This window comes from Glycine soja, chromosome 8, assembly GCF_004193775.1.
Source record: "Glycine soja cultivar W05 chromosome 8, ASM419377v2, whole genome shotgun sequence".
NCBI classification, from domain to species: domain Eukaryota; kingdom Viridiplantae; phylum Streptophyta; class Magnoliopsida; order Fabales; family Fabaceae; genus Glycine; species Glycine soja.
The window spans coordinates 15,925,892-16,067,482 of NC_041009.1; the positions used below are offsets into that span (position 1 = coordinate 15,925,892).

The window sequence follows — 141,591 nt, forward strand, 5'->3', positions numbered from 1 at the left end:
GTAATTGGTGCATATTTAATTGCCAAATAATGTTAAGAATTTTATTGGCATCGTCATGTTTGTATGTTGTGTGTTAGTGTATCACCCAAAGGAGAATATCAATATACATTGACCATTATATAAATGAATCATATGTATGACATGTGTTTTATCTCTCAAAATACTTATGTGAATTTTATTGTGAAGAGAAAGTCTATTATGAAGTTTGGGAAAGATCTAACAGACTTAATCTAATGTTCATGAGAATGAAAGTTGCAGACATTATTAAGACAACTTTCCCTAAGACCGATAATGCTAAAAGGTTTATGAGGTTAGTGGAAGAGCACTCTCAAACAGCTAATAAGTCTCTTGCTGAGACATTAATGAGTACATTGACCACCATGAAGTTTGATGATTCACATACTATACATGACCATGTCATTGAGATGACAAACATTATAGTAAAACTTAAGACATTGAAAATGACTGTGAATGAGAACTTCCTTGTTTAATTTATTTTGAACCCATTACAGTCCGAGTATGGCCCATTCCAAATGAGCTATAATACCATGAAAGATAAATGAAATATGTGCATGAATTGCATAGTATGTTCGTTCAGGAAGAAACAGAGCTCAAGAATCAAGGAAGTCACTCAGTCCATTATGTAAGCCACCAAGGGAATCAAGGAGCTGGAAAGAAAATTGTGAAGAAACATGATAAAGGCAGAGAGTAATTAAAGATCAATGATGAATCTTTGTAAATCCAAAAGAAGGTATCAAAGGGCAATAATTTCCAATTTTATGGGAAATCTGGACACTTTTAGAAGGATTTCTTAAAGTGTAAGTCTTGGTTCGAAAAGAAAGATGAGTTTAATGCTCATGTATGTTTGAATCAAACTTAACTGAAGTTGTACATAATACATGGTGGATTAATTCTAGAAGTATGACTCATGTTTCTAACATTATGCAGGGATTTCTTACAATTTAAGCCATAAGCCTAAATGAGAAGTTCATTTTCATGGGAAATAGAGTGAAAACTCCAGTGGAAGCAATCAGGACTTATCGTTTAAAACTCGACACTGAACATCATTTAGATTTTTTGGAAACTTTTTATGTGCCTAGTTTATCTAAGAATTTAGTTTCATTATCTAAATTTGATGCTATTTGATACTCTTTTAATTTTGGTAATGGATGTTTCAGTTTATTTAAGCATAATCATCTTATTGGTACTAGTGTTCTTTGTAATGATTTATATAAATTGAAATTAGATGATTTGTATGTTGAAATTGTTTTAACTCTGCATCATAATGTTGGCACTAAACATAGTTTAGTGAACGAACGATTTGCTTTCTTGTGGTATGAACGTTTAGGTCATATTTCTAGAGAAAGTATGAAAAGATTAATAAAGAATGAAATTCTTCTTGATCTATATTTTACAGATCTAAATATTTGTGTGGGTTGTATTAAGAGAAAACAAACAAAACATACAAAGAAAGAAGTTACAAGAAGCACTCAACTTCTTGAAATTGTACATATTGATATTTGTAGACCTTTTGATGTTAATTCTTTCAAAAAAAGAAAGACATTTTATCACCTTTATTGATGACTATTTACGTTACGGTTATGTCTACTTACTGCATGAGAAATCTTAGGTAGTGGATGTCTTAGAAATTTACTTGAATGAAGTAGAAAGACAATTAGACAGAAAGGTGAAAGTTATTGCATTTGATAAGGGTGGTGAGTATTACGGAAGATACGATAAAATTGGGCAACACCCAGGTCCATTTGCTAAACTTCTTCATTTTTCTAAAAGTTTTTGTTCAAAACTTTTTCTTTCAAGAAAAGTTCTTTGATAAAAAACTTGTGCTATTCATCTTTTTCATTCCCTTCTTTCTTTGCCAAAAAGAATTTGCCAAGGACTAACCGTCTAAATTCTTTTTGTGTCTCTCTTCTCCCTTTTCCAAAAGAACGAAAGACTAACCGCCTGAATTCTTTTGTGTCTCCCTTCTCCCTTGTCAAAGAATTCAAAACGACACAGTCTGAGAATTCTTTTGATTCTTTCATTTCCCTAAAACAAAAAATTTCAAAGGACTAACCGCCTGAGAATTCTTTTGTTTCCCCCTTCACAAAGTTTCAAAGGACTAACCGCCTGAGAACTTTGTCTTAACACATTGGAGAGTACATCCTTCGTGGTACAAGTAGAATGTACATCTACTTGGGTTATTGACTGAGAACAGGAGAGGGTACATCTCTTGTGGATCAGTACTAGTGGAGGGTACATCCGCTAGGTTGTTCAAAGAGAACAAGGGAGGATACATCCCTTGTGGATCTTTGCTTGTAAAAGGATTTTTACAAGGTTGAAAAGAAATCTCAAGGACCGCAGGTTGCCTTGGGAACAGATGTAGGCACGGGTTGTTACCGAACCAGTATAAAAATTCGTGTGTGTTTGTCTCCTTCTTTCCTACTCTTTTAATTTCTGCTGTTCATTTTAATTTTCTCTTTTACTTTTGGTTAAGTTTCTTTTATGTTCTTCATTTACTTAACAACATAGTAAAATCCTTAGAAAAGTAAATTTTTAATTAGTAAAGGTTTAGGAACAATTAATTCAACCCCCCTTCTTAATTATTCTGAAGCCACTCGATCCAACATAATACTCACTAATGTGAAACGAGGTCTCCTTCCTGATAGAAAAGTGTTCTCTCTATTCTCTAGTCATCACAAACGTAGAGAGACAAAAACAATAGTTAAGGGAGTGAAATCTTGTTTATCTCATCTTCCAAGAAATCAAAGTGCACCAAAGAGAAATCTCACTATGGAGAAAGATACGCATTGTTTATTTATTATTTGTGAGATCATAGGTTTCAAGATCCTATTGATTTTCTATAATTTTTAATCTAGGAAACCCTTAAAATTTTACAATATAAGACTTGAGAAATAACCAGTTTGAAACCATTATGAACCACAACGACACCAGATTCTGCATGAATCTCTAACGAGTAGAATTAGAGATGACGTGACATTAGTTGAAGCAAGTGCAACAACGAGGTGGAGAATGGAGAGTCTTGTCTGGCATATAGAGGAAAAGGGAAATTGAGTGGTGATAGAAATATGAATTGGTAAAAAACACAAAGAAAGGAAAATAAACAATAAGAAAATATCTCAACCATCCATTTAAAAATTGAAGTGTCTATTGGTGAGAAAATAGTTCCCATGGTGAGAGACATGCTAACCAGCCATATCCATAATCGCAAGTGAAACTCTAAGGGAGTTGGCATTTGAACTCTAGTATACCAAACTCAAATGTTGAGTTTTTGATACTTGATCAATGCATGCATTATCTTGAGATAAGAATTATTAGTAAGTAGTAGAGGAAACTTGTCATGAAAAAGGTATTTCAATCTTGACATTGCAACTCCCAATCTGACTTCATTTGTTTTTTACAATTATGTTACAAAACGAATATTATAATGATTGCAACATTAATTCAATAATGCAGTACTTTGAGGAAATCAATCGGTTATAAAAAAAGGTATGTTTGGTTTTAACCAAGTGCTTAAAAGCAAAAATATATTGATATCTATTTAGTTTGGTAAATTTAAGGATTCTATAGGCCAAAAAATGGTTATTTACTCAAAGTTACTTAAATTTACATGCAAAAATTGTTTTTGATTTAGGCTTAATTGTAAATTTAGTCCTCTATTTATCTTAGTTTACAAATTTGGTCCCTATGTAATTTAATTCACCAATTGAGTCCCATATATTTTTTTTACAATTCGGTTATTTTAGTCTTCAATCCTGAAATTGGACGTTAACAGTTAATTATTTATGTTGATCGCCACATGTTAGGTTTTTATTAGACATTAATTATGTGCACGAAATATCCTTCTCTCTCAAACTCTTGTTTTTGCTCTAAAGCCTACACTAAACTCGCCTCCAAAACTTCCTCTCCTCCGTTGCACACACCAAAAACACCATCACTAAACTCGCCTCCACCATTAGAACTTGACACCCACGCCCCATTGTTCCAGTTTCTGCTTCAGCGCTCATCGCTCCTCCAATCGACGCCGCCACTCTTCTCTGCAACTTTTCGCACCAAAGGGCAAGGCCGCAAAGGTCAGATCTGCAACTCGTCACCTGCACCACTTCGATTTGAAAAAACTAAACCTTGTGAGATTTGATATCTTCAAGTTTGGCTTTAATGGCCTCCTCGAGAGTGTCCCACTCGCTCTTCTTCTTGAGTTGCTTCGTGAGTGCCATAGACTCTACAACGAAAGGGTGGGTGCGATTTGATGGCGGCGGGAGCAGAAGCGGAGACAACAGAGGTTGCTGTACGCAAGCGGTTTTGGCATTGGAGTAGTGGCAGGCAAAGAAGTTTCTATGATTTTTAGGTAAAATAAAAATTACCAAAGAGGGTTAATTTCGTGCACCTAATTAGCGTCCAATAAAAGCACAATATGTGACGGTCAACATAAGCAATTAATAGTTAACGTCCAATTTCAGGTTTGGAAATTAAAATAACTGGATTGAAAAAAAAAAGGACTCAATTGATGAATTAAACTATAAGAGAACCAAATTTTTAAGCTGAGATAAATATGATGACTAAATTTATAATTAAGCGTTTGATTTATTGTTTCATTAAAACTAACATAGATTGTGGTTCCCATTGAGTACATTTAGATTCCCCGATAATTAATATGTAATGAATAACGTTATGAAATTCCTCGTTTGATAACATTGTTATTGATTAATTATGCAAATACTTTTTTCCAAGATTAAACTATACATTTTTCTTAGCTAAAAACTATGATGTTATGCATGCATGTTTAACTTCGTAAATACGGAGCAACTTTTCACTAAAATATAAAATTTGAATAATGACAGTTCATAAACATAAAATAATAACATGATTTATAAGAATACTTAACATAAAAACTTATAATAAACATTATTGGTAGATGAAAATAACGCACAATGATAAATAATAGTGAAAAAAAGGTTTGATCATGCTTTCTTATCCTCAATTCATATTTGACTAGATGAGTGTGAAATATCATAAGTGTTAAATCACTCGTAACATTATTATGATTTTATGTTATAAAATTAGACTCATATTTTTAATGATTATAGAGTTAGATTAATTATATTTTTTTACTGAATATTTTTTTCTCTTTTTAAATGTTAAGAATTGTGAAATAAGTATATGATTTATAAGTAAATATTTAAAAGGATTGATGCAGTGAAATGAATATAATTTATTTAATTGGAGAATTCATATTTGATTATTACATTGTGCAAAATTTTGTTGGATCAACTGGCAACATAAGCGAGATTCAAGATTAGTCTTTTATTCAATAAATTGAGAAATACTCATAATCTCTACTCTGGGACCAAAAAATAAATAATAATATTTTTCTTGAAGAATATTATGAACACACTCTCTAGGATCAAATATATCATCTCTAATTAATTCAAATTTATTGAAAATTATAAAATAATAAATATGACATGAAACCTTCAATTTTTTATTTTATTTTCAAGTAATAAAAAATGATGTGTTTGAAAGTGTATTCTTAGCCTTTTGCTGTATTTCTTCTATAATGATAACCTTGCGAAAACATTGACTAATTAACATGTTTAGTTTTAATAAAAGTACACATAATATCTTAACAATATAATTTGCATGGATTATTTATAATAAATCATAAACAGGTAAAAAAAATTTAACATGTTTTTATATATTTAAAATATCTTTTTATATTTAAATAATCTTATGCAATACACAGATATTACATATAGTATCAAGCTAAAGGGTTAATTTGTTTAAATTATTTGTTAAAAAAAACATTTTTCCAACAAAATGAACAGTTTTATGCCTTTTTGACAAGTTTGTTTAAACTATTTAAAAAAACAGTTTTATGCTTTTTTAAATAAGTAAATTCTATCTATTTTTTAAAATAACTATTTTTTTTAAAATGCTTTTTCTATAAGCATTTTTTAAAATTTTAAACAAATGGATCCAAAATCCACTTTATAGTTTCTATAATTTGCAACTGTGTAATTTTAATTTCAAACAGTTTTTTACTTTTGACTTTTTTTATGGAACAATCTTGGTTAGAGGTCAACACAACTATCTAATGACTCCATCAATACATGTTTTAAAATTTAAAAGCACAAACATTTTTAGTATAAACTCAAGTGAAACTCTAAAAGGGTTGACATTGTCCAACTCGGATGTACCAAGTTTGATGTTCATCACTTCTAAATGCATGAATTTTTTCAAGATAAGAGTTACAAGAAGATGAAAAATATTGTATGAAAAGTTGTTTCGAACTTTCGATTCTTCATGACAATTATTATAACTCCTAAGTTGGCTTCATTCATTTTTTACAATTATGTACCCGATGGGTATTACGGTAATGTGTAATACTATCTCAATAACCCGATACTGTGATAAAATCACCCTGCTACACAAATATACAGTTGGCCTTAACCCTATTGCCTAAGAGTGTAAAAATATGTTAATATTTACTTGGTTTGATAAATTTAAAAATTCTATGTACAAAAAAAAATGATATATACTCCATCTTATTTTTCCCATGAACTAATATGCATCATTTGTCAATTCAAATTCAACTCATTTAAAATGTAACTAATAAAATTCAAATAACAACCAATGTAATCGCAAATAACAATTTTATACATGATATTTTTAGAGGGATTAATAAATTGTCAGACTATAAATTACATTGATGATGTATTCAACCTAATTTTTCATTCTAATGTATGGCATATGATATATCCTACGTACACATATTAATTCTCATCTATTTTATTATGTATGAGTATCCTTCTAAAATTTATAAGCAAGTGTTGTAATTCATAATTTGTGTTTGACTTGAGAATGAAAATATAAAAAAGAAAAAGAAAAAGAAATATTTAAATAAAAATATAATGTAAAAAGTGTGATACTATTATATCTCTTCTTTATTTTTCTTATTGTTTTATTATTTTTCCTCTGCCAAACACAAGTGAAGTGATGTAATATTACTCTTACACCCAAACAAGTGGTGAATAAAATTTATTTTTCCAAGATGATGACACCGTGGAAAACGGAAATAAGGCGGAAAAAATAAAGATACAATAGAAGTGTTTTAAGGATGGAGAAAAAAAGTTAAAATAAATGTGAAAGAAAAGTATTTTAATTATTATTAAAGGCAAAAATGTCAAAGTTATGTTTGATAAAGATATTTTATATAATTATTTTTTATTAATTGAAAAATTCGTTTAATTATTTGATAAATAAAATATTTTAATAACTCTTTTTTAAACGTTTTTCAAAACATCATCTTATAATTTTTTATACTTTATTTCACTTTTATTTTTAATATATTTATTTATTTTACTTGTTACTTTTTAAATAAATCATAATTTTATTATTTTTTTGATATTTTTTACTTTTTAATTATTTTAACAGATAATTTTATCAAATATTTTTAATCTAATAAACTAACTTTTCGTTTAGCTAGAGCTTCTAACTAATTTTCCAGCAAGTTATGCCAAATATAGCCTAAGAGAATTTACAATGATAATGTTCAATGAAAAATTAAAAGAAAAAAATATATCATACAAAAAAAGAAAAAAAAAAGGTTATGATCATTATTATTTATTACTTCACAAATTAAAGACTTCTTATCATCACTAAATACTGTGCCTTTTAGAAAAAAAATTAGACATTTAATCAAGAATGGGTAAATAAAATATGCACAACTACAACATGAAACGAGTTATGGAAATAGGATCAAATATATTAATACTCTCCAATACTAAACCAAATGCTCTCCTTCAAAAAGCTTTTTTATACTAAATTTTATTTTTTTAAGACGAATTGATAATAATAAACACATGTGTGTTGATGATTATGGTGTAGTACATTGAATCATATACATACACTCTTTATTGCATGTTTGAAAATTTGATATAAAATGACTTTTGAGATAAAAGTTATCCTATAAAAAAATCATAATTTATTTTAATTTTAATTTTATCAAGTGAATTTATATTAAAATATGGATCGCAACAATTTGAACTTAAAACATAACATATGCATTTATTTACTATTTATTTTTTAGTTTAAGAAAAAGAAAACCAAAGCAATAAAAACGAACACATTGCTTCACTGTCTCCCTCCTTGTTTCTCTAATGGGCCATCTCCTAAAGATACAAATGTTACGTTTTAATCCAAACACCAACCCAAAGCCCAGCCCTCTCTCTCTCTCTCTCTCTCTCTCAGTGCGGAAAACCGCCTTGCTTCATCACTCTTTCTCTTTCTTCTCTCACTCACTACTCACTCTCTCTGGTGTGTTGCCACGGATGACCACCACCACCATGAAATGTCAAAAACCCTTCTCACAAAACCCACCTTCCCATTAGATCCTTCCTTTCCCCTCTCCCTCTCTTAGATCTTCTTCCCTTGCATGCACCATCCATTACAATTTCCAATGGGGTTTTAGCCTCTTCGCCTTCTGGGGTTCACCTGTTTTGCGCAAAAGTGAAACCTTTGAACCCTTTCCCCAACCTGGTACCTCAGCAAGGGCGTGTTTGGATTGATTCATTTTGAGCAAAAAAAAAGGGTTTAAGAGAATAAGTTTGTATTTTTTATTTTTTTTGGAGAAATGGGTAGCTCAGGTGAGTCGAACCTGAACGGAATCGATGCGTCGGTGGGTGGGTTGGTTTGGGTCCGACGGAGAAACGGGTCGTGGTGGCCGGGTCGGATAATGGGTCTTCATGAATTGTCGGAGAGTTGCTTGGTTTCTCCGAGATCGGGTACTCCCGTTAAGCTCTTAGGTCGTGAAGATGCAAGCGTGTCAGTTCCTTCTTCTTTTTTTCTGCCTCAACTTTTTTTAAAAAAAATTTTGTTTCCATGTTTTGCTCATATTGCTGTCTGAACTTGTTTTTTTTTTTTTTAATTTTAATTATCCTTAATTGGATGGTGTTGTAGTTGTGGCTATATGATATGAATCATATGATACTAGCTTGATCATTGGATTTTTATTTACTTTTTTTTTTGTTTTTTTTTGGGTGCGGGGTGTTTCGGGGACAGTTTCTGATTGAAGTGCTGTTTTCACTCCAGATAATGGAATTGGGAAATTGAGATACTTGGGACAAGGTTTTCTGTAATTTTAATGTGATGGGTTTGTGCTGTGTGGACCATTATTTTTAAAGTGATTAGAGTATTATTTATAGGGTGGAATTGTTTTCTCAGCTTCTTAATTATGTGGAATTGTTTTCTCATCATATTATCGAGGGGATGCTTTTTCCTTTCTTTTTTTTCCTGAGTTGTTGGGGAATCTTGCAGCAATGGAGCGTTTTAAACCTTTACAATAGATGATTGCTTTCTCTAGTTAAAATTGTACAAGGTGTCGAAGGTGGAAGACTGGTTAAATGTGTCAGTTACTGCTTCCTGTTAAGTGAAGCTTAGGAGTGAGTAGAACTAATTTATGTTTCTCTAAACTTATGATTGGAACTGTCTTTGTTTTTACTAATTTGTTTTGTGTCCAAAAATATGTTTCGAAATTTGTCAATTGTTTCATGCCAGCTTTCCCATTTATGTGGATAAATACGCCTATTGAGCCTTTCTGTGAATGTTTTTCTTGTGATTTTGTTTGTAGCAAGATTAGTGTGCTACTTTTGATTATAGAGGCTTATGAACTTGTTTTTCTTTTGTTACTTAAGATAAGTGGATGCAACTTGTTGGTTGTCATGACATAGTTCAAGAAATCACCTTGTGAAGTTTAGTTTTAAGTTGCTTTTTATATTTATGATTGCCTTCAAGCAATTTTGGGTGAAGGTAATCAAATGGTGATTTCGGCAATTCTTATGTGGCTCTGGATACTTCATTTCGTGTTTCCAGAATGAGAAATTGAACCATATAGTCTTGTCATTCTTTGTGATACAGGGATTGGTATAATCTTGAAAAATCAAAGCGGGTAAAAGCTTTTCGCTGTGGAGAGTATAATGAATGCATTGAGAAGGCAAAGGCATCTGCTGCTAATTCAAGCAAGAAGGCAGTGAAGTATGCTCGCAGGGAAGATGCTATTCTCCATGCTCTTGAGCTAGAGAGTGCTCACCTGGACAAGGAATCATTAAGCTTATGCTCCAGATTAGATAAACCTGGTAGTGAACATGGAGGATCAGCTGGCGAATTACCCCTCATGTCTGGTGAAGACAATGAAGATGTGGCGGATGATTTGAGTGACTCTGATGACAATTCTAATGCAGCTCCAGAATTGTCTCAATCTGGTATATCTTTTGAAGAGCCTAATCACAATGGTACTTTAAAGATGCAATCTGTGCAAGGAAGGAGGAGAAGAACACCTAATGATTCAGAAGATGATGGATTTGAAGGAGTCAAGCGAATGAGAGGACTTGAGGACCTAGGCATTGGTGTAGTGTCAAAGAGAAAGGTCCAAGGTACTGGTGCAACTGAGATAGTTCAGCACATTAGTGCTTCACTCAACAATTCAACTGCAGGGAACTGTCTGGCAAATGGAACTTCTGTAAATGGTGGTAAAGGCTATTCTTCAACACTGAAAAGAAAGAGATCACAAGTGGCAAATGCTCATGAATTATTGAAAAGGAAAAATCGACACCGGCCCCTGACTAAGGTTTTGGAGAGTACAGCCATGGTGTCAGTTCCTGTCATTTGTGATCAGCTTCCCAGTTCAAGCGGTTCTCCACTATGTGGGGTAACTGATGGAAGAATTTCAGGATTAGATTCTAATGGTTCAAAGAAAACTTTTCCAACGCCAACACATAATTCAGATAGTACTGAGGCTACTTGTGAGAACGGGACTTCATTAATTGGTCATGACCATGGTAGTGATGATGCTTCCCAAATCAATCACAAAGTCAAGGAGAATGAGGCTTCTGGCTTACCAGGGCTAGTTGGCAAAGATTCTCCTGATGAACTATTTGATGTTCCATTTGTTGGGGTTTTAGGGGAGGAGAAACACACTCTGGGTATGCCACAGTATCTGAATTTCCGTAGTGTCTTCTCTTCTGTACCTGCAATGTTTACAATTGTTATCAGAATGTATTGCAGTTCATGATCCTCTCCCCCTCTCACTAATATTATTTTTCTTTCCCTTTTCATCAATATTTTAATTTTTCTTTTTGGTTTTGTGACAGATTTAGGTCTTTAGATGGGTATGTTGCATAAGTTAAATAGTTTATGTAGCATTGCTCTGATCATGAAGCTCAGTAAAAAAAGAGGGAAAATGAATGTGGATTCTGGAAGAGGCACAGTGGTCATACATTAGGATTTAATAACAGTTGAATAAGCTAGGTTGAAGCATGGTTTTATGGTTGGCTTCTTTGGAAGTAAACTATTGAGATTCACTGACTTTAAATTTTGCACCTGAGAAAGTGGCACTCATGTTGCATAAACAATTTAATCTGAAGTGTATCACTTGTGTCCCTTCTCCATTGAGATTGTCACCTGCTTTCGTCTGGTTTTTCATGGTTATTGCTTATGTCCCATATTATGTGTACAAAACTACAAATGGATTGTTTGAAGTTGCATCATTGAGCTGTAGAGTAATTCTAAATAACCAAATATATTAATTTTATATGTGGCTGTGTTCTTTCCCTGAGGTTTGCAATCAATGCTACTGCTTCCCTATTTCCATCTGTTTATCTTTAATCAATAAAGCCCTTTTTTAACGTATTGTTGAGAGCTTTAGAATATGGTTAAGTTATGCTACAACTTTGCTTTTCTGTATGTTGTGGTTTGAAAAGATGTGGGCTGGATAATTAACGTGCACTGATGTTAATTTCTTTTGCCAGATTTCTCACCCATACTGGTTTCTTGTTCATCTGGCAAGCCTCAAGTTAGTCCATTGGGAGAACAGTCTTGTAATGCTAGTCAATGTGAAGCTGTGTCATTGAGAAATGAGAGCAAGAATGAACCAGGCTGTACCAGTTCAGTTGCTGGTCACAGTATTGTTGGCCATAGAGCAGACAAAGGTAGTTCAAAGTGGCAGTCAAAAGGAAAGAGGAATTCAAGAAATACGAGTAAAAATATAAAACATGCCTCAAGAAAATATGTGGACACAGACCGCCAATCCAGTGCATATTTTCCAGGAATAGGGAACTCGGACGGAATCTATCAGGGTGCTTGTCAAAAAGTTGATTGGAATGGCATGGGTGAACCAAATACTTCATACAACTGTACTTCTCAAGTTAACTGCAAACCTGTTGCTGAAGGTCAACTAGAAGGACTTCGGGACTTGAACAAGCATGTCAAGGTGACAACAACGGAGGCAAAGTTATTGCCTGATGGATCTCTCACACCTCAGAGATTGCTTCCTTATCGCCATTCACGCTTCACTGTTAACTCCAGATATCAAACGGCAGATTTCCCTGGAAGAAATTATTGTTCTGATGCTTCATTATATGACGTTAAGCTAGAAGTTAAATCCAGCTACCGGCCACAACATGTGCCTTTGGTTTCCCTTGTGAGTAAACTGAATGGCAAAGCCTTTATTGGACACCCTTTGGCGGTTGAGGTCATGGTTGAAGGTCATTGTGATAAAATGTTGAGTGACATTGGATGTGACTTGGAAGTTGGTGATGTCTATTGTGTAGCCAAGCCAAACTCGGTGACTGGAAGAATACATTCGAAGAATTCAACGCGATTTTCTCCTAGTAAATCTTCCAAGATGAAGAAAACCGGGCTGTTGAATAAAAAGATTCGGAAGTTGTCGTCATTGACAGGTCACAGGCAGTCAGAAGAGGAAAGAAAGGAAAAAAAGCCAGTGGTAGATAAGAAGGGTCCTGTTATTGCTTGTATTCCCCTCCAAGTAGTATTCAGTAGGATAAATGAAGCTGTGAGCGGTCAAGCACGGTCCACGCACCGTGCATTACCAACATCATCCAACCCTTGACTTGTGAGGAGTTACAACGATTGGATGGTGGTGCGGATAATTGCTTCTTTGGTAATTGGAGAGATTTTGGTTTAGTTCTGCAGACCATAATATTATCTACTTCTTTTTAACTACATGCACAGTTTGCTGCTCCCACATATTCTGCCATGAAGGTTGAATCTTCTGTACAATTTCAAGACATTTTCATGTAGAAACTAGTAGGAGGTTAAATCATCTGAGGCTTCTCTTGGCTCTGTAAATAATGTAACATTGGATGAGATGTAAAGAGGGGTGGTCTAGTATTAGGTGTTTGACCTGATATTAGGTTCTTAAAAAGTAATGGATTAGGATGTTACGGAGGTTCAATAACTACATTTTATACTCATGTTGGATTTGGACTCGATTGTTTATGTCGAAGTCACCTCCTAAAACAAAGAAAAATGCAATTATGAGAACATTTGGATCAATCCCCATTTCAATTTATTGTGTTTGTATGGAAACTTGTTATGCCATCAATACATATCCGGTTGCTCATATTATTAGCATTTTTCTGTGTATGCTTATTCTATATTCTACTATATTCTTTATTGTGGATGTTATATCATTAGCATAAAAACAATAAAACTTCTGTTGGCTTATATTTTTGTTTTTTTACTTTTATTGATTTTTTTTTGGTACAAGGGAAAATAAATGTTTTATTGAATAAAATCTTGCTGTGAAGAACTTAAATTTGAAGAATTAAAAAACTGTAGCAACTAATTACAAGCAATTAAAACTAGGATGATAAAAATACACAGAATTAAATATAAAGATAAATTCCAATTAAGCTAAAAAAAAGAATATTTACAAGTGATGATAACAACCCTAAAAGATAGAACCATTATGACAAATGGATAAATATGAACAGAGTAATCCTTGTAGTATCACTTGAATCCCTCCCTCTTCTCCTCCTTTGTTAGAAAATAAAAATAAAATAAAAGAAATAAATGAGAAGAAAATAGAAAGTCTTAAACTAAATAACAAAATAATAATAGAAAAATAACTTCAGTTGACATAACATGAATCAACAATGCAATATATCATTCAATAAGCACAGAGGAAAATAATTTAAGGGAAAATTTTTTAATTAGTCTAGGTTGAAGCGTGCAAACGGTATCCTTAGAGAGAAGATGTCCTTGCACGGGTAGAAAAATTTGATTGTGTTCCTCTACCAAGATAGACAACCCATTGGTTCTGATAGTGTGCAACGAAAGGATTTCCAAACTTTCTGAACACATATGCACTTGCTCTCAAAAATAATTTTTTATAAAAAAAAGCAAATTATATATATATATATATATATATATGTATATATATATATATATATATATATATATATATATATATATATATATATATATGCATAGATCAAAACAAACAAACGTAACAAATACATAACAACCTACGTTGACCCGCTCAAAACCAAATCTTAAAAAAGATAGGGAATCTAATTTTACATAATAGATCTTAAAATAAATAGTTTATTTTATAAAAACAGAATTAATATGAGTAATATATTTTTATGAATTTAAAATTTTAAAACAAATATTTACTAGCATTCCTCACGTAATTTAAAATTTTACTTTTTTTAAAAATAATTTGTATAGAAACATAAAAGAAAAACATGTGATATTGTATTTTGATATAAGGAACTTTCCAGGTTTAAACCTTATGCCTAGTGTTTATGAACTTCCACATGAGAAAAAATGTAGTGACTTAATTGTCTTAACTACATCTTCTTTAATTGGACTTTAGTACACAACTCTTACAATATTGGTGTTCATTTAGGTTCTAATTAGGTGGTAGTGTGTTACACGATCTTGCACGTGTATCTTGTTTCATGAGTGTCACTTAGAGATTGACCCATATCTCACAATGGCGGCCTCACCACCACACTCACTAGTTGAATCCTCAAAGAGTAGTTTGTGACCCTATCCTTACAATAATTGTCATCATATTCATTAAGAGGTACTTTTTTTACCAAAAAATACACATATATAAATATCTCAACCTTGATATTGTCGCAATTTATAGTACACCTCATCATAGGAATGAGAAACAAAACAACTCTGTAAAAATTTATTTTTGTGTACTTTAGTCAACAAGCAATTTCGTTGTTACCTGTTGAACTCCATTCATGGGATCACCAATCACACGGAGACATGGGTATCCATTGTTGTAACTAAATAATGGGCTCTAGTCTCATTTTCCCTAACGACTTAAGTACTTGTTGGCACGGCAACTCTTTTGTAAGCGGATCCACAATATTATTTTTTGACCTTCCTAATGTACCAACTGCATAAGCAAAGTCAGGACTAGATAAGTCTGTCAAATGCAACAAAGAACCAATAATTTGAGAATATTTATGTGAAGAAATTCCTTTATTCAAATTTTTCTTTAACTTAATGGATGAGTCATAAGGAGTAGAAATATGTTTCACATCAAAATAATTAAACTTCTTCAATAGTCTTTTCAACATAGTGTGATTAGGTTAAAATTATGTCATCATTTTTCTTTATAAGTTTAATACCCAAAATCACATCTACAGGACCAAGGTCCTACATATTAAAATTACTAAACAAGAAAGACTACACATCATTTATGAAATGCATATTACTACCTAATATCAATATGTCATCCACATACAAAGATTTAACAACCAAGAATCTATAAATAGTACTATGCAAAGAATATCCAACAAAAACATAATCAACAATTTTTTGTCCAAATTTTCTTTTCTTATTAATAGGGATGTTAACATTTACTAGACACCCCTACACTTTAAGATAATTCAGATTTGTTTCTCTTTTTCTCCATAGTTCATAAGGGGTTTTTTTAAAAGAATTTATAAGGTGTCATATTAAGAATATGACATGCAAAATATAAAGCTTCATCTAAATATTCATTTTATTGTTTTGTGTGACGTATTTTCACATGTTTATTTTTTTTTAGCAAGAAGCTACATATATAGAGGCAACTAGTCACCAACATGTAATAACAAAATACTTGCAGTAAAAGATATCTTCCTAATTTTAAAGACTTGTAACGTTCACACAAGAATTTGACCAAGTAAAAGATATCTTCCTAACATAAGAATGAAAGTAGTGGAATGTTTTTAATTTTTCCACTGAAACTAATTCTAAAAGCATTTTATCCTTAAAAAACATAATTGTTAAAGAAAATATATTTTAATTTTAAATTTTAAATTATAAGAAAATATTTTTCAACAATCTTCCACTAATTTAAAATTTAAAAAAATGATATAATATAATAAAAATATTTTCAATGGAACATAATACATTATGTTTTCATCCATTAATTTTCCAAATTTATTAGGGATTTAATCATATCCATTACAAACATTTTGATAAAAGAGACTACTACAATAGACAAGACTATATAAGAATAAAATAGTTTCCTCACTAAAACGGTTAGAAAATTAAATTAAAATAAGCTAAATAACGAAACAAGCTACGTGTGACCGTTCGTTCCAATGATAAAAACAAACATTTGTAGCAACCTGGCCCATTCAAAACAAAATATTAGAAAAGATAAGAAATCTAATTTTTACGTAAGAATTCTAAAACAAATTATTTATCTTATAAAAACAGAATTAAGATGAGTAATATATTTTTATAAATTTTAAAATATAAAACAAATATTTACTAACATCCTTCGCTTCAGTTGTATATTTTAAGAAAAATATTTAATTAAAAAAGAAAGCATGTTTACCTCAAAAGGATTTCTCTTTTGCATCTCAATATTAAATTTTAAATAGAAAATATAATTAATATGACATTTATTTGAAGTTTGAACCATCATTTTTTTATAAACAATTTTCTGTCATAGATATTAACACATGTTTGTATTTGCTTAAAATTTAAGAGATTTTTATTTTACTTTTTTTGAATTTAATCAACAATTTTTTAATATATTTTATAAAAATAAATTAATTCTAATAGAATAAATCACTTCTCATAAAAAAAGAATAAATTACTTCAAAATATATTCGATGAGAAATCATCCATGTTTATTACTTTATTTATTTATTACTAAAAGAAATAATTAAGGCTGAGAATTTGTTTAAATTATCTGTCTTTGTTCATTCTTATTTCTTTATTGTTTCGTATTTTATAGTTAAGCTACGTATCTATCAGTTTAGATTTAAAATATTTTTTATTTTAACTTTTTAAAGAAATTATAAAAAATATTATACTCCAGAACACGGATCTTGTTTTCGGATAAATGGGTCGAACTTCCCGAACCCGGTTTATTCAATTTGATAAATTAGGGTTTCTTCACTGTCCTATATATACAAAGCCTAACGCAAAACCCTAGTTTTGTCTTGCAGGCGAAGAGATGGCCACCGTTCCAGGGCAGCTCGTGTGGGAGATCGTCAAGAAAAACAATTCCTTCTTGGTCAAGCAGTTTGGAAGGGGCACCCAGAGCGTCGAATTCAGCAGAGAGAGCAACAATCTCTACAACCTCAATTCGTTCAAGTACTCTGGTGTGTCATCACTCCAATTTTTTTTTTATTGTTTTTTTTTGAGAAAAAATTGGATTTTGTTTTAATTGTTGAAAATGGGTACAGACTAATTCTTTTGATGATATTGAGTCAGAATATTTGAGGTTGAATTACCGGGCCAGAACTTGGGTTGATAGATATTGAATTTTTTTAATTTTTTTTAATGATAATGTGTTTATCTAATGATCTCAGATTTGGCTTTATCTGAGAAACATTTTATGGATTGGATCAATGTGTTTCGATGGTTTGTGGCTGAATGTCTTATTTTACTGTTTATGGGTAGGTTTGGCAAACAAGAAAACTGTTACTGTTCAGCCTGAGGGCAAAGATCAGGCTGTGTTGTTGGCTACAACCAAGACAAAGAAGCAAAACAAGCCCGCTGCATTGCTCCACAAATCTGTGATGAAGAAGGAGTTCAGGAGGATGGCAAAAGCTGTTGAAAACCAGGTAATTTTAAATAAAAATCATTATTCCTTGGAGGTTAGATTTGTGATGTATGTTAATGGTGTATCATGTATGATATTCTTGTTCTAACTTCTTAGAGTTTGACATTGGTATTTCAAATATCTATTTCTGTTTGGTTTATTTTTCTTTAAGGACGACTAATCTGGTTTAAATCTTGTTTGCTGTAAGAGTGTTAGTTGCTATAGATAAAAGTCAAACTGAACTTGTTCATATTATCCTGCAAAGTGATATTGATAGCAGTCCTTTGACTTGTATTTGACGTTTACCCTTATGTCAGTGACTGAACTGTCCCCAGCTGGCAAATTTGTATCATTTTCATAATGAAAAGAAATTTTATGTTATTATTGTTCTTGGGTCTGTTGAAGTTACCTTGCCTACTTGTTTTCGATTTTGTGATTGTTGTGTCTTTGTTGGGGGATATTGTGCTTGAAAAAATCTGTTTGGGCTTTTGCCAGCAAGGCTCAGCTGCGGTGATGAGGCTCTAACATATAAGAAGAATCCTTTTTTTGGGTTTCTTCAATGAAATATACATGTTACGCTTGGCTTCTGAGCTTCTATCACGGGTTCCTTCCTGATGCTATTAATATAGGAAAGTTTTATGTTTCTTTCCTATGCTTGTTAATCATTCTCTGATGTCAGCATCCAAAATTTCTTATGATATTAGTATTGTTTGGTCTTGGTCTGAATTTCTCCAAATATTTTTGCTTGAACCTATGAATTCCCAAGAGTAAGCCTACTGAGTTTTGCATGGACAGTACATGGTTCTTTAGTTTTAATCTGTAATAATTTTCTTCATATGTTCCAATAGCCCAACATTTCCAACTTAATGCTTGTTCATTTGTTTTGAATTGTGGTGCTGTTACCTCATTATACCCCAAATTTCCAACTTTACCTGAGTCCCTTTTCCTAATGATGCAATGTGCTTCAGGTGGCCAAAAATTACTACAGGCCTGATCTCAAGAAGGCTGCCCTTGCAAGGTTGAGTGCTGTTCACAGAAGCCTCAAAGTTGCCAAGTCTGGTGTCAAGAAGAGGAATAGACAGGGCGTGAGAGTCGCTGGTAGGAAGTGAAAGGGAATTGAGAAAGAATCTGCTGTTCAATCTTCGTTTTTGCCCTCTCTTTCGTGTTTTTAGAACTCCAATCTAGATTTCTCGAGTTTGTTTTGCAATGCAGTTATTTATTAAGTATTCAATATGAAAACTTGAACTACCATGTTATAGATTTCACCTTGATTTGTGTCTCGGTATATTCGCCTCATGATTGTTGCTTTAAAAGTCGCTCTTCCGACAAAATAGCTGGCTATTATTGCCTCAAAGGAGGGATATGATTAGTGTGTTTAGCATTGAAACCCTCGATTTAAAAGATATTTTTATTTCTATTTTTCTTTTATCATCCTATCATAATGAACGTAGTTGTGTAGAACTCGAAAGTTGAAACAATAGTTGATGCGAGGATTGGGGGTTTGAAACATGTTAAGCACAGTTGCATAAATGTTCGCACTAAACAAAGAAGCCTCCTGTATTAACAATTTGCCATTTTGGTCCAGTGAAAAGTAATATTTTTAAATTACAAGAGAAAATGGCAAATATTTGAAGTTGTAGCATCACTCAATGTGAAGGTTGATAAAATAGATTGCACACCTCTTAATATAAAGCTTGAAAATAGATTAACATTAGAAAGATTAAAAAACATCAATTGATGAGTTACATTCTTTGACACGCCACCTTGTACGTAAAACACGGCATTGTTACGTAGGTTGAATCGCATGGCTTAAACAAGTTTCGGAATGCAATTAGTCCTAAGTCCCAGTTAGTAACGGAAATGGATTACCTACGTTCACGCATGGACCATGATGATTGTAATTGTCTTACTCTGTGAATTTGTGCTTCCTTCGACTCCAGAATCAGCAACTAGTAACTAGCTAATTCAGAAGTTTCGGACTTTGGTTCCAAGGGTATGATTGGGTAGGACATGTTGTAAAGGTAATTTGCCTGGTACAAGTGATCACATAACTGAGGTAAATGCAGAGGTTTTTTTTACTATTTAGCATATAACCAACGGTACCTAGAAGCTTGAAAATTACCTTAGTTACAATTGTGTGGCTAATTGTTAATGTTATATATGGTGATGTGTTGTTATTGGTAACAACATTTGGTGCTGTTATGATTGGGCCTGATGGTTGACTGGCTTGTCCATGCGTGACCATCACGATAATCTTAAACCGTTTGAGGCTTAATGTTTAATTTTTTTTTTTATTACAAATCAATTATTATTTTTTAAAAATCTCTTTTCTACTTTACAATGCAAGTTTGGCTTATACCAAAAAATAGAAATGCTTGTTTTGAATCAAGAGGCCTCTCAAATCCAACCACCGAGGAATTTGATACGCTTTAGCTTCTCGTTACAAAATTTGCAAATAATCAAACTGCCTATTATTCTTCGAATTATTTCTTCATAGTTAAGTTAACGCGGTCTCTACTATTAGTACATAAAATTTCCTCATTAATATTGTCATTTGTGGGTTCGTATAGAAGAAAGGACTATATCAAATTTTGAAGTGTAATTACTATTCTATTCCTATGGATACCAACCTTTGTAGTTTGTACCATTTATTATATTCAATACCACTATGTTCATCCTATACACAAAATAAACATATTGTATTTGTTTAATAATGAAATAATTACTTCTCTTCTCTCAGACAAAAGGAAAATTAAAAAAGGAAGAACCAAATTAGAAAAATTACAATTTGAATAGTACAAGGCATTAATTAAACTTGTTAAGGAATCCTTCCTAAAAAGTGTTGACAAAGTCTAAAGTCAATGAAAGCATATTATTACACGCATTGGAGTACCATGTTACTTGTCTTGGTGTAATTCATTAGCCTTATAAAAGAGTTAGATACAATACACAGTTTCATAATTCGTTTGGTACTTACTGTACCACATTTTCTTTCACAAACTATTCTGGCTGCTGATCACACAGCAGCCATGTCTGTAAAGAAATCTGAGTCTCTCAATGGCAGCAATGCGGTTGCCAAGCTTAAGGGCCAGAAACCTTCAAAACGGAGGCATTTCGAACGCTGTTTCTCTTCAGTTGAATTGACTATGGAGCCAGGGAAGCAGCTGAAGGACATGGATTCCAACAAGTTGAAGGCTGAGATCAAGAGGTGGGCTAAGGCTGTTGTTGCATATGCACGCCAAGTCAGTGGCCGTTTTGGAAAGTCTCAAGGCTAAGTTACAAATTTATGTATGAGTATTACCCCCACACTTTAAAATTTCTGGATCTGTCACTTATCACAGACATGATCTTGGATTTGGTTGATGGAAGAAATGTTGGTGGAGTTTGAAAATTTGAGCTTTACATCAAATGGTTTTTAGCCTTGAGAATTTGTTCATAGATGTTAAAGCGGTGGCTGTATATTTGTTGTGAGAAGCAAGGTGAATCAAATAATTGTGTGTTGGGATATCCATTTGTATTGACAGGAATCATGCCTTGTCTATTTGGAGGTAGAATGCCAAATTTCAATACATTTAAATTTCACAAAGTAATATTGTAAATATAATCTGGAATTGGAAAGTACTATTTCTTTTGTCTCCATTGAACTGCTAAGTGCCTAATTATACTGTGAAGCGTGAAATTTGTACAAATTCTACAGCACGTGATCTTCTTAGCTTGTGTCTTGTTTTCCCTTGTGTTTCCATGGAATCGTTAACAGTTAAACTATATCGTATTTGTATATTGAATTTTCATAAATTCTATGTCCAATAGATATACTGTTACCATTTTTTGTATAGCTGCTTTCTGAAATGGATAGTTATACAAGAATATAGACACCAGTAACACGATTTCCTTATAAATATATAAGAAATGCAAGTTGCTAACACCAAAGGAAAAGCAATTGGGGGTTAGGAAATAGGAAATATTAGGGTTCACTTATTTCTGTTCACTTGCAATTTCCAAAATTGTCATCTGTTTTCAAATATTTGTACCAGAAACATTGTCAACATTTTTTTTCTCTTCGTTTTCTCTATTTCCTATAGATTTACAAGAAGGTAACAGTTTTGTAATTCAAAGGTAACAGATAATAATGAAAACAATCTAAATGTGTCCTAGTCAAATCATTGAATAGCTTTATAGTCTTTTTCACAGCATATCAACTTTCGTGAGCCAAACTTATATCTTTTGGACAAGTCAATACTCAATACATGAGATTGGTCTGTGCAATTTATATTTTCAGGTAGCCACCACAGCTGTGTTGTCAATTGTCATTCACTACCTTTGGTCATTCCTCAAGTTCTTCATCAAACAACTATAATGAAATTTAAATGCCTCAAAAAGATACCATCCTTGTTTCACTGACTTCTCGACAAAACTTGTAGTAGTTAGCAATTTTCATATGTACAATTTAAAAGGGAGAACACTAACTGTAGGGTTGTATGAACTATCTTATCAGCACAGGGGAGGGAAGACAAACAGGTCAACCAAAGCAAAATCCCTTCTTAATATACAATTCAGCCATGGATAGCTGAGATAACAGAAAGACAATCCAGCATAAGCTTTCTTTCCCTCGTGTTGATCTGGCAATGAAGTAAACAATAAGCTGGAAAGGCATCAGTCCAATTTTTTCTCCTCTCTAAAAGTCTTGACTCCTCCGGAAATAGTCCTTAAAAGCTTCTTAGAACACATATCCTGTGCCTGTGTAGTGTGTTTTGCACGGTTGGCTCTTACCCAAGCAGGTTCCTTCAAAGAAAACAGTACCATAGCCTGTCATAATCTCTCATAAAGCATCTTTGAAATGGAAGAATGATAGTGGATGGGAAGCAAAACAATCACCTCAGGAATGAAGCGAGAGAAACCGAACTTAGTCAACAAGAGGACATGCTCCATGATTAAAATTGCTGCAAGTCCAGGCTCTATTTTCCATTTTCCCTCCTCATCATATAGCCATGCTAAAAGAGCACAGTTGGTGCATATAGACATCAGTATAAGAAACTGCAAAATGAAAAATGTTCTCAAATTAGAGTTGTATACAAATCAAGTGTATAATTCATGGTGTAGATATCTTCCATATAGTTGGTTATTTGGTGAACATGTTTTCCAATTTATAATTAATCTGAAGTGGATTATCAAAAATAATTGACAAGCACCTTCCAAAGTCTGTATATATAAATAAATACCTGAAATATGTTAAGCCAGGCTCCTACTGTTGCAGCGGCACGAGGAACAGGCCGCCTCAAAATTACTAGCAGCTTCAATGCATCTGTCCTGATCTCCATAAGGTTGTTCTGACCAAGTAAGTTGTCAACGATGTAATATTTTATAAAAGCCCAAAATGAATTAAAGAGCATTTATAGCAATAGTGAAGGCAAGCAAAAGCAAGTGCAAAAAAGGGAGGTAGATAAAAGCATTTATACCACAGCAGCAAAAGCAAATGCAGGTGGGAATGCGCAAGCAAACATCAAAATCATTCCAAACTGCAAGGCCAATTCTAAGAAATCTGCGAAACAGGATAGGACAATGTCAGTCTTGGGACGCTTCTCGAACATGATGAGAAATCAAGCCTTTTTAGTTTTTCCAGAATAGATTCTCTGAACAACTGCAATCTAGACCTACTTTAGATGGGGTTCACTTTAAAACTATCTCTCAAGGGCAAAGTGACCAGCTGATTACCCCTTTCTCTGATCAAGAGATTAAAGAAGCAGTGTGGGGCTGTGGAGGGGACAAATGCCCTGGGCCTGATGGTTTAAACTTTAATTTTATCAAACACTTCTGGGATGTCCTGAATCCAGAGTTCAGGAGATTTGTGGATGAGTTCTATGCCCATGGAAGCTTCCCTAGGGGCAGCAATGCTTCCTTTGTGGCCTTAATCCCCAAAATAAATCATCCGCAATCCTTCAATGATTACAGACCTATATCTTTGATAGGCTGCATGTATAAAGTGATAGCTAAGCTGCTGTCTAATAGACTAAGGTCTGTTATGGATGATATCATTGATGAAAGACAGTCAGCTTTTATCAAGGGAAGACATATTCTTCACGGCATTTTGATCCTTAACGAGGTGGTGGAGGAAGCAAAGAGAAGTAACAAGCCAGCAATGATCTTCAAGGTTGATTTTGAAAAGGCTTACGACTCTGTTTCTTGGTCCTTCTTGGACTATATGATGTCTAGGTTGGGGTTCTGCCAAAAATGGAGGAATTGGATATCATCTTGCCTTCAATCAGCAACCATTTCAGTCTTGATTAATGGTAGCCCATCTAAGGAATTCAGCCCAACGAGAGGCTTGAGACAAGGGGACCCTTTAGCCCCCTTGCTTTTTAACATAGTCGGAGAAGGTCTCACTGGTATGATGAGGGAAGCAGCACAGAAAAATCTCTACAGAAGCTACTTAGTTGGGAAGAGGAAGGAACCTATTAATATATTGCAATATGCGGACGACACTGTTTTTGTGGGTGAGGTTGCTTGGGAGAATGTTTCTGCTGTAAAGGCTCTCCTCAGAGGCTTTGAAATGGCTTCTGGCTTAAAGATTAATTTCACGAAAAGCCAATTTGGGATAATTGGTGGAGGAGCTAACTGGGGTGTGGAAGCAGCTCATACTCTGAACTGTGGTCAAATGGACCATCCTTTTCTATACCTAGGCATCCCTATTGGTGCCAACCCCTCAAGTCTGATGGTGTGGGAGCCTCTCATCAATAGGTTCAAATCTAGATTATCCAAATGGGCCAGCAAAGATATATCTATGGGAGGGAAGCTCACTTTAATCAATTCTGTCTTGAATGCCCTCCCAATTTACCTCCTCTCTTTTTTTAAGATACCTCAAAGGGTAGTCCAAAGTCTCATTTCCTTACAAAGAAATTTCCTGTGGGGTGGTGACAATACCCATCATAAAATCCCTTGGGTGAAATGGGAGGATATTTGTCAGCCCAAGCATGAGGGGGGTTTGGGTGTAAAGGATATTTCGAAATTTAACACAACTCTAATGGGAAGGTGGATTTGGGCCTTTGCCTCTGGTCAGCAGCAACTCTGGGTCAGAGTCCTAAAATCTAAATATGGGGATTGGTCAGAGTTCCAGCTTCAGTCTAACAAGAGGGGTCATTCTCACTGGTGGAGGGATATTAGAAAGATTTACCAGCAGTCGGATCCTAATATTTTCAGTCAGAATATGACTTGGAAGGTTGGGAGTGGGGAAAGTATCAAATTTTGGACAGATAGGTGGCTTGGGGCAGATTACACTCTCGAGCAAAAGTATAATCAGCTTTTTCGGATTAGTAGACAGCAAAGCTCCTTCATCTCAAGCATGGGCAACTTCATTAATGATAGTTGGGAGTGGGACCTCAGGTGGAGGAGAAATCTTTTCGATCATGAAAATGATATAGCTGTGCAGTTCATGGAGGAAATAAGCTCCATTCCTATTCAGAGGAATAGTAAAGACTCTATGGTGTGGTTAGCTGAACCCCATGGTCACTACACTACTAAATCAGCTTACAATGTCTGCACTAACCTCAATACAGCAAACACAGATGGGAAGATATATAAGCAAATCTGGAAATTGAAAATTTCCCCTCGGGCAACAGTTTTCTGTTGGAGACTCCTTAAAAATAGACTCCCCACCAAGGAAAATCTCCTAAGATGAGACATTAATATCCAGGACCAAAACTGTCCTTTGTGTGGTACTGCTCTGGAGGATGTGGCTCACCTTTTCTTCAATTGTAATTTGACAAAAGGTTTATGGTGGGAATCCATGAGATGGATCCGGGTAGTAGGCCCCCTGCCAAGTCATCCAAAGTGCCACTTTACTCAATTCTGTGAAGGCTTTGGGGATCCTGTAAATCAGGATATTAGGGGTGGTTGGTGGATTGCCTTGACTAGTTCTATTTGGCACCATAGAAACAATCTGATTTTCCAAGGAAGCCCGTTCGACCCCTATAAAGTCATGGATCATGCCATTTACCTTCTTTGGTCCTGTTTCAAGGTTAAAGATAAAGATTTCAATACTAGCTTCACCCACTGGTCTTCCAATATTTCGAAGTTCTTTGGATAGATTTGATGGGTTTCCTTAATCTCATGGTTTAGGATGGGTTTTTTGGAGGGCAGCACTCTGGTGCTTTGTATCTATCTCTAGTACCACTGGTACTAGTTTTTCTACTATTAATAATATATATATCTTTTGCCTTCCAAAAAAAAAAAAACACATGTATATCTAAATGAAACTACTTATATTCCATATGTTCAAGAATTAATTAAAAATCATATACAATTTAAAAGTATAATGAATTTGGAAGTACCATCAAATAGCCCATCTTCAAGCTCCTCACCAATGCTAGCAGAGTAAGAGGGCTTCAGGTATTCTTTCTCTACTCTAGAACTAAACTGGAACTTTTCTCTTGCTTCTCCTTTCTCATTCTTCTTGTGTCTTGAGAAATAAAAGATAAATTAGCTATTGTATATTGGTAACAGGTAACATGGTTAACAAAATAAACCCAGCATAGTCCATGTCCAAGGGGATGAAGAGGCTTACCGAACCCTGTACTTTTTATAGCTATACTTGAGATAAGGCAATGAATTTTCCACCAGGTTTTCCAACACCTGGAAAGATGTTTTCTTTTACTCCACTATTTTAAAGGAAAAGCCCCAAACTAAAGAAAGGGAGAAAAGAAGAAAAGTAACGGGTAAATGGGAGAAGGGAAAGACAAAGATAACACGAGAAAACTTTCTCTGCAACCTCAGAAAGAAGGAGCCGCTGAATCAACACTTGGCGAAGAGTTGAAAAATTACGATGCAACAAGGCATGATAAAAGATTCCAATGTATGTCTGCATGAAGTACAGACCAAACACCTGCGAGAGAAAGTAAACCCCTAGGTTCAACGTTTAGGATAAGGTGAAAAAAAGCAACATGGTACCTATCAATCCGCGCCATTACCTTGTAGACCAAGCTATCAGCCCGTTTTTCTGTGTTCTCATTGTTTTCATTCATGATAAGTTTGACAGACACCTTGCCACCAATCTTGGTAATATACTGAATGGCGAAAAGGTAAATAGCAGTGAGCCCAAACCTGAAACCCAACATTAAATAAGAGTGACATTAATGAAGTATCGGTCTCAACCAAATATAAGAATTTATATGACTAACAAAAGATACCAATTAGCATCAAATTACAGATTATTTAGTAGAGACAAGCTAGTGCCTTCCTAATGGGATCTAAATCCACAAGTTCAAAGTTATTTTGATGGTAACAAAAAATGCCATTCATGAGTTTTATGTGGATGGCTAAGAAGCTTGTGGGACTGATGAAGAACAAAATGAATCTCAATTTCATGTTCTTATTCACAGATACAACAGAGAAAAAACTCCACATTGACATGTACGAATCATGGGATAAATTGCATTTAGAAAAAACACAATCAACAGAGAAGATAAGAAGTATTGAAAGAGAAATAGTATAAAAAAACTAGCGTACCCCATTGCCCAGAGGCTCTTCGCTATGCGAAGGTATGGAGGAGGGATGTTGTACGCAGCCTTTCCCTTGCATATGCAAAGAGGCTGTTTCCGGATTCGAACCCATGACCAACAAGTCACCAAGGCACAACTTTACCGCTGCACCAGGGCTCGCCCTCTTGAAGGAGTAGAACTTTTTAGTTTGACAGACACAAAACTAAAGTAGGGTAATTGCTACTACAGAATCAAAGAGGAGAAATTGAAAGCCAAAGGGGCTGACATATAAAACAAAGCCCTTCAGAAAGGTTGAGAACACCATCTCAGTAAAGATGTGAGAATAAATGTTGCAAGAACTAATAGTTATACGAAAACAATGGGAGATCCTTTAGTTGAGACAAAAGAATGAAAGAAAAAAATAGAATAATTGGAATAAGAGAATAATCCAGAGAAAGAAATTCCAAAAATAAAAATAACAGAATATTCAATTAACACTAACAAGTAGAAGCACAGAAAAAAATGATACGTAGTCTTACTTAATTATATCAGAATCAAGAACTTCATAAAGATGAGCATATGCCAACTCAAATGGTAACTGGAGGCATATAATGCTGAAGATAATGATAGCATCATTTCTGAATCGCATAAGACGCCCAAGCCACTCATGTCTCTGGAATATTTCCTTCTCTTTAGCTCTATCAGTCTCAAATACTTTCATGAGTTCCATTGGGGGCTGCCAGGAGCTGGACTTCCTGCCTGAAATCTTGTATCCTTGGTCAACTGCAACTATAGAACTAATAGGCCATCTGCAACACCAAAACACGAGAGAGAAAAAGATGTGAAGAGGGAAGAATCTCAGCAAGCAAATGCGTCAAGTGATTGCACTGATCCCAAAAGAAGTAAAAAAGTATAACATTACCTGGCTAAAAGTGCCGAATTTTTACGTTTCCAGAACTGAGAAAACATTATAGCCCAAAGTATCACCATGATGAAGAAAATAGGAAGCACGACTAATTTCAATGACCTAAAGTGTAATAAGAAGTCATAAAACCACTTAACTAGATGCAAAACTAAAGAAGTGGTAGCATAAACACCGATAGATTCACTCACCCAAAGTCTATCAATTGCAAAGTAAGCCCAAATGCAGCAGGGAAGAGCATCCACCGTGTGAACATTCCAAGAAAAGCAAAATAAATTGCAATCTGCAGATTATTCATTCCTTCATTGGATAAGGAGAATGGAATACATCATTTTCATATAATGTTATAAAGCTCAGAGTCATAGTCAAACAAACCTTTGCCCCATAATATGAATAAATCTCATCGATTGGCTGACTAGTGAAGTCCCACCATTGAAGTGCCCAACTTCTAAGAAGTTTCTTTCTCTTCTTTTCATCTATCAACCAAAAGCAATATTAGTTCAGGCTTCAAGTCACACTAATCTAGAGAAAAATTGATGGCACATGTGAGTAAAAACACCATGCAAAGGAAAGACTTGCTTAACAATTTCCAATGATTCCAATTTCAGAAGCAGATTCTCCCCAATTTCCCAATGGATTTCTTTTCCATCAAATTTAAGGGTTTTTACCGACTTGCTGTTGTTTACCTGCAAATTCAATTACAAGAGAACCAAAATGTTAAGACATGTCAAATTGTCAATAGGAGAGTTCATACAAGACTGCAATTCCATGGTAGCCATGGCCATACTAATGATAACAGCAACAAATTTAACGAACATGTCACATTTTTCGTATTCATCATCACAAGAATGCTTAATCCTAATGTTTTCTTGAACTAGAAAGCTAAGGCACCTATAATCTGAGAATCAAATAAAACAACGAGTGGCATGTGTGGAACTGGTTAACAAGCACAGCAAATTACAAAGAGGGATTTCAACTTGAAGAGACAACAGATTGCTACAGAAAAAACTCACTGTTCCATATATCAAGTGACAGTAGCACTGAAAACGCTCATACCAACTGAAAACAGAACCATCAGGCTGTTTCACAAAAGCTTCAACCTCCTCCACCTCAAATTGCAAATCCATACCTGCCATTTATTATACGACACATTAACACATACATAGGAATTGCACAACCAGTCACATGCTAGTTAGCACCATCTCACACAGTGAACTTAAATAGTAATAGGCAGAACAGATGCCCCCCTTTCGGGAATTTGAATGTACCAATAAGAGTCTGTTTCTTGATTTGTAGTTCAGCCGCAGCCCTCCCTAATGTCTCCAAAGGTGCAGCCAACTAAACAAATGGCATGTTTGTTTTAGCCACTCATCAAAAAGTTTAAATTAGACACACATAACTTATTAAATCACAAGATTTTTTTTTGATCCCTAGGAATCAAAGACAGCTATAAGGGGGTTACAATAACTTGCGCACCTGTTCAACCAACTGAGCTAGACACCCATGGTTACTAAACCACAAGATTGATATAGACCATGGAACAAAATCATAAGAAATTTCTTTTTTCAAAAAGAAAAAAAAAAAGACTGAGGTTTCCCTAGACATGCCAAAATGAAAAAAAGAAGAAAAGAAATTGTAAACTGTAAAGCATAGAATTGGATGAAAGTGACCGATACGCAATGAAACATAAGGAGTTTTAAAATATAGAGAGGAATTGTGAAAAACCTAACCTTGATGAACTCATCTGCAATGCCAATAACTCTCTCAACTACAAACCCCACCTTCTCAAACTCCTTTACAAGGACGTATGCACAGTCACATGATTCATCTTTTTCCTGAACCACTCTCCTAGGAATCACCACCCCAATTTCAAAAACAGGTTCTTCATTTCCATGCTCTTTCATCTTCAAACCCCCTGACCCAATGCACGAGGGAAATTAAAAGCCAAAAATAACAATAAATTCCCCCTTTCCCTCCTTCAACAATTCAAAGGGGCATTTGTTTTCACAAATTCAAAAGAAAGATTCAAATGGGCAGAAGAAAGATCCGTTTTTGGCCAAAAGGGGTTGAAGAAAATGCCATAAAAATGAAGAATTCCGAGGAGAAAATCAAATGTGTTGGAAAAAGCTAGCACCGTCCAAAGGGTGGAAAATTAAAGACGGTGTGTTGTATGTACGTGTGGGGTCATACAAACTGGAATGACGAGAAGTTTTTGAACTTTGAATTGAATTGAAGAGATGATAAACACAAAACTAAAAAGGTGGTGGAGGGAAAAAGACAGAAAAGAAGGAAAAAACACAGGATTAGAAGAGTTTGAATTCCACGTGCATGCTTTCTACTTTTGTGCCTTTCTCTTCTTCTTTCTTTTTTTCCTTATAAAAAAACTTTACCAAAAGTATTATTATAGTAAATATTTTTTTGTCATGAAATATTTACAGATTTTTTTAATGACCAGTAATTTTTATTAAGAATCTAATCATCTGCCTTTAATTAAGTTTTTTTAATATTTATTTATAAGACAAAATAATTTTTTTAATTTAATTTCATTAAAACCCACAAATATTGGTGTAAATATTTTATATTTTATATGTAGTTACATTATTAATTAAATTAAACTTTCAAAAACTTAAATTATCATCCTATCAACCAAAAATCGAAAATATTATCATATTAATTGTTAAAATAATTAAACAACCAATTTATGACATTTAATTTAGTGATAAATTAATCTCAGAACCAAAATATATAATTTTTATATATCGACAAGACTTTGAAAAATTAAAATAGTGATCCGAATAACTTTTAAGAGACTAATTTAGTCGTTATTTTTTTAAAAAAAAAAATTAACACAGTACTCATGTTCATGTAAGATAAATTTAATGTTATTTTCATTCATTAGATTTATTTTTAGTTTTATTTTGTTATATTAATTTAATTTTTTTAATCCTTTGAATTTTCAAAATGCATTATTTTAATTTCTATTTAAATCGTTTATTTTTATTAGTATTTTAAATAATTAATTTAACACAGCTATAAATAGTTATTATCTTTATTTTATTTAAAAATAAAAAATCCTAATCTTTCTCTTTTCCTTTCCCTAAACACCTATAGCCACCGTAACCCCCTATGCCCACCGTCGCCGTGGCGCACCACCACCGCCGTCGCCTTCCCCACAACGCCGTCAGATAGGATATGCGACCACCACCACCGCCACCTTGTCGATGGAGGTCTTCTTTTGGTCAGATCTGGAAAAAAATGCTCAGATCTGAAAAAAAAAACACAGATCTTGCGTGTTTTGGTTGTAGGTGCGGCGGACGACACAGAGGGAGGCTGTTGTAGACGAAGACGATGGCGCGGTCGGAGTCTTAGACTCATAGTCAAAACCTGCAACAAATCCAACCAATAACGCAAAAGAACCATCAACCCGCAACCAGAGCCAGAGTCGAAACCCCGGAACACCTCGTCGCCACTACGGAATCCGCCGCGTGCGCCAACCCACGACACCGCCGCCTGACCTCCTGCCACCGCCTTGAACCCTGAACCCGCAACCAGAGCCATTGTCACCACTACCGGATGATGGAGGTGATGACGATAGCGACGACTCTCATAAAAGGCATAACGACATAGGTGTAGAAGTGAGGACAAATGATCAGTTAAAACAATAAAAATAATGATGATGATAAAGATGATAATAATTAATAATAATATAATGGTGATAATAATATATTGATAATAATGATGATGATTTGCAGTAAAATTTATGATAATAATAATTATTTTCGTAATTTTATTAATACAATTATTTTAGAAATTGATAATCAATATTTTATGAATTTAATTGTTATTTGGCTATTTTGTTAGATATATGATGATATATCATATTTTAATTTAAAATTTAAATTTTTTTAATATAATGATTATTGTTATTTATTTTTTTATTTTTACGTAAGATAGGATTTGCTGGAGTCATGATAATTAAATAGTAATATTATTCATAATGGATGATTATAATACAAAGTTTTAAACAATAAGATTCTAGATATTCTCAATATTCTATCTTATCTCTACGATGTGCATTCCATAATTAAAAAAAAAAAATTCCTTCTCAATTTTTTTAGTCGATCTATATATAACACAGGTATCACTAGAGTCTAGAGACAATTAATCTTTTTTCTTCTCAATGTAAACTTCATTTTATCTTTATCTCCATTCTTGATATTTGTAAACCACGCTTTCAATCCATTATTTTATATCTTCATCTCTAACTCGAATCTCAATATTTTTTATATTAAATTGTTGAGAGTTGAAAATAATTTATATCACAATTTAAATATAATATATAACTTAATATAATTTATGTATTAATTTTTATGATTTTTAATTATATAAAAATAAATATTGTGATCCTATGCAATATAAAAGCTAAAATACTAATTCGGTAAGTGACTGAAGGGTGAATTGGTAAGGTTTTCAACTTTTCATGCAAAATCTATATGTATATCTTCGTACCCGTTAGGATTATCATTATCCTACAGATAATTCGTTAAACCTATATATGGTAGCTGTTAAGATGACAATTTATCTTTTTTATTTTATTTTAAATATATAAGATAAGATAACAATTTATCTTAGTTTTTTATGGCATCTATCATATAAAAATTGAATTTATATATAATTGGTCTTGCAAAGGATCCATGCATGCATGAGGAATAAACTTCTTATACTCTTTCATCCCCTCTTTTTTTATAACAATCGATGGAGCTTGTGGAGAGAGCCAAAGGTATTGAAGTTTCTACGGTTGAGAAGGATCCTCTGATCTCCACCATGCCTGAACACATCATTCATGAAATTCTCAGTCGACTTTCAATGCTAGACGTTGCTCGAACCAGTTGTCTTTCCAAGCAATGGAATAACTTTTGTGTCTCCTTTCCTTGCTTGAACATTGACCAGAGTGACTTTAATCATCTTCCTTTTCACCACTTCAAGAATACTATGCTCCACAAAGTTATGAGCATCAAAGAAGAAGAAGAACGTTTGGTTATCCACAAATTTAGGCTACGCATGCATTTTGAATACGTGCAAAATGCCACAAAAGAGATTGAAGAATGCACAAGACTAGTATTGCAGACGAGCACAGTCAAAGAGTTCGATTTCCAAATCATGCATCATTGTCTTTACGCGACTAAAGGTAATTGGTGCCAACTTTTTCATCATATTTATAATGCGAAGACGTTTGTGGTGCTAAGGTTAAGTGGTTTGACATTGATTCAGCCCTCTGATAGGGATATAATAAAGTTTTCCCACCTAGAAATTCTAAGGTTAGAAAATGTATGGGTAAAAAGAGAAAATGTCATTGATTGGTTGTTTACTAGTTGCCCTCTGATAAGGGAAATATCACTTGTTAGATGTAATGGTTTGAAGCATTTGAAGGTGTGTGGTAATCTTGGTCACCTCAAACAGCTAGAGGTTGTTTTTTGTCAAATGCTTGAGAGTGTTGAAATCCAAGTGCCAAGTCTAGAGAAGCTTGTGTTGTCCGAGATTGAAAGAAGAAGAGGAACTGAATTTTGTATGGCTTTGAGAATAGATTCGGAAACTAGTGAAACCTTAAGGGAGTTGACATTGTGCAATTCTACCATTGGAGGCTTAACCTTCACCCGTCTATTTTCTAGATGCTCAAAAGTTGAGTCTTTGGTACTGGAACGGTGCATCCGTTTTTTTAAGATTAAGATTGCAAGTCAGAAGTTGAGAAAACTTGTCGTGAAAAGGTGTTACGATCTTGTTGTGACAGACATTGAAGCTACCAATTTGACTTCATTCATGTTTTGCAATTATGTACCCAATAAAGTTTATCAAGATTTTGCTGTTGACAAACAAATCCAATATTGTGAGGAGATCAGTCAGCTACAAGAATGCTTGCTTGACTTTAACAAAGTGCTTATGAGCAAAAACATATGGACATATCTTTGGTTTGATAAATTTAACTACTCTGCAGACCAAAAGATGATTATCTACCCGCTGAAGGTAATAATTTACACGTAACCAATTCTTTTTAGTTTATTGTTTGATTTGGATTATTGTGAATGTTGTTTTTCACGTTGGTCACATTTTATTTGCCCCATGAATTAATTTAGAATTACAAAGGGTATGATGTTGTGGTATTGGAAGACTGGAGTTCGATGGCAGAACTTACACTTATGACCCAGATAAGTGAATCATCGTCAAGAACAACCATTACAACCATGAGTTTTCTTGATCTGGCTAGTTACGTGTTTGGGGATTGTGGCAAGGGCTTAAAAGGGGTTTTGGCCATCTCAATCTCTGGTAAAAGCATGTTACATGAGGTATCATAATTTGTTTTCTCTTATTTATAAAAAATTTAGAAAATTGATGTTGAAATATAACTACTAATTTCTAATTACTATTAATGCCTGCAGGTTCTAAATAACAAACCAAAACTTTCATGTACGCAATGCTCTTCTGTGGTCATAACAGAAATACTAATGGATGAATTCTTGTCCACCACATGTTGGCCTTCCTTCTCAAGAGCTGGTGCAACTCTGAAAGCAACATCATTTTCTGTTTCTTCCGTTTGACGTCATAACACAGGAATTGGTGGAGTTGAAACAAAGGAGTAAAGTACCTGGAAAGATGCACGCATGCATGTGATAATCTTATGTCACCATGCTTCTTTGTGCTGCAAAGATTCTCAAAGACTCTTATAATTCATCCTCACTTCTTTAGTTAGCTTTTGAGATTGAATAGTTAAGTTCAATCCAAATTCTAAGAAAAATCATGTAAGAAAATATTGGTTTTTAATTCTGCTTCGTTTCTATACGATGTTCTGCTTTATGTTTTTGCAGATACTGCTCTTCTAATCTTAGTTTAAAATGTGCGATCATTACTCATTGCTGTCAATTTGGCTCTCTTAATAATTAAATATATATATATATATGTATATATAATTTTTATTTTATGATTCCAATCATGTTAGAATCAATAATTTTTTTCAAGCAATAAAATAAGAATGTTTTATTTAAAGAATTTGATTAGGATACACATTATATTTCTAACTAACGAGCATGTGGATCAAGACACAAAAGCTTTTGGTACCTTAATCAAGGTGAGTTCTACACCTTCTACGTGAGTGAGTTAGTGAGTTTGGCTATTTATTTTAAAACTAATTTGTATCCATATCTGCATGATTTTTGCTCGAGTGTCACATTTTCGACATCCATAAGTCACTAGATGGATTATTTTTTTAACTAAAGATATTATTGAGACTGTAACTGAAATAATTAAGTAATATACAATGAAAATAAAATATTAATCGCAGAAAAGCCTTAACATTTAAAAGAGATAATTTGTCTTAATATTACTACACCGAACGAGTAATTAAAATCCATATAATGGAGATGGTGAATAATAAAGACTAAGCATATGATAGTGATGACTGGCTGAACCTAACAAATGAAGATGCTTGTTGAATCTACTCTTCATTCACCGCGACGCGTATGGTATCAGATCCATTAATCTTCATGAATTTGACCTTGTCATTTTCATGAATGGCCGGGGAAAAAGGTTACAATGTCATGCCATCCTTGACCAAGTTGACAATGATTGTTTGGAGGTGTTTGTCATAAGAGAGACCACCTTTCAAAGGTAGAATCTGGCAATATGACCACCATTTTTCGGTGGTTCGTCAGCCAGTACATAGTGAACAACATGATCTGGAATAATCTGCAGTACTAAAATTGCACTATTTGAGGGAAATTAATGGAAAAACAAAACACTTTATAACATTTGCATGATGAAGATTAATGCATTACCACTGTGACAATTGAGTTAATGTTCACAAGTGTCTTTTAGTGCATTACCACTGGTGCGGCTGCATTAACCATAGGTTCAGTTAATGTCTGGATGCATTTCGAAATACACAAAAAAAAAAAGTCACAAATTTAACAATTAGTATTTATTTGGGTTCGTTAAAAAAAATACTCAAACACTTTTTTAGATCATACTTAACCAGTGGTTGTTACAATCGTCAGCTGGATGTGGTGGTTGCCAAAACAAATGTTGCAACCTATTGTATTGTCATCATTAACCGTGTAACTCACAAACATCAATGGGTCCTTAGACATCAAATATGCCAAATATTTCAAGGCACCGCTAACATCAGATGCATGCTCCCTTCTTTGCCTAGCAAGTTGATTATGGACATCTTTTTTCAAATAACCAACCTTGTGATATCCCCCATCCTGGTTTGCCTATGAAGCATACATTAAAGGAGGTCGAATGCCAACTTTTCCAAAATTTTCATTTTGCATAATATCGCTTTTTGTCAGTTTTCTATGGGAAGGTATCATGGCACAATAGGACTCATCAAGCAACTCATGATCGTGATCGAAATCCAATTGACTAACATACCAACAATGCCTACTTACATTGTCAATGTGAACATGACACATTGCACCACACTCACACCTTGCTTCATTTCTAGATTCATGCTTCCTAGTTTCAGTAGTTAAACCTCTGTCTTGTCTTAGACCAGCCCTTGAACAAACAAATGTTTGTTGCACTACTTCCCCATTCTTGTCCCTAACTACATTTCTTTTCAGAACAGATAGAAATTATCATACATAAAAAAGTGTTACGTACCCTACACCTGTACCACCTTACCATATTTATTCAGGCACACATTGAAAAGACGTTTAGATCGGATAGCCCTTATTTATTCAGGCATTGTGCCAAACTCCACTAACTCACGCACGATAGAATTCGCCCTTAATGAAATGATCATGAATTCAAGTCCTTGTTATACACTAAAGTTAAATACTAATAATCTTTCAATAGTAGTCATATCTGACTTAGACAAAAAATTTCATTAAAGATACTTGTAATCTATCTGAGAAATATATGTAGCGTCCGATCCATAAAAAAAGATACGTTATCATCCAATTAATGTTTATAACAATTATTTTAATTGAAAGTAATATTTAAAGCATTTTACACTAACAAAGTAAGATTCTCACTAAAGATGGCCCGGAGAAAAAAATCTACTAATTAAAAATAGTCCATCAAGTTTTTCGAATATTAGTCTCTTTAAAAGGCACCATATATTTCTTCGGACACTTTGGTATTGGCATGTTAACGATCTAACCAGATCCTTCGAAGATTCGGAGAAACAGATAACAATGTTGCTTTTAAAGTTGCAGCAATTCTTGAGAAGGAAGAGCAACATCTACTGGGCAAGAATGTCTCCATTTCCTGGAGGCTTATGGCCACATTAAAACAAGGCTTACATGAAACTTTTGGCTTGTTGTTTAGGAGCTGCAGACATTAAATGACAAGGTTTAACTACATCAAAATCAAATTCTATACATATAGTAAAATTATTGTCATTTTTATTATTATTAAATAGTTGGTGACAAACATTTGATGAATTCAGAAGCAAAACCTTAATAAAAATTGGAGTAAATCGTTTATCTTATACAAGTCTTTAAGATTGGAAGGTTAATCACTTTATTTTTTGGTAATGAAAGAATTAGTTGGTCACTTTAGTTTTTAATTTTGTAAATTTTTTATTTTAGTCTCTAATTTTATATAAAAAAATGAATCAAATCTTTTTTACTTTTATTATTTAACTGTTAAAGAGAAACAACAGTAAGATTAAAGTTCCTTCTAAAAGAAAAATTTCAAAAGTACAATACGGCTATGAAATTATACCTAAAAAGTAATGCCAAATTAATTATACTTGAACATCAAATTTGAAAAATTTTCTATAAAAAAGGGAGAAAAAGGAAAAATAAAGAACAAAAATATAAGATAAAACAAGTAATATGAAAACAAGCAGAATTTTAACAAAATTAATGCATCGAAGAAATGCTGATACCTCATATAAACTGCTTTCATCAGTGAGCGAGAATGCCAAAACACTAGACAAATCCTTACCACTATCCCCAAACATGTAATCAACTAGATGAGCAAAACTCATAGTTGTAATGATTATTCTTTCTGCTTCTTCACTTATCTGAGTCATTAGTGCAAGTTCTGCCATTGAACTCCAGTCTTCCAATACAACAGCATGATAGAAATTTTTGTGCTAAATCATAGGGAAAAATGGATCCACGATTAATTCACAATAATACAATTGAAACAATAAATTGAAAAAAATTGGTTGCAAGTAAATTTAATTACCTTTGGGTAGATGACTAACTTTTGGTCTGCAGAGTCCTTGAATTTATCAAACCAAAGAGATATCCATATATTTTTGGTCCAAAGCACTTGGTTAATGTCAAGCATGCATTCTTGGAGCTGGCTGATTTCCTCAGAGTATTGCATCATTTGACCATTATTATTGGAATTATAATATCCATAGGGTAGATAATGACAAAAGAGGAATGAACTCAAATTGGGAGCTTCAATGTCTGTCACTAGAAGGTCCAAACACTTTTTCACGACAAGTTTCCTCAACTTGTTACTTGCAATTTTTATCTTAAAAAAATGCATGCACCAGTCAAGTACCAAAGACTCAACGTTTGAGCATCTAGAGAACAAACAAGTGAAGGTTATGCCTCGTATGGTAGAATTGCATAATGTCAACTCTCTTAAGCTTTCACTGGTTTCTGAGTCTATGCTTAAAGCCATACAAAAATCATCTCCTCTGTTTCTCTTAATCTCATACAAGACAAGCTTTTCTAGACTTGGCACTTGGATTTCGACACTCTTAAGCATTTCACAAAAAGCAATCTCTAGCAGTTTGAGGTTACCAAGATTACCACACACCTTCAAATGCTCCAAACCATTACATTTAACAATTGCTATTTCCCTTACCATAGGGCAGCTGGTAAAGAACCAATCAATGTCACTTTCTTTGTGTACAGTTACATTTTCTAACCTTAGAATTTCAAGGTGGGAAAACTTTGTATCCCTAAATGGCTGTATCATTATCAAACCACTTAACCTCAACACCATTAACATCTTTGCGTTATAGATATGATGAAGAAGTTCATAAGAATAATCTGGATTATCAAAATGATTACCTTGAATGATTTGGAAATCGAACTCTTTGATGGTGCTCATCTTAGATATTAGCCTTGTGCAGTTTACAATCTCTTCTTTAGCTTCTCTTACATATTTATAATGCATGCATAGCTTGAATTTGTGTATAACCAAACTTTCTTCTTTGATGCTCATGCTTCTAACTTTGTGGTACATAAAATTCTTGAAGCTATCGTAAGAGAGATGATCAAAGTATTGCTGCTCGATATTCAGGCAAGGAAAGGAGACATAGAAGTTTTTCCATGTCTTTGATAGACAACTAATTCGAGCAACATCTGGCATGGTGAGTCGACTGAGAATTTCATGAATGATATGTTCAGTCAAGGTGGAGATATAATCCTTCTTGGTTACAGAAACTTCATTTTGTTTTGCTGTCCCATTTTCCAAAAGCTCCATCATGATGAAACCTTTTGGGAATATAGATCGATCTCAAACCCAAGAGCACTGTATTCTCTAAGAATTAAATTTAATTAGATCATATAGGAAACCGAACATGAAATTTAAAATTTATCCAATAAATATATATGCAGCAAGTTTTATATAAATAACATTAATTATACTAGTAATCTATCAACATTGTCTACATTAACCACAAATTTTTAGGAAAAGATCCTATTAATTATGTTATAAAAAATTGTTAAATTAAAATAGGTTATGTTTACTAATCCTTTTTAATCAGTGGCACATATTATGCATGTCATATTAATAATGTTTTGCCAAGTTTTACATAATGGAATATTTGAACTCCTGCATTTGAGGTCAGAAGCACACATTGGAGCCTAAAAAACAATATCCATAAAAGCAAAGACGAAAGAAAAAAAATTAATATATGAATGATTTGTTAAGAAGAGAAAATATTCTTGTATCTCAATGCTGAGTGATTTGTTGCACCAACAGTCTTGGGAGTGGGAGGCATAAAGAGAGTGTGGCTCCTGTCTGAACATGCTAAGCAGAGCCTAACAAAGCCAGTGATGAAAGATGAAGTTCATCAAGCCAACACAATAGGCAATGTCAGGTCTGGTGTTACATAGGTACCTTAATGAACCTACAATTTGCTTATACAAGGTAGGATCAACTTCTTTCTCATCCCCATCTATTTGCAGCTTGATTTCAGTTTCAGTTGGTGTGATCACAGAATTGCACTCCATCATATTGAACCTCTTCAGAATGTCTTCTGTATACTTCTTTTGATACATGAAAATCCCTTTACTAGTAGAAACAAATTCAATACCTAGGAAGTATGATAATTCACCAAGATCAGACATCTCAAATTCTTCCTTTGAACACTCTCATATCTTCTTTACTACTACCAGTCACTAGCAAATCATCTATATAAAGATATATTATCAAAAACTCACAAGAATTTGTGTTTCTGACATAAATTCCATGCTCACTAGTGCACTTGGTGAAATTCTATTGGACTAGGAAGCTATCAATTCTCATATTCTAGGCTCTAGGAGCCTGCTTAAGGCCATATAGTGCCTTATTCAACTTGTAAATTTTATCCTCTTGACCTGCCACTACATAACCAGGTGGTTGGGTTATGTAGACTTTTTTTTCAAGTGGTCCATTAAAAAATGCTGACTTCATATCAAGTTGATATAGAGACCATTTTCTGTTACTAGCAGCTGCTACAATGAGCCTAACAGTTTCAAGTCTTGTAATTGGAGCAAAAATCTCATTGTAGTCCAAGCCATGTTTCTACAAAAATCCCTTTGCTACTAATCTTGTCGTATACTTGGATACATCTCCATTAGGCTTTACTTTAGTTTTATAGACCCACTTCATATAAATTGGTCTTTTTCCTTAAGGTAAGTGGACTAGCTCCTAAGTCTGGTTCTTTTTAATTGATTTCAATTCTTCTTCCATAGCTGTTCTCCAATGTGAACTTTGTGAGGCTTCATCATGACTCATTGGTTCTGATTCAGCAAGTAGAGCAAAGTGCACAAAATCCCCTTCTGCAGTGATTACTGTATCAGGATACAATTCATACTCTTTGAGTGTTTGTGGTACTTGTCTCCCTCTTTGTGACCTTCTAAGTTGTTCTCCACTTGATGGTACATCATCTTCACTTTATTTGTCTTTAAGGTTCACAATCACCTTTCTTTCACCATTGTCAGCAGCATTTATTTCCCAATTCTAGCCTTTTGTTTCATCTATCAAGACATCTCTACTAATCACAACCTTCCTCATTCTAGGATCATACAACTTGTAGACACCAGTTGGATGATATCCAATGAGTATCATTGGTTCAACATTGTCATCAAGTTTCTTTCTGATATGCTCAAACATATGCTTAAAACACAGTGAACCAAATATTCTGAAATGACTCACACTAGGTTTCTTTTCTGACCATGCTTTTTCAGGTGTGTATCCCTACAATCTATTAGTGGGACATCTGTTCAGAATATACAAAGCAGTAGAAGTTGCCTCTCCTCAGAAGTAATCAGACACCATTATGCTGAGGTGTATAGGGAGATGTCACTTCATGAATTATTTCCTCTTCGTCACAAAATACTTGAAATTCATGTTCACCACCTTCATCTGTTCTAAGCACTTTGATTACCTTATCACTCTGTTTTTCACTCAACAACTTAAACTTTTTAAAGATGTTAAGCACTTCACTTTGATGTTTAATGAGATAGATCCACATTTTTCTAGTAAATTCATCAATGAATAACACAAAGTAATTGTTACCTCCTAGGGATTTCACTTCAAAAGGACCACACACATCAGAATAGATCACTTCAAGCTTTCTTTTGGATCTGATTGGAACTTCTGACTTGAAAGAATTCCTTGGTTTCTTTGACACACAACACTCAATACATGACTGTTTTTCTATCTCAATTTCAGGGAGATCATGAACCATTTTCTTGCTTTTCAATTCACTTAAACTCCTGAAAGTTAGATGACCAAACCTGTGATACCACATCCAGCTTTCATCACTTATAGAAGCAGCCAAGCATTGAAATTCTCCAATCTGAATTCCAATCTTGAATGTTCTGTTCCTTTAAAAAGGGGCCTTTAGAATCAACCTCATATTGCTATCAAACATCTTCAGTTGATTGTCCTCCATCTGCATTGAGCAGCCTTTTTCTAACAAGTGTCCCAAACTCAACAAATTATTCTTCATATTGGAACATATAGCACATCATTGATAAATGAGTGTTGTCCATCTTTCCTCTAAATCATCACCTTTCCAATGTCTTTCGTAGTTACAAAACTGTTATTTGCAAACTTGATCTTGCTTTTCCAATGCCTTCTCGCACGTTGTTCACCTAAATCGTCATATCTGCCATAGTATTCACCACCATGGTCAGATCTGACACTCTTGATTCTTTTATTGAGTTAATTTTCAACTTCAACTTTAAATGTTTTGAACACATCCAAAGATTTTGACTTTTCATGTATAAGAAACAAGTATGCTTATATGGAGTAATCATCTATAAATGATATAAAATATTGTTGATCATTCCTTGAAGGTGTATGAAATGACCCACAAATGGTCTGTATGTATCAATTCCAAGATGTTTGTAGCTCTATATGCACCTAATTTCTTGCTTTTGGTCTGTTTACCTTTAATGCATTCAACACAAACATCAAAGCTTGTGAAATCAATGGAATCCAAAATTCTATTTGACACAAGTCGTTCAATTCTATTCTTAGAAATGTGACCTAAACACTTATGTCATAATTCTCTTGAGTTTGCATTATCAATTCTACGCTTAGTACCATGCAATTCTGCATTAAAGGATTCACCATAGAAAGCTATAGTATCAAGTAAATATAGATTATCATTAGCCAAGAGTGAACCAGTTTAACAATATCTGAATTGAAAGACAACCTAAACACATTGTTTCCAAATGAGCACAAATAACCCAATTTGTCCAAGCAAGAAACTGAAACCAAATTCCGTCTAAATGACGATACAACAAAAGTGTCTTTCAAATCCAAATAAAAACAAGTACGTAATAATAATCTAAAATGCCTTATAGCTTCCACCTCCACTGATTTACCATATCCAACATAGATCCATCTTTCATAATTAATTGGCTTCCGGTAGCTTAGGCAACCGTTTATTGAAACACTAATGTTAGTAGTGGCACCAGAATCTAACCACCAAGTCTTTCTAGGTACTGAAACTAAATTGACCTCAGAACAGACCAAAGTAAGAAACATACCTTTCTTTGCATGCCAAGCATGATAGTTGGTACATTTCTTCTTTACATGTAGAGGCTTATTCTTATTGCAAAAGAAACAATTGTCACCTTAATTTTGTTTCTTTTTGTGCTGGACCCTTAGCAGCTTCATTCTTGGGCTCCTCAGTCCTTTTTCTTTTGCCATTTTCTTTAGAGGTACTCACAACATGAGCATGAGCTCTTTCAGTCTTTTCTTGCTTTAGCCTTTCCCCTTCTTGCACACAGTATGAAATGAGCTCATTAAGAGATCATTTGTCCTTCGAATTATAAGAGATCTTAAACTAACTAAATTGTGAAGGTAGAGAAATTAGCATTAAACGAAGAAGCTAAGTCTTCTGAAAGCTCAAGCTTTAGTGCCCTTGATTTTGAAGCAATATTTGACATTCCCATAATGTCCATGACATTTCCTTTGCCTTGATACTTCATGGAAATTAAGTTCTGAATAAGAGTACTTGTTTTCGCTTTTTGCAAAGCGCTTTTCAATTTCAACAATGAATTCTTTGGCACTAGTTATATCATCTGAAATAGTGCCCCTAAAGACCTCAGGAATATCGCGCTTAATGATCATAAGACTCATGTAATCTGAGTGATCCCATCCTCAATTCAGATGTACGAGAATCTATAGAAGAAGGAGGCTTCTCAATCCTTAATGCAAGGTTTAGATCCATGCATCCAAGAACAATTTGCATGTTCTCTTCTCAGTCCTTAAAATTTGTAACATTAAGGACTGGAACCGAAACATAACAATCATCAATGCATTTAAATAATGGTATATCTCATCTCAAGATATCTAGCACCATTAATATCAAGTCTTTGGACATATCAAATAACAAACCCATCTTTCGATGTGACTCATGATTCACATGCAAAATCTCATAATTATCACATGTTTAACATCACATGTGTGTATATAAATTAGTTAAATGGTAATTTTCCTTTGGGCTAATCATCATTCATATAAATAATCACAAACAATCTACACAAGAGAGGTCATTTTGGTGATATCTTGATTCAATTAGCTCATTTAAATGCTAAACTATTAAAATGATATACCATAGCTAAATTTTGAACATTGATGCACAAAATCCAAACTTAAAACATTTCTAGATAAATTATTTTAACTATTTATTTGTTTCAAATTTTAGAAGTCCATGATTATTATTTTAATTTACTGCAACTAGGGATGGGAATAGGTCAGGATAGGTCCCAACATTATCATATCTTTTATTTCTTTTATCTTCTATTTTTATCTTTTATTTATCTTATCTTATATTTTCTTAATCTTTTGTTTTCTCTTATCTTTTACTTTTCTTATCTTCTATTTTTATCTTTAAATCTTTTAATTTAACTCTTTTATTTTTTTCTTCTATTTTGATATTTAAATCTTTATCTTATCTACTATATTTTCTTATCTTTATTTTAAATTTTTTATCTATTGCTTTTAAATTGGGTTTGCATTAATTCAAATACAAATAGAGTCCTTGTGGATTCGACACTCGAACTTCCTAGTACTTTACTACTTGTGACAATCTTGATTATTTACATATTCCAATTTTAAAGAAATTACTTTTCACTTTTTATTTTTTATTTTATTTTACTTTTTTTAAAAAAATTCTTGTGAGTCTATGCTTGCAGGGTGGAACCTCAGAATAACTTGATCCATGGGAGACATTTCAAAGATGAAAGATATTTATAAGAGGTGGACTGAGTATCTTGACAATCACCCACCACTGGTAAATTGTGCTTTTTGTGGAGGAGAACATTTCAATGACAATTGTCATCTCTACTCTATGAAAAATTCTTGGTGAGGATAGGAGATATACCCTTATAATCAATATGAAGAAGAAAAAACTTCTACTCTTGAAAGTGTGTTCATGGAATTCACGGCATACCATGCTACCTCTACAGCCAATCAAAACTCGATACAAAACAAGGAAATTCAGGTTGGCAGGAGCTACTCCATGGAAAATTGTCAATGAGAGCAAGAGTTATAATCCTACAACCAATATGAAGAAGAAAGAACTTCTAATCTGGATAATTTGTTGATGCAATACAAGAAAGTCACTGAATCTACTCAACAAGCATTTAAAAGTCTAGAAATTCAAGTTGGTAAGCTAGTAGAAGAAGTGACTAAATTTGTGGCCAAAAGAGAAGAAAACTTTGTAGACGTTGAAGCTCATGAGGAAAGCCTCGTAGAAGAGCATGATTCAAAAGAAAAAGATGAAGAGAAAAGTAAGGAGAAAACACAACAATGGGAGAAGCACTCGCAAGTAGAAATTCAGCAAGAAAGTATTCTCCAAGTCAATACCCCTCCTCATCAACTGATTGTCAAGGAAGAAAGACATGGAAAACATGAGAAAGCCTTAAGTGTCATTCTTTCCTTGATCGCTACCACTTCTCTTGCAATAATGTGGAAGGTGCTTCCAGAATACGCAAGTTTTATGGTGTCTCTAACTAAGAGGCGAAAATGCAAGGAAGATGTGTTCTTTGTGACCTTCATGCCACCTTAAAGGCATTTGACCTGTTAAGCTAATGACATTAAAGAAGCGCTTACTCGGAGGCAATTCAGAATTTCTTACCTTATCTATCTTTTAGTTAAATATATATGTGATTATCTAAAATTCCAAGGCCAGTATTTACACAATTAGCATTTCATGAAATATATGCATTTAGCCATAATGTGATATATATATATATATATATATATATATATATATATATATATATATATATATATGACCCAAAATTGCTAACATTTTGATGTTAAAATCTAAATATATACATAATTACCCTTGTTCCTATAAAGGTGGATCCACCATTGCATAGGGTGGATTTTGTTGGTTGTTTGATTTGAGAGAATAAGCGTGAAATTGACAAGACAAACTATTGGAATTTCTTCCCAACTTGTTTGATTTAGTGTAAGATAGGAATGAAATGAGATTGTAAATAATAAGACTAAATTACGCTAACGAGGCATAAACAAAAATTTAAAATTGATTTCCAATCATGGTAATCAATTCTAGTAGAAGATGATTCAACTCTCTAAAACCTAAAAGAATCAATTTCTCACGCATGAGAATCAATTACCATGTTATTAAGACTCTTTAGGACTTAAAAAAATGATTTCCCCTATGTGAGAATCAATTATAATGCTAGCAAATTAGAGTTACAACACAAGGCTATCAATTATATATTGATTACATCAATCAAAGAATATATTATTAGGTAAAAGAGATAAAATATTAGATAGGAAAAGTGGATCTATCAATTGTCAAATAGGAAAAAAGGAAAAAGGGAAAAAAAGAATGAAAGAAAAGCAAGAGGATCGATGGTGATTCTTACTCACCTTCATGTGGTGCCTATAATTGGTGCAGATCCAACAACAATGAGAGCAAATCGAAGGTTCTTTCGTGGTTGAAAGAAGATTAAAAAGTATGCGGCCGAAATGGCCAATTTGAACATTCACTTTATAACCTATTCTCCCTCATTAGGTCTCACAATTTCAATCACATTTCTCATTTTAATGCGGAATGTTTTGGTATGGGCCGGCCCACAATCCTTAGGGCCTACCAACTTTAAGTTTCCTTTCTTGATGTTTGACCAAATAAGATAAACTCAATTAATGGAATAATATTTTTGGGAAAATATCATTAAGGTTAAAGTAGTTAAATTTATTTGTATTTGAGTTCAAAAAAACTTCATGATATTGCTTATATTTCAATCCAAAGAAAGTATTAAAGTGCATATGGAATCAACATTATTTTTATTTTTGTTTTACATAAAACTATTACATTTTACTGGTTCTTTTATAAAAGTATTTACGAATCAATCCCTGAAATTATGGCAATGTTATTTGTTTATTTATTTAATGTCTTTGCCCAAATGGCATGATGCTATGTAATCCGTCTTAAATATAAAGAAAAATAAATAAATCTTACGCTAAAAAATTAATTAATCATGTTTAAAATTGCATAAGTTTTAATTAAAATATGTTTTTTACTTATCTGTCATTAAAATTTGGTATTAGAAATAAAAAATGATTGAAACTAAAATCTCAATTAAATGAAAATTATTTTAAAAATAAAATAAAAATTATATTTAAGACCAACAAAAAGTTTTTTTTCTTCTAATATTTAGTACCGAATGTAACACCCTATTTTATTTTGTCATTTTTCATAAAATAAATTTAAAAAGATTTTTTTATTTAAAAATAAATAATTTAAGAAAAATGATGAGGTTTTTATAATTAAATAAATAAGGAGAAATGAATTTATTGATTAAAATAATGATTTGAAGGAAAATAAAAAGATATTTTATTTATTCATTTGATAGGAAATAAAATAGAATTCTTGTTTATAAAATAATAAAAATAAAACAAATAGAGTAAATAATAAACTAAGAGTAGTCTAATTATAAATATAGTGACGTAATAGATCATGTCTCTTCGCTCTCTCTTTCTCTCTCAACTCCGTTTCCCCCTATTCCTCTCTCAAAACTCTCTCTTTTTCCGCATACACTCAAATCTATCTCAATAAAACGATAATTCCGAACTAGTTAACCGTTGGATCATTTTGAAATTTGAACATGTGGTTCAGAAATTATTTTTGCACACGACCACCATTTGGATTTTTCACATAATGTCTTTGGTGGAAGAAATGTCCCTCGTACTGAATTTTTTTATTTCCCGTAAATACCCAAAACCTGTTCCAGTAAAACTACAATCCCTGATTTTTCAACCGTTGGATCATTATGAAATTTAGACACCACCTTTGGAACCCATTTCAGCACATTCTCATCATTGGGATTTGAAAAATTATGTTTTTGGAGAGTGAAATTAGTCTCGCACTTTGACAGTAAAATGAAGGATAAAATGTCTTCCTCTTCTCTCTAACGCTTGTAATCTCTAAAAGAACAAACAGATGAAAAGTTTGAAAAATCTTAGGAAACTTCTAGAGACGTCGCTATCACTGCTGGACTACACACATGAACCCGCTTAGAGGTAAGGGATGCGTTTATTGCAATTGAGTTGGAATGAACATGTGTAGGGATCCTTAGGGAATCAAGTTGAGATTTGTCTTGGGATGTTTATTGAATTATAATTTTTCTTTTATGATTAGAAATACAATATTGTTATGTTTGCAAGATCAATTGATGTCCTGATGCAAATTAATTGATAAAATTAAGTGCTCTTAGTATTTTTTGTGTTTTTAACCTATGATTTTGATATGATTGTATGGAATTGTGTTGAGGGGTTTTACTCCTCATATTGTGAGAAATATTTTTGTATAAATTGTTTGTACTTTGGACAATATTTGCTAGATTGACATGATAAACTATTATATTGAGATTATGAAATTGTGATTAAAATTGTGCCTAAGTAATAAATTGAATATGTGATGAATTGTAAGATAACATGTTGTTTTGAGATTATAACATTGTTATTAGAATTAAGTATAAGTACAAAGTTGAACATGCGTTGATTTCTGGGATACATATAAACATGTGATGATAGATTGTGATGTTGTGATATGTTAAAATTGTTTATTATGAAATTTGGTTGTGAATAAATGTATAATTAATACTTGATGTGACAATACTTGTGAATTATACAATAAACCAATTGGTATTTACCTTGAGAAAAGTATTTTATGAATAGTGTTAAAGGAAAAATGTAGGATTCCTAGTCAAGGACCTAAAGTGTTAAATTGTAACACAATGTGTTAAACCTGTTTGACACACGAGTGTGAAGTCGTGGATATTTTATAATTCATGAACAGTGTCCGAGTGCAAAAATTGTTGTAGGGGTTGTACCTGAATCAAGAAGGTGAAACCCTAATGAATTCTTCGGAGTCTAGGCCTTGGGAGTAAAAACATTCGGTTTGAGTGCTCCTTTAAGCCTATGTTGATTCCATATGATTGGAACATTCTCATAAAACAGAGTGATCCTAACTGGTCACCTTACGATTTTACGTAACGAGAGTGACTTGACATACCTATTGTATGGTGTGTCTTGTTATTTGCTCCAGGGAGGTTTTTCAGTGACATGATACCACATTACATATAAGCTTGAGTCTTAGTATAATTGTTGCATAACACCTTGTAATTGTTTATTATGAAATTGATGAGTGTTATTATGTCTTGATCCGAGTGTGTGATTCATGTGTAATGTGATTGATGATTAAAAAATGAATTTTAAATGATAAAGTGGTGAAGTGACGTAGATTGTATTAACTTGAACTATGTTATAAATACTTTTATAATTTATTTTGATTATGTCTTTGTTTATTTTTTTTTATTTTTTTTAGATGTGATAACTCACTTCCTATATGTTATTTGTGTTTGGATCATGTGATGATCTTGAACCTTATGTTCGTGGGAGCAGATGACTAGCTTGATGACTTTAAAGAATCTCGTGCTAGAAGATGCTGAGACATAATGCTCTGATAGAATGTGACATTGAGGATGAATTTTTATTTTAATTGCATGATGTTATTTTATTTTATTTTACCTTACTGATTTAACAAATTTTTTTGTAAATTTTGACGACATTGTTCTGAAATGAATATGTTTTTAATAAGTTTTATTTGATAATAGTGAAGTAAATGTGAATATTTTACCCATGTGAATTTGTTTATATGTATTATTTATTTATATATATGTTGGGATAGATGACGTCACACCAAAATATTGTAATACTTTAGTTAATTAAGTTGATAAATTATCTTTTAATAATTTTTGAAACAAAAGTTTAAACAAGCGAACTGTATAAACCCATATATTTCAATTAACCTTAATTTTAGACTAATTTATCTTTAAGAGTTAATTAAAAGTTTTTAACGGTAAGTTGAAAACTCGTAGTTTAAAGGTGAAAAATTAACTTATTAAATTATATAGTGTTTGGTAAAATTAATTATTGAAGTAGATAAAAAATATAAAATAACTAAAAAAATAATAAAATCATGATTTATTTAAAAATGATAATTAGAAAATTTAATAAATATATAAAGGATAAAAAATAAAAAGCTAAAAACTAACATTTTAAAAATTATTTAAAAAATTTATTTACCAAACTGTCAAATAAATTTTTTAATTAATAAAAAAATAAAAGTGAATTGAAATAACTTATTGACCATGATCTTAATAACATGAAATAAAACATATTTTTTTTATATCAAATTAGACGATTTTATAAAATTATATACTAAACTGAGTGATTTAGAAATTTAAAATTATTTATTAAAAATAGATGATTTTCATTTTTGATATTGATTATAATTACATTAAAAGGCAAAATCACCTCTCAAACTAATTTTCGAAATTAGTAAATTTGATATATGGTGACTTAGATTAATGAAAGAAAATGTCCAGAACACGACCCTTTTATGATTTGATTGGTGTCAACAAATCAGTCCAATGAGTGTGTTAAAACATATTACAGATTGAAGTACAATCTGCCTCCCCGAAAGGGACTTATGAACTAACATATAAATAATATCTGAAGGCCAAATTAAATTTGTCATGTAGTTTTTCCTATATGTACCAGATCACACCAACCAATTGTACCCGTAGATTAGCAAAAGATAGGGGAATGTTTACATGCAATAAAAACTTGCCAAATGTACATAGGATATTTACAGGTCATGTGGCTATTGTCTTCTAGCTCATTGGCATCCTAGGAAAGTTGAACCACGAATTTTTTTTATAGGTCGAGAGTATTGAGAGTTATTGGTTGTTTTGGTTTATAAAATATCTATCCCTCACTTTATAAATTCTGATCTTACTTCCTTCAAAAAAGAAAAATTCTGATCATACTCAATTTGTTTACTCAGAAAAGAATCTCTTCCACACTCGCAAAGTTACCATCAGTTTCTTCAACGTTTGTGTAAAAATGAGACGGAGAATCAACTTTCAAAATTAGTACATGATATTTAAAAAGAAAAATGTTACATGGACCGCACTTCATGATATTTATTTAACACTTACACTTTATTTAGTTTATGAAAGAAAGATAGAGGAAAGAAGAAAGGAAAGAAAGTAAGAAAAAGAGGGAAAAAAAAGAGATAGTTATTTAATTAATTGGTAGGAGAGAATAAAGAAGGAAAGAAAACGGAGAAAGAAATAAGTATATTTATAAAATGACATAAATAATACTTCTATGAAAAATGAGATATAATAAACGAAAAAAAATATAAAAAACGAATATTGCATTTATATTTAATATAAATTTAAAACGTTTATTTTATCTATCAAGTAAAACAAAAATAACATATGCGAAAAAATAATTATTTTTATTTATTTATATGTGTATATTATATGTTAAAAAAGAAAAAAGTTGTTAACGGAAAAAATAAAATAAAAACTAAGTCTCAAGTTAAAATTTAAAAATATAATAACTTTAAAATTAAATTATTTTATTCTTAGAGATAAGCATAATATGTTTTAAAAAAAATATTAATTTTATTCATATTTGTTGTAAATGGTTTAAGAGTCGGTTGGGATGAATTTCTACAGTCTTTGTTTGAGTTGGATAGACAACATGTTGTTGATGTCATTAATTCAGGATCACAGGGCTCTTCTTTATCAATATGCTTATCTTCTGATGCAAAGCTGCTCATTTTCTTATTGGGGTACATCAATAAAACTTCTCCCTCCTTTGTCCTTAGTGCAATAATGCCATCCTTCTTAAGGATATAATAATATTTTTATCAACTTTAAATTCTTTTATTATTGATCTCTCCCAAATTGGAGAGAAAAAATTTGGTGTGGGACCATAATATTTTTTTCCTTTCTTATTTTTTTTTTCATACGAAAGGATAGATAAAGTTTATATTGTATTTTGCCTTCCCCTCTTTTCTTTGTTTTTTTTTTTCATCTCTTCCAAACAGAAGGCCTGGGAGAGAAGGGAAGAAATATAAATATAATTTGGTGATATTTTTTTAATAAAAAATATAATAAGTGATATGAAGTAATAAAAAAATAATTGATTTTCCTAAAATATTTATTCAAACTTCTTTTTATACTTTTTTCTTTTAATTTTTTGAATGAATATTGTTTTTCATAATAAGTATTAAAATAAATAGATTTTTATAATTTCATATTATTAAATATTTATTTAATTACCTTACAAATATTTTTTTGGGAAAAAATGTAAATTATATTAAACCCAAAATGATACAATAATAAACGGGGCATACCCTTCAGTTAAAGAAAATAAAAAGTCTCCCTAATACAAGAAGACAGACATATATCAAGATGCTAAAACAAATGCAACAGGTGCGTTTGTCTATACATAAGAAACTTAATCTTGCTAATAACCTCTATGACAGAAAATTGATAATCTTCAAAAATCAACTTGTTCCTAGACAGCCAAATGCAGTAGACTGTAATTGCTATAGCCAGACAACGTAATTTTCCTTAAACACCTGATGTGGATCTGCCCCTAATTAAAAAGTCAGTAATGCGCTGTAAAGAAGTGAAACGCCTGCGGAAAGGAGCCAAATCACGAATGTGAGCCCAAACTTGGAGAGATTTCCTGCAAGAAAAGAACAAATGAGCATTTGACTCAGGCTCATTTGAACATAAAGGGCAGAGAGAACCCTTGTTCAAAAATGCAACTTTGTCAAGAGTAAGCAGCTGATTCCTTTTGGCAAGCTACAAAATGAAAGACATCTTAGGGGGGATTGCTGGGTTCCATATAACAGAACACCAACTAACAGTAGGTTTGACACCTCTAATGTATTCATAGACTTTGTCAACAAGCAATTGTTCATTGGTGCTCCAAGATTGAACCCTCTTTTTGGCCTCTTCCGTACTTAGCTCTTTATAGATAATAAAGTCCCTTATTTGAATGATTTTCTTTATCAAAACTGAATCTGATGAAGAAGAATTATAATTCCACACTCACACGGTATTCATAATTATTATAATAATTAATAAATTTTGTATATATAAAAAATAACAACTTTTGTTTAATGAGAATATAAAAGAGTTTAATTGGTATATATTGATAATGTAAAATAATTTTATAATGTTATCTAATAATAAATTATAGTTTAAATCTTTTAAGATAATTATTTTAAAAGTCAATAAATTTAACAAATATGATAAGTTATGATTGAATAATTATGTAAAACTTTTCATATAGTTAGTACATAACCCTTCTTACATGTAAAAAAATATGTTTTAGTTAAATTATTTAAAGATACTTGTAATTTATTTCTTTTTTGTTATTTTTCAATAAATTATTAGCCCGAGTAATATTAAGTTTAGTTCCCTTTAAATAAGATCTCAACTTGAGAATTATGATTAGAAAGAGAGACACTATTAAAGATGAGCAATCAAATTTTCGACAAAGATTAATGATCAATAAAACTCATAGATATCTTGCACGAATTTCATATGATAAAAAAGAAAACTCTTACAAATTTTTTTCCGTAAAAAAATATATGTACCCAAAAAAATATTTATCTTTCTTAAAAATAATTTGAGTTCATGATTTAAATGATTTTATTCAATATTTAATATATTAAATTGTAATTTTGATCTCCTGACTTAAATTTATGGTTTTAATCTTCTTATTTTTATGTGACATGACGCTTATGTGGAAAAAAATGATTAAATAAAAAATAAAAAAATATTTTAATAAGAATTAAATTCATGATCTTTATTCATAGATAAAATAATAAATCACTAATATGTTTATTTTGTTTAATTAACTACATTAAATTTGTTTATGTATCATTAATATAGAGTTATTATATTTGTTCAAATTATCAAAATTTATAAATTAAAAATATTTAATATATAAATCTTTTTAATTTTATTCTATATCATTTTATATATTTTTATTCAAAATAAAAATATATAAAATGATATACAATAAAATTTGAAAATATATATATTAAATATTTTTTAATTTATAAATTTTGATAATTTTAAAATATTAATAACTCTGGATTAATGATACATAAAAAATAATATTAATATATTTAATTAAATAAAGTTAGTGATTTATTATTTTATTTATAATTAAATGATCATCAACTCAATTTTTATTGAGATATTTTTTATTTGATTTAATATTTTTCATATAAGTGACATTTTAACGATTTATATAACTAGGTCAACATTAATGTATTACATCAAAATTAATATTTAATTTTAAATGATCAATTAAGAATCAAAATTATTTATTTTAAAAAAATAATAAAATTAAATGTTTTAATTTAAAATTAAGAAACAAAAATTAGGAATTTAAAATTATTGAGATACCAAAATTAGAATTTAGTTTATTTAATAAAACGAGCAATACTGGTCATTTTTGGCTTATAAAATATCTGTCCCAGAAAGTTCCAATTCTGTTACTATAAGTATATAAATTCTGATCAATAGGCAATTTGCTAACTCTTCTGGTGGCTTTTAGTTTCTCCACTTTCATTCTCACTCATCGCACCCTCTTGCAAAGTTACCATGAATTTCTTCAACTGGGTTCATACTTTCATCGTTTTTCATGTCTTTGCTGCAACACCCCACTTCTTCTTATTAGCAGATTCCTCCGAACAACTCCCCACCAACTTTCTAGATGCTGCCAAGAAGCCTGAGGTATTTGATTGGATGGTCAGAATCAGAAGGAAGATTCATGAGAATCCTGAATTGGGTTATGAAGAATTTGAGACCAGTAAACTCATTAGAGAGGAATTGGATAAACTGCGTATCCCATATAAACACCCTGTTGCAATCACTGGTGTTATTGGCTTCATTGGGACAAAAAGATCGCCTTTTGTTGCAATTAGGGCTGATATGGATGCTCTTCCCATGCAGGTCATATAACTTATACATATTATTTCTTTGTATGCTTATCACATATACAAGGTTTTAAATTGTGGTCGCAGTTTGTTGCAATCTTTGGTATTGCGATAAATTACAGACAAATGCAGCCAATGTGATCCTAATTGCGGCTGAAATTGTTGTTGTGGATATATTTTTTAAAACTTTTATATATTTGCCTTATCGTATATACAATGTTTTAAATTGCAGTTCGTCCCAATTCTTGATATTGCAGGAAATTGTAGACAGATGCGATTACCATTGCAGTTGTGGTGACCCTAAATCTTTGAATTTGCAGTTGAAACTGTAGTCCTGGACCATTTTTTAAAACCTTGCATATATTTACTTTATCAGGCTTTTGATTTATGGTGGTTTTAATTTTATGGGGTTTCTGTATAGGGATAAGATCATAAGACAACAAAAAGAGTTTTGCTAACCTTTTCTAAAAAAAATATTGATGTTTTGTTCTTTATTTTTATTTATTTATTACCATTTCTGACCTTAGGAAATGGTGGAGTGGGAGCACAAGAGTAAAGTACCTGGAAAGATGCATGCGTGTGGTCATGATGCTCATGTGACCATGCTTCTTGGTGCTGCAAAGATTCTCAAACAGCATGAAAAGGAGATACAAGTTTGAATTTTTATATCGACTTCTTTATTTTCGTTTCCTATCAATATGGTGTTCTGCTTTATGGTTTTGCTTACTTTTGCAGATACTGCTCTTCTGATCTCAGTTTAAAATATATGGTCACTACTCCTTGCTGTTCAGTTTGCCCTTTAGTCAAGAAATTTGGCCTTCTTAATGATTTTAATCACTTTTTTTGTGTAAACTTTTTGTTTTACGATTCCAATCATGTTAGAATCAAACATATGTTCTGTTTATAACTTATAAGGTTTTTGTGAATGAAAAGAGAAAGAAAGTTGGCCAACATATCATTCTACTTGACCAATACAGTCTCCCACTTCTGCTACTTTACTATGAAATATGAATTGTCTTGTTCTCTTGTTTCCACCCTGTCCCAGATTTATGATAATTTCATTATTTTTGTGTCAAAATAGGGAACTGTAGTTCTTGTTTTCCAACCAGCAGAGGAAGGAGGTGGAGGGGCTAAGAAAATTTTAGATGCTGGAGCCTTAGAAAATGTCGCAGCTATTTTTGGGTTGCATGTGACACCTAACTTTCCAATAGGTGAAGTGGCCTCTAGGTCTGGTCCATTGTTGGCAGGAAGTGGTTTCTTTGAAGCAATAATAAGTGGAAAAGGAGGTCATGCAGCTATTCCTCAACAATCTATAGACCCCATATTGGCAACTTCTAATGTTATAATTAGCTTACAGCATCTTGTTTCTCGTGAGGCTGATCCTCTGGATTCCCAGGTAAATTTGCTTCTACTTCAGTTCTTCCTTTTCCCTTGTCACCACCTACTCATTTAAGTTTTGTGTTATTTTGGTGTAATTGGGATTTAAAAGGAAAAGCACTCACTTAACTAAGTGGGTGAGAACCAGGCCCACTGATGTTCTTATTTGATTGCTAAATAAAAATATTTATACTGTATTCTGAACCCATGTCTATGCAAAAACTTAGGCTTGGGCTAGAAACTCATTGCTTACACTTTGATTAAAATTTGCTTATCATTTAAGTAACTTTTCCATGTGCTATCTACTTAAACTTTGGAAGTACCAGTTCCACTTTTTGGTCACTTTGTTTGCGACCTTAGATATGCATATATCCTTGTATTAAGTACTAAAAGAGGCGCCAATGACAATGATGCAGGTGTAAAGTAAACCATGAAGAGAAAATATAGTTTGGTAGTTTTTTTTTCGTCTTTTCAAATCTTAAAATTGAGTTGCAGCTGATTTAAACTTGGGTTTGGATTGTAGAAAGTAAGGGCAGCGCTATAGAGAGTAAGGTTAACTTTGTAACTTCTGATGAGAGTGGGTTTAAGGGGTTTATATAATACAAACATATGCATAACATTAACGGATCATGGATATATGATGATCCACTACCTTGATTTTCTTATGTTTACATGTATGTTATCAAAGAAAAGAGATTGTAATTCTGTATGAAGAATTGATTAGTTATGTTTAGTTTACACAACTAAAGTGACCTTCGGCCACAAAAAAATTTCTAGCGAAAAGGATGAGATGGCAGAACACAACTCTAGTTCCCATCTCTGACAATAGAGAGATATGGGATCTAAAACCCTTTGGCCTTTTGGGCCATGTCTTTATATTTGTGCTTGTGTCACAACATGTTTATGTGTGAAGTGTGATTATTACTGCTTATTGAATACCACAAAATGCTGTTTCAAGAAGCACTTTCAATCTTCTGAGCCTTCCTAAAATAGAAAGCTTCTCCACACAGGTTGTGACTGTAGGAAAATTCCAAGGAGGTAATGCATTCAATGTCATTCCAGATTCTGTCACAATTGGAGGCACCTTCCGAGCTTTTTCAAAAGAAAGCTTCCAGCAATTAAGACAGCGCATTGAGCAGGTATGTCTTGGAGAAGAATAAAATTCATTTTATATGCATAAACTGTAATAATAAAAATGGTAAGATATATTTTTTTTTTAATTATAGTTTGGATAAATTTCTCAATAAATAATTATAGGAGAAGAAAGTAAGATGAATAAAAAATTGAATTAAACTTATTCCTTCAAGTTAAAATTAATTTTTACATAAACTCTCTTGTCGCAACTTATCCTTTGGCAGGAGGGCGAGGCGAGATTCGAGGGTGCGTTTTCCAAGAAAGGAAAACGCGTGGGAGTCGCCACTAAAGTTTATGTGAGGAAAATGTTAGAAAAAACCAAAAGGGGTTTGCGAATTTTAAGAATAAGGGTTCAGGAGTTGTTTACGTGCGGGGAAGGTATTAGCATCCCCACGCGTTCGTCACAGGGGACGACAACCTTTAATCGAGTGTGCAAAATCATGACTTCAATATTTATTTATTTTTCCTTTTTTTATGTTTTTTTTTTTTTTTTTTTTTTTTTTTTTTTTACTTTTTGGGGTCGACAAGAGTGTTGTCCTTGCTCTTACGTATCCTCATGTGTGATGAGGAACTCAGATTTACGTAGTTCTTTAAAAGCGAGAAAATCGTGTGATAAGTTGATTTTAAACTTTTGAAAGGTTCATTTTAACCAATAAAAATAAAATAGATCATTAAGGCGTTAGACCTTGAACGAATTCAAGCGACTTTTGCGGATGAAAACTCAATTACGTGTTGATTTTATCTTGGTTTCGTTCATTAACTCTCGATCTCTTTAAAAAGATGATTTATGGCATTAATGACCGGTTGAAATTTTATTTTACAAGAATAAAATGAGATTACGGCACAAATGATCAGTTGAAATTCGCTTTACAAGAAGAGAAAAGATTACGGTCAGCGAGAATCAAAACGTTAGCCAATGATAGTCCCCGAACGAAATTAGGATTTGACATCTCATTTAATTTCTCCAAAAACTGAGATGCATACGATGATTTTAACTTTAAGAAAGAAAATTGATTCATTTTTTCTTTTATCTTCTTCTTTTCTAAATGTACATAGAAAACATGCCCTATATCATCAGACTATAATATGGTGTTATTCTTTTGGTTGTTTGTGCCTATAAGCCCAATCCTATTCTTGACTCAATATGAAATGAAAATAGTATTCTTGTAATAATCAATAAAAACATGTTACAATCAAAATAAGAAATACCCTCATGTAAATAGTTTCAACTAAAAAAGGGATTCATTCATATTATATATTTTTCATTACAGTTAATCCTAACAGGGGCTAAGGCTGATTCATTTTATGCAGGTTGTGATTGCACAAGCTGCGGTTCTGAGGTGCAATGCAACAGTCAATTTCTTTGAGGGAGAGAAGCCTTTCTTTCCTGCAACTATAAACAACAATGACTTGCATGAACATTTTGGGACTGTTGCGGTGAATTTGCTTGGCATCAATAAAGTTAATGACATGCCACCATTGATGGGAGCTGAAGACTTTTCATTCTATCAAGAGGTTATGCCTGGCTACTTTGCCTTTATTGGAATACAGAATCCCTCACATGAAAAACTGGAGCAAGTACACTCACCCTATTTCAAGATCAATGAAGATGTGCTTCCTTATGGGGCTGCACTTCATGCCTCATTAGCTGTTAGTTATCTTCTAAAACATCCGCAGGATGTACCGTCTGCAGAGGGGAAACATCATGATGAATTGTAATAGGACTGTTATTTTTTTAATAGAAAAACAGGGCTGTTAATTTTTTTTTTAATTTTTTTTATGAAACAGGGCTGTTATAATTGTTAAAATAAAAGGCAATATATATTGTTTCTTGTAGCAATGGCATGCATGATATTTGCACTGTTTTACCTGTGGCATTGATAGAAAGGTTTGCATTTAAAATTTAACTAAACTTAAAGTTGAGCATTATACATGTGACTAAGTAAATAAAATTGTTTTACATTTGATCAAACTACCAATTTTGTCTATGAAGTTTCACCCTTCTCCTACTTTTGCTCCTCGAGTATAGGAAAATGAATAAGAACTTTTTCTTAAAGTTTTGTCACATTTGTCATGTTGGTTTCTACTATTAGTTGGGTTATTGAGATCTGTTAAGTGTCAAGTTGACATGTTAGTAGGGTTAGATTGAGATACCAAGTCCTTTAAGCATTTGATTTGATCCTTAAATTTGAGTGTATATATGATGTCAATCATTTAAATAGATTTTAATAACTTGAGATTGTTCATCGCCTCTTAATAACATGATAATTTTTTTTAGCTATTTGTGCTTGTAGTGTATAAAATGTATGTTAGAAAGATAAAATAATAATATAGAGGATAACTAATAAATCTTAATATTGAGATAACTAATAGATATGGGAAGAGTAAGAGTTTATTTTTTAAGTTGTGTATTCTAATTTATAACCTAAGTAGCATTTTAACTTGTGTATTGCATAAAACAAAATATTTATTTTAATATAATTAATTTAAATTTAAAATAAATAATATTTTTAAAAATATAATATATATTATAGTTAAAAAATTTACTATTAAATCAAAGTTTTTGAACATATGAATTATATTTTAAATTGATAATGCGTCATTTAAATTGTGATATTTTTTTAATTATATATTGATGATTAATTTTAAAATTTATTAAAAATTCAGTTTAAAAATAAATATAAAAGAGATAAACAATGACTTTTCAAATTATGTATTGTATAACTGATTGTAGTTGGCATTATGTGGTAGATTGGGATAGATGTATGGGAATAGAGGTTTAATCCTTAACCTATTTCTTAAAAATAAAAAAAATACTAATGTTTAAAAAACATCGAAACGGTGCCACCCTTATTTTAAGCAATGGTTAATTAATTCTTCGAATAATGCTTTAGCCAAGTCAAGTGTGACAATGAAAAGACGGAATCTCTACTCAAAAAGGTGGGAGTGGCCCCTCACGATCTTATAAAACAAAGTACGTTGTGTGCTGTTTTACTATATATTCTCCTTTGTTTTGTTTGTTCTTTACTTCACTTCATTCTCGCAAACACCAAAGAAACTATGAGCTCCTTCAAAACATGGTTCAATTTGTTCACCATTTTCTATGTCTTGGCTGCAACTCCAATCTTCTCATTAACAGATTCCTCAAACCAACTCTCCACAAACTTTCTAGAAATTGCCAAGAAACCTGAAGTTTTTGACTGGATGGTGAAAATCAGAAGGAAGATTCATGAGAATCCAGAGTTGGGTTATGAGGAATTTGAGACCAGTAAACTCATTAGAGAGGAATTGGATAAACTGGGTATCCCATATAAATACCCAGTTGCAGTCACCGGTGTTATTGGCTTCATTGGGACAGGAAAGTCACCTTTTGTTGCATTAAGAGCTGATATGGATGCACTTCCCGTCCAGGTTTCATGAACTCTGCATGTCTTTTTTTTCCCTGATAATTAAGCTTGAACCAGGATTTTGACGTTTTTTTCTTAATACGTAGTAGTTTTATCTTTTATGCTATGAAAGCATGACTAGTCCAATAGTCAATTTTCACGTACGAGGATGGTGTGCATGGGATATTCGTGCATACACGCACACGAGATATTTCATGAAATTCGTTTTTAATATTTTTTAATTTATTAATTATTGATAATCACGTCATCACATCATAACTAAGGTTTCACATTTAATCAAATGTGACACAGTACATAAGCAACTGATGTGTTTGAATAATCAGACGCCTAAGGACACAACAAAGCTATAAACTAAAATATTTAAAATGTCATAAATAAAAATGAATTTTTTTATTAAAGATAAAAAATAAAATTCAAATATAATGAAAAGGTTAAATTATCCTATAATTTTATGATTCTTACCTTTTTAATTCCTATAATTTGGAAGTGATTTTTTTAGTCCCTATAGTTTGTATTAGTTACATTTTAGTCCTTACTAGAAAAAATATATAAAAATAATTAGTTATAAATTAGTTATAAATTATCAATTATTTTTTTTATAAATTATATTAGAATAAATTAGTTACGAATTACTTGTTAATATTTTTTAGTTAATTGTAATTAATAATATTACTTTGATAATAAGGACTAAAATGAAATTAAAATATAAAATATAAAAACTAAGAAAATTACTTTTAAACTATAAAAATTAAAAAAGAATTATAATAACCTATTTAATTTGGATACAAACATATTTTAACCTACTTAATTTAGATACATTTGATACTATTTAGCTACCCATTTGATACTCAAGTCCAATATATAAAACTAATAAAAGTAAGGTTAAATTACTCATTTGATCCTTATATTCTTACCTTTTTAGTCCATATAATTTAAAAGTAAGAATTATAGAAACTAAAAAAGTAAGAATCATAAAACTATAGGAATTATAAAAATTAGTTTCAAAACTATAAAAGAGAATTAAAATGCAAATGATAGGAACTAAAAAGATCACTTTGAACTAAAAAAAGTAAGAATCATGAAACTGCAAATGAGTAATTTAATAAAAGTTTTTCCTAAGATTTTATTACTTTGCTCTCATTCACATTGCTATTGTGTGCCAACGACATAAGAGGCTCTCTATTCTTAACCTCCGAAATATGTCACTAAGTACGGAGTGAAATTGTTACTCTTTTTCTGGGTGAACCAAATTTAGGGACAATTATTTTAACGTACTCGTATCCAAGCAACTTATGTTTTATGGTTTGTTAATTGTTATGTTTGCCTTTGCTCAAGTTTTATTGACAGTACTGTAACTTTATATTCCATTGATTTTGATGGTGTATCTTAACCTTAGGAAATGGTGGAGTGGGAGCACAAGAGTAAAGTACCTGGAAAGATGCACGCCTGCGGTCATGATGCTCATGTCACTATGCTTCTTGGTGCAGCAAATATTCTCAAACAGCATGAAAAAGAGATACAGGTTTAATTTTACTTTTATTTCCGTTTCTTTTCTCTATAATGTTATGTTCTGCTTTTCCCCCTTTGAAGTATTGCACTTGATATAAATTTAAAACGTGGGGGTGTCACAAGTCACTCTTCACTACTGTCCAACATGCTATCTATTCAAGAAAGCTGGCCATTTTGACGATCTATAATTTTTTTTTATAAAAAAAATCATTGTAGAATTCCAATTAATTATGTCAATCTTTGATTTCTAATATATTGGTGTTAATCATTGGCCAAATGACATGCCAACTTTGTAACTTCCAATCATTCTATCATCCGATATACATCCCAAGCCTTTTACTTTTATTCAAAAAAGAAAAATAAAACTCTCGATTGTAGTTATTGTTAAACGGCCTTGAAAAGGGGAGTGAGGAAAATGAGAAGAGACAAAATTGCTCTTGTTATTCTTGTTATAAGATTGAACATTAATAGCTATCAGATTGAACATCAAAGCTATTAGACTGAACAACAAAGCAAAAGAATGATGCAGAAATGTTGTAAGAAGAAAAGCAAGCACACATATACACAGAAGAAAAGAGCAAAAATGATGATGTATCTGTTATAACTAGGCAAGGTAAAATTTAATTATGACAAATCTAAAAAGTAAACATTACTGCATCATAAAGCTTTGATCTCAATACTTTAAACCCTTGGAAAAGACTTTTATCATCATAATGTCTGCAATCTGATTTTCTGAATTGCATTGCTCCAAGCTTATTTCCTTTTATTTCCTAGCTTCTCTAAGTACATGATATTTCACTTTGATGTGCTTAGTCCTTCCATGGTGAATAGGATTCTTTTGTTATAGCAAATGGCTGATTTATTGGCCACCCAAATGACAGTCATTGCAACTTGAATTTGCCCAACATTTGATATCATTTTTCTTAACCAAATGACTTGATTTGTTGTTTCTGCAGCTGAGATATACTCAGCTTCAATTTGAGATTTCATAAGTTTGAATCTGGCATTTTCAATGCATTAAACTTTTTTCTCAAGTTCACAACCCGCATTCTTTCTGTTCTTTCCTCGGTTGGAGTTCCTCCTTCAACTTATCCCAGACTTCTTTTGCAGTCTTAAGATTCAAGATCTTGATAGATACATAATTGTGTATAATGGCAAGTGATCTACCTTCCTTTGCCACTTCATCATTATGATTCCTTATCTAAGCTACATTTCGGTTGTTTGGTAAAGGAGGTGGATTGCTTCCATTTCCCACCACATCCCATAAACTTCGAACTCTTAAGATTAGTCCTCATTTTTGTAGGCTACTTATGGTAGTTTTCTCTGGCAAACATAGGCGGAGGTAAAGAACTACCATCGGATGCCATTGTTGTGTTTGAAGGTTTTTGGTGGGATTTCTTGTTTGTTCTCTCTCTTTTTTTTTTTCGATTTTGTCTCCCTCATAGCATCTGATTTTCTCTCTCTCACAGACCTTGTAAAAAAATCAATGAAGCTCTTGATACTATGTCATGAGACTGAACATTAATAGCTATTAGATTGAATATCAAATCTATTAGACTAAACAACAAAGCTAAGGAATGATGAAAAAATGTTGTCGGAAGAAACTAGCAACCACGCACATACGTAGAAGAAAGGAGGAAAAACTGATATTATGTATATTCAATTTTTTCCCTGATTGCGCTGAGGAAAAGATAATCATGACTAAGCTACAAAATAAACATCATTAGCCTACAACTAGCTTTTCCTTAAGTACAAATAACCTTCACCGAATTTTCCAAGTGATAAAAAGCTGTAGACACATAAGGCATTTTAATATGATAACTGGAAAAATCTAAATTTCTAACAATTCTACTATGCCTCGACACTCACTAAAGCCTGCTACTCTTACTTTTATCTGTTATGTTCTGTTATCTTCATCTTCTGTCATGGATCCCTGATAAATTCATTATATTTACAGGGGACTGTTGTTCTTGTTTTCCAACCAGCCGAGGAAGGAGGTGGAGGGGCTAAGAAAATTTTAGATGCTGGAGCCTTAGAAAATGTTACTGCTATCTTTGGATTACACGTGGTGCCTCTCATTCCAGTAGGTACAGCGGCCTCTAGGTCCGGTCCATTAACGGCTGGAAGTGGTTTCTTTGAAGCCAAAATAAGTGGAAAGGGAGGTCATGCAGCTATTCCCCAACTTTCTATAGACCCCATATTGGCGGCTTCTAATGTCATTATTAGCCTTCAGCACCTTGTTTCTCGCGAGGCTGATCCTCTAGATCCCCGGGTATATATACTTGATTGTTGATTCTTCTTTTTCCCTTGTGAGCCTCACATTTATACTGATTTTATTCTTATTTTAGTGCTGATATCAAGAGCTTTCACGATTGAATCTGCAGCTATGCTAATTGCTAAGCAGTTATCCTGTTTTCATGTTTAGTTATGTAGGAAGCAAAAGGAAGAAAATGTATTATGAAAGGAAATTATAAGCATTGCAACCTATTCATGGAAAACTTTTGCCTGCTTTATCAGCTTCAAATGTAAGAACTTGTTAAAGCATTTCTATAGAAGAAATCATTCAACATAACTCTAGTTCCAAGAATCATTATTGATTAATTATATGCCAAGAAGTAAGAACACTATTAATTATGTAACAAACTTAGTGAGATTACCATGGCTACAAAATTGAGCTTATGAGCACCATAAGGAGTTGAAAAATCACCCTACATGCACTCAGTGAAAGCCATCCGGTATCTGGATTACAAGACAGTGTCCTGATTACAAGGGATGGAAAAAAATAATATGACTTGAAGACCAAGTAAGGTGCTTCTAATACCCCTATCAGTAACAAAAAAAGAATTAGAGGAATGCAACTGCACCACAAGCATTTAATGATCATAGAGGCATATGAAATTTAGACCTTTAGGATGTGCGAGTTTGTGAATATTTTTATATGTGATAACTGCCGATTATTTAAACATATGAAAGGCCTGAATCCTGAAGGACTTGTTTATAGTGACAATCATCATTTGTGTCTTCCATACATAATATGTCAATGCAGGTTGTCACAGTTTCAAAGATTCAAGGAGGTGATGCATTCAATGTTATTCCTGATTATGCCACAATTGGTGGCACCTACCGTGGTTTTACTAATAAAAGCATGGACCAACTTAAATTGCGAATCAAGCAGGTTTGTTATGGAGAAGAATAGATTCATTTTACATGCATTAACTGAAATCTAAAAATATTATTTTTTTCTATGTATACAACTATGCATCGTCAGTTCACAGTAGTATTTTTTTTTTCTTTATGATTATGTTGGGTATTAAAAAGGTTGTTGTATCGAGAATAACTGGCTAGTTTCCTATTTCATAAAAAACTCCTTATTTTATTTTTATAGGGATCACATTTATTTGATGCAGCTAATTCAAACTCAAGACCACTGATTAAATTGAAACAATCTCTGATCTACACATGGTCAAACAACTTATTTTAGTTATCAATAAGCGATGCTGTATTTCATGATCACATGGGACAGTTACACAACAACTCAAATGATACATTTACATCATATTTTGTATCTTTAATCATTGCCATGCAAAATACTTATCAACAAAACTGAAAGTATCTAGATGCATAGATTTCACAAATCTGGGGAAACCAAATTCTTCTAAAGAAGTTTTAATTTTCTTTGTAGAGCATAATAAACGTACATAAAAATGGGACAAAATCTAGTAGACTTTTTTTTTTTTTTTTCCTTGTATTAATGTTTAAGGGTGAACCTTTGCATGACTTAATAGTTGGAGCTTTGTGCATCTCTCCCTATAATACATAAGTTCATGAATTTCTGTTGCAACAAAAAGAATGTCTACACTTAGTATTTGTCACTGCATTTGCGGTATGGCCTAAGGCTGATTCATTTATGCAGGTTATCATCGGTCAAGCTGCTGTGCAGAGATGCAATGCAACTGTTAACTTCTTTGAAAATGTGGGACCAGCGAATCCTCCAACTGTGAATAATGGTGACTTGCACAAGCATTTTCAAAATGTTGCTGAGAATGTGCTTGGCGTCAATAATGTTAATCTTAACATGCCACCATTCATGGTAGCTGAAGACTTTGCATTCTATCAAGAGGTCATACCTGGCTACTTCTTCACGCTTGGAATGAAGTATGCTTCACCTAATGAACCGTTTCAGTCATTACACTCACCATATCTCAGAATCAATGAAGATGGACTTCCTTATGGGGCTGCACTTCACGCATCATTAGCTACTAGTTATCTTATAAAACTTCAGCAGTAACAACCTCTTTTTTCCCCCTAGTTTTCTCAAAATAATAAAATACTATGAAGAGGCGCACTTAGTTTGATGAAAATGGTGTATTAAACCTGATTTTTGTAATAAGATATCATTACCTAAATAGACACCTATATCATGTCGTTGCGCCTAGATACCAATATAACTTTTTGACAAATAGTTCAGTGAAAAAGTTGTACGATAATTTTATTAAAAACAGAGATATTTTTAATTAGTGTGCCAAAGTTGGGATTTGATTTAATAGTAAAAAGAGTAATATATTAAAAGGCATAGTGTTGAAAAGTGTGGTCCATCCAATTATAAAACTTTAGCCAAGTGTAACAATGAACAGACCAATGATGTGTTTGGATAAGGATCTTGTGTCAGATGCGGTTCTGAATGAAGGCCCAATAGAGGAGATGAGACCCAAGGCAATCAGAGGAGAAGTAGTTCCCAAAGTGCAGAAAAAAACAGCCCAGAGGAGCACGGGATGCACAAGATCAAATTGGTCCAAGTTGTCACAAATGAATATTTTACCAGGTTAATATCAGAAAAATAAAAAGGATTATTGCTTTGGAAAGAAAATCAAGTGTGTTTTAGCGCCAAAACTCCAATGACATTACACTTTCGATATTTGCTCTTTCAATTTTGTTACTTTAGTTAATTGATTACTGATTACCGAAAAGAATGGGAAGTAGTGTGTTTATTAATCTGTAGAGAGTGAGAAAATTAATCTGCAGTGGAAGTGAGAAAGGAAGAAGTCCGTACTCCCAAATTTTTAATCTCAACTGTTAGGCTAATCTAAGGGCCTAAAATAGAGAGGATCCGAATCCTAGTTATTATTCTGTTATGAGTAAGTGAATCACGTGCCAGAGTTTGTTAGACTGATAAGTTGAATTGCTATATGTAAGAAATGAAGAAAGAAAGGAATGAGATATGCTTACCCTTGATAATCAAAATCTGAATCTTCTCTAAACCCCATTTCTCTGGAGTTACTCCTACCCGAAACTAGCTTTACCCTTATCAATAACACACAATAATCAATTTTACCTCACAAAATCATGGTGACACTATAAAAAAGTAGAAGAAGTAATTATTTGTTACTTTATCTTCACCATAAAAATTTAATTGATTATCTAATCCAAAGATACTTCAAATCTCTTCACAGGTTGGAATGGGCCCTCACGATCTTATAAAATAAAGCTACGCTGTCTGTTTCTTCAATTGTTCTCGTTTTCTGCTTCACTTAATTTTATTCTCTCAAACACTTCATATTATTCTACTTCACCGCCCCCCCCCCCCCCCCCCCCCCCCCCACCCCCAAAACCCTTCATTTATTGTCTCAAACACCAAAGCAACTATGTGTTCCTTCAAAAAATGGTTCAACTTGTACATCATTTTCCATGTCTTGGCTTCAACTCCAATATTCTCATTATCAGATCATTCCTCAAACCAACTCTCCACAAACTTTCTAGAAATTGCCAAGAAGCCCGATGTATTTGATTGGATGGTGAAAATCAGAAGGAAGATTCATGAGAATCCAGAGTTGCGTTATGAGGAATTTGAGACCAGTAAACTCATTAGAGAGGAATTAGATAAACTGGGTATACCATATAAACACCCAGTTGCTGTCACTGGTGTTATTGGCTTCATAGGGACAGGAGGGTCACCTTTTGTTGCAGTAAGAGCTGATATGGATGCACTTCCCATCCAGGTTTTTCATGAATTCTATGTCTTATTTTTTATATGCCTGAACCAGGATTTTGACATTTTTCTAATAATAGATGGTTGGTTTATTTGGGTAACTGGGTTGAAGGTACGTCAACAAAAGAGTTAAGTTTGCCTTTGCTTAAGTTTTACTGACACTGTAGCTTTTTTATTTTTATAATCTACATTCCATTGATTTGATGTTGTGTGTTAGGAAATTTCTTCATGAACACCATAATGCTATTCAATTAAAGAGAAATGAGATAGAAAAAAAAAAAGAGAAATATTGATGAGATCGATATTTAAAATTAAAGAGTATACATGTATCGCTTCTGTATTTGTTAACCTTAGGAAATGGTGGAGTGGGAGCACAAGAGTAAAGTACCTGGAAAGATGCATGGGTGTGGTCATGATGCTCATCTCACTATGCTTCTTGGAGCTGCAAAGATTCTCAAACAATATGAAAAAGAGATACAGGTCAATTTACATTTTATATTGTCTTCTTAATTTCTGTTTCCTTTCTCAATATGATATCATTATTAGAATTTGAGTATGGCCAACCCAAAATATAGAAATAGTAAAATGGATTGAACTTGTTGGACTAATTTGAATTCTTTTATGTTGAAGAGTTTATTTTAGATTTAAAATCGATTGAGATAAAACAACTTTAGGTAACTTTGTAGGCAATTTTTGTGTTGATAACAAATTTTGCACAAATTATTACTAACTCATTTTTATAATAAAAACATTGAAATATATATCAATAGTGTGTTTGGAATAGATTAATGCCAAGAAAAAAAAAATTAATTTTTCACTATGAAAGTGAAGTAAAAAAATAGTTGCTTATATTTTTTCATGCTTTCATCATGATATTATTAGATAGAACTAATTATGTGCGTTATCTAACACGCAACCACTTTAAATCAATTTTATTTAAAATTATTTTTTCGATATTTATTCAAACACACACTTAATGCATATCTTTTTAGTCTAATCTGATAAAGCCCATATCATAATCGATCACGATCGGGCCGAGCCAACCTAGTTGATGTGATATTTATTTTATTTTTCACATGAAAGTAATATGACAATAAAAATAATTATCATAATAATTGTTAGTCTTGAATTTCTTGAAAAAAATATGTAAAAAAGTCAACCAAAAAATGATAATATATAAAAAAATAATCTCTAACAGAATGTGTAATAACATCACTATCATTTTCATCGAATTTTTTTATATAAATCATATTAGTTTTTATGAAATTTAATTTATAATGCCAATTTTCTTGTTTGAACTGAAAGTAAATTTAAACTATTTTTTCATAAATTTTTAAATGAGTAATAAATTTTTTGGAATAGCTTACAACAGCATTTATGTATATACATTTTTAAATTACATAATCTTACGAACAAATTAATTACAAATAATATAATGAAATTTATCAAAAAATATTTTGAATTTAAATTATTTTTAAAAATATATAAAAGTATTAAGATACATTATTGATGTTGCCTTAAACACAATCCTTAATCAATATTTGACTTGGATTTTTTCAATACAACCCTTCACATCCCACACTACTAAGTTTGATGCATAAATAATTTTGATAGATGATTCAATAACACATTTAAGATATGCATTTACACCATATTAAAATTTGGGATTAATTTCAACTTAATCTTAATTCATAAAATGAGAATCATATTTTATATTTAATTAGTATCTCCGGTTAACGTGAAACTTAATTAATTTGATTTTTCCAATAGTGTTCTGTTTTATATTTTGTTTAAATTAATACTGCTCTTCTGGTCTAAATTTAAAACGTGGGGTCAGTAGTCACTCCTCACTACTGTCCAACTTGCCATCTATTAAGAAATGTGATCCTTTTGATGATTTATGTACGTTTTTCTTTATTATTTTTGTTGTAGAATTCAAATTATGTCAACCTTTGGTTTACTACAACATATTGGTTAAATGCTGCACATTACCCAAGTCCAGTATCTTCCACCATGCCAACTTTTGAAAATTTAGATAATTCAATCATCTGATATACTACTTCTTAATCCTTATATTTTTTCAAAAGAAAAAAAAAATCATTCTTGGTTCTAGCTATTGTTGTACAATCTAGAAGAAGGGAGAAAAGAAATTAAACAAGAGAAGAAGTTGGCGCCTTAAATAATCGACCAACATGATTCTATTATCTTACATGAAGATCTTATCTAATTGTTACCACTTAGTTTAGATTAGGATATAGATCTTATCTCTTAACTTTGTTTAGATTGTTATGTTGTGCTACTTTTCTCTGGATTGTTAAGTTATGATATGATGATAGATTCATCATTATCTTGTTGTTGTCTAAATAGGGAACTGTTGTTCTTGTTTTCCAACCAGCAGAGGAAGGAGGTGCAGGGGCTAAGAAAATTATAGATTCTGGAGCCTTAGATAATGTTACTGCTATCTTTGGATTACATGTGGTGCCTGAGCTTCGAGTAGGTGAAGTGGCTTCTAGGTCTGGTCCAGTACTGGCAGGAAGTGGCATCTTTGAAGCAAAAATAAGTGGAAAGGGAGGTCATGCAGCCATTCCCCAACATTCTATAGACCCTCTATTGGCAGCTTCTAATGTCATCATTAGCTTACAACACCTTGTTTCTCGCGAGGCTGATCCTCTGGAACCACAGGTTGTGACAGTTTCAAAGTTCCAAGGAGGTGCTGCATTCAATGTTATTCCAGATTATGTCACAATTGGTGGCACCTTCCGAGCTTTTTCTGGAGAAACATTGCAGCACCTTAAACAGCGCATTGAGCAGGTTTGTCAACGAGAATAATTGATTCATTTTACATGCATAAACTGAAATCAGAAATTAATGATCTCTTCTATAATATGAATCGTCACCTCACACTAATCTGTTGTTTTATTTCTTGTGGTTGTTAAACCTAGCTTGATTGTGATTATAATTGGCATTGAAAAGGATGTTACATTAAGAATAACTGGTTCGTTTATTGCATCAAACAACTTACTTCAGTTATTAATAAGCACTGCTATATATTTCATAGGATAAACTAATTAAACTTGTATGTTTGTAGAAAGGACAGTCACAAATTACTCAAATGCCACATTCGCATCAAGTTTTGTATCATAATTGTTGTTATACACAAAACTTGTCAACATAAATGAGAATAGATGCATATATAGATGATTACACAAATTGGGGATCAAATTCCTGTATAGTTTTTCTTCGTAGAGATTGGTACATACAATAAAACCCTAGTAGTTCCATTTCCTTTGTTGATGTTTGACAGGCTTATGAGCTAGCTTGATGGTTAACCTTTATAGTATTACTGCAGGACTGTTAGGAACATGATTATTTAAAATTTATTAAAACCTACAAATTAAGAGAGAGAATCATGATGCGAGATTTATAAAATTTATTCGGTTTGAACCAATAAAAAAAGTACGTTCAACATGGTGTTAGAGAGTGGATTGATAGTAACATTTTTCTTATTAATGTAAGAATAAGATTTCTGTGTTAATTGCCTTGTGGCCTTCAAGTTGTTGTTGTGGTAGGGGCTAAGGCTGATCATTTATGCAGGTCATCATTGGTCAAGCTGCTGTGCAGAGGTGTAATGCAAGTGTCAACTTCTTTGATGAAGAGAAACCTTTATATCCTCCAACTGTAAATCATGGTGAATTGCACAAGCTTTTTCTTGATGTAGCTGGCAATTTGATTGGCATCAATAATGTTATCATTGACGAGTCACCAAGCATGGGCTCTGAAGACTTTGCATTCTATCAAGAGGTCATACCTGGCTACTATTTCATGCTTGGAGTGAAGAGTTCACCTGAACCGAATCAGTCATTGCACTCACCCTATCTCAAAATCAATGAAAATGGGCTTCCCTATGGGGCTTCACTTCATGCATCATTAGCTGCTAATTATCTTATAAAATATCAGCACGACGTAGCCAAGGTAGCGGGGAAATATCATGATAAATTGTAAGTTCTAATAAAGCATGTAGTCTCTTATTTTTTGTAACAATGACCAGATACGTGGCTATATATATTTTGCATTTTTACTTATCTCAGGGTTTTGATTTGTAAGTGCTGAACCCATGTTGATCCAGTTGAGAATATTTTAGAGGAGGTCAAGCTTAAGTTGTTTTGACTGAGGACGATCTAAAGATGTTAAAATACTTCAGCCAAGGTTGAGGCTAATGATTTTTTGGTTGAGACTTAGTCAAAGATGTCTATTTAAGATCCAGTTAAAGATATTTTAGTTGAAGCTAATATAAAAACATAATAGCCAACATACAAAACCAACCAACTAAGAAATTAATTAAGGTAAACGCCAAAGCACCAAATATGATGATAGTTGTGATGCATGCCTTAATAAAGATGCACATAATTTGAAAGTGGTAGGGAAAAGTTTTGCATTTCTATTTTAATTTAAAGAAAAAAATTAAATAGGAGTGTACATGTATCCTTTATTTATGGATTTTGAATTTTTCAACTTATATTTTGGAACTTAAAAAATTTACTCTTCTCACTTTTGCATAACACCAATGGAAATAAAAAATTCATGGAAAAATAAAGCACTTAATTGATTTTATTTGATAAATAAGTGGAAGTGTTAAAGTACTGCTATAAATTGTTATAAAAATCAACAATTGTCCTAATCTAATTAAACACTATTTTCAATTATTTTAGAATAAAAAGGTCTGTATTCAGTGGGGGAGGGAGGAGGATATGACTATAAAATAAGTCAAGATACAAATTTGCAAAAAAGTATTTAAATTTCTATTACATTATAACAAGTTCTTCAAAATCACACACACACACACACACACACACACACACACACACACACACACACACACACACACACACACACACACACACACACACACACACACACACACACACACACACACACACACACACACACACACATTTAATTTCCAATCAAAAACCACATATGTGAATACATCTCATTTAATTCTCAATCAAACTATACCAAACACTAATCCTTGTCTAGATAATAAGGATCCAAGTATTGGGGTTAACTTCCACCATAGAATGAGCCACAATAACGATGGATATCGTACAGTGCAACAATTTTCGTCTCTCGCCTAGCATTATTTTCAAGTGAATGATCCAAGGTAGACTTGAGAAACGTCGTCATATTGATAAAAATGGATTTTGCCCGTGAAAACAGATTTTGCCAATTAAAAATGGATTTAATTTCCAATCAAAAACCACATATGTGAATACATCTCATTTAATTCTCAATCAAACTATACCAAACACTAATCCTTGTCTAGATAATAAGGATCCAAGTATTGGGGTTAACTTCCACCATAGAATGAGCCACAATAACGATGGATATCGTACAGTGCAACAATTTTCGTCTCTCGCCTAGCATTATTTTCAAGTGAATGATCCAAGGTAGACTTGAGAAACGTCGTCATATTGATAAAAATGGATTTTGCCCGTGAAAACAGATTTTGCCAATTAAAAATGGATTTTGCTTGTCAAAGTCATATGTTGGGTCAAATAAGTACCATATATGCATGAGTTTGAGTTTGTATGTCATGCCTATACATTATATGTTATGTCTATACATTATATTATTTACATCAAGGATTGTGCTGCCCCTTAACAATATAAGGATGGTGTCGATGATTTTTATATCCTGTTTGTCTTTGATCAATGGAATCCATACTCGACCTACTTATAATGTGACACTGAACCAGCGTCCACGCCATGTGGCATCTCTTCGTAAACAAGATTGACAAGTGTCTTATTCATATATGGATATCTCTAGTAGTTCGGTGGAGGACGATTCATGGCGATGACTAGGGTTCATAAAAAAATAAAGGGGTGTTTGGTTTATATTTTTATTTTTTTTTTCATTTTTTGAAAATTGTTTTTATTTTTAGAAGATTAGAATTTTGAAAACATGTTTGATTTGACTTTTTGTTTTCTGTTTTTAATAAATTAAAATATGTTTTCAAAAGGAAATGTATTTTTAGATTTACTTAAAATTATATTTTTTACCGCCACGTTTTCATTTTACTCAAGATAAGGTTCCTGATTTCAACTGAAAACAAAATTTCATTGTTTTTAATTGTTGGTTCGTTTGAGAAAATATCTTTAGTGAAAATGAAAACAAAAATCCAACCAAACATATTTTCATTACCATTTTCTATTTTTACTAAAAAAATAAAAATAAAAAACAATCAAACCAAACAAGAGTTGTAACGAACAAAGATAGGGCCTCGAATTAATTCTTAGACCTTTATTTTATAAATTATTAAATAACATTAAAAACCAAAACTTTTTACGGAACGTGAAAAGTCACAGTTAGTTATGCAAAGATATAATTAGGACATTACTTTTCAAAATAATTTGATAATTGAATTATTCCTAATTTTTCATCAATTTTGTCTTTGTCCAGATTTTATTTTCTAAATTAATTTTATAAAAAATTATTATAATATATTATAAAAAACTTACTATCATATTAATTACTCAAAAAGAAAACTTTATTATAATTTAGTTTCATGTAAATTTATATGTGTTAACTGTTTGACAAATGTACCAAATGTTTAAAGTAGTAAAAACTCAAAAGTCTGAGTATTAATTTTCACATGAATTTTATTTTGTACTTGCGTTGTATAATTTTCAATTTATAAGAGAAGAGATACGATGAATTAAATGATAAGTAGCAAGAACAGTAAATAATAACATATATTAGTAGACAAAGAAAACAATAGGAAACAAAAAAATTAATAGGAAATTCAATAAAATAAAAATATTAGGACTTAACATGGCTTGTTTGCCTAAGATGTATTATTTTTTATTTTTCTTTATCAATCAGGTGAATTCATCCTACCCATATCTATTAGATTACTTGCCCATGATGTCTTATGATGACAATCATATTTTACCTATTTATCTTCTAAATGTCTTTACAAATATTCAACAGATAAAATGCATGAAGTTCTAATTCTAGATGTTTGTTTCAATGCATAAGCATAATGCAATCATTATATGTATAACAATGATTTTATTAAGATATCTTGTCCTTTTAGTTTTATTAGAAATTATCCTTTGTCGAACGACTAATTCATAAAATTGATGCATGTAAAATCTTTCTTGTATTCATATTAAGGATTACCTTCTGTCAAACACCTAATCCCCAAAATAATGCAAGGATGAATGATGCAAGAAATTAAAAGTAAGAAAGGATAATAAGATAGAAACATGTGTTGCATTGATAAATATGAAGTATATAATACATCTGAGGGTTAAACTTTTCATAGCCATAAGAAACTTACACTAGAAAAGGAGTATAGGAACTGATGGAGGAGAAAGTATGGAAAAAGGGAACAGAAAATGATGAAAGAGAAGAAAAAATGTCCTAAGGGAGAGTTCTTAGGCTTTAGGTGTGTATTAGAGTGTTTTGAGATTCAGTGTGTATTTTCTCCTTGGTTTGACTTTTTTTTTGTATATATAGTTACTGGAGTGGACTTGGACATGTGTGCTCACACTTAGCGTGCTCTACTTGCTTAACACATATGCTTGTATTCGCGTTTAGCGCGTTCTGCTTGCTTAGCGCTGATGCTTGAATTTGTGCTGAGTGCGCAATAGACTGGACCTTGTTCAATTTTTTTGCTTATTTTTTTCAGCTTTTAAATTTTTAATCCCTCATTTTCATATCTACAAGTCATGAATAGGAAAAACATTAATTCTTAACAATTAAGTATGAATAATTGCTAAATAATCATTTTAAGGATATTTTTATTAATTTTATTATAAAAAATAACTCATATTTAACGGTTATTAATATGGTAGTGCTTTACATTTTAAGAGAGTAATTTTAGTAAGAAATTAATTTTTAAAATGATAAAAAAAATTAAAATATAATAGTAATTTCAATATTTTGAATATATATAATTTAATAGTTTTGTAGAGCCAAATAATTGTGAAGGAATGCCTAGTTAGGTAGAAACTTTATAAGAATATCTCATAATTGACTTAGTTGTGTGTACACTATACTCAAGATACGCCAATTTCCTACACTTACCTCTAGTTAGATCTTTGCAGTTCATTTTTTATAATAACAATTAGATGAGAGACCTAATTGAAAAAAAAAAGTTCAAGATCCAATTAAAAGAAAAAAAGAAGGTCAAGAAACTATTGAGAATTTGGTAAAAGTATAGGAACTTTCCAAATTAATTTATCTTAATTTATATTTAATAAATGGATTTTTAAAAATTATTAAGTCATTTCATGCAGTAAAAAAATTCGTTTTATAATTTTTTTCATAATTTTTCTAATTATTGAATGCATCAGTTCTCTTTTAATATTTGTATAACATTTTTTATTTATAGGAATCAAACTTAGTATCAATTAATTGACCTATATAAGCAATTTTTGACAATTTTAAACCGTCATAAAATAAACTACAAATAAAATAAAATAAAATTAACATTACATGATTATCTAATAAGTGAAAGAATCATTTTGGATCCATCGCTAAACATAAATAACTAAAATTTTCTTGAATTAACCACAAACACATTGAAATTAATCTCTAACTAGCGAATTAAGGGATGCTTATAATCTTTAATCGAAAAAAACATAAATAACTAAATTGACACTTCTAAAGAATCATCAAAACATAAAAATGCAAAAAATAATGGATCAAAATGATATTTTAGCCTTTTTTTATATCCAAATTTGCAAATTGAAGAGAAGATAATATAGATTTTGCTAACCTAATTCGGTAAGGTAAACTCTTACTTTGGTGAAGAAGATGAATCAAATCTGATTTTTGTAATAAGAAAATATTACTTAAGACATGCATATCATGCCATCACATCCACAATATAATTATAGAGAATGTTATTGTTATTTGACATTTTTTACCTTTGGGTCCATTGTTATGATAATTTTATTAAATAATGTAGATATTTTTTTATTATTGTGGCAAACACGGGATTCGACGATTTAATAATAAAAAATGTGTTCCATCCAATAAAATATTAGCCAAGGTGTAACTATGAAGAGAACAATAAATCTCTTGACAGGTGGGAGTGACCATCACGATCTTATGAAAGAAAGCTACGGTTGTTTGCTGTTTCTCACTGTCTTCGTTTTGTTTTGTTTGGTCTTCACTTCATTCCATTCTTTCAAACACCAAAGAAACTATGCTTTCGTTCAAAAAATGGTTCAATATGTTCATCATTTTCCATGTCATGGCTGCAACTCCAATATTCTCATTATCAGATCATTCCTGAAACCTACTCTCCACAAACTTTCTAGAAATTGCCAAGAAGCCTGAAGTATTTGATTGGATGGTGAAAATCAGAAGGAAGATTCATGAGAATCCAGAGTTGGGTTATGAGGAATTTGAGACCAGTAAACTCGTTAGAGAGGAATTGGATAAATTGGGTATCCCATATAAACACCCAGTTGCAGTCACTTATGTAGTTATGTTATTGGCTACATAGGGACAGAAAACTCACCTTTTGTTGCAATAAGAGCTAATATGGATGCACTTCCCGTCCAGGTTTCATAAATTCTCTATTATTTATTTATTTATTCATATGCTTGAACAGGAAGATATAACTGACTTGGTTAAATAAATGTGTAAATTTCTGACATTGTCTTCCATTTCCCAGGGATAAAAAAAATATATGCTTGAAAATGGGATTTTGACTTTTCTTTTATGATAGTTTAATGGGTTGGTTCTCTTTGGTTTGGTGTTAAAGGTAAGACAACCAAAAGAGTTATGTTTGCCTTTAATTGGTTAACCAAAAGAGTTATGTTTGCCTTTAATTGGTTAATTATATTCCATTGATGATTTGATCTCAGGAAATGGTGGAGTGGGAGCACAAGACTAAAGTACCTGGAAAAATGCATGCATGTGGTCATGATTCTCATGTCGCTATGCTTCTTGGGGCTGCAAAGATTCTCAAACAGCATGAAAAACAGTTGCAGGTTTTACTTACTTTTTATATTGCCTTCTTTATTTCTGTTTCCTCTCTGTATAACATTATGTTTTCCTTAATTTATTCATAGGCAGTAGCTGCAAACCCAAGATACGAACTCAATATATACCACTAGCAAAGTTGTAACAACTTCACATTCACATTAGTTGATTCGTGCGTTATAGTTTAACAACCCGACATTAACATATTTGTGTGGGTAATTTCTCATAAAAATATATGTTGGTGTGAGTAATTTCTCACGGACAAATCCATAGATGCTTTTTCACAACATTCCCATGAATTAAGCCGTCGTCAGTAATTATCGACAAAAACATAATATTCGTCGGTATAGCTCCATATGAGCATATTTATTGGTGGTAAATTAGTAAAAAATAATTATGTTACCCACAGATTTTTTTATTTTTTATTTTTTTGCTGAAAACAACTCAACCCTGTAAACGAAAGCCATGAGACAAAATCTTCAAGACATAGAAATCAGCACAGTATATTTTTCCTCTCCAAGAGTCTCCTCTAAATGCACGGTCAACACTCTTTTATCTTTATTAGTCCCATTTCCCATTAGCTAAATGCACACTTAGGAATCTAAACCATGCAACAATCAAAGCTGTAAAACAATGCCACATATATATCAGATCATTGTTGCAAGAAATAAGACTTAGACTACAATGGCATTTTATAATTATTAACACTCATAGTTGACCATGATATTTCCCGACTACCCTGGCTACGTCCTGTTTATATTTTGTAAGATAATCAGTGGCCAATGATGCATGAAGTGCAGCCCCATAGGGAAGTCCATCTTCATTGATTACAAGATAGGGTGAGTGTAATGGCGCAACCGTTTCAATTGAAGAAGCATTCTTCATTCCAAGCGTGAAGTAATAGCCAGGTATGGCCTCTTGATAGAATGCAAAGTCTTCAGCTGCCATGTCTGTTTGCATATCAATGTTAACATTATAAATACCAATCAAATTCCCAGCTACATCAACAAAAACCTTGTGCAAGTCATCATTCTTTATAGTTGGAGGATATAAAGGTTTCTCTTCATCAAGGAAATTGACACTTGCATTGCACCTCAGCACAGCTGCTTGACCAATGATAACCTGCATATATGAATCAGCCTTAGCCCCCACCACAGTGATAAACTTGAAGGCCACATTGCAGTTATGTATAGGATCACCCTTAAACTCATAATCATAATCCTAACCAAGCTATTAGGTTTAACAACCACAAGAAAGAAAACAACAGATTAATTAATGAGGTGATGATGTATATTAATTATAGAGGAACTCATTAATTTAAAATTGCAGTTTATATGCATGTAAAATGAATCTATTCTTCTCCTTGACAAACCTGCTCAATGCGCTGTTTAAGGTGCTTCAATGCTTCTCTAGAAAGAGCTCGGAAGGTGCCACCAATTATGACATAATCTGGAATAACATCGAATGCAGCACCTCCTTGGAGCTTTGCAACTGTCAAAACCTGTGGAGACAAATATGTAAAGAAGACACATGGGATTGTCAGCATAACAAGTAAATTAAGGATAAAATAAGTATAAATGTGTAGCTTACAAGAGAATTAACAAAATATACCTGGGGGTCAAGAGGACCAGCCTTGCGAGAAACAAGGTTTTGTAAGCTAATAATGCCATTGGTAGCTGCCATTACAGGGTCTATAGAAAGTTGAGGAAGAGCTGCATGACCTCCCTTTCCTCTTATTATTGCTTCAAATACACCACTTCCTGCCAATAATGGACCAGACCTATAGGAATCTCAGGCTTCACATGTAATCCAAAAATAGCAATAACATTATCTAAGGCTCCAGCATCTAAAATTTTCTTAGCCCTTGCACCTCCTTCCTCTGCTGGTTGGAAAACTAGATAATGAATTTGTTAGGAATCCATGAGAGGAGGATGAAGACAACACAAGTATGCGCATTTATTATCATATTTCTTGTAGGGGATTCTCGTTTACTTAAGCATTGGAGTGTCTTTACAATATCACACCAATTAATCCAAACCGGTTCGAAGTTCTCAAGATCGGACCAATTCAACATTCTGAAAGGAACATATCATTCCAGTCTGACTCACGAAGCAAAGGTAGATCAGATATCCTTGTCTCAGACCAAACAAGATCAAAGTAATCCAGAGAGAAGACATGGATGAGTGTCCTTTGTATGGTAGACTAATAAAGGCGCCAACTACGTGTTTTGCATGTTGGATTGAATCGATCTCCAAGAGAAAAGTCATTTGATCGTATTATTTTAATTTTTTGATTCATCATTCCATGATTGGCTAGGTTTAAAATTTAAATTTGATCCAATCAAATCTTAAGTGGTATGTATTTAATCAATTTTCAGTTTTATTATTATTATTCTTTGCAAAAAAAATATATGAAACAAATAGTAAATATAAAAATAGTAAAAAATAATTCCAAATATCAAATATCTGATGTATAAGTTATTTTATAACTAATAATAATATCATTAGAGTTGTCGTGACCCAAAAAAATCGAGTCAATTTGATAGGCCCGATGGACCAAATAAATCAAGTCAAGCCAATACAATATAGTCTCAAGAAATGAATGTCATGGTAAATTTTTTTCATGTATAAAAAGCAAAAGAGTGTTGCTAGGTGCACCCAGCATTTAATTAAAATACTAAAACTGTCCTTGCACTTTTTTTGCATTTGTGATGGGAGTGTGTGAGGGTGATCCGTAAAAGGCTTACGAATCAAGTTGATCCGTAAGATAGATACGGATCAACTTGATTCGTAAGCCTTTTACGGAACAATACGGATCAGCATGATCTGTAAAAGTCTTACGGATCAAGTTGATTCATAAAAAGCTTACGGATCATGTTGATCCGTATTGTTTCGTAAAAGGCTTACAGATCAAGTTGATCCGTAAGGTTTCTACAGATCAAGTTGATCCGTAAGGCTTTTACGAATCAATTTAAATGGCTTACGGATCAAGGGTATTTTCGTCATTTTACCTTAAGTGCTGGGTGCACCAGCAATAATGCTAATAATGCTGGGTGCACCTAGCAACACCCAAAGCAAAACAGTTCAGCCTATCCAAGCCTTTTTTCATGCTTTGGCCCATTAAATCGGGTTGAATCGGACGACCTATATTTGCCTCAGTGTATAATTAAAGTTGAACATATAATTTAGTCCTTGTATTGTTGCATATTCTGAATTTAGTCTCTACCACCTATAACCCCTTTACACATTTTTAATTTTCATTCATTTTTCCTATAACTGTAGTGCATTCTTAATTTAAGGATCAAATTAAGAATGTGCTAGATCTACATGTAGAAGCCAAATTAAAAAAGAGTAAGGTTAATGGTGGTGAGGACTAATGCAAATTGAAAATCCAAGACACATAGAAATTGATTTAATAAGTTTTACATAAATGGACCAAATTAAGAATCCATGACATGTTTTTTTTATCAGCAGAATTCATGACATATGTATAAGAATTAAATTATATATTTAAACGAAAATTATATTTAGACAATAGAATAATTACATTTCTATATTTTTTGCTGAATAATTACATTTATATACACCTTTACTCCAATAGTCACTAAATTATTTTTAAATATATTTCTCATAAATAAGTGCACGTTACATAATAATTTTATAAATATATAAGAAATAAAATGTAAGAATGTTGTGATATCATAAATTCACAAATAAAAAATTATATATGTATATACAAGTTTGATTTGGATAAAAAAAAATATTAAATCTATATAAAAAATTGACTTTTCCATTTTTCATTCTTCAATTTTCTGTTTATTCAGTTTTTTTTTATTTATCAATATTATTGAATCATATTAGTTTATGAAATAACCTTAACTCCAACTTCTTCTCTTCACTCTTCCCGTTTTCCTTTTCCCCTTCTTCTAGATTGTATTACAATAGCTAGAACATCACCATGATTTTTTTTTGATATGTTTTGTTTTGACTTTGGTATTAAGAAAGTTTTTTAATCCCGTAAGTGCTATTTTTTTTTAAACTTTGGTCTTAACAAGAGTTTTATAATCCTTGTTAAGCCACTTGTCTCTATAACTATTGTAAAAGGTGATTTTTCACATTGATTGAAGAACTGATATGTTGATCAATTCAATATTGATTATGAACTGATATAAAAAGTATATAATGTATTTTGTAGTGGTGAAAGTCTATGATGTATAATAAACCAAACTCAAGCCTTAAATTTTTTACACAAATTAGACCTATTTAAACAAAATTTTATTCAATCTAGCCTATTACCACTTCTAATCAACTATCATAGAATAATTCACTCAATCCATCCAATGGTGAAGAAAGACTCAACACTAAGAAATTTGGATTCCACCTAAATATTTATGATAAAGTAATATGAAATAACAAGATTTTTTTGTTAGTGCGTGAAAGACAGGATTTAACAGCAAAAAAGTACCATGCTAAAAAGCATAGTGTTGAAAAATGTGTTCCATCTAATAAATATCTTGACAGGTTGGAGTGGCCATCACGATCTTATAAAACAAAAGCCGATTGTTTGCTGTTTTACTGTTGTCCTCTGTTTTGTTTGTACTACTTCACTTCGTTTCATTCTCTCAAACACCAAACCAAAGTAACTATGTGTTGCTTCAGAAAACGGTTCAATTTGTTCTTCATTTTCCTTGCCTTGGATGCAACACCCATCTTCTCATTAACAGATTCCTCAAATCAACTCTCCACAAACTATCTAGAAAATGCCAAGAAGCCTGAAGTATTTGATTGGATGGTGAAAATCAGAAGGAAGATTCATGAGAATCCAGAGTTGGGTTATGAAGAATTTGAGACCAGTAAACTGATTAGAGAGGAATTAGATAAACTGGGTATCTCATATAAACACCCAGTTGCTGTCACTGGTGTTATTGGCTACATTGGGACAGGAAGCTCGCCTTTTGTTGCAATAAGAACTGATATGGATGCACTCCCGATTCAGGTTTCATGAGTTTTATGTTATTTTATTTTCATATGCTTGAACCATGATTGACTTTTTTTATGATAGTTTTATGTGATGGTTCTCTTTGGTTTTGGTGGAAAGGGTAAGACAACAAAAGAGTTATGTTTGCATTTAATTAATTAATTAATTTCTCAGTTTTATTGACACTTCTTTGTATATTCCATTGATTTGATGGTATGTATATCTTAACCTCAGGAAATGGTGGAGTGGGAGCACAAGAGTAAAGTACCTGGAAAGATGCATGCGTGTGCCCATGATGCTCATGTCGCTATGCTTCTTGGGGCAGCAAAGATTCTCAAACAACATGAAAAACAGTTGCAGGTTTTACTTACTTTTTATATTGCATTCTATTTTTTTTCCGGTTTCCTTTCTATATAACGTTATGTTTTGCTTTATTCAAGGGAATTTGAATAGTATGCTTAAGGTCACAAGTTTTAATTTTGGGTCTGAAATTAAAGAGTGTATCTGGTTTGACTTGTGCCCCATAAATTGTCAGCTCTAATTATATTATTATTAGCTATATTATAACTTATAGATAAGACATGCGATATCTTTTATTTATTTATTTTACTATATTATATATGCTATTGTTTATTTAATATTTTCTCCGAAGAAAGATAGAAATAAGACTAAAACGAAAAATTGATCAAATGCATATTACTTTAAATTGGATTGGATCAAATTTAAATTTTAAACCAAGCCAATCAAATGATAAATCAAGAAAATTGAAAGAATCTGATCAAATGATTTTACTCTTCAAAATAGATTCAATTGGATAACGGGTGTGACATCTGCAAAGTCACTCCAATGCTTAAGTCACTAACAGTGACTCAGTGACATATGTTGTCTTCATCCTCTCTCATGGATCCCTAACAAATTCATTATCTTGCTGTCTAAATAGGGAACTATTGTTCTTGTTTTCCAACCAGCAGAGGAAGGAGGTGCAGGGGCTAAGAAAATTTTAGATACTGGAGCCTTAGATAATGTTATTGCTATCTTTGGATTACATGTGAAGCCTGAGATTCCTGTAGGTGAAGTGGCCTCTAGGTCTGGTCCATTATTGGCAGGAAGTGGTGTATTTGAAGCAATAATAAGAGGAAAGGGAGGTCATGCAGCTCTTCCCCAACTTTCTATAGACCCTGTAATGGCTGCTACCAATGTCATTATTAGCTTACAAAACCTTGTTTCTCGCGAGGCTGATCCTCTTGACCCTCAGGTATATTTGGTTCATTCTTATTTTTCCATTGTGAGCTTCATATTTATACTTATTTTATCCTCATTTTAATGCTAATATCAAGAAGTGTTTACAATATTCTGAGTCTGCGACTGCTAATAGCTAATTATATGCTCAAGTAAGAATACTATTACATTTTAAGTAATACACTGAGTGATTAGCTTGGCTGGAAAATTGAGCCTGGATGAGCACCATATGGAATTGAAAACCACAACACTTCTCGCTAGTCAATGCCATATCGAGTATCAGGATTAGAAGACAGTGTCTCTCGATCACAAGGGATGGGAGAAAATAATGACTTGAAGACCAAGTGGGGTGAAACTTTAATACCCTTGTCAGAGAAAAAGATGAGTTAGAGTAGCACTTTACCACAAGCTTTTAATAATCATAGAGGCATATATATGGGATCTAGACCTTTAGGATGTATATGTTTGTGAATCTTTGTGTTCGTGATATATAATTGCTTATTATTTAAACAGAAGAAAAGGCTTGATTCCTGAAGGACTTTACTTGTTTATGGTGACAATCCTCTGTATCTTCCTTAAATAAAGTACATGTCCCCACAGGTTTTGACAATTGCAAAGCTCCAAGGAGGTGATGCTTTCAATGTTATTCCAGATTATGTCACAATTGGTGGCACTTTCCGAGCTTTTTCTAGAGAAACATTGGAGCACCTTAAACAACGCATTGAGCAGGTTTGTCAAGGAGAAAAATAGATTCATTTTACATGCATGAACTGAAATCTGAAATGAATGATCTAGACTCTTATAATATACATCATCACCTCTCACTTACTTGTTTGTTTTCTTTCCTGTGGTTGTTAAATCTAATAGCTTGATTATGATTATGATTATGATTATTTACTTCAAACTACTTATTTTAGTTATAATAAGAAATATGTTGAATTTCATAGGATCAGTTAGAAACTTGTATGGTTGTAGTTTTTTGTTTGTAAGGGGATTATAAAAAACAACTCAAATGCCACCTACGTCACATTTTATAATTCCATAATCATTGGTGTACAAAATGAAAGCGAGCTCTAGTGCAGCGGTAAAGCTGCACCTTGCTGACTTGTTGATTAAGGGTTTGAATTCAGAAACAGTCTTTTGCATATGTAAGGATAAGACTGCATACAATGCCCTTCTTCATAGCTTCACATATGAGCCTTCTAGCACCGGAGTACGTTAGTTTTTTCTTTATTGTCATACAAAAAACATGTCAACATAACTGAGAGTAAATGCATATATAGATTACACAAACATGGAGAATCAGATTCCTGTAAAGTAGTTTTGTTCGTAGAGCATATTTAAGAGGTACATAGAACTTATGAGTTTAAGGAAAAAATCTAGTAGGCCTTTACCTTTTGTTGATGTTTGACAAACTTATGAGTTTGAGGTACATTACTGTGAGAATAAGATTGTTGTGTTGCCTTGTGGTAGTGGCTAAGGCTGATTATTTATGCAGGTTATCATTGGTCAAGCTGCTGTGCTAAGGTGCAATGCAAGTGTCAACTTCTTTGAAGAAGAGAATCCTTTATATCCTCCAACTATAAATAATGGTGACCTGCACAAGCTTTTTGTTGATGTAGCTGGGAATTTGCTTGGTATCAATAAAGTTGACACTAATATGGAACAAGACATGGCTGCTGAAGACTTTGCGTTTTATCAAGAGGTCATACCTGGCTACTACTTCACGCTTGGAATGAAGAATGCTTCTTCATTTGAACCGGTTGCGCCATTACACTCACCCTATCTTGTAATCAATGAAGATGGACTTCCTTATGGGGCTGCACTTCATGCATCATTGGCCACTGGTTATCTTACAAAATATCAGCGGGGCATAGCCAAGGTAGTAGGGAAATATCATGATCAATTGTAAGTGTCAGCAATTGTTAAAAGCTATTGTAGTCTTATTTCTTGCAACAATGACCTGATATATATGTGGCATTGTTATACAGCTTCAACTGTCACATGCTTTAGATTCCTAAGTGTTTTTCCCTTTAAAGATCGGAGTAACAATAAAGATAAAAGGAGCACTAGAAACACACTTGTGACACATATTTAATGAATATTTACTCATATTATAGAATTTTATAAAAGTCAACAAAATTATCATACATAATACATAATTATTTGTGATTGAATTTGTGATTGACTGATAAGGTAAAATCTAGAATTTTTCCTCTTTATATTTTAACACACTTTTTTATTGATTATTTTTTTTTAAAACTACAAAATTAAAAGTTTTATTCATTAAATACAACTTGCGACTCACTAAATTTGTAACTTTTTTCTACCTTAAATATCTAAAATCCTTACTATCAAGAGAAATTTATATTTTTTTAATCAAATATATTAATAGTACAATAAAAATAATAATGACACCTCAAGAGAGAAAATAAATCTTTATTATAAAAAAATACATATATAAAAGAGAGGGTGTTACACATATTTTATTTATAATGGTAGTAGCATTATTTGAGTTCATGAAACTTTTCTCAAAATTAAATAAATCAAATCTTCTTTCAAATTTTGTTATTATAAATAAAATTATACTACTAATTACCAGAGTAAATAATAATGTCCAAATAAATATTTTTTATTTTACATAAAACAATTATGATGATATTACAAAAATCATCACTCATGACAGAGTTTGCTAACAGAAACTAACATAAATTTAGGAACATTTTTTTATAATTTTTTTCTATTTAGAAACTAAAGTAATATCACGCAACAAATTTAACGAGTAAAATGGTAATTTACTCATAAGCAGTAAAAAAATAATTCTGGATGAGGATCTGTGTATGAAGAAAAAAAATTGTTAAAAGATGTCGATCCTTCAAATAAATTTTAAGGATTAATTATTGAGTTTTTTTTTTTTAAAAAAATGTGTTTCAACCAATAAAACTCTAGCAAGTAGCAAAGTGTGACAATGAAGAGACCAAATATTAACAGGTTGGAGTGGATGAGGGTCCTCACAATCTTACCAAACAAAACAACAACGTTGTTTGCTGTTTGACTGTCCTCGTTCCTTTCTTCTGTTCTGTTCTGTCTGTTATTCATCTCATTCTCTCCAACACCAACCAAACAAATTATGTTTTTCTTCAAATGGTTTCATTTGTTCATCACTTTCCATGTCTTGGCTGCAACACCCATCTTCTCGTTAACAGATTCCTCAAACCAAGTCTCCACTAACTTTCTGGACAATGCCAAGAAGCCTGAAGTTTTTTATTGGATGGTCAAAATCAGAAGGAGGATTCATGAGAATCCAGAATTGCGTTATGAGGAATTTGAGACCAGTAAACTCATTAGAGAGGAATTGGATAAACTGGGTATCCCATATAAATACCCAGTTGCAGTCACTGGTGTTATTGGCTACATAGGGACAGGAAACTCACCTTCTGTTGCATTAAGAGCTGATATGGGTGCACTTCCCATCCAGGTTTCATCAATTCTATATATATTTTTTTCATATGTTTGAACCAGGATTTTTACTTTTTTTTTATGATAGTTTTGTGGGTTGGTTTTATTTGGTTTGGGGGTAAGGGTAAGACAACAAAAGATTTTTTTTCTTCTAAAAACAATCAAATTAAGAAATTTTCATAGTAAGCATTTGTGCAGATGAAATTAATCAAATTATCCGTAAATGCATTGAGCAATATAATACAGAAGTAAAAATTGTAAATGCTGGTACTATTCTTCAAGTAGGTGATGGTATTGCTCGAATTTATGGTCTTGATGAAGTAATGGCGAGTGAATTTGTGATATTTGAAGAGGATACTATAGGCATTGCTTTCAATTTGGAATAAATTTTTTTGATGTTGTTTGCCTTTCCTTCAGTTTTATTGACACTGTAGCTTTGATGCCGCATCTTAACCTTAGGAAAAGGTGGAATGGGAGCACAAGTGCAAGATACCTGAAAAGATGCACGCATGTGGTCATGATGCTCATGTCACTATGCTTCTTGGGGCAGCAAAGATTCTCAAACAGCACGAAAACGAGATACAGGTTTTACTTTTTATTTTATATTTCTTTTATTTGCATTTCATTTCTGTATAATGTTATGTTCTGCTTTGTTTTTTCCCCTAAACAACTGCTCTGCTGATATAAATTGAAAACTTGGGGTCACTAGTCACTCCTCTCTACTGTCCAACTTGCCATCTATTCAAGAAATCTGATCCTTTTGATGATTTATATACGTTTTTCTTTTATTAAATTTTCATTGTAGAATTCCAGTTATGTCAATCTTTGGTTTCTTTCTAACATACTGGTAAATTGCTGCGCATTGTCCAATTGCCAAATGTCAGTATCTTCCATCATGCCAATTTTGTAAATTAAAATCATTCTATCGTGTGCATCTTAATTGTTTTATTTTTTTCAAAAGAAAAATCATTCTTGATTCTAGCTACTGTAACACAATCTAGAAGGAGAAAGGAAAACTAAAAGTAAAAAAGTTGTCTGTTACTATACAAGGACACTCACCCTTATCTGCTACTTTTCTCTGGATTGTTATGTTCTGATGTCTTCATCCTCTCATGTATCCATTTATAAAAAAAGTTGGCTTACATACCTTTTGCCACCCCATGGCAGTCATCCATATCTGATTATCTGCCAGTTTTTTTTCCTGAATATAAGTTTGGAATGATGAATGCCTTGCTTGAGTCACTTGAGTTAGTGCACTCCAAGTTAGTTGGATAATTTTTTCAACAACTTTTTATGTAAAAAAAATATCATATTTTTTTATAAATTAAAGTTAACTTGTATACCCAACTTATAAAAAGGTTAAATGAGATTAGATATAGTGTGATTCAATTAGCATCACAAACATGCATCTCCACATTTCTATTGGCCAAATCCAATAAAAGTGTGAAAACTACTTTCTTCGGTAGCTTCAAGTCAGACGTGGATTCAAAATGTCTGAAGTGGAACAAAACAAGCACTTACTAAAGCAGTAGCTTCTCACCAATCCAATGTGCCTACAATTGACAGTGACACTGGTAATCTGGTACCACACAATCTACTTTTGAGATACAGGCCAAAAGAGGGGCTTAGGACCTGTTTGGATACATGTTATAAGTGTTTTTTGAGAGTTTTTCTACTAGAAATATAGAGTTTTTTCCATTAGAGAAGTTCTCTAAAGCACTTCTAGTCTTGTATCCAAACAGAGTTTTACTAATATTTTTACCAAGATGAAACAAACTATAATTCTGACATCTGAGTATACTTCATAGCTCTGGCCTTGGCATCTTAGTTGCAAGATAAACCAAGTAGCAGAGATGGAAACTGCCAATTGAAAGAACCACAAACTGGATGCCGCAACATAATACGTTAGTGCATTTTTTAATGGCCAGAAAAGTAACTTGTGTAAATGGAAAAACATATTCCAAAAAGATGACTACAATATTTATTTAACTAATAATCCAATAAAGTATTAGTCAATATTTTGGCTAATACTTGTATAAAATGTGATTTAGATTCAATGCCCTACACATCTATAGGCTGGAGGAGCAACTCAAAATTTCTGCAAAGCAGGGAGATTAGATGATGAATCATGCAACTAAAACGGAGTTAACAGATGGCTAACTAACATGCTCCCGTCCATGTGTGCTCCTCCAATGATGCAGCTTAGAAGCCAGGCCTTTTTCCAATTCCTAGAGCTTTGGGTGCTATGTCTAAAAGAGGGCCCAAAGCATTAGGTGCAAACTTTCTTGCAAATAGGAAGCAAAGAGAAGATGGCTGGTTATTATAAAGACATTTCTGATCCTGCAAAATTTTCTTGAAGAATTCCTCTTTGATGTCATCCTTCCCAAAGGTAGCTGGGTGAGCACCACCCCTTGACCAGTCCACATAAGTGAGGCTTCTATTTGCCAAAAGATGAGGAGTATTAATTGTTAACATTGTCTGAAAATAGTGCTCATCAACATAACATTTGTGTGGTCTGCAGAATTCTTTGAGCTTAGGATAGTAAGTTCTGTCTTCAACTATCCTAAGAGCTAGTTCTCGTTTAATTTCAAACCACTGAGAGCCCTTTCGCCAGTCACTCACGTTGATCTCAGGTGCCATGTTTCCATCATACCGGCCTCTCCCATAAGGACCAGGTTCATCAACTGCACCCATAAAGCTATATCTTGAGTGTGCTATGTAACGGTACACAATGCTGAAGTTTTGGAGGGGAATGCAGGACTCCGATAAGAGGATAAACCATTCATTTGAGATATCAAGCAATGCATTAGCCAGAAGTCTTCTTTCAGCATCACACATACTCATCATTCCCCACTCTGCCACCTGTGAAGGTGAAGGAGAAGGCTGGTTAGAAATTTCTAAAAAATAAAAATACAAAATCTTTAACCTTAAACCTATTCTTGGTCTAACAGTCACATTATCAAAATTGAAAACCATTGCACAATTCATTGAGCACATCAAGGAGCAGGAGTTGATATTTTGTTTGGTTTTAGAAGCATATTCTCCCAATGAATTGGTGGATAATAAGAAAAAATCATACAATAACAGCATGTTTGATTGCCGAGTGTAAGTTATTTCATAATTTCCCCAAGCTTCTATGCATCACACACACACAGAGCAATTCTCATGTCCCAGTTTTCTAGTCTAACAATTATCATAACATGAATTCCCAACCTTCCCCCCTTGTAACAATTTACATACCATCCAATTTCAGAAACGTATGTTTTATTTCCATTTGCCATCAAGAAAACCATAGACCACCAGTGTTATCTGCATTTCAATGTGTTCTTCTAAATTATTTATTAAGTAGGCTTTCAAACCAAGTCTGATGATCAAAAATCTATCACCAGCATTAATGACTCAATGCTGTTTTTTGTAGTTTGTAAAAATAAAATGCTGGCAAACTGAATCTATTAACCAAAAGTCTTCATTGATTATAATTTTAATTCATGAAAAGAAGTTACAACTACAATAATAAAGGGTACAAAACCTATTAAAACATGCACACCTCAGCAGATAGTAATTATGATGATTAGTTTCCATATTTAAGTATCATTAGGAGTCTATTTATTAATCAGTATGAATAAGGGTTAGTGTCTTAGCCTTTTGAATAAGATCATTGCATCAAATCATATTCATAATTCAAGGATATTATGTTTTTCTCTTCTCTCCTTTCTATCTTAAAATCTTGTAACTTCAACACAATTAACATTTGTTTGACATAAAAAGCATGACATAGTGGAGGTGGTTTTTAGGCTCTTACATTGAGATTTGTTACTTACTGACCCTAAATGACACAAAGGAATGGTATCTGACCTTCATTTATTATGACCATAATTAACACCAATCATAAAATTCCACAATAATATAAGGGCGGATGGGTTGAAAGTTGAAACACCAACAAATAAATGGCACTGCTATGGCCTGTGGCTCATAATATAGAATTTGGATGGCAAAACATGCCAATGAACAATTGAAAACATGGAAATCCATAAAGATAATGCTATTTTCCTGATGAATACATATAGCACCTAACACCATGAGACATTTAAAGCCAAATTTACATAGAATAAAGCTAGATTATACCTGGCTTGGGATCTGTCTCCTGTAAAAGACTGATGATGGTGGAAAATCAGCATTATAAGATGGCAGCAAATGAACATAGATTGAATAAAGCCTTGCGTGCCCTTTAAAGAACTTCTCCCAGAGTGGTGCCATTGGCAAGGGTCCCTTAGTCAAGAACATGAAGGCAATCTTGGGAGTTCTTTTAAAAGGATAACTCTTGATCCTTGGAACAAAAGAAGCTCGCCAAAAGAGTTCGGTGTCATTCATGGCATGCAGCAAATTGGACCGAGGCATAGTCCAACTTTCTATGTTTGCCGGCTGCTCAAAGCAAGGCTTAAACGAAGACTGTAGCAAAGCCACATTATGAATGCCAAAATGTCTAATCATGTACATGCTAAGAAACGAAGCACCTAGGCCAATAACCAAAAAGGCCAAGAAGAACTGCAGAAGTCTCAAAGGGAAGGGCCTAGAGGGAGTAGTCCTTAATCCAGCAGGGTCCTTCCCTTCCTCCAACCTAGACTGCATGGTTTTTCCTCTGCTCTCTATCAATCAAACTTAGATTCTGGGTACTCGTGTTCCTTCACACATAATCAAATCTCACAAACACCTAATATGCATCAAAAACCTCACTTTTCTATGCAAAACCAAATCAAAACAAACGTGTCACACTATTCTAATTTCTACCACATGGGAGGATCATTCCTTCTTTGTTGGGAGAACTAATCACAATCCATATCAAATAACAGATCAAAACACCAAACTAAGCACGAGATCACATCAAACAACTAGAGAAAATCAGCTCCCCACAAAACCAACAATGCTCATACTGTTCAAAAACCAGAAAGTTATGACTTTTGAACGAATCAAAAAGTGTGGTTTCCCGTTTTCTCGGCAAAGGGTGGGAACGGCATTGAAGGGTGGATTAGAGAGGGAAGAAAAACAAGAAACAATAAGCAGAGAAGCGTGAGAAACGCATTACCATGATGCCATGTTGAAAACAAAAGCCAGTTATATATACACAATTCGCATCAATGGCAAAGAAAAAGAAGTTTGAGGAACAAAGTGCTGAATCCCTTCACACTTTTTCTCCCTTACTCTTGAATTGCGCCAGATTTCAATGGAAGTGGGAATTGTGCTATCCCTGCAATCTCTACTCTTTCATTCTCATCATCACTGTGCAAAAAGCGTGCCAAGTGGTGCTTCTAATTTTTCACTTTCTGTTTTTGTTTTTACGCTTTGAATGGAGCCTCAGTTAAAGAAAGTTGAAACGGGTACTCCAAGGAGAGAAAAAAACAAAACAAAACAAAACAAACAGTAGCATATGATTAGTGTTAACTATTAACCTGAGATTGAGTTTCATTTTATAGATTTTTGTCTGTTGTCTTCTGAGTTTAGGTTGCTGCTGTCGCTTTGGGTTTGGTTGGGTTCGGCCCACACCATTGCCGTTGTTTTCTACTTCTTAGTGTCAACGCTAATGCATGGACACTTTAATATCATACACACTTATTTGATATTTTTATTATTATTTTCATTTTTTTCTTTTATATCACTATCGACTATTAAGTGTAAAAATATGGCATTTGGTTTGAGTGGAAGCGTGTTTGATATTCTTTAAATAATATCTTGAATTTGAATTTTATAGATAAAAAAATATTATTAGAAGTGAAGATTTTATTAAAAGTAGCCAATTATATTCTTTATTAAAAATTAATCATTAATAACATTGATAAATATTTTACATCAATATTATGATGATAAAAAAAATATTACTATAAAGTATGTGAATCAACTTGTAACATAAAATATATAATTATCTCTTGACATTATATTGATATGAAAAAAACTAAACTTAAATCTTTTAAATAAAGTCTTTATTTCGAGTTTCATCAACATAAAAAATATTAAAAAAATCTCATTAAAAATTATCAGTTAATTTTTTTTAAAAAAATATTCATAAAAAATTATAAATATTTCAAAAATATAATATAATAAAAAATACTATTATATTTTTTTTTAATCTCTCTGAATCTAAATGAAACTTGAGGTAGCACAAACATTTTTACTCACATCTATATGTGATTTATTGTAGATGCAAGTGTCGGCGAGTTCATGTAAGTCATTATGTCTGTGTTCTTAGAATTTTCTACGAGCACATGTTAGTTGTAGAAAATTCCTCATTATACCCATATTGTAGTACTGCATAGTAATGTGATTTTCTTAATTGCTTTATTTCATTAATTTGTCCTTTGATGGATGCAAGTTCTTTGGAGATGGGGCAGTTTCTAGAGAAAGTAAATTGTTGAAGGGTCAGTGTAGGGTTTTCCTTTGATTCTTGTTTTAATGTCTTTCAGAGCATTTTTCCCAATCATACTGTTTCAAGGTAGAATAATTCGTGGACCAGCAAACTTTTTCAGTCTATTAAGTATTCACCAAATTACTCTTTTCCTTTCCTTCAACGTTTGGATTGTGGTGATGTTGGCAACTTTCAATTAAGATTCTTGGTAAAAAAAAAAAAACGGCCACAACATTATTTGCTTGTCCGTGTCAATTAATGCTTCAAGGATGCCCTTTTCTTAAAGCAGGCGAAAGTGTCTTTAGAATTTTTGTAAAATGAAATTACAGTATGTTTCACTATTTTAAAACAAGTAGGTTTAAAATTTCGCCTACATTTAAATATATATATATATATATATATATATATATATATATATATATATATATATATATATATATATATATATATATATATATATATATATTTAATTTTAAATGCCATTTCACTTTATTAATATATTTTATTTTTTTAATAAAAATATTAAAAGATAAAAACAAATAGTTGACGTGTTTATTTTTATTTTTATTAAATGATACATACATATTTAAAACAAACTAAGGCTCAGTTTTTTTATATCAATAGACTCAACTATTTAAATCAACCAATTTCAAGATTAGTAAGATTTACATTGATATCTAGTAAATAATTTATATACTTGATTTAAACTCATGTCTTGCATGGTGTCTTAACCATAAATATAATAATTACAAAGACCAATTTTTTTATTAATTGTAATTGTTCCATATATACATAGCAATATGCACTTTACTTCAAGGAATAATTCAATGTGAGTGTAGGATATCTATTTTTGTAAAATAATTATCATTAAAATCAACATATACTTATCATGCATAATGAGTTGTGGTTGGACAATGATGGAAAATTATTTTATACTATCTATATATAACTTATATTCTCATATTCAAATTATAGACATTATGTTTAAATTTTTGGTGTAATGAGAATTTTTTTTCAAGCATTTTTAAATAGGAATGAAAAAAATGTTATCTAGCTAGAAATTGAGTCATATGATATCCAAAGGGTTGGTGCATTGATGCAAGATTCTACTCGTTCACATGAATGAGAATCATATTTATATTCGATTGTGTAAAATTCTCTTAGATCAGCACCCATTATTGCAAGTGAAACTAGTCTCTGATCCGATATATTAAAAAATATTTGTGGTCTTTTGACTAAGACCAAAAAAATACTTGTAATTTTTGTTCTAAGGTTGCTCATAGCTTAGATGTTGGTGATTAAGGAATGATGGGGTTCAAAAAATATTATGCAAATAAATATTATATTATAGAGAAAGAAAAGATAAAAATTGTAAGAAGATGAAAAACATATGGAATCATTTTTTATATATAAATTTAACTCGTGCTTTTAGTGTTTGGTGATAAGTAATTATATATGTGTGTGTTTTTATTTGTTACACTTTTATGAAATGTAAAAATTGAATTTTATGGAAAGATAAGATCAATATGGAATGAAAAAATTTTTATGGAGAAAATCTTTAATTTTACTATTGACTTCATGAAAATAAAAAAGAAGAAAAATATATTATAATTTAGTCATGGAAATTAAGCAAAAATGACTGTGTGGTGAAAATATCAAGAGCTAAATGGCATCTCCATACATATTATATACTTTAGAATTTATATATTATCATATATAAATAGATAGATTTTTTACTTTCACACACCCTACTTTTTTACTTTTATTTTATTTTTGAAACTTACCCTTATTAAAGTTTTTCTCTTAAAAATAAAAAAAATATAATTGATGAATTTTTTTAGTAATGTTTAGTAATTAAATTCTATATTTCATTACTATATATATTACGAAACTTGCACTTGAGAAAAATTATTTTTATTTAGAAAAATATTGAATATATATTTAAAATAAAATAGAAACAAATGGTTATTTAGAAAAGGGAAGTTCATGCATTTCCTCTCTCCCTAGTTTAAATAATAACAACATGGTGGATTATGACTCTTATTTGTATTGATCAAAATACAAAAAACTATTCAGGTGTGTAAACAATCAAAAGGGTCCACAATTCTACATTATTGCAAATGCGGTTCCCTTGCTCGAGTGTGTGATGTTGCTACTGTGGTCTGCATGAAACCTAGCAACTTATTTGTACAAGGCTGAGCAAGCTAGCTGCTAAGGTTTCTGCCTTTCTTCAAGTGGTTGGTACAAATACTTTTCTTTAGTCTCATGAATTTATGGTGTTGCTTCAGCTTCCTCCCAACCATGCATGTGCTTCTTCCTTAAAAATCCTCTAGTATTATTGTCAATAAATTACATTGCATGTATATTTATCAGGGAAAAATGGTTATAGATACAATGTTAAGAGTGTCAAACTAGAAATATCTGGAATTAACATACATGTCATGTCATGAGAGAAACTATGTCACTAGTTTACAAATGTTTCCTTTCTTCTTGTATTGACCTGAATATCCTTGCAGCTGATTCACTTGCTGTTTTTGGATTGTGAGGCATAGCTTTGATTACTCGTGGCCGATGTTCAACCTGTGTGTTTCTATCTTCTGATTGCCAAAATGTTGGTGCTAAAGGAAACAAAGGAAGTGCTTCTCCACTCATTCTCTTGGAAGGACTACTAGCTGTGCTTCTCTGAAGTTCCTTATCTTTCAGTGAGTGATGATAAGTTGAAATGTTTCTTGACATCATTTGACTTGTTGGGCTTGACATGTTAGATGAGCTTTGGTGCAATATGGCAGAATTGACTTCTCCACATGAATGGTGATTTTCAGGACCATTAGACTGCCCCATTTGCTCAATAGCTGAAGCTGATAAAGAAGATGGATGATTCATGAATGATGGTAACTGGGATAAAGATGAACCAGAAATGATTCCAAGCTTTTGGTGAGAACTTGGAGCAAGAGTTGCATCTGAAGAAGCATCCTTGCTTAGAGGATTGAAGCTCATTGTGCCACAAGAACCATATATGGGTGCCATGAAGCCTGCATTTGGAGGGCATGGCCCTATGATTGGTTTGTATACTAGGCCTTCAGATGGGGACATGACAGGAACTAGCCACTGGTTTCCTGGTGGAGGGTAGACATAGCTTGGGGGCTGTTTGGAATTTGAATCTGCAGAGCCTAATGCAAGGTTTCCTAAGTGATGGCCATAGTTTGGTAGTTGATTAGCATGGCCTTTGGTTATGTTGCTGATACAAGGAATTGGAATCTTCCCGACTGCACTGTTTGTAGCCTTCTCATCTGTATTGACCTTCACAGATTTATTGTCAAGTTTAACAACTGACGATGGTTTTTTGCCGGCAAAGTCGGATTGAAATTTCTGGGTTGTGGATGTTTTTTGTGGTGGCTTGTTATGTAAAAGGTTATCTTCAAGCAATATATGGGGTGAGCCTGCTATTAATCTTTGCACCTGCTTACAAGAAATGATTTAGTTACTCCTCATATTATGATGAGTGAAATTAAGGTGCATATATTTAATAGAACAAGCAGCCAAGAATATGTAGTCTGGCAATTACCTTTATCAGTCTATGCAACTCAGACACTTGCTTGACAAAGATTTTCTGTTGACTGAATAGAGCAATGTTGTCAGTATCAGGTCCAAGTAGAGATCAAAATAAAAATTTAAAAAATCAAGGGACGAAAAGTCCGCACTTCAAGAAATAGTTCACTAGATTCAATCTGCATTAAAATTTGAGAAATGCAAAGCTGTACGTTTGGAGGATGAATCTTGTCCAAGATTAAAAAACAGAGGAAAACTAATGAAAAATTGAGGTTTGGAACTCTTTTTCCGTTAATTCAAATGAGGTAAGCTTACTAATATTTGAAAAGGCTAGTTGATGCAAGAAGCAGTAAAATCCAAAAGTGACTTACCCAAAATAGGCTGTTCATAATCCATACTTTCAAACCAGAACTTATAGGGCATGTTATAATGCATGTCACGGATATTCAAACAAATTAAAGTGAATGTTGGTCTGTGGATTTCATCTATCGCTATGTAAGATTTGGCCATGGTCACTACTTGTGATGTTGAACCATCTACATCTGTAAGTTGCTATATTATTTTGTTGCATAAAGGTGAACCAAAATACAATGGATCACATTAAAAACCATGCACTAAAAGTCTAAAAGTTTGTCAGAAACTTAAAGAGATTATCTGTAAACAATAACAAACTGAGCATAGTTCAGTTGTAAATTTAAGTATAGCTTAACAGAAAGAGAGAAAGACCAAGTAATAAACACATATTACTAAACAGATAAACCTACTTGATGATAGTTCTTCTGACTTTCCAAAATTGTTGTTCACCTATAGCTCCTACAACATTGTCAGGGGAAATATCCATAACCGATGTACATTCTGAGTTATATTTATTTACAGCATCATAATGACTATATGTCTCCTCATCTTCATTCCTGTTTACCTTGTCCAGGAAGCACCTTCTACCAATTTCTAACTCACCAGAACATTTATGTAGCTCACTAGCTGCTGGCTTCTCAATGTGATGGTCCCTTGACTTTATTTGGTCCCTAAAAGCTGCAAGCTCTTCCTGTGTACGGACACTGCTACCTTGCAATGTTTTCAAGCTATCTACTGAAATACTTCTGTTTTCTTCCTTCAAAGATCTATGCTCTTTATTCATTGATTTAGAATTCTTACCTTTCTCCAATGAGATTAATGATGCATCTGTCATATCACCAAAACCATCTAATGAGTGAGGAAGCACTTCCTCTGGCTTCTGACCAATTTGACTCACTTCTGTATGCTCCTCTATCTGGTTCTTCTCATACTGTTCTGACATCAGGTCTACAGCACCAGGTGAATTCACCTTTCTAATTGAATTCAGCCTTTTATGCGAACAACTCAAATTACTACAAGAAAGTTTGCCTTCATCTTTATTATTTTGGATGATGCTACAGTATGAGTTTTTTCTATGTGCAGAACCAGAAGATATAAAAGCATCTTCACCGTCAAGTGCTTTCAGAGAATTCTTACTGTTTATGAAATCATCTTGCTGAAACGAATTGCGGTAAATGACAATGAGCACAAGAAATTCAAATTTGGTAATTTGTAGGTTTCATTGGTTCTCACTCATGACTCACCGTGAATTTGGTTAAGTTAGTCTTTCTGGAATTGTAGGCTTGACTCTTCTCAGCCAGAATAGAAGGCATGCTAGAGGTGCAAAATTGGATGCTTTGATTGCTACTAATCTGCAGCACAATGTAAACATCAAAATTAAAAATAGCTGCAAAGGATCAACTGAAAAACTTATTTTTAAAGATATGTATGTAACTATGATCACATGTGTGTTTATGTATGCTACTAAGTACTCCGTGCTTTCCACTGAAGAAAAGTGAAAAACAAAAATAAGAGAGATAGAAAGCATAACTACTTGAGGGTTAAAAGATGGCATAGCCACTTCCCTTTCCTTGCTTCCATAAGAAAAAAGAGTGATATTTATGACTATAAGATCAGAAACATAAATAAGGGGGCAGAAACAGATAGGGATTTGAGAATAAGACAATAAGAAAAGTTGTTAAAAGAAAAGTGATATGTCATTGTTGATACAGTTATGTGCTTCCTTTGAATACCATTTTAAGAATACTTCAGTACTATTTTTTTTATCACTATTACTTAAATTGTGTGTTAAACTTCCCAGTTTGGTTGTAATGTCTAGTACTATCAGAACTCATTCAAGCTTAATACTTCTATCAAAAGTCTATACTCTATATAGCTTATGAAAGTGACAGAAATAGGAAAAACAAGGTGAGTTTCGATGCAACCATCTATGAAAATAAGACAAAGATAAAAGGGTACAAGAATGATTAATTGCAAAAATTTAAAGAACTTCACTTGACTCACGTGGCTAGATGATGTAGGACCTGTGTAGTTTCTGAGTGGGAGTGGAAACAAGGATGTTGATCCTGGTGCAAAATTTTGAGAAGGGATGCTGAATTGTTCATAGAGTGCCATTTTATTCCTTGGGGGTGCTTTTGGCCCTCGTTTCTCTGCATCCTTAACATGCAACCTTGGAAACATTGGGCTAATCTCCTTGCCCTCTTCAATTCCCCCTCTCGTCCTATTCATCATTCTACACACTAACCACTCGCAACAACTTCATCATATCTCTGCCAATTTCACAATACATATACTTTTCATTCCTCTCATACAAAATTGCTAGCCGAGTATGTGTTTTTCAGTTGCAAAACCACTTCAGAAGTACCAGAAACTCAAATCCATATAACAGAAACAAGTTCTGTTCGAAAATTTAGCCAGTATAAGAATTCCAATTCAACCCTATCAAAACAATTATGGGTCAAATCCACAAGCAATTCATGGTGCATTAACTCATACAAAAAAAAAAAAAGATTAACCAGCTTCAAAGAAACAGTTTTTCTGATCGCACATTACTAAAAAGGAGGAGGAAAACATCATAAATGAGAGCAAAAATAAAAAAAATAAAAACGCAAATTCACGTGTACCCAGTTGTTAAAAATTGAACTTTTTTAGCTGAAAATCAAATCATAGCGACCAAACAACAACAAACTTGGAAAAGCACAAGAACCCAAATGAAGATTACTTAAACCGTAAACAAGGACATCAAAGGAAAAAAAACTCCAGCAAGTACAAAGGAGATATGATAGATTTTTCCTTCAATTAAAAAAAAAAAGTTTGAAGAAAGATAGATGGATAGATAGAGTAGGAAAACAAGGCCACCATTAAACCACGAGGGAGTAACCAATAAAAATTTGAAAAAAATTGAAAAACAAGTGAAAGCAAATTAAACTTGGAAGGCAATTAATATAGGTAGAGCTAGTGTGAGAAAATAATATACCCAATGTTTGTAGAGAAAGTAGTGTTCCCGTATGAGCAAGAAATAGTAGCACTAGCAATATAGCATTGTTGTTGGTGAGTGATGATGATGACCCTACCATGTTGTTGAGTTGATGAAGAAGAGTTGGAGGCAAGGAATATAAGAGGGAGAGTAACATGGCATAATGAATGCGGGATGATTGATTGGAGACAGAGGCAGTGACCGAGTCTCTCTTTAACTTCTTTCCTTTGCATTGCATGCACTGCGAAGTGCAAGGAAAGGCCAAAGGGTAAGTCAGTGCATGGTTACCACACGTTTACATTTTCGTCAATCTCTCACTGAAAATCCGTGTCCTCGTATTTTACCATTTTTTTTTTTGAAGTTTTTCACACACACAAAGTGCCACTATCATGTTCCTCCTACGTACGTACGTGCGTGCATGTCACCCTCCAATCGTGTCGGGTTTGCATCAGAATCGCGATTGGTTCAACTTGGTTGAGGAAAGTGGAAACATAGATTGTGGTTGATTGATTTTGTAGTAATTTTGTTCTCTCTCTTTTTAGTTTTTACTAACACGTGATTTATATGGCTTAATATTTTTTTTCTCTCTCTTTCGGCTTAAGAAAAACATGCAGTTTTAATACGGATATTATTATTTGGTCTTAGACACGTGACGATTTTCCTGCTTAAAAATGTTAAAAATGTTCTCAATAATAATAGAATTCTCATTTATCACACAACTGAGAATTCTCAATAACTGTTTCTTCATTATTATTTATAAAGATAAATTGCACTCGCTTTTAATAATGTTAAAGGGATAAATTTTAAGGGTGCTGTTAACATGTGCCCTTAGGGCACATGTTAATGTGTAATAAATGATGGTTGGTCCCCACTTATTATACTTTGGAAAAAACAGCATCATAAATGTGTCTCATAAAAAATTTAAAGACAAAATTACCCTTAACTATATGACACACATAGTGTGCTTTTGAACTTCTTACTTTAAATACACGCGCCTCAAAATTGCTAAACTGAAGAGTTTCTTTTTTTCTGACTTTTTTGTCTCTTTACTGAGTATGAAGCACCTGCGTAGCATCTTTTGCAAAATAAAAGTATTTTTTCATCCCTTCATTAACATTGCTGGAATTTTTTAATTTAAATAAATAATAAAAACTAATTCAAAATATATTAGCAATTCAAATGAAATAATACCATTCCAATACAAAAAATATCCAAAAAGAGGTTCAAATGTTTAATTAAAATAAAAAACTCATAAAAAATAGATCCAGGGCCTTCATGCCTATGCCAACATCAGCTTTCTTTTCTAAACTCTGAAGTATCATTCCACATGCTACATTGCCAACATATTCCTGTTAGAAACAAAGGGTAGAAACAAACAAAATATTATTAATTATCGGATATACATAATCCTACAAAAGTATATTAAACTAGAAATCTAAAGAATTTAATAAATGAAATGAAAAAATATGTACCTAAACTTTTGGAAGAAGAATTGGATTTAAATTTGCATCTTTACAAATTTTTTTCTTCTTGTTTGTGTGACCAGAAAATTGAGTATTTTCTTTTAGAGGACATGTAACAATATTATGTCCTACATCTTTGCACAATCCACAAGTATTCATGTTATGTGATAGCTCTTTTCCACCTTTAAGACGTCTTCGTTTGGGACGACCTTTTGTTTTGGAAGGTGGAGGACAGTGAACAACATCGACTTGTTCCTCAAAGACAACATTGACTTGTTGGGGATCTACTTCATCATCGTCATGTGATGTTTGAAGCCGCCATCGTGACGGCAAGTAGTTAGAAGGGATTTCATGACAATCTTTATGAAGAAAAATACTGAGAATGTGACGACATAATATACCCCAAAACTCAAAATACTTGCAACTACATGTAGCTATTTTACCATCCCAAAAGACCATGTGTTTTCTACTATTAGCATCTTTATAATACCGCAACACAAATTCATTACCATTTTCATGATGAATTGAATATTGGGTGGACCTTTCAAACTCCTCTTGAAACTTCTGAAAAGCAAATCTTGTAAGAACACCATGAGCTTGCTCTTGCAAGGGTGACATAAGCTTCAAGTTAATTCTTTTGCACTTTTCTAACATTATGTCATGGTCTTCTTTTTGCTTAATATCATCAATCGCTACATCAACCTGAAATTAATTTAAATTAATCAACGTATAAGATTAGAAGTGAAAAGTACTAATATATTGGCAATTACACCATACCTGCTTTGTAAAGTCACTTAAACTTGTGTGAGAATTTATAAATCTTTTAATAAATGCATTAATACTCTCTGATCTTCCGGTAGTTGTCATCCCACCAAAGAAATGGTCACGAAGATAAGCGAGTGCCCAGTAATTCCTGATTTCATACAATCCTTTCACATGTTTATTTGACTGCAAGTTATACTTAGCAACAACTTTTGGCCATTGATGCTCAAATTCTTCACATGTCTCCAATTTATACAACTCGTAAAAATCAGAACACCATTTTGAATATTTGTCCCGAAGTATAGCATTAAACCAACTACTAAACTTAAAAGTGATGTGCCATATGCAAAAACTATGTTTTGTTGATGGCAAGTCTTTTGAAATTGCTTCTTTCATCCATGGATCTTGATCCGTTAGTATAGTCTTTGGTGGCTTCTTCATCAAAGATATAAAAGTCTAAAGAAAATTTAGAAGCGTTAAAAAAAGTATTAATTAGAAACTAAGATACCATCATTAAAGAAACAATAATAATAAGCTTAGAAGTTACCTTCATTAACCAACGAAATGCAGATATTGTTTCATTTCGTAAGAGTGCACAACCAAAAAGTACAGTCTTCCCATGACTATTCATACCCACAAAAATCCCAAATGGCATTTCATAAGAATTGACCTTGTATGTAGTATCAAACACAACAACATCACCATATTTTTGGTACCAATCAGAGCAAGAAGCAGGAGACCAAAAAATATGCTCTAACCTTCTCTCTTCATCAAGTGTATATGCATAATGAAATTTAGAGCAACTCTTTTTTGCATCCTCACAGTACTTGAGAAGATCTTTGGCATCATTTCTTTCAAATTTTTTCTTGGTTTTCACAAAAAGATTACGAATGTCCCTTTCAATAAATGGAAGATAACCATGCTTCACATTTTTCTCTAATTCTATGACACGCATCAATTGTCTAACTGAAAGCCCCCCTTCTTTTAACAAGAAAATGCGTTCAATATCATCTTCAGAGATAGTTCGGTTAGCCGGTAAAAAACGCACTTCTGATTGGGTTAGCAAAACATGGTTATGTTCAACAACAAACTTTGTAACTCGCCACTCACTTGGAAATATATCATGAGACTTCTGCAATGAAATTCTTAAATAAGCTTTACATTCACACCTTGTTGATTCTCTGTTTCTCTGTTCTTTTAATGGTTCTATGATTTTCAACGAGCTTCTACCTTCACGATGGCAAAAAAAATCACGCCTCCTCATAATTCCATTTCGTTTGATGAATCTACCTTTTCGAACAGAGAACCCATGCTGATATGCATACCTCTTATAAAATGCAAATGCTTCTTCCTCGCTAAGAAAAATTTGACCAACAAAAGGAACAATATTTGTCTCATTATAAGTTTCATCTCTATCAACTTCTTCTGCAAATTCATTTATCTCAATATTCTGACTAGAAGACACAATATTTTCTTTCTCATAAGTTTCAATTTCCTCAACTTCTAATACATCATTTGCCACAATATCATGATCAAAATGTTCACTAACTGTTCCTGAATAACCATTCTCTAAAGAAATATCTTCAATTGGATATTCATTTAAATCAACATTTATTTTATCGGTGCTCATATCTCTAGTACTAGTACTACCTTCCCCCATTGTGTTATTTATGGTGCTCATATCTCTAGTACTAGTATTACCTTCACCCATTGTGTTATTTATCATCTACAAATAAAAATAATAAATAGAAAAATATATTACAAAACTCTATATATATATATATATATATTTTGCAAGTGTCCAAAAAACACATGTGATTGGCGAGAGCAATGGAGAAAAAAAAAAGCTTGATAAAAGTACCTGATATTGTGCCTTTGAGCTACGAAGAAAAGACTGTGCATGTGGGCTTTGAAGAAAAGACAAATCCATGGTTAATAATTCAATCTATCAATGTGTTTTTCATAAGAGCATATGGTGGTAGAGAGGAATTGAAAAGAAATGTGCAAAGTGGTGGAAGTAGTACAGACTCTCGAACAAATTAGCGGGAAACTAACAAAATCTAGGAAGAAAATAGACACAGTATGTGTTAAATGAGTGAGGGTAATTTTGGCATAAAAAAATTAAAAGCACACTTTTTTATATTTATTTGACTGAAGTTAATTTTCTCTTTGTCCAAAATAAAATAGGTGGGACCATGAGCCATTTATTACTCCTTAACATGTGCCTTAAGGGCACATGTTAACATTGCCCAAATTTTAAATATAGTGTTGTAATTATTATTGCTATTATTTTCTAATTAAAAAGTTTATTATTTTATTTTGATGATTATTGTCTTCATCTTGAATAATCAAAAAGTAGTTGAAGCATTGATTTTACTTGGAGAATAATATTTTTGGTACGTAATTAAATTTTGTACCAAATTATGATCAAAATTTTGTATACCAAAATTACATGATCACATTTTGTTATGTTGAATAATTACAGTTCTCTCTACTAAGAGATTAAATGAGCCATATTTCAAATCATTTTAATGAGTGAGACTTTTAATTTTATTCTGTTTGGTTTCATTAAAAAGGAAGAAGAGAAAAAGTGGTGGGAGAGAAACGTGAAAGATATACTGTCCTTAAGTTTGTTTTAACAAAGAAAAAATGAATATAGGTCTTATACCTTTTTATTCTGCTCAAATTAGCCAAGAAACTTGTCAGAAAGGGTCAAAGATATTTCTTCTTGCTTTCTTCCCAAATAATATCGCTGGATTGTCATTACAACTTTTGAAGCGCCAAATTGCTTCATTCTCCATCGTGATTACCTTCAATTACATTCACATGTCAGTCATAACGTTGATCAAATAATATTGCATTTTAATGGCTTTTATTCACCAAAAAATATTCTAAATAGCTTTACCATAATAAAGAAATTAAATACAATTGAAAGAATATTAATACTCATATTTAGTTTAGGTATACAATCATTTATTTTATTTCTAATTTTTTTTCAATCAAATAAATTAAGAGCCTATTTTTGTCTTTCTTTATCTTTCATATATTATTTTTTTCTAAACAGAGTCGGTTGAATTTTTTTGGGTCAGTAAAGGTAGGAACAAAATTCGAAGCCCGAAGGTTTACAAGCTGAAAGGCAAAGATTGGGGTGGGAACACGAGCCCAGTTTTAAAGTGTTGCAGCACTACTTTCTAATTTGGGTTTTCCAATCCAAGCACAATGACCAACACTTGCCCTAGGTTGAGCTTTTCTCAGGAGTCAGACTCAGGAACGGCATGGTCCAAGTGTCCAACGCCCAAACATGAGTTTTTCTAACATCTCATTAGAGCACAAAATATTGAAAATGTAAAAAAAAAAATTAAGCTCTTCAAAAATGAATTTAGGGTAATTAGTATTGTTAGGACGTTTTAAAACATTAAGCACATTTTTCTAAGGACTCTTAATAAATTAACAGTTATATATTGACAGTAAGACTTCTTGAATTATTAGATAATATTTTATACAATACGTTTTTATATTTATATTGATATTTTTAAAATCTATATATATAGAATAAAACATATAATTTAATTTTAGTTTTATATTTTTTTAATTCTATAATTTAGCAATGTGATGTTTAAGATTAATATAATATTTCATGTCCAAAAGTTAGATATCAACCCCATCCCATCACATATATTAATAAGGTTTTATTAATTGAATCAAATTTGAGTCCAAATAAATCGCTTTATCAGGCAGGTAAAGAGTATATAATAAACTCATCTTAATCTGTATTATATTAACACCTCTAATGGTCGATTAGTGTTAGAAGAAATAACGTGTTTATTATAAATTGTTAATTTCTTGTTTTAGCACCTGTGAGACTTGAGAGTGTTCAACAATTTCCAAACATCTCACATAGATTTTCGCTAGACTTAACCTTTCTGAAATAAGTGGAATACAATTTTCTCAACAGTTTCTTGGTTAACTTTTTATTATCTCTATATTGATATCGACATATTCATATTTTTTTTTACTAAAATCATGATAAAATTAGACACCTCATAGATTGTTTAAATTGCACACCGACATCGTAGGAAATGGGATGATTCGTCCATTGTTTAATTCTGGCATAAACAAAGCAATCCCTAGAATTGATAATAATGGTACCTCGAAGAGGGATGACAACTTGAATGTGTGTGTATATATATATATATATATATATATATATTTTATATCCTAGGAAAATAAATATCATATGAGATCACGTACACGAAGCAAGCATCTGATTTTGAATATATATGAGCGTGCTTGGCACGTGGTTTATGCATCCGTGTAGCAAAGTTTAGTTAGAGAAAAGCGATGAACGAAATAATTATAATGGTAATTAACAAATGATCAATAATTTCCACAACTAGTAATTAACAAAGAAAAAGGAAAAAGACAGAGATGATTGTGTGGGCCTATCATGTGCACGTGGGGGTCAACATCATATCATGATCACCCTTGAGCTATGCCAATCGGCAAAAGCCAGCTTATATAGGAAATTAAATTGGATAAATTAAACATACTATTTCTAGAAAGGGTAAGAGGAAAATGATGGTTTATTCTGAGAAAGAGATAATAGAGTGAGTCCCCATTTGCAGGTTCTTTATTTGGTTGTTGTTGACCTAAGGCCATTGAATGTGACGAACCTAATTGTACATGCATGTACTCCAAAGAAAAAAGAAAGCACACAATGGAAAATTCTTTCAATCATGGTTGTTTTTGTCAACAATGGTGGTCACACCCCCGTTTCCTATCTCATCTTTAGCCGACATGTTCATTCATTCACACTTTTGTACATATAAGATCAGCTTAGCTAAGTTTAGCCCATATATCTTGGAGGCATTCTAAGAGATATATGGAGGAGCTGGCATTGGGCACCACAATATTGTTCATTTGACAGTAATTCTCATAGGGTAGTATCAGAATTATTCTAAATAGGGCCATTATGGAGGTTGTGGGTTTACATGGATGGATAGGTAAACAAAAAAGAGTCTATATCCCAATGGTTCATGGATCTTCTTCAATCTTCATCTTGTTCAATTGTCTTTATCCCTTATTTTGTTTTCAATTTCTTCCTTAATTAGTATCAAAAGGTTATATTAATAACTATTAATCACCAAACAGGTGAATGAACTATTGTGAAATGATTTCAGTTTAATCAATATTTTTTTATGCAAACTTTGGATATAAAATCACGTAAAATACTCAAAATAAAAAAGAATTTTCAATTTTTTTTATTGATACATATTAATTATTAGTTTTATTACAATATTAATATTAATAAGAGATTTAAATCCATAATTTTTTCTTCATCCATTCTCCTTTCAACTCAATCTTATAAAAGTTTTACCAATATTAATTTAATGTGCTGGGACTGTTAAACAAAAATAATCGCTAATTTTATTTTATGTAATCTGAAGAGGAAAACAACCTGGATATATAGATATAGTCTATCACGTCATGCATATGCGCCGAGTATTTAATTATTTACGTCTGAAAGTTGTTCCAGTTGAGTTAAGGCTTCCAACAATTGGTTGGTTCATGATTGGGTTTATCACTATATATATATATATATATATATATATATATATATATATATATATGCTTTATGCTTTTCCATTAAATTTCAGCCACTCAATTATTGAACTTTTTTCAACAAAATATGCTAAAGCCATAATTTTTTTGAGGAAATTGTTGAAAAAAGAAAGTTGACATAAAAAAATAATTTAATTGATTTATTTGTTTTATCCAAAACCTCTCATATGAATCATTTTTTTTTGTTTTTTTACGGACTCCCGATTTTATTTTATTTTTGTACATAATTTTGAATTTTATTTTACTAATTCGTGATGTGAAATTTATTTTATTAAATTTACACACTTGAAAATTATCAATAAAACTGATGTTAACCCTAAAAAAGCCATGAACTTGAAAATATATTAAATTCTTTTGGTTGTTTGTGAGATTTATTTTTCATCATATGTTATAACTTATGATCTTTTTTGGTTCACATATCAGTTCATTTTCATAATTTTTATGTAAGTGAATTGAATGACACAAATTTTACATATTAATTTTGTTAAAAAATAATTTAAAATTGTATCTAAAATTTTAAAAAATTATTATTTTGGAAAGATATTTTGATTTATTAATTTAAAAACATAAAAAATCAAATTAAACTTTTTAAAAGATAAAAGATTAAATTAAATATAATTAAAAATATAAAAAAATATAAATATATTTTAACCTTAAAATAATACAAATTAAGATATGTTAAGGAAATTATGGGGGAAATAAATTCCATTACTAAGAAACATTTAAGGCCGGTATTTTGTTTTGTTTAATTTTTCATATATATATATATATATATATATATATATATATATATAACATTTTATTTTCAACAGGATTAAGGTTTGGGATTGTTTGCTGGTTGTGAGCTTTTTGACCATGCATGCCATAGAGTGAGAAATGAGTAATACTACTTTGATTCTCAAGTCAATAATGATTCTACTAATTAAAATGATTTATTACTATATTAATATTTATTACTACATTAATATTAGTTGTTGTTTTTTTAGAAAAGTTGGAGACGAACTAAATTCCTGACAGAGAGCTTAAGGCCTCTCACAAAAACTCAGGAAAAAAAAAGGCTCTCACAAACAATAATACTTTATATTAATGTAGCAATAAGATAATTTTGCTTAATTTAAGTCTATTCATAAATACATATAACTAATACCTTTGCACCTGCATGTTAATTTGCAATTTTGGTTATTTAGTGTTTAGGCTGAGGTCGACTATGATTCAAAATATCACATATTGATCAATAATTTATTATATATATAATTTTAAATATTTTTAAAAAAATTATTTTAAAATCAAATAGAAAAAAGAAAATTTTTCTTTTCACTAACCTCTAGTAAAAAAAATTAATAGGCAAGCTATCTTCGAATTATTTTAGTTTAAAGCAGAGTTTGATTTTTTGAATGTAATAACGAAAAAAGTGAAATGATAAGTCACCTATGAAGGAGGAGTGTAATTTGTTCGATAAATTCCTATCTCTTTATCTATTTGTGAGATATTTGAATTTTTCAAAACTCATGAACATGCAAAGAGATAGAATGGACCTCAAACCTAATCCATAGAAAATATATTAATAATATATTTAATCAAATATTAAAAAATTATAAATAAGATTATGAAAAAAAAGAAACTTTGGAATTGTTGATATCAAAATGATATAAAAAACAGTCGAATCATCCTATTATTTTTAATTAAATAGATTTAAAAAATAAAAAAAAGTTCGTTATTATACTGTTTATTAGTTAAGGATCTGGATCCAAAAGGCTGAGTAGATTTTGTATTTTATTTTTTTTAATGAAAAAAAATTCTTATATAAATGAGTTTATTCAATGGGAATTAACTTAGTTATATAATAGTATATAATATATACAATATAACAAGCGTATCATATTCTCTCTCTAACATTAAGTTAAAGTATATAATAATTTCTTATATAAAAGATATCACAAAAAATCCCTTTTATACAAGATTATTAAAACTTTAATTCCTCTCTCTAAAAGAAACATCATCTATCTGCCACATTAAACCCATGAATAGATGAATAATAATAAATAAAACCATTAATAGAATTTATAGACGATATATTTGATTCTCGCATGATCTTATTATTATTCATGTTATCTCATGATCACATCATATCTTAAGATATCGCTAAATGAGTTGATGACAACCAACCAAAAACAATTTGAGTTTATAATAACATGATTATTAATAATAATCAGCCTGCATCCATAATTGTCACATGAGACAAAATCGATTGGTAAATTTAATAGACAAAAGAAGGAATATTGTAGTATTTGGAAAATCTTCATAATAATGGTTAAGCGATTAAAACCAAAGGGGCTAGCTAACTTGGATGCGAATGAATGAGATGGTCCTTGTTTTGATCTTGCATGGCACGTGGGAGAGGGCTATCTCATCAGGGGTTCCACCAATGGTTGGCCTCCACGTGTGAACAGGAGCGTTCACTTCACGTGCGAGTTGTTGATGATGATTGAGCCGAGCTGAGAAGGGAAGATGGCGTGATGTTAAGCCGACAGCTCACGGCCTGTTTGGCAGAAAATGCGGCAGCATGATGTCTGCATAGCATTGATTGAGATTTTGACATTCTGAATCAAAGACAAACTATTAGGCCCAATCTCTGGGCCCACCCAAATGGCCGAATAACTATGGAATGGATGTTTCCCGATTCATACATTTTCTTCTTTACTTCACATTTCAGAAAATATGATAAATAATATTTTTTAAAAATATATATAAGTATAAATGAGTTTATTAACCGATAGATTCTCAGAAAATATGATATATAATATTTTTAAAAAATATATATGTGTGGACGTAAGTGAGTGTAGATGATAAGAGAAATAAAAAATAGGTAGAAAAAAAAAACAAAAATAAGCATATAAATGTATTGTTAAAATAAGAAGGTTTTAAATATGATTTTGGTTTTTAAAAAATAGGATTATTTTAATTTTTGTATTTTAAATTTTTTTCTTTTTCATTTGATAAAATTGATTTTTTTTCTTTTAATTTTAGTTAACAACATTAACTGATTATCTTAATAGTCCAATAATCTGACATAATAATTACATCTATATATTTTTAGTACACAATGTTTCTAAAATCTTGTATATTTAAAATGATTGATAATGTTAAATTAACTAATGAGAGATTAAAAAAATAATTTACTAAAAGAAATAAATGTTATTATCCTATCGTATTACTTAAAGATCTGATAAGTCTTTGAACTATAAATATTGATATTATATTATTAATATTCTTACTTGATAAAAGAGACTAAAATTAAATAACTAACAATTATTTTAAAAAAACAACAATTAACATTGTCCAATAAAATATTAGATAGATTGTTTTTTTTTCTATCTTGAAAGAATAATTTAATTAAAATGTATATCAATAGTATAAAGAATTTTTATATACTATTTTTCAATTTATTATATATGAATGATCATGTGTGATAAGATGATTGATTTTGTAATAATTATTTTAAAAAGTTTAGGTGTTTTTAATTGATTGATAATGTAAAAATAAGGATAGTGTACCAAAATTAATTTCTATGAATAAAAATATATTCCTGACACACACAAATTTAAAAGTTGAATAAAAAATGGCTAAACTTCTATACTCTAAGTGTAAATTTTTATAAATTGCAAATAAAAAAAGTATATTTGCAAATTTATTTATAACATGATACCGTGTTTAAATTATATTAAAGTTATTTAAATTCTAATTACACTCATTATTTATATATATAATACTTTTTTACTTTTTTTTTATTTGATGAGTGAAAGGCATTTATTTTGTCATTTATATTTCTCCAAAAAGGATTATTGATGTTATTGTATCGTAACATTTTAAAGGATAAACTATATATTGATAAATTTCATACATCTTTAAAAAACATAAAGTTGACATCACAAATAAAAGATTGGATATTGTAAATTTGGTAATTATTTTTTGAGAATAATAAAAGGAATCACCTGATTCCAATACCCGTATGTTCTGAGGTGCATTTTCTTCTCTGACTCTTAACTATATATGTCTGTCTCTCAAACCAGTTCTTTGAAGAAAATGTTAGTTTGACATATATTCATAAACAAGACTCGATCGATCTGCTGATAATGCAGGTGAAGAAAAACACACAAGAGATGCTATAGGCAAAATGCTATATATGGGAACCCATTCACTGATCTGGAACATGTAATGATGGGGTGCAGAACTCGCTTGATATATATACCTGTGAATATGCAATGCCACAACACAACTTCTAATAAATCTAATTAAACAAAAGATATATATAAACTGAGATGTCATGAGACATATTTGAATAGGTTACATATGCTTTCTCTCTGGGCTAATCTGACTTCTGCCAACTTGTTTTTTCTGTGCTCCGTGGCTCTCTCCACTATCAGGCTTTATGCCCAAAAGAAACAATCCTATGAAAATATATTTCTAAACCATATCTTTTCAGATTGTGCATGTGGTTTTTTCTAATAAATTTTCAGGTGCCACGCGTATAATACGCCTACTTTATACATTACTCAATTTTTACACCAAATTTTAGGAGTTACTATATACATATATTCTATTTTTATATATCCTTATTTTATATTGTCAGTATTTAATTATCATACTCTAAATATAATATTCACATTGATAGCCTAAATATTTGTACCGTATTTTTTTTTTCTTTTTTTAACTGTTTGTAAAGTAAATTTATTAAATTTTATAATAATTATCTTTAAAATCATGTAAAAAAATGATTTTTAGTTGCTTGATGATTTTTACAGCATGTCTGTTAAACTCTATTATATAATTTACCATTTTATATATTAATTACACTTTTCGACTGTAATAATCATTTTTCTGTATATACATATACAATAATACAAATGTAAGATGGTAGAAAGTGAATACATTGCAGGCTATGATTAAAACCATGATTAACAGAAAGCTTTTATAAAGAGGGTATTGGTGTTAAAAGATCCTTCACTTAAACTGCAGTTTTTACTAACCAACCAAAAAGGGGTCAGAGATTTCCGCACTTAAAAAGAATACAAAAACAGGTATGCCATAAAATATTGAGGATTTGACATTCAAAATACTAACCTGAAGTCTCATGCTCCCTTGTCTCAAGCACTATCCTTCTCAAAATCCACTATATAATATATATTGCTCTAAACTGTTAAAACCATATTACTACAATATAATAACAGTCCCTCCCTTTTATCTTTCCCTTGTATTTATATTCACATTCAAGGGGCTTATTTGTTATACAGTTTCCTGACTTAATTGCTCAAGTACCAATATTTGTTTTTATTATAAAAGCATGTACCTTTTGTTCTTCCTACCAATACAAGGTTCTCCACAACAAACACGCTGATGAATCAATACTGGGACTTCTTCAATGGCAGATGAAGGTACAACCTTAACCTTATTCTCTCACTTTCTATTCTCTTCTCTTTTCAGTTTGTTAAATGTATCTGGGCTATATATCTTTTATAAAGGGACAGAATTATTCTCTTTCCTTTAATTTTTCGACTTGTATTTTATCAGAATACAGCACTGCATAAAATTCAGTTTCTTAATCTCACCTAACCCTTTGGTTCTTTTCTTTCACCTCCTCACAGCTATCTCTCCATATTGAATTTGAAAAAGCCAGTTAGTGCTACAGCCAGATTGTGCAAAACCTTGGTGTAAAATCTGTGTTCAATCCTCTGTTTTGTTGCTGACATTGAAGACTCTTAAACAATTAATCAAGAATTGTTCTAGTGTTTTGGTTCTGGCACCAGTTGATCTACTATTGGGAATTGGTAAGGCCTTAAAGTCAATACATTTTTTTTGTTCTAAGATAAAGTAATGGGGGTATGTTTATTTCATCTCATTTTATAATTGTTATTCTCTTCAACATTTTGATAGGTAACAAGGATCACTTTCTACTACAACATTCAACTAGATTTCTTGTACTTTCATTTTCATCAAAAATTACATTCTTCTATGGATGGTCTTAGTTGGGATGCCTCACAACTGTGGAGTACTATTCAGCAACCACCAGACTTTGAAGGAGGCTACTCCATGCCCCCCAATGTTCTCAATCAAATACAAGAGATGCAGAAAGCTCAAACAGGTCATGCATATTCAAATTCTGAAAGAGGGATTTATCACTCGGCAGGTGCCACTACCACTTCCTCTGAGATGATGGATGTGATGCAAAAACAAGACACAAATCTATCACAGCATGTGTCAATCATGCAAGTGAAACCAGCTGGAGCTGGAGCCAGTTGGGGAGAAACTTTAACATCCCAATCATACCCATCCCTATCAGTCAATAGACCTCACAGTATGAACCTGATTAGCAACTACATGCCAGATTTCTACATGGCCCACCAACAACAGCAGCAGCAACAACAACAACAACAACTTGAGTCTTTTGACTGCTTGATTTCAGCTACCAACAGCAACACAGACATCACTTCTGTTGAAGATGATGATGGGATCTCAATGATTTTATCTGACTGTGGAAACCTGTGGAGCAACTTCAGTTATGGCAGTGCAGCTTCCACAGGTGAGTCTGAGAGCAATGCTTCCAATGGTAGAAACAAAGACATGCAGTGTAGTCCAGTCAATATTGAAGTTGATGAAACAGTTTCTCAAACAGTGGAATCAGAGGCTAATTGTTCAAAGAGGAGTCATGCCCATGATCAATCTAAAATGATCAAAGTTGGTGATTCCTGCTTCAGTATTGTTCAAAATTCTTCTCCTATTGAAGAAGGTGGTTTCAGACTTGTCTCAGATATTAATCAACCAGAATGCAAGAAATCAAGATGGGATATGAGTTCCTCCTCAAATAATATCAATTTCCAGCAACCAAATTCATCCATTTCTTCTTCCATTGAAGAGCCTGATCCAGAGGCAATTGCACAAATGAAGGAAATGATATATAGGGCTGCAGCTTTTAGGCCAGTGAACTTTGGGTTGGAGGTGGCTGAAAAGCCGAAGAGGAAGAATGTGAAGATATCAACTGATCCACAAACTGTGGCTGCAAGGCACAGAAGGGAGAGAATAAATGAGAAGATTAGGGTTTTGCAGAAGCTTGTGCCTGGGGGAAGCAAGATGGACACAGCATCAATGCTTGATGAGGCTGCAAACTACCTCAAGTTTCTCAGGTCACAGGTGAAGGCACTGGAAAGTCTAGGAAACAAAGTTGATGCAATGAATTGTCCTCCTACTAGCATTGCCTTCTCTTTCAACCCTTCTTTTCCCATGCAAACACCACCCCTCTGTCACATCCATCATTCCCATGGAGTCAAACAAAACAACCCCGCATGACCCCTATCATTTCATTACCAATCTCAACGATTAACATATCTGATCTTCATTTTCTAGCCAAGAAAAATTTCTAATGTTGACTTATATCATTGTATTGTAATTGTCTTCGGTATAATCATCAGTGACTTGTTTAAAATTATCATAATGATGATATTCTCTGGTTTCTATCATAATTAATTAGCTGCACCAGCACCAGCACCACCATGCATGAACAAATAGAGTTTAATTTCAATTTTTTTTTTTGTTAGTGCTATTTATAATGCTATTACAACTGTCAGAGCACTTGTATAGATTGAAGGTGTGGCGAATTGATTACCACGAGAAGAAGTGAAGATAATGGAAATGAAGTTACCTTACTTTTTAGCATGCAGAAAGGCCTAGCAATTATAGTACCCTATTATTGAGATAAAGGGCTAGAGAAAGTGATTGTCACTTTAAGTTTGTTTTATATTATAGTTTAATTAAGGCGCATTTTTCTTGGAGACCCCTCTAACAAGATTTTTTTTAATTGATGTGCTTTGTTAATTAGCTAACCAATGCACGAGACATTCTCTTACGATTAGTGAGCATAGTCAGTGGTCCTGTCTCCTTGATTCGACCCAACGCGTGCTCTTGAAACTCTCACTCCAAACGCATTGCTCAGCACGTGCTGCATATTCTTCTTTTTTAGCTACGAGTGTTTGCTTGTCATAAGCAATACTATAGTCTATATAAAAGCTCTCTATGTCTTATTTAAACGTACCAAATTGCTCTTATATTAATGTGACTAATGATATTGTTAATGATGATGATTATTATGACAACGACGGCTACAACAAAACGTGATGTGGGTCTTGTGCTATTTGTCTTCAAACAGGGGTTATTTTAATTTTGCTCAAATATCTTCATTGAGCACGTCTTTGAGCTATTGTTACCGTATATGCATGTGGTATTTCCAGTTCAAAATGAAGTCCTATCATTCCCTTTTCTCTCTATGTCTCTTTGCTTAAGAAACATTTCTAAACTTTTGGTTCACTTCTGATCACCAACATACAATAGCCAATTCTCCAACTAATTCTTTAATTTTGTCTCAACTCCTCTGCCTTTTTGTAACTAAAATTTTCTTCTGCCAAATATTTTTTTACTCACATATATATAACTATATAAGTCATGTAAAATCTAATAATTTTGTTGTACATAAGCCTAAAGCAATGTAGCATGGCTTTGAATTGCGGTATGCAGTCGCAAGATGCGGCTATAATATTGCAGTTTTGAAGGTCACTAACTGTACTTACAAATTTGTCTATATTTTTTTCATAACATAGTGGATTAATAAATGTAAGTGTAATTTAAAATCATGGAATATACTTAATTTTCTCTTACACTGTATATGAAAAAATATTTATTGAAAAAATCGAGTTATCAATCGATATAAGAGATATGATTCATACATTTAAGTACTTTAAGATTTTGGATAAAGATACAATGTTTAATTATCTTTATAATCCTTATCGAGCTTGTTAACTCTTCTAGGTCCTCTCTTGACTCCCCTAGTAGTATTATAGTCTGCTTGACTAGACTTTAGGGGTGAGCAGATATTACAGAGATAAGTGTAAGCGGTTAGTCTCACATTAGTTAGAAAAAACTGAATGAAGAATATATGAGAGTCGTGTCTAAACTTTTGGATAGTTTTTGCTATTAGCCTATTAACACTTTTAGGAGCTCTCTCCCAAACTCCTCAACTTACTTTTTTCAAGAAAAAATTATCTAAGTAATGCATGAGTTAATTTTATATTCACTTCGATTAAACCATACGCACAAGGATATTTCTTATAGCTTAACCTAAGTAATTGGTGAATCTAGTGTGCCACGAAGGATATGAAGGAACATTTTCTCCCCTTGATAAGTGTTACAATGCATAACCACCAAATCACCAAGTTGAAGCCAATCAACTAGATCAACCAAAATCAACTAGGTTTTTAATTACGTGGGTCCTGCTCTTGCTTGTACCCAGTGATTGCTTGTTTTGTTCTTAAAATTGGAATTGGAATTGAAGGTCGAGAGATTTGGGGGGAAAAGGTTGCCATGCTTGGATCAAAAGGGTATATAGCAGTTGAGTTCCTTGCTAAATTTGGAGATTCTGTTGTGAAATGGATTAGTAGATTTTGCTAAATTTGCTCGTTTGATTTTATAATCAATAAAGCAATTGTCAATAAAACATCAATTTCGTTCAGACTTGAAAATGCCAATAGATAACCAAATTCTTTTGTAGGCTTTCACAAGTGGGACAGAGAGAGGATGACAAATACTAGACTTTGTTTAACAAACGGTTGTGTTGTAGCTGTTGATTCTCCGGCTTGGCTAAAATATATTTGCTACGAGTCATTTTTCTTAGTTGTACAAGATATGTTAAATTAAAAATAAATAATTATAACAGTTTCAGAATTTCATTTTTACAAGTAAAATTAAACTTCAAGATAATAAAAGGGAAAGAAAATTGTGTTATGACAGTACACTACTGACTTGGTTTTTCTGTTGTCTCTTTCTTAACTGTTCTCGTGTTGTTTTTTGAAAATCATATAATTTTAAATTGAATCATAAAATTAAATATTAATAAAATTAAATATTAACATAAACTAAGTGAACAACGTAGGAACAACAAAAAAAGGACAACAGAAAAACTAATTTATACACTACACGTCTACACATGATCGGTGGCAGAGCCATGCTTATTTCTGTAGGTTCGCAAAGATAGAGATTTAAGATTTATTAATTTGTTTATGATTGAAATGTAGTTGAGTAAGTGATAATTAAAAATGTTTTTAATACAATATATTAAGTGATAGTATCTAACACAAAAATCATAAAAAATAAGATAAAATTCAAATTATGGATGTTGATTTAATAATAAGAGATTAAATATTAATAAACTTCACATATATAGACCTTTATAACTTTGTACTGAATCTTTGTTAAAAAAACATTATTAACATCTTATTAATTGTGTCATCTTTTTAATATTATTTCTTGAATATTATACATTGGGTTATATTTTTTAATAATTAAATTTAATCAAACTCATTATTCGATTATAATTTTCTTTCAATTCAATTGTCTACTCAAACAACCCTTTTATTTGTTTGTTGTTTGTTTTAATTTTATAAAAGAAGAAGTAAATTTTAGAAGTTCCTTTGAATTTGAACTTACTCTTCACTATTTTTTTTTTTTGAGTAAGAATTAAGATTAGTTTAATTGGCATCCATAAAAAATTTTGGTGTTGTTATTGATGGAGAAGGTGCCAGTTTTTTTTTCATACCTGTTCTTCTTTTATAGGTAAACTAAAACATGATCTAAGAGAAAATCACCCAGAGAATAATGAAGTAAGTCAAATTTCAAGCCAAGAGGATAAAGAATTCCCTCTTTGTCTCCAAAATTGGGCTTGACCAAGTTAAATGCATCTTGTTGAGATGTGTTTGATTTAAAAGAAAGAAATCCTAGGGATAAAAATAAAAGAAATTTTTTAAATTAAAATAAAGTATAAAATGTGAGTTAAAAAAAAATACATTTCTCTCCTTCATTCTAAATACACCATTAGTGAGAAGGTAAGGGCCCACACATGAACTTGAAGGAAATCCATGGTTTGCTTAAAAATAAAAAGGAATTCTTAAAAAGTAAATCAAGCTTCGAGCTTTCTTTTCTCTTAAGCCAACAAACAAAGCAAATGACTATATATCCTCCCTACCACTTAAAAGTGTCCAAATATAGGAAGGCATGTTAAAACTATTTTCTTGAGACATTCTTTCTCGCCTTCAGAGCACAGGTAACATAACAGAGGGAGATATATATGCTCCATCAAGTAAAAAGAAACCATAGACCCTTCCTCAGTGTTGGGAATGACTGTGTGTTAGTTGCCCCAACACAAGATTATAGAGCATCTCCTCGTGCAATATTTTTATAAAAGGAGGATGTTAAATGAAGTTAGTGGGGAGGTTCTCTAATGAATAAAACCCAACAATTTGGATTTTGCTACACTTTCTAGAAGGGTTGATGAAGTAAATGTTTCTATCCTTGAACATCAAATTTCTAATTAATCTAACCTCTTGTTTTTCAACAGTTTGCTATGAACCAAACGGAACCATCTAGAGTCTGTGGGATTTGAATCGATCCAGATCACTCCATTGGTGCTTGTCCATCGCTTCAAGAAGGACACAAAAACAAGCAAATGCAATTGGAGTAGGACCACAAAATTTCCAGAAATTCCAACCAAGATGATCAATTACATACAAATTCTAAGCTAGATATGTCTCTCAAGAATATAGTTAAAGCTGTTATTACTGACCGTCAAACATTCCAAACTTGGATATGCAGATAAGTCTACTAGCATCCTCCTCTATGAATAATTAGTTGGGATTACAATGAAAACTCCCTTCTCAAACATATGTAAAAGTAATAAATTAAAGACCCATAAACACACAAGCCAATTCTACAATACAACAAAAACCGATAGCATATGTTCACCATTTCCCTTGTCCTTGTAAAAGTATCTTAAATGCAACAAGGAATAGAAATGCATACATTTCTTTAAAATTTTTAATCCTGTTTTTACCTGGCTAGAGAACTAAGTCCACTATTCACCCGCAGAGACAATTTCACTGGATCCAGTGGACGTAGTCCCAAGTTTCCCCACGGGGAAACATTGTTTTAGTTCCATGACCACTTGATTCATTGTTGGCCTATTAACAGAACTCGGAGCAACACAGGCCATTGCAACATCTATTACTTTCCTTGCAGCCTCACTGTCATATTCTCCTTGTAACCTTGTATCCACAACACCATCAATTTCACCATCATCAGCCAGCATGGAACTTACCCATTTGATTATGTGAGTTCTCACCTGGGTTTTCAGTATGACTGTCCTCCCCGTGATTATCTCTAGAAGAACAATCCCAAAACTATACACGTCACTTTTTTCATTCAACCTGTTTGTTATGTTGTATCTGTATGACAAGTTGATAATAAGCACAAGTGCACAACAACCACTTATAAGTTCTTTTCTAATTTCGTAAGAATTTATACACTTCTGATTCCTTCAAGTGACAATCTTGTGTAACAAAATGCAGAGAAAAACACCTATTCACCTTTAAAAGTGTTAGGTGTTATCACTTAGTTTTTGAAACTAACTAAATTAAAAATAAATAAAAAAGTCTTTAGAACTGTGTCAATCAAGTAGTCCATTTGTTACATACAACATATAACTTCTTTTTTTGACAATGTACAACATATGACTTAGGTGATGGTAGTAATATTAACCTATGTTTAGAGACTAAAACAACACTAATTAATTAGTTAAATTAAGGGGCTTAGATGATATGATTGATTTTTCAAAAAAAAAAATAGATATGATTGACAATTTTAGGGATTTATTTATAATTTCCTTAGTTTTAGAAATGGTAATTGACATGAGAACAATACATACTCTGGGTCAAGGTATCCTGGGGTGCCTGCAATTGCTGTTGATACATGGGTGTCACCATCATCTGAAAAGATTCTTGACAATCCAAAATCAGATATTTTGGCGCGGAGATTCTCGTCGAGTAAAATATTTCTAGTCTTAACATCTCTGTGAATAATTGGGGGCTTGCAACCATTATGAAGGTACTCCAAGCCTGCAGATAATTGAAGTGGTAGTAGTAACTTCAAGTTAACTGTAGCATAATAGAATTAAAGTAGGTAATTTTATTTTTGCTTTTGTGCCTCCCTTAATCCTCACCTATTGCAGAATCCAAAGCAACTTGAAATCTCTGTTCCCAACCTAAGAATGTTTGACTTTGACCTGTATCCGAGGGATGTTAAAAAATATTGGAGCAGTGTGAGGTGAAATTATACATTGAGTAGAAATGAAAAAGTTAAATATCATATAAGTAAAGAGAAAATCTATAAATCTGAGCCTTAAGATTTTAGATTAAAGTGTGATGTTAAATTATTTTAGGTGATTATCCACGACTCATTAGTGTAAATCTCCCCGTCCTTCCACTCAATTCCCCAACAAAAAAAAATATAACATCCCGAATATGTCCCCAAAATATACATTTAAGTATGTTTGGATATTTTTTTTCATAAATTAAAATTAACTTTTTCAAAAATTAATTTTTAATTTATACATAAATTAATTTTAATTTATAGTGAAGTTTATTGTTTTCTCTCCTATAAATACTTATAAGAAGTTAACATACTCTTACTACATTGTATGAGTCCCACTTGATTAGAATAAAACGATTTATATGTTCTGCTCAAATTATAAGCCTTTTGCACTCTTAGCTAATTTAATAAATTAGTCTTTTGGTTTGATTCTTCTCTTATACAAGTTATAACAATTGATATTTTCATTAAAAGTGAATTATAAAAAGGCTATCTTTTTCTTGACACAATAAATAGGCTATATATAGGCTAGATTAAAGTGAAGTATACAAAATATTGATTTGTAACCGAAGTCATTTAGGGGGAAAAGGCTACCGTAAGGTTCAAGTTGATATATAGCATGAAGTTGTCACACGAAAGTTAGCTATTAATAAAGGAGGTGACATACAATGTCATGATTCTCATATTAAATAGAATAAAAAGCTTAATATGATACTTAAGCTAAAAGACTTTTTTCACTATACTTTTACGTTAGGATTTCCTCCCGTGCTTAAGTTATAGTTATTATAACATGGATATTCATATCTACGGTTAAAATATATATTCTTGGTCAACCGAAGACAATTATAATGGACAAAAAGGAGTATATAAAATGAATTACTAATATTTTGGACACAATATTAATTAGTGCATGCTTGTTTAGAGTTTATTAATCAGAAGAAATATTACTTTATTTTTTTTAAAAAAAATCTCTCAAAAATTTCTATTAGAAAAAAAAATTAAGTTTAAAATAACTCAATTTATTTAAAGGCTAAAATTACTTAATTTAAATATGCACCAATCCCTACAAAAAGCGCATGAAATAAAACTTTTGCACTACATATAAACATATTTAAAACCTGATAGCTTCTCAGCTAGGTCTCCGTTGGTCATGTATTCATAGATGAGTGCTGTTCTGGTGCCTTCATTGCAATATCCAATAAGTGGAGTAAAGCATCTATGGTGTACTCTTGTGAGAATATTTGCCTGCAGATCAGATAGAGTCCATGCCATCATCTTAAGTGACTTGAGAATATTGAGGGTTAAAAGCAATAAGTCTTCAATTTCTATTTATACATAAAATCCAAATTGGAAGTGATGTTTGATCCTTAAGTTAAATCCATATTATTGTTTGTATTAATTATTTTTAGATTAAATATATTTAATAAAAAAAGATCAAAGCTATAACCACAAACAATTAGAAGAGAGAAAATGATAGTTTAAAAAAATTCAAGATATATTTATTGTTATGAATTAAATTAATCATTTTTCTTAATTTTGATGAATTAGACAATCATGTTTTATAAATAGGATTATATATATATACCTCTGTCTGAAATTGCCGAACACCTTGAGTTGAATGAGAGAGCATCTTCACGGCTACTTGTGTTTCACCTATGCAACCATAGTAGACAGTTCCAAATCCTCCTTTACCCACAACCCTCTCAAAATTATTCGTAATACTTTGAACCTCTGAGTAGCTGAACTCTTGTTTCTTCGAGTCTACATATTCCATTTTGTTGGAAAACTTCAACTTCTTCATACTCACAACAACTGATATGGAAGAAACACAGTACTATTTGGTTACTACTTTACATTCAGTTAGTATGAACATATTAAACAATATATAGAGTGAGGACAAGGAGGTTATTCAAAAGTTTTCTTTCCCGTTATTACTTTATCGTTCTCTCTCTTAAGTTAATAATAATAATTTGTAAACATTTCGCCAACTCCTGCCTTATCATACAATTTTATACCTTCAAATCAATTATACGAATTGTTATCGTACCTTGTACTCTTCTAAAAACAAATAGTGATACTGCCGAAAGGATGAAGGCTCCCACAAGTGTTACTACCAACGGAATTACAACCTTGTTTCTCTTGTGGCATGGAGTCGAGGTGCTAAGATTTTGATTTCCATCAACACTAACACAAAACTTCCGTGATTTAGTAATTAATTGAACTAATAAAAAATAATTAAGAACTTAATATGGATTAGGTCTGAATCAATTTTCTGATTTTGCATTTGAGACCTCTCTCATTTAAATTTGACAAACGTATAAATTTTTTATGTTAAAGCGAGCTAAAGCGAGCTATAACGAAATATTATGCCTGCCAAAAGCAAAAAACGATTAGAGAGGACATGCTGGGTAGTAAACTACACAATAACAGTTGCAGACTTAAACATTATTCCACTTTAAACATTTTAAAGAAGTTTTAAAAATATTTTACATCAGTTAAATTTTAAATCTTAAAGCCTAATACCGTATTTTCACCCAAAATTTTATAATTTTAAACCTTATAAGTATGCCACTCTTTTCACTTATATAGTTTTTCGTACTATCTTAGCATGCATCAATTTTTTTTCTTTCAAATTTTATCCGGATCATGTTATTCATTTTCTCGAATTTTATCATTGTTCTATTTAATATTTGACAGATACTTAACGAAATGATAAAACTCTAGAAAATTGAATAATATTATAATAAATTTGTAAGAATCAAGTAATAAAATTCGCTAAATCATATTAATTTGGTGGTAAAAATGTATAATCAAGCCAAAGCTGAAAATCCATAAACAAATTAGTTACTTAATATTTTGCATTTGCATCTTATTTTTCTCATCCTACATGGAAATTCTTCCAATGGTTTAACAACTGGTATGAATTTAATGTCTGACAATTACTAGGGACTAAAGCGCATTAAATTTGTTTGTTTAGGAACTAAAACTTACAATTTTTACGTACAAGGTCAAAACAATTAAACAGGTCCGAAACCAATAAATAATTAAACCTAAATGTGATTTAATGAAATAGAAAATATGACATAAACCAACAAATTACCAGATAAAGCATAACAAGCTTACCTTAATATTAGTGACCCATTCTTTGATCTCTCAATTAGTTTTGCTGGAATTGACCCAGATAGCTTATTCCCTCCTATATTTCTTCAATCGAAAGACAATCATATGATCCTCTATATTCTCAGAAATAAAAATATCAAAATCACTTAAAATATAATATATAGTTCTGCTCAAAATACAACTTACAAAATCCTCAGGTACTCAAGTTGAGATAATGACTCGGGCACAAAACCATTTAAACTGTTATCTGAGACATCCCTGTTAATTCAGTAAGTGAGAAGACCATAGCATGTAACAATTCCACTGGTGATGTTCCAAAAAATATGTGTAGACATACTAACTGTATTAATTATTATGGGTTTGTGTTTTTTAATTATTTGTGTAAGCTTTGATTAAAATTATTGACTAATTGTATATAGATTTATATAGTTATAATGGGAAAAAAATATAGATTTGGTTACAATTTTATGTGGTAATTTTAAGATTATGATCGGTCATAAGCTAAACTTAAAATAAATTGCCTTAATTGTAAATTTAGTCCTCCTATTTATCTCAAATTTTAATTTTGGTCCTCTAATAATTTAATTTATGAATTTAATCTCTCAATTTTTTATAATCTCATTATTTTAATCTTTAATTCTGAAATTGGACGTTGACTTTTATTTGTCAATGTTGACGATCACGTGTTGTATTTTTATTGAATGTTACTGTTGCGTATTGCGCTTTTATTGAAAGTTAACGTTAATTAGGTACACAAAATTAACGTTTCAATAAAAGTGTAACACGTGACGATCAACGTTGACAAATAACAATCAATGATCAATTTTGGGATTGTGGAATGAAATAATAAAATTAAAAAAAATTAGAGGATTAAATTTGTGAATTAAATTATAAGAAGATTAAAATTGAAATATGAGATAAATAGAAAGATTAAATTTACAATTAAGTCAAATAAATAAATAAAAGTATTTTAATCAATTTTAAAATGACTAGGATGCAAAAACATAACGCATGCGTACCTAGAATTTACTCTGTATATGCATATAATTTAATGCGAAAAATCTGTACATATAATTCAGTGGCTACTTACAGGGACTGTAGTTCTGAAAGATCTGAGACTGAAGCGGCTATCTGCCCTCCTAGTTTGCTTGAGCTAAGGTTCCTATTTGTCATTGATACAATCATACAGTTAACGTTATTAATTGAGAAAATGAAAGTTGGCAGCGATGGTGGTACGTACACATGTCAGCTTAGACAGACATAAAATACATGTAAGTATATATACAAATTTTTTACTCCAATAACTGTAAAATAACACATTAAATAAAAAATGATTTTTCATAACATAAAATTGAAAAAAATAATTAAAAGAGAAGTGCACCTATGAACAGAAATTTCTATAATAGGTATAAATAATAATTATCTTGTACTATTTAGATAAATATATATTTTATTTGTATTATTGGGATAAAAAATTCCGTATATATATAATCCTAAAAATTTCAAGAATTAAGAATGTAACTTAATTAATTATCAGCACTCACAATGATATGATTCTAGGATTGATGCCGTAGCTGCAGTCCAGGCCACTCCATCTGAATTTTTCTGGAAGACATGGGTCCCCTTGCCAATCTATTCTGGATATCCCATAGTAGCGTTTGATGTTCTCCATGGCATCAACTATCGTTTCCAAATACAATTATGCGTAACCGTGTAAGAGCCGAGAAATTGATGGAAACAAATTTGCTGGTGAGTTAAACAGCAGGATAGACAGGCATATATATAAGTGGAATACGTACATACCATCTTTAATATCTGTTGTTGAATTTAGATCTGTTATTAATTGATAAACCTCAAAAGCATTGAGAATTGGGGGAGCATCCGATTCTGCAGTTGCTCTAATTAAAAAGCGAACGGAACCTTGAGTTGCATATTTGTTACTAATAGTGACAGGCTTCATATATTCGAGAGTTATAGGCTCAGAGAGTATGTTTTCATCATTGAGAGTGATGTTGATTATCCTTCTGAGCCCTGGAGCAAGCTGTTGAATTTCAGCAAAGTGAAAGTAGACATAATATCTGGAATACTTGTCCAAGAGAACATTCCATTCAATTTCATAGTCATAGTACAAGTCATATGAGCGATTGAAGGACTGCACTGCGGTTTTCAAGACTTCAGCTGGTACTTTATAAATATCATTGCCAGATTTATTAACATCTATGGTTGTATTGATCTTATACCAATCTTTAACATCGCGCCAGTACCACCTGCGATCATAGATATCGTCCTTGTACCTATAGGAAACATTGTCGATCCCTTAAAATATATATCACCACCTTTTGTGCTTTGTTAAGTGTTCCTCTGTTAATTAGAATTGGTAATTAAATAAATAAAAGATCATACATGCATATTTGGGTATTGTTTTTCAAAGATATTACTCGTAGCAAAAACGGATCACCTAAGCTTTTATCTCTTATCATTTCCATTTCTTAACAGGCCAACTAATTTACGTACGTAAGCTTCCATTTTTTGTATATCTACTTGGACATACAATTTTTTAAAAGTTAACTTAAACAACAAAAAGTCTCAATTAATTAATTCCATAGAAAAATGTCAATTTATTAACTTTTGTTAAAAATATGAGTGAGAAATTTCAACTCACGAACTTTTTCCCTCTTCATTCTCCCTTTCCAATCACTGATCAACTTATATCCCCACAATGCAACGAAGTCTCAATAGCACTAAATGTTAACTCTAGATTTTGGGTGTCTATCCATAGTATTCCTAAGTTAAAAAAAATAAGTAGAGATTATTGAAACAAGATAGAGTTCACCTTTTATAATAGGTTTCAACAGGGCCACCGACATCAAACCGCCCATGGAGGTATAGATATGATTGTGACATGATTTGGTAAATGGAAGTGCTTAAAGGTCGTAACTCTAATGACGAAATGAAAGGTGTACCAGTGTCAATATTAACCAGACACACTTGTATGGTGTCTGTTGTGGGAGCATGAATAATCTCGGCCCAAATATAGGATCTGTCTGCCGTGTTAACATTTTTCCAGTAGTTGACCCCGAGATAGAGATCGAACGTAGGGGCATGATTTTTTCCATCGTAGTTTCCATATCCGAACATAGCCCGAATCAGATAACTTTGCTGTTCACCTTGCTTATACTCGGGCTTCAGAGTATAACAGTTCCTATTTCCCTCAGGGAAGCTTCTCAATGTGTGTAGCTGTCTTCCTAAACCAGGGATATTTGTGTTAATAAATACAGAAGACGTCAACAAGTTTTCTCCCGTTTCTATGAAATCTGTGTCTGTCTTATAAAAGATACTTGTTTCCTCGTCCAAGTAATCGTTACTTGCTCCACAGTCAATGCTTATAAATCCTACAATTTTTTTTAATTAGCTAAATGAACTAGATGCAACATTTGATGAAACCACACAAACACTCAAGCCTAAATTGTAAGCAAAATAGTCATGATAACACAATATCCTCGTAGGTCAAATGAGTGTAGGTCAAATTACAGCACAACAAAAAGCATCTTACAATAATTAAAGACATTAATAAATAATAAATACATAAGTACAATTTTCTTTCAATTGAAATATTAATAATAATTTTACTTAATTTTATAAAATAATATATAGATGTGTTAAGAATAAAAATAATGTTGAAAATAATTGAGTTAAATGGATACTGTTTGTAAAGATTACTGTTAAAATATTTAAATGATAAAATTGATAAGAAAAGAAAAAATAAGCAAAAAGTTATGTTTCATTCAACTTTATTTTTTCTTCTTTAAAATGTATTTTAAAGTTTAAGATTAAAATACAAATTTATTTTTATACTCTAAATATATTAAAATTTACTACTTGGACAGGGAGACTCTCACTGCATCTTTACTTTCAATTAGTCATTCTCAATATTTTACTTTTTTTTTTTCATTCAGATATACAGTACACAGTATATCTTGCATCTAGAAAAAGGAAAAAAAATTCACTCACTAGACCGATCTTAGTGAGCTTTCTAAATATATTTTGAGTGAACAATTTTGTTTATAAAAAAAGAGAATGAAAAATGTCCAGCCAAATATTACCTAATAAATACTTTCTCTCCTTCTCTCATGCATATATATGTGGATTTGTAGTTGAGAGAATCTTGAACAAATTAAACATGCCCCATGCATTAGTTTATATATGTGGAATAAAATTTATGGGCTTACCGGGATTGTACTCCTCAGTGATTTTCTCTCTGAAACGTGGATGCGGCTTTGAGTCACCACCAGGAATAAATAAAATTTGAAGGCAAACGTTCAAGGTAAAAATCCATACCAGTGCGCTCCTCATACTATCTGTATGCATGTACAACACAATGACCAGACACACTTTCCTTAAGTCTATTATGGCATATATAGATGCTAGCTCATGCTCTCTGCACTTTAGCATATATAGTACTTGTGTTGGAATTTTTTTCCCCCTTTATTGACTTGACTAATTAAGCCAGATTACCATTATTTCTACTCACAACGTACGTTTTGCTTTAGTTTGTTTGGAACACCACAAATTACGTTTGGTCTGAGAGATTTCGCATTAGAGACCAGAAATTGCCGTGTGCTAACAGTCATGTCCTATACGAGTATGAGTAAGTTGGTTGCATTACCAGAGCTAGAAAATCTACTAGCAGCCAATAACTGTACACCTATGCTTGGAGCTTTGATAACGGCTAAATATAAGTTATTTTTATAATAAAAATATTTTTGAAAATATTTATTTAGTAGTTATTTTTGTATAAATGATAAGAATCTATATTTTTTTTATTTATGGCTTGCAGATATGAAAAGGAGAGATTAAAAGAGTAAAAGATCGGAAAAATATCTAAAATCTCAAGAAGATATGATTAAAAGCAAAACAAATCCAAAAGATATCAAAAATATTAAAAAGGAAGATTTCTAGCATTCATTACAACAATAACTATAAAAAGAGAGTCAAGCCAAGTAGAAAAAGACAAACACCACAGAACCTCTCTCCTAGGGTTTCATTTACTTTATTTCTTTCTTTCACTCATCTTATCCCATCTGAGTTCCTATATCTCATCCATTGTAAAGTTTTCAATGACCATGAGTGGTTAAATCCCTAGTTAGGATCTATCAGGCCTAAAAGCCAAGTGATGTATGATGTACTCATTGTTTATCAATGCAGATGTGTTTTCTATTCTATTATCTTTTCTGTTTTTATCTTGCATTATTCATCGTTATACTCTATTAGGGGAAACGCTCGGGAGAAGGTAATTTCTAAATAAGATTTAAAGAAGGTATGCATACATTAGTTTTAGGTGTTACACGCTTGGATGAAGGTAACTTCTATTAGAACAAAAAAAAAGGATTTCGTTGGAAAGTCATTGTTAGACATAGAATGATTATTTTATGTCCATGCATTCTTGCAAACATCTAGAATTGATACTTCATGCATTTTATTTGGAGTCTTTACAAAGAAATTTGAAAGATAGATAAATAAAATAGGTCTGTCATCCTTAACAATCAAGGACAAGTAATTAACAGATGTGGGTAGAATAGAATCACCTAAATTGATAAAGAAAAATCATAAACTCATACATCATAGACAAACAAGACAGGTCAGGTCCCAACCTTATCAAATTCTGATTTTATTTTATTTTTATCTTCTATTTTTATCTTTTACTTTTCTTATCTTATCTTTTTTTCTATTTTCTTTTATCTTTATCATATCTTAATTTAAATATTTTATCTTCTCTATCTTCTATTTTTATCTTCAAATCTTTTATTTTCATCTTTAAATCTTTATCTTGTCTACTATATTTTCTTATCTTTATTTTAAATTTTTTATCTATTGCTTTTAAATTGGATTTGTATTAATCTAAGTACAAATAAAGTCCCTCTAGATTCGACACTCTCACTTCCGAGTACTTTACTACTTGTGATAAATTTGATACACTTACCAAGAGTTAACAAACTTACAAAAGACCAAGACAATAGCCTTGTCCTTATCACTAACGTAATTTGAGTGGGAACATTTTTTTCCAAACATGTGTCCAAAAATGAGGAAAAAATATTTTTTATATTTTATTTTTAAAACCCTAAAAAAATGAGGAAATATAATAAGAGAAAAGGAAAAACAAGTTGTACATTGAATTTTCTGTAAGATTGAAATTACACCCGGCTCTTAATTCCTAGCCTACAGTGGCCAAAGTAATGTCATAGCTACTTACAATAAGGTTACATAAACACTCATTGTGTTAACACCTCATCAGAAAGAAAAAATAATATAAATATGATAGGTTATATAATGTGATAGAAAAAAAGAGATTAAAAAATGAAGGTGTTGATAAAATATTTAAAAGGTTAAATTAGTCATTTGCTTACTATAGTTTTATGATTGGTATCTTTTAGTTCTTATGATTTGAAGTGGTCTTTTTAGTCTCTATAATTTATATTTTAATTTTTTCAGTCTCTGTAGTTTAAAAGTAGTATTTTTAGTCTATATCATTTGTATTTTAATTCTTTTAATTTTTATAGTTTGAAAGTGATCGTTTTAGTTCTTATAATTTGTATTTTAATTAACTTTAATTTTAGTCTTTACTACAAAAAATATAAAAACTAATTAGTTACAAATTAGTTATAAATTATCAACTATTTTTTTATTATAAATTATTTTACGATAAATTAGTTATGAATTATTTACTAATATTTTTATAGTTAATTCTAATTGATAATAGTACTCATATTTGGATGGTAAGAACTAAAAGGGAATAAAAATATAAAATATAAAAACTAAAACAATCACTTTCAAACTAGATGGACTAAAAAAAATTAAAATATAAATTATAGGAACTAAAAAATCGCTTTGAAACTATAAAAACTAAAAGATATAAATAATAAAACTATAGAAACTAAATGAAAAATTAAATTTATTTAAAATAATGAAATATTTATATATTATTAGTACTAAAAAAAACTCTTAAAGATATAAGCTTTTCCTAGTCAACTTCTATAATATGAACCTCAGATGCAGTGAGTGCCAAAGACCAATTCAAAGACCTTGTAGTATAAGTTAACCGTACAATAAGCAATTTCTTTAGATGGATGCAAGCCACTGAACCGAAATATTCCCTAATTCTGTGGATGCAAAGAAAGTAGTACACAAAATGAACCACAACTGACGCCAATTAACTTGGTCTTTCGCTCTCAAACAAAGATCCCTATGTTTGCGTCTTTTTGTTGCTTAAAAATGAATGAAGAAAAAGCCAAAAGTTAGCGACTTCAATGTTCTTCTTTTACACAAGTCATTTGGCTTTGTATCATTGCATGTGCCATTTTTTGAACAAAGCTACACAAACTATAGAAAATATATGTTTATAGGAAAATAGCTTTTGACCTACATTCTTCAAACTATCCTGATGTCCCTTTGCAAGGAATAAGTTTGTCCCGATCAAAGCATTAAGTATGAGCTTCAACCACTACCAGAAAATCGCAACTTAACAAGAAAAAATAGTTAGAGAAAAGTTTCCTAGCAAATCCCTCACTAATTAGCGAGAGATTTGTGATTAAATAAATTTGCTGCAAATTCATTGCTGCTTAGCGATGGATCAGAGAAAGAACTATTGTTAACAGTTTGACTGTGTTTGATTTAAATTAAAGATGTGGTTCTAATTATTTTTCAGGTAAATTTTAATTAAAGACTCGTTTTTAATGTATTTGTGTCATTTTTCTTTTTGCGACATATTTTGTGTGTATATATTTTGCTTCCTCATGTTTCTTCATATTTATCCATATAAAACTATATAAATCAAGACCACAATACTTTTATAGTTGACAAAAACTTTAAGTTCTTTTGTAACCTCCAATCGGTTGAATTGAAGCTCACAAACCATCGGATATTTTGTTAACCGTTTTTAATATTGTTGTGATGAAAGATTAATTAATTCAATATATGGATTGTGTCGTTGATTTGCATTGATTGAAAACTTAAGAAGTAAATGCAAAATAAAGATGAATAATGCATAAAAAAATAAAGATGATCAATACAGTATTATTTGATTTTCCTTTTTTCTATTGTAATAGGAAATAAGAAAAGCAATGGAAATGATTGTTTTTATATTTATAAATAATTCAATGTTTGAAATTGAAGTTGAATGATTATTTTTATATATATTTATAAAGATTTGTTCTATGTTTTCTAAGACAAAATTCCTTTCATCAAATTTGGACAGGTAAAACTTTAATTTATAGTTGCATAAATTGTCTGATACTTTTTACTTTGTGGGCCAACATATATATATGATATTAAATTATGTATGATATGTTATCTATAAGATTTCCGATGAATGATGAATCATACGCATAATTTATCTTCCTATAACACTATCCTTAAAGAAAAATTGTGTATATAGACTTAGAAGAATAAAGAATCCATCTGTCAAAATAAATAAATAAAGAATCCAATTATTTATTCTTTACATTTACATTTATGGATAGAAGTATATCTCCGCTCTAGTATTACTGTTATGCATGTTCTGGATCCAAGTATATCATGTAAAAAAAAATGAGCATTCCCATTTTTAACTATTTTTCCACATTTTGTAACATAAATTTGTCAAAATTAGTGTCACATGTCAAACCCTTCATATTCATTACGTGTATAATATTTTTCTTTTGTTTTCTCCGTTCAAATTATTATTTTTTAAATACTTAAAAAAATAATTTTATCATTAATAATAATCAACTCAAACTAAACAAGAGAGAGATTTTCGAAGATAGATTTTCGAAGATTGAGTATGGACTAATTACCCGAACAATAAGGAACATATTTAAAAAAAAATTATTTTTATCTTTTTTTACTTTTTTTTAATGTCAATATGTAATTCGTGTGAAATTATATGAATTGACCATCGATCCATACAGATTAACACAACATTCTAACCAGCTGAATTAATAGATCAATTATGTTAAAAAATAATTAACATTAATATATATAATACTAAAATTTTTAATATATATTTAATACACATATAAATTTACATAATAAATTTTGTAAAAATTAATTTTGATCTAATAATATTTTTTTACATATATAAATTTTAAATATAAGTTTATATATAATAAAAAAAATACATTAGATTAAAATCAATTGTTTTCAAATTTATTACCTAAACTTATAAATAACGCATGGATTTGTAAGGATATCTTTAATTTTTTTCTTTTATTAGTAGGTGTATTGGAAAAAATATTAGATGTAGGAAGAAAATCCCCCAATCAAAAGCAATTCTAGCCCATCCTTTTAAGACATTTGTTTTTGGGTCCATATCACCGAATGATTACTATACATATCATTCATTTAATTTTATGGACCCTCTCGTTCTTTTATTGCCGATGATTGAAAAGGTTTACATTGTTATTTTGGATATTTGAAAAACTAAAATTAAAAATTGTAAGAAAAACTTGGGCCTCTCGTTCAGGATATTTTGTCACCCGCTTACAAAGCAACCCCTCACCCGCTTTCATTTGATGATGTGGTGTTTCACGAGCCCAAAGGGCAATTTTGGAATAATGTCACATTCATAAATCATAACACTTAGAAGATATTTATCCTTTTTTTTTTAATTCAACGATTAACTATATAAACTGAACTCAACTTACCTGTTTCTGGCCTAGGATTTTCACTTAGTTCTTATGGTTTTATAATATACTCTAATTATCAATCTTTTGTTTATTTGGTATAATCCCCATAGTCATTATTTCCCAAAATATTGTTGGTGTCAAATCAAACATTATGCAAAGATGAATTGCAGTGATTATATTTGTGTGTTCTTTGTTGCAAAAGAAGACAAATTTTGGCAAAAGATAGTAGATGATGTTTTTATAAGTCTGTTTTTATATTTAGTCTCTTCCATTAATTATTTTCATTCCTGAAGTTCTTCATGTTCTCTTGTTTCCTCTTAAGAGTCCACTTTTTTTTATTATCTCCGTTTGTACACCCCACAAGAACATGGAGATGGAATATTACTTTTTCGAGCTTTCCGATCATTTAGCTCATGTGATTATCACTAAAGCCAAACCCAATATGTACGAGGCTGCTAAATTGGCTTGTCTTTCCAAGACATTGGAGATGTTTTTTTACAGTCGTCATAATTATTGAAATATTACCCGCCTTAAAATGTTTTATTGTAAAATTTATTAATAATTCATCCGTAATCAATCAAAATTATTTAAAGCAACAAAATATTTATAATTAATATTATTTTAAAAATCGTTATTAATGATAGCATGAATAGTTAATAATCTATACAAAATTATTTAAAATAAGATTAAATTATTTAATATACTTGCGACATAGTATATGGTTAATTAAATTTTAACATTTTTACTTATCTTAAAAGAGTTTATCAAAATTTAAAAGGTTAAAATTATATTTGTGATCTACTATATCATAAGGAAGATTAATTAATTTTGTTTTACTTTAAATAATTTTGTAAGGATTTTTATTAACTATTCATTTTATAATGTCAATCAGATTATTAATAAGATTTACAACAACAAAAAATTAACATAAATAATATTTTAATAATTATGAATGCGTACTTTGGACAAACTTCAGCAATTTAACACATAATGAATCTATTTAATAAATGTACACGTGACTGTCATACTTCACTTCATAAGTGTCAGTGGGTTACTAAACAGTACACATATAACTGTCTTATCATGTATATAGTGAAGACTGTTAATCATTTGAGGTTTTTTCTTTCCCCTGATCTTATATTAATGCAGAATGAACTTGAATTCAGATTATTAACATTGCAATTTCTTCACTCATCTTCGCAAAATTATTTTCTTAGAAACTTTAAATAAGAAGTACCAGCAAAAGTTATTGATAGCTGGAACAAATATGTGATAGTAAATGCAACTATTTCTCTGATTTTATTCTTGTATGAATGATGCTAGCCTGGATCAAAATCCAAATCTATGTGAATCTGATCCATGCATCCAGCAGACAAATAACAAGCAGCCAGATGGTGATCAACAGAAGAACAAAAATAATATAGTTATCCCGGTAGTATCATCAGTTGCTGGGGTTTTGGTGCTCCTAATAATTGTAGCAGCAGCTATAATCTGTGGCCTTAAAAGGAAAAAACCACAAGGTAAAGCAGTTGCTAACTACCTTTTTTGGTTTGTTTCCATGTTCTGATTTCATTATACTTTGTAAAAAACTAAAACCTATATCCATGTAATTAGCATCTGATGTGAACATTTATGTTGAGACCAACACTCCAAATGGATCACAATTTGCATCCAAGCAACGGCAATATACATTCAATGAGCTTGTTAAGATCACCAACGACTTTACCAGAATTCTTGGTAGAGGTGGATTTGGAAAAGTTTATCATGGATTTATTGATGACACTCAAGTAGCTGTAAAGATGCTTTCTCCGTCAGCAGTACGAGGATATGAACAATTCCTAGCAGAGGCAAGTGGTTATTACTTGCACCAAAATTTCTGAGTGAACTCAACCAAATTCATGACATAAAAGTGGCTATTAAATTGCAGGTTAAACTTCTGATGAGAGTTCATCATAGAAATCTGACTTCTCTTGTTGGGTATTGCAATGAAGAAAACAACATAGGGCTCATCTATGAATATATGGCAAATGGAAACTTGGATGAAATTGTTTCAGGTATGCTTATGCAAGTTCAAAACCTTATTCTTTTTCATTCAATCAACTTACCCCCAAAAGCTTTCATGAGTACTAAACATTATTGATTTGGTTTTGCAGGAAAAAGTAGTAGGGCAAAGTTCTTGACATGGGAAGACAGACTCCAAATAGCATTGGATGCAGCCCAAGGTTAGAAAGGAAACTAAATATGTAAATTTCTCCATCAATTTTTTTATTCTTCCCATCTATTTGTGTTGAGAATTTGATATGATGGCATTAGGACTGGAATATCTGCATAACGGTTGTAAGCCACCAATAATCCACAGAGATGTGAAATGTGCAAATATTTTATTAAATGAAAACTTCCAAGCAAAATTGGCTGATTTTGGGCTATCCAAAAGCTTTCCCACAGATGGGGGATCTTATATGTCCACTGTTGTTGCTGGAACTCCCGGTTATTTGGATCCCGAGTAAGTATTTCAATTATAATATATGGTTATGTATCATTTTTGTTGGAAAAATATTCTAGACATACTAAGAAACATAACTCAAGAGTCAAGACAAAATTTAGATACTTTTCTTAACTGTGGTTGGTACTGCTCTCCAATCAGAATTGAAGTTTTACCCTGGTAATCTATGTAATCCTTCAATGCATACCTTCATTACGTGATTACTCAACACCTAAGGAAGTGTATCTAAGTTTTGTTCAAACATTAATTTTCAATCGAAAAATTATGAATGAGAAATGAATTAAAATATATGATCTGGCTGGCAGGTACAGCATATCAAGCAGATTGACAGAGAAAAGTGATGTTTACAGCTTCGGAGTTGTTCTTTTGGAGATGGTCACAGGTCAGCCAGCTATTGCAAAAACACCTGATAAGACTCACATAAGTCAGTGGGTTAAATCCATGCTTTCCAATGGGGATATAAAAAATATTGCTGACTCAAGGTTTAAGGAAGATTTTGACACTAGCTCAGTCTGGAGAATTGTTGAAATCGGAATGGCTTCTGTGTCCATTAGTCCTTTCAAAAGGCCAAGTATGAGCTATATAGTGAACGAGCTAAAGGAGTGTTTGACGACAGAATTAGCTCGAAAATATAGTGGTCGTGACACTGAAAACAGTGACTCAATTGAGTTGGTCACTCTGAATTTCACAACTGAACTTGGTCCCCCAGCTAGGTAATACATTCACTGATACCAAAAAAATGTTCCTGAAAGCAGTGGTGTGTTTCAATTTCTGTTTGCTGTACCTGAATTTATTGCAGTTTTGCATGCTCAATTCTTGTAGTCTTTTATTCAATGGATTAATTTTTCTGCTATTTTATTCTGATGTTCTGTAACCAAGCATAAGCAACTGTACTATGATCATGTTATACGTTATACATATTTTTAGGAAGATAAAAAAAATATGGTTCCTCAGTCATATTTATACTTTATCTTCCTAATATCTCATCCTTAAAGAAAAAATGTGTATAGATTAGTTAGAATAAAAAAATCCAATTAATATGATTAAAAAAAAACATGCTGGTTTGTGAGCTTCAATTCAACCGACCATTAATCCATATATTTAATTAATTATTCATCACAATAATATGAAAAATGATTTAAAAATTCCGATGGTTTGTGAGCTTCAACGCAACCGATTGGGAAGTTATAAAGAACTTAAAGTTTTCGTCAATTTTAATAGTATCATGATAAAGTATTCATTTATTGTTTTGTATATAGAGAAAAGAGAAAAGAGAAAAAATAATATACTAACAATAAACACTTTTATATGTCATTCAATTATAATTTATCATGATAAAATTAATTAATTTTTAAAATAATTATTTTAAAATAATTCAGATGATGATATATGATTGGATGATAATGTAAAATTGTTTTATAAAATACTAGATAAAAATATTAGGAAATTCAAATGCATTAAAAATGAGTTTTTTAAATACACCTAAAAAATAATTAGAACCACTTTAATTTAAATTAAACACAGTCAAACTGTTAAAGCTCATGAACATGCACTTAACGCTTCGATCGGGACAAACTTATTGCCCGCAAAGGGTTGTCTAGATAGTTTGATGAATGTAGCTCAAAATAAGTCATAAAATATTATTTGAAAGCGAACAAATTAAAACAAAAATTATTTACGTTCAGCTAAATTATAAAATGTAAAAAGAGGAATAAGTCATAAATAAACAATAAAAATTAATATTTGTCTAAAACATGATACTCTCAAGACCGGTCCCGAGACCGATCTTTGGTGTCATGAGTAAAAATTACGCATTCATAATTATTAAAATATTATTTATCTTGATTTTTTTTGTTGTAAATCTTATTAATAATCTGATTGACATTATAAAATGAATAGTTGATAAAAATCCTTACAAAATTATTTAAAGTAAAACAAAATTAATTAATCTTCCTTATGATATAGTAGATCACAAATATAATTTTAACCTTTTAAATTTTGATAAACACTTTTAAGATAAGTAAAATTTTTAAAATTTAACTAATCATATACTATGTCGTAAGTATATTAAATAATTTAATCTTGTTTTAAATAATTTTGTATAGATTATTAATTATTCATGCTATCATTAATAACAATTTTTAAAATAATATTAATTATCAATATTTTGTTGCTTTAAATAATTTTGATTGATTACGGATGAATTATTAATAAATTTTACAATAAAACATTTTAAGGCGGATAATATTTCAATAATTATGACGACTGTGTAAAAAAACATCTCCAATGTCTTGGAAAGACAAGCCAATTTAGCAGCCTCGTACATATTGGGTTTGGCTTTAGTGATAATCACATGAGCTAAATGATCGGACAGCTAGAAAAAGTAATCTTCCATCTCCATGTTCTTGTGGGGTGTAGCAAACGGAGATAATAAAAGAAAGTGGACTCTTATGAGGAAACAAGAGAACAAGAAGAACTTCAGGAATGAAAATAATTAATGGAAGAGACTAAATATAAAAACAGACTTATAAAAACATCATCTACTATCTTTTGCCAAAATTTGTCTTCTTTTGCAACAAAGAACACACAATATAATCACTGCAATTCATCTTTACATAATGTTTGATTTGACACCAACAATATTTTGGGAAATAATGACTATGTGTGTGTGTGCACGTGTAAAAAAGCAAATTTTATGAAAGAATATTTTCAGAAATGTTGTTTCTACCCATCAATACCAATGATGTTCCATTCACCATAAGTTTTTTAAAACCATGTAAATATACTAATCATTCAAAATTAATATACATTATCAAAATTAACAGCAACACATAAAATAGTAAAAAGTTATTCATATTCACAAAACTTATCTATAAAACTCAATCCCTAAAGATAAAAATGATCATTTTTTCAAGAACATTACACATATCACAACCAATATCAGTAACCGTGTTACTAAAAAAATGTGTTCCACCACAAACGTTCGAGACAAAAATGATGCAGAAAAAAGTCACAGCAAAAAAGCGGAATCGTAGAAAAGAAAGACAAATAATAATAATAATAATAATAATAATAATAATAATAGAGAAGAGACATCATATTTGGCCCGTTGGGACAGCACAATTGAAGACTTTCATAGTCACTATATAATTATGAAAATCCACAATGAGGAATAATATTTGAAAACAGAAATTATGACATGGCTAAGCTGTGGTTAGATCAAAAGCAAAGTTGCTGTGTATGTAAAATAATTCCAAAGAAAAGACAACCGATAGATTGAAAAGCACAGTATTCTTTCCAAACCAATGTTAACAATAATTGCAAATTATGATAGTATTTCCATATTACAAAGAATCTGACTAACCTTTGTAGGAATTGCATAATGTAGGCAAGTAATTTTAATGAGGAAGCTTTCACTTTGTCGTTTGGTTTCTGTCCAGAGCACCCCTTCAAACTTGGAACTCTAGAACTTAAATAATCCCCAAGATTTATATGCTTCAATACTTGCCCTGA

At 31.6% G+C, this 141,591-nt stretch overlaps 16 protein-coding genes, 2 long non-coding RNA genes, 1 other non-coding gene and 1 pseudogene across 28 annotated transcripts in view; 13 read left to right on the top strand and 7 right to left on the bottom strand.

Annotated features, from left to right (window-relative positions):
• Positions 1-8,206: 8,206 nt before the first annotated feature.
• LOC114422334 (uncharacterized protein At1g51745) lies at positions 8,207-13,435 on the top strand. Its single transcript, XM_028388642.1, has 3 exons — positions 8,207-8,841; positions 9,934-10,997; positions 11,823-13,435. Exons 1-3 carry the CDS (start codon positions 8,651-8,653, stop codon positions 12,920-12,922), a joined length of 2,355 nt encoding a protein of 784 aa, XP_028244443.1. The 5' UTR covers positions 8,207-8,650; the 3' UTR covers positions 12,923-13,435.
• A 3,771-nt stretch (positions 13,436-17,206) lies between these two features.
• Positions 17,207-19,307, top strand: LOC114422335 (60S ribosomal protein L28-2-like). The gene is made up of 3 exons (XM_028388643.1): positions 17,207-17,447; positions 17,749-17,912; positions 18,859-19,307. Exons 1-3 carry the CDS (start codon positions 17,300-17,302, stop codon positions 18,997-18,999), a joined length of 453 nt encoding a protein of 150 aa, XP_028244444.1. The 5' UTR covers positions 17,207-17,299; the 3' UTR covers positions 19,000-19,307.
• Positions 18,395-18,485, top strand: LOC114424802. The gene has a single exon (XR_003669102.1). It is a non-coding gene; the product is annotated as a small nucleolar RNA R24 (small nucleolar RNA).
• A 1,528-nt stretch (positions 19,308-20,835) lies between the features above and the next one.
• LOC114422337 lies at positions 20,836-21,529 on the top strand. The gene has a single exon (XM_028388647.1). It carries the CDS (start codon positions 20,920-20,922, stop codon positions 21,163-21,165), a length of 246 nt encoding a protein of 81 aa, XP_028244448.1. The 5' UTR covers positions 20,836-20,919; the 3' UTR covers positions 21,166-21,529.
• Positions 21,530-22,042: 513 nt separating this feature from the next.
• LOC114422336 (anoctamin-like protein At1g73020) lies at positions 22,043-30,683 on the bottom strand. 3 transcript variants are annotated; one of them, XM_028388645.1, is made up of 16 exons: positions 30,013-30,661; positions 29,551-29,620; positions 29,296-29,411; positions 28,842-28,968; positions 28,658-28,758; positions 28,474-28,565; positions 28,283-28,387; positions 27,900-28,169; positions 26,851-26,983; positions 26,652-26,765; positions 26,448-26,515; positions 26,215-26,342; positions 23,347-23,429; positions 23,110-23,217; positions 22,766-22,924; positions 22,043-22,672 (listed from the first exon to the last, which is right to left on the bottom strand). In XM_028388645.1, exons 1-16 carry the CDS (start codon positions 30,184-30,186, stop codon positions 22,544-22,546), a joined length of 1,977 nt encoding a protein of 658 aa, XP_028244446.1. In that variant the 5' UTR covers positions 30,187-30,661; the 3' UTR covers positions 22,043-22,543. The 3 variants fall into 3 exon arrangements, 2 of the variants coding, with proteins under 2 accessions (XP_028244446.1, XP_028244447.1); XR_003668677.1 differs by lacking the exon at positions 23,347-23,429 and having other exon boundaries at positions 30,013-30,683; XM_028388646.1 differs by lacking the exon at positions 29,551-29,620 and having other exon boundaries at positions 30,013-30,134.
• Positions 30,684-33,037: 2,354 nt separating this feature from the next.
• Positions 33,038-35,157, top strand: LOC114423949 (putative F-box/FBD/LRR-repeat protein At1g78840). Its single transcript, XM_028390848.1, has 4 exons — positions 33,038-34,303; positions 34,414-34,623; positions 34,717-34,869; positions 35,143-35,157. The coding sequence occupies exons 1-4, from the start codon at positions 33,038-33,040 to the stop codon at positions 35,155-35,157; spliced, it is 1,644 nt and encodes a 547-aa protein (XP_028246649.1).
• Positions 35,158-37,229: 2,072 nt separating this feature from the next.
• LOC114421437 (putative F-box/FBD/LRR-repeat protein At1g78840) lies at positions 37,230-47,016 on the bottom strand. The gene is made up of 4 exons (XM_028387348.1): positions 46,886-47,016; positions 38,477-39,793; positions 38,172-38,381; positions 37,230-37,609 (listed from the first exon to the last, which is right to left on the bottom strand). Exons 2-4 carry the CDS (start codon positions 39,737-39,739, stop codon positions 37,427-37,429), a joined length of 1,656 nt encoding a protein of 551 aa, XP_028243149.1. The 5' UTR covers positions 39,740-39,793; positions 46,886-47,016; the 3' UTR covers positions 37,230-37,426.
• A 7,902-nt stretch (positions 47,017-54,918) lies between these two features.
• On the top strand, positions 54,919-59,694 carry LOC114422338 (IAA-amino acid hydrolase ILR1-like 4). The gene is made up of 5 exons (XM_028388648.1): positions 54,919-55,359; positions 55,871-55,996; positions 56,425-56,739; positions 57,731-57,859; positions 59,166-59,694. The coding sequence occupies exons 1-5, from the start codon at positions 55,009-55,011 to the stop codon at positions 59,571-59,573; spliced, it is 1,329 nt and encodes a 442-aa protein (XP_028244449.1). The 5' UTR covers positions 54,919-55,008; the 3' UTR covers positions 59,574-59,694.
• Positions 59,695-60,862: 1,168 nt separating this feature from the next.
• LOC114422340 (IAA-amino acid hydrolase ILR1-like 4) lies at positions 60,863-67,205 on the top strand. Its single transcript, XM_028388650.1, has 5 exons — positions 60,863-61,265; positions 62,658-62,783; positions 64,728-65,042; positions 65,817-65,945; positions 66,684-67,205. The coding sequence occupies exons 1-5, from the start codon at positions 60,915-60,917 to the stop codon at positions 67,056-67,058; spliced, it is 1,296 nt and encodes a 431-aa protein (XP_028244451.1). The 5' UTR covers positions 60,863-60,914; the 3' UTR covers positions 67,059-67,205.
• Positions 67,206-68,348: 1,143 nt separating this feature from the next.
• Positions 68,349-72,994, top strand: LOC114422339 (IAA-amino acid hydrolase ILR1-like 4). The gene is made up of 4 exons (XM_028388649.1): positions 68,349-68,766; positions 69,111-69,236; positions 71,124-71,567; positions 72,351-72,994. The coding sequence occupies exons 1-4, from the start codon at positions 68,413-68,415 to the stop codon at positions 72,756-72,758; spliced, it is 1,332 nt and encodes a 443-aa protein (XP_028244450.1). The 5' UTR covers positions 68,349-68,412; the 3' UTR covers positions 72,759-72,994.
• A 4,964-nt stretch (positions 72,995-77,958) lies between these two features.
• Positions 77,959-87,096, top strand: LOC114423950 (annotated as a pseudogene). Its single transcript, XR_003668958.1, has 7 exons — positions 77,959-78,335; positions 78,641-78,844; positions 83,169-83,753; positions 83,970-84,095; positions 84,676-84,990; positions 85,575-85,703; positions 86,473-87,096. The product of XR_003668958.1 is annotated as an IAA-amino acid hydrolase ILR1-like 4 (transcript).
• Positions 87,097-87,934: 838 nt separating this feature from the next.
• Positions 87,935-89,204, top strand: LOC114422357 (IAA-amino acid hydrolase ILR1-like 4). The gene is made up of 2 exons (XM_028388673.1): positions 87,935-88,452; positions 88,893-89,204. The coding sequence occupies exons 1-2, from the start codon at positions 88,105-88,107 to the stop codon at positions 89,067-89,069; spliced, it is 525 nt and encodes a 174-aa protein (XP_028244474.1). The 5' UTR covers positions 87,935-88,104; the 3' UTR covers positions 89,070-89,204.
• Positions 89,205-90,306: 1,102 nt separating this feature from the next.
• Positions 90,307-93,895, bottom strand: LOC114422353 (glycosyltransferase BC10-like). Its single transcript, XM_028388669.1, has 2 exons — positions 92,559-93,895; positions 90,307-91,295 (listed from the first exon to the last, which is right to left on the bottom strand). The coding sequence occupies exons 1-2, from the start codon at positions 93,060-93,062 to the stop codon at positions 90,636-90,638; spliced, it is 1,164 nt and encodes a 387-aa protein (XP_028244470.1). The 5' UTR covers positions 93,063-93,895; the 3' UTR covers positions 90,307-90,635.
• Positions 93,896-96,857: 2,962 nt separating this feature from the next.
• LOC114422348 (ELF3-like protein 2) lies at positions 96,858-100,994 on the bottom strand. Its single transcript, XM_028388662.1, has 5 exons — positions 100,738-100,994; positions 99,978-100,085; positions 99,144-99,889; positions 98,396-98,447; positions 96,858-98,289 (listed from the first exon to the last, which is right to left on the bottom strand). Exons 1-5 carry the CDS (start codon positions 100,963-100,965, stop codon positions 97,300-97,302), a joined length of 2,124 nt encoding a protein of 707 aa, XP_028244463.1. The 5' UTR covers positions 100,966-100,994; the 3' UTR covers positions 96,858-97,299.
• Positions 99,571-101,460, top strand: LOC114422360. The gene is made up of 2 exons (XR_003668682.1): positions 99,571-99,693; positions 99,817-101,460. It is a non-coding gene; the product is annotated as an uncharacterized LOC114422360 (long non-coding RNA).
• Positions 101,461-102,717: 1,257 nt separating this feature from the next.
• Positions 102,718-105,596, bottom strand: LOC114422346 (protein FAR1-RELATED SEQUENCE 11-like). Of its 2 annotated transcripts, XM_028388660.1 has the most exons (4): positions 104,483-105,596; positions 103,951-104,391; positions 103,183-103,875; positions 102,722-103,059 (listed from the first exon to the last, which is right to left on the bottom strand). In XM_028388660.1, exons 1-3 carry the CDS (start codon positions 105,593-105,595, stop codon positions 103,183-103,185), a joined length of 2,247 nt encoding a protein of 748 aa, XP_028244461.1. In that variant the 5' UTR covers position 105,596; the 3' UTR covers positions 102,722-103,059. The 2 variants fall into 2 exon arrangements, with proteins under 2 accessions (XP_028244462.1, XP_028244461.1); XM_028388661.1 differs by having other exon boundaries at positions 102,718-103,875.
• Positions 105,597-114,859: 9,263 nt separating this feature from the next.
• Positions 114,860-117,043, top strand: LOC114422351 (transcription factor bHLH87-like). Its single transcript, XM_028388667.1, has 3 exons — positions 114,860-114,989; positions 115,200-115,382; positions 115,489-117,043. Exon 3 carries the CDS (start codon positions 115,567-115,569, stop codon positions 116,896-116,898), a length of 1,332 nt encoding a protein of 443 aa, XP_028244468.1. The 5' UTR covers positions 114,860-114,989; positions 115,200-115,382; positions 115,489-115,566; the 3' UTR covers positions 116,899-117,043.
• A 4,039-nt stretch (positions 117,044-121,082) lies between these two features.
• On the bottom strand, positions 121,083-130,522 carry LOC114422341 (putative leucine-rich repeat receptor-like protein kinase At2g19210). 3 transcript variants are annotated; one of them, XM_028388651.1, is made up of 13 exons: positions 130,146-130,518; positions 128,750-129,308; positions 127,720-128,210; positions 127,461-127,596; positions 127,007-127,078; positions 126,103-126,174; positions 125,920-126,000; positions 124,844-124,980; positions 124,382-124,608; positions 123,915-124,041; positions 122,648-122,710; positions 122,354-122,543; positions 121,083-121,874 (listed from the first exon to the last, which is right to left on the bottom strand). In XM_028388651.1, exons 1-13 carry the CDS (start codon positions 130,366-130,368, stop codon positions 121,505-121,507), a joined length of 2,748 nt encoding a protein of 915 aa, XP_028244452.1. In that variant the 5' UTR covers positions 130,369-130,518; the 3' UTR covers positions 121,083-121,504. The 3 variants fall into 3 exon arrangements, with proteins under 3 accessions (XP_028244452.1, XP_028244454.1, XP_028244455.1); XM_028388653.1 differs by having other exon boundaries at positions 128,750-129,161; positions 130,146-130,517; XM_028388654.1 differs by having other exon boundaries at positions 121,613-121,809; positions 130,146-130,522.
• A 6,268-nt stretch (positions 130,523-136,790) lies between these two features.
• On the top strand, positions 136,791-138,952 carry LOC114422352 (probable LRR receptor-like serine/threonine-protein kinase At1g51880). The gene is made up of 6 exons (XM_028388668.1): positions 136,791-137,095; positions 137,190-137,422; positions 137,503-137,629; positions 137,729-137,797; positions 137,889-138,078; positions 138,384-138,952. Exons 1-6 carry the CDS (start codon positions 136,885-136,887, stop codon positions 138,793-138,795), a joined length of 1,242 nt encoding a protein of 413 aa, XP_028244469.1. The 5' UTR covers positions 136,791-136,884; the 3' UTR covers positions 138,796-138,952.
• Positions 138,953-140,570: 1,618 nt separating this feature from the next.
• The window catches only part of LOC114422359, a 4,914-nt gene continuing 3,893 nt past the window's right edge, over positions 140,571-141,591 (bottom strand). For 2 of the 4 annotated variants that reach the window (XR_003668679.1, XR_003668680.1), the window contains exon 8: positions 140,571-141,587. This is a non-coding gene — a long non-coding RNA (uncharacterized LOC114422359). The remainder of the gene's footprint in view (positions 141,588-141,591) is intronic. The other 2 variants (XR_003668678.1, XR_003668681.1) reach the window with 2 other exon arrangements.

Bases quoted from the DNA above. Each gene is read 5' to 3' on its own strand.
- LOC114422338 (XM_028388648.1), top strand. From the start codon at position 55,009: ATGAATTTCTTCAACTGGGTTCATACTTTCATCGTTTTTCATGTCTTT. The intron at 56,740-57,730 runs GTAAATTTGCTT...TTCTCCACACAG, and splicing joins CTGATCCTCTGGATTCCCAG to GTTGTGACTGTAGGAAAATT. The intron at 57,860-59,165 runs GTATGTCTTGGA...CATTTTATGCAG, and splicing joins TAAGACAGCGCATTGAGCAG to GTTGTGATTGCACAAGCTGC.
- LOC114422352 (XM_028388668.1), top strand. From the start codon at position 136,885: ATGAATGATGCTAGCCTGGATCAAAATCCAAATCTATGTGAATCTGAT. The intron at 137,096-137,189 runs GTAAAGCAGTTG...CCATGTAATTAG, and splicing joins TAAAAGGAAAAAACCACAAG to CATCTGATGTGAACATTTAT. The intron at 137,423-137,502 runs GCAAGTGGTTAT...ATTAAATTGCAG, and splicing joins ATGAACAATTCCTAGCAGAG to GTTAAACTTCTGATGAGAGT.
- LOC114422341 (XM_028388651.1), bottom strand. From the start codon at position 130,368: ATGCTAAAGTGCAGAGAGCATGAGCTAGCATCTATATATGCCATAATA. The intron at 128,211-128,749 runs GTGAACTCTATC...TGTTTCCTATAG, and splicing joins GTTGAAACCTATTATAAAAG to GTACAAGGACGATATCTATG. The intron at 127,597-127,719 runs GTATGTACGTAT...TGGAAACGATAG, and splicing joins AACAACAGATATTAAAGATG to TTGATGCCATGGAGAACATC.
- LOC114422353 (XM_028388669.1), bottom strand. From the start codon at position 93,062: ATGCAGTCTAGGTTGGAGGAAGGGAAGGACCCTGCTGGATTAAGGACT. The intron at 91,296-92,558 runs GTATAATCTAGC...TCACCTTCACAG, and splicing joins GGAGACAGATCCCAAGCCAG to GTGGCAGAGTGGGGAATGAT.
- LOC114422348 (XM_028388662.1), bottom strand. From the start codon at position 100,965: ATGATGAATAGGACGAGAGGGGGAATTGAAGAGGGCAAGGAGATTAGC. The intron at 100,086-100,737 runs GTGAGTCAAGTG...ATTGTGCTGCAG, and splicing joins GTCCTACATCATCTAGCCAC to ATTAGTAGCAATCAAAGCAT. The intron at 98,290-98,395 runs GTAATTGCCAGA...TCTTGTAAGCAG, and splicing joins AGTTGCATAGACTGATAAAG to GTGCAAAGATTAATAGCAGG.
- LOC114423949 (XM_028390848.1), top strand. From the start codon at position 33,038: ATGGAGCTTGTGGAGAGAGCCAAAGGTATTGAAGTTTCTACGGTTGAG. The intron at 34,304-34,413 runs GTAATAATTTAC...GAATTAATTTAG, and splicing joins TGATTATCTACCCGCTGAAG to AATTACAAAGGGTATGATGT. The intron at 34,624-34,716 runs GTATCATAATTT...TAATGCCTGCAG, and splicing joins GTAAAAGCATGTTACATGAG to GTTCTAAATAACAAACCAAA.
- LOC114422335 (XM_028388643.1), top strand. From the start codon at position 17,300: ATGGCCACCGTTCCAGGGCAGCTCGTGTGGGAGATCGTCAAGAAAAAC. The intron at 17,448-17,748 runs GTGTGTCATCAC...GTTTATGGGTAG, and splicing joins CAATTCGTTCAAGTACTCTG to GTTTGGCAAACAAGAAAACT. The intron at 17,913-18,858 runs GTAATTTTAAAT...AATGTGCTTCAG, and splicing joins CAAAAGCTGTTGAAAACCAG to GTGGCCAAAAATTACTACAG.
- LOC114422340 (XM_028388650.1), top strand. From the start codon at position 60,915: ATGAGCTCCTTCAAAACATGGTTCAATTTGTTCACCATTTTCTATGTC. The intron at 65,043-65,816 runs GTATATATACTT...ATGTCAATGCAG, and splicing joins CTGATCCTCTAGATCCCCGG to GTTGTCACAGTTTCAAAGAT. The intron at 65,946-66,683 runs GTTTGTTATGGA...TCATTTATGCAG, and splicing joins TTAAATTGCGAATCAAGCAG to GTTATCATCGGTCAAGCTGC.
- LOC114421437 (XM_028387348.1), bottom strand. From the start codon at position 39,739: ATGATGGAGCTTTTGGAAAATGGGACAGCAAAACAAAATGAAGTTTCT. The intron at 38,382-38,476 runs GTAATTAAATTT...CCTATGATTTAG, and splicing joins AGTTAGTCATCTACCCAAAG to CACAAAAATTTCTATCATGC. The intron at 37,610-38,171 runs GTATCAGCATTT...TAATGTCTGCAG, and splicing joins ATGAAAGCAGTTTATATGAG to CTCCTAAACAACAAGCCAAA.
- LOC114422337 (XM_028388647.1), top strand. From the start codon at position 20,920: ATGTCTGTAAAGAAATCTGAGTCTCTCAATGGCAGCAATGCGGTTGCC.
- LOC114422336 (XM_028388645.1), bottom strand. From the start codon at position 30,186: ATGAAAGAGCATGGAAATGAAGAACCTGTTTTTGAAATTGGGGTGGTG. The intron at 28,388-28,473 runs GTGAGTGAATCT...ATTACACTTTAG, and splicing joins TTGCAATTGATAGACTTTGG to GTCATTGAAATTAGTCGTGC. The intron at 23,430-26,214 runs GTACTTCCAAAT...CCTGTTTCGCAG, and splicing joins TGAAGATGGGCTATTTGATG to ATTTCTTAGAATTGGCCTTG.
- LOC114422334 (XM_028388642.1), top strand. From the start codon at position 8,651: ATGGGTAGCTCAGGTGAGTCGAACCTGAACGGAATCGATGCGTCGGTG. The intron at 8,842-9,933 runs GTCAGTTCCTTC...TTTGTGATACAG, and splicing joins GGTCGTGAAGATGCAAGCGT to GGATTGGTATAATCTTGAAA. The intron at 10,998-11,822 runs GTATGCCACAGT...TTCTTTTGCCAG, and splicing joins GGAGGAGAAACACACTCTGG to ATTTCTCACCCATACTGGTT.
- LOC114422339 (XM_028388649.1), top strand. From the start codon at position 68,413: ATGTGTTCCTTCAAAAAATGGTTCAACTTGTACATCATTTTCCATGTC. The intron at 68,767-69,110 runs GTTTTTCATGAA...TGTTAACCTTAG, and splicing joins TGGATGCACTTCCCATCCAG to GAAATGGTGGAGTGGGAGCA. The intron at 71,568-72,350 runs GTTTGTCAACGA...TCATTTATGCAG, and splicing joins TTAAACAGCGCATTGAGCAG to GTCATCATTGGTCAAGCTGC.
- LOC114422357 (XM_028388673.1), top strand. From the start codon at position 88,105: ATGTTTTTCTTCAAATGGTTTCATTTGTTCATCACTTTCCATGTCTTG. The intron at 88,453-88,892 runs GTTTCATCAATT...TCTTAACCTTAG, and splicing joins TGGGTGCACTTCCCATCCAG to GAAAAGGTGGAATGGGAGCA.
- LOC114422351 (XM_028388667.1), top strand. From the start codon at position 115,567: ATGGATGGTCTTAGTTGGGATGCCTCACAACTGTGGAGTACTATTCAG.
- LOC114422346 (XM_028388661.1), bottom strand. From the start codon at position 105,595: ATGGGGGAAGGTAGTACTAGTACTAGAGATATGAGCACCGATAAAATA. The intron at 104,392-104,482 runs GTAACTTCTAAG...AATTTTCTTTAG, and splicing joins CATTTCGTTGGTTAATGAAG to ACTTTTATATCTTTGATGAA. The intron at 103,876-103,950 runs GTATGGTGTAAT...AATTAATTTCAG, and splicing joins TAAGTGACTTTACAAAGCAG to GTTGATGTAGCGATTGATGA.